The 143,741-nt window shown below is 41.9% G+C and overlaps 7 protein-coding genes and 1 long non-coding RNA gene across 31 annotated transcripts in view; 5 read left to right on the top strand and 3 right to left on the bottom strand.

Moving 5' to 3' along the window:
- Positions 1-13,173, bottom strand: part of LOC146977583 (ectonucleoside triphosphate diphosphohydrolase 2-like) — a 16,061-nt gene extending 2,888 nt beyond the window's left edge. The window contains exons 1-6 of the mRNA XM_085793917.1: positions 13,041-13,173; positions 8,558-8,675; positions 6,158-6,308; positions 2,034-2,193; positions 1,048-1,275; positions 1-132 (exon numbers count right to left, since the gene is read on the bottom strand). The exon at positions 1-132 is cut by the window's left edge and continues 138 nt beyond it. Of these exons, the coding sequence (XP_085650043.1) occupies positions 1-132; positions 1,048-1,275; positions 2,034-2,193; positions 6,158-6,308; positions 8,558-8,675; positions 13,041-13,157 (906 nt within the window). The 5' untranslated portion in view covers positions 13,158-13,173. The remainder of the gene's footprint in view (positions 133-1,047; positions 1,276-2,033; positions 2,194-6,157; positions 6,309-8,557; positions 8,676-13,040) is intronic.
- Positions 13,174-16,914: 3,741 nt separating this feature from the next.
- On the bottom strand, positions 16,915-57,137 carry grin1a (glutamate receptor, ionotropic, N-methyl D-aspartate 1a). 15 transcript variants are annotated; one of them, XM_085793918.1, is made up of 23 exons: positions 56,388-57,137; positions 53,710-53,844; positions 50,877-51,053; positions 43,547-43,609; positions 42,676-42,773; positions 41,270-41,391; positions 40,075-40,249; positions 39,381-39,525; positions 36,476-36,562; positions 35,904-36,048; positions 35,463-35,593; positions 33,794-33,958; positions 32,699-32,817; positions 32,209-32,321; positions 30,936-31,084; positions 29,823-29,980; positions 29,073-29,234; positions 28,643-28,752; positions 28,100-28,245; positions 27,746-27,796; positions 23,278-23,304; positions 22,389-22,499; positions 16,915-18,948 (listed from the first exon to the last, which is right to left on the bottom strand). In XM_085793918.1, exons 1-23 carry the CDS (start codon positions 56,634-56,636, stop codon positions 18,880-18,882), a joined length of 2,907 nt encoding a protein of 968 aa, XP_085650044.1. In that variant the 5' UTR covers positions 56,637-57,137; the 3' UTR covers positions 16,915-18,879. The 15 variants fall into 15 exon arrangements, 13 of the variants coding, with proteins under 13 accessions (XP_085650044.1, XP_085650046.1, XP_085650047.1 ...); XM_085793920.1 differs by having other exon boundaries at positions 35,463-35,590; positions 35,913-36,048; XR_015037289.1 differs by lacking the exon at positions 27,746-27,796 and having other exon boundaries at positions 22,389-22,665.
- An 11,324-nt stretch (positions 57,138-68,461) lies between these two features.
- Positions 68,462-81,307, bottom strand: LOC146977581 (cholesterol 7-desaturase nvd). Its single transcript, XM_085792441.1, has 7 exons — positions 80,914-81,307; positions 74,624-74,812; positions 74,221-74,399; positions 73,790-73,915; positions 73,532-73,651; positions 70,182-70,358; positions 68,462-68,836 (listed from the first exon to the last, which is right to left on the bottom strand). The coding sequence occupies exons 1-7, from the start codon at positions 81,305-81,307 to the stop codon at positions 68,675-68,677; spliced, it is 1,347 nt and encodes a 448-aa protein (XP_085648567.1). The 3' UTR covers positions 68,462-68,674.
- Positions 81,308-87,460: 6,153 nt separating this feature from the next.
- phpt1 (phosphohistidine phosphatase 1) lies at positions 87,461-90,760 on the top strand. The gene is made up of 3 exons (XM_085793916.1): positions 87,461-87,830; positions 90,146-90,273; positions 90,464-90,760. Exons 1-3 carry the CDS (start codon positions 87,665-87,667, stop codon positions 90,554-90,556), a joined length of 387 nt encoding a protein of 128 aa, XP_085650042.1. The 5' UTR covers positions 87,461-87,664; the 3' UTR covers positions 90,557-90,760.
- A 2,561-nt stretch (positions 90,761-93,321) lies between these two features.
- On the top strand, positions 93,322-113,551 carry mamdc4 (MAM domain containing 4). Its single transcript, XM_085793915.1, has 29 exons — positions 93,322-93,416; positions 95,700-95,783; positions 96,022-96,177; positions 98,885-99,010; positions 99,235-99,468; positions 99,636-99,758; positions 100,494-100,649; positions 100,781-100,884; positions 101,059-101,214; positions 102,121-102,211; positions 102,314-102,427; positions 103,863-103,952; positions 104,063-104,200; positions 104,316-104,455; positions 104,707-104,815; positions 104,915-105,019; positions 106,089-106,223; positions 106,390-106,517; positions 107,578-107,794; positions 107,882-108,019; positions 108,100-108,227; positions 108,420-108,510; positions 109,603-109,752; positions 109,922-110,047; positions 110,204-110,328; positions 110,483-110,585; positions 110,743-110,936; positions 112,138-112,200; positions 112,704-113,551. The coding sequence occupies exons 1-29, from the start codon at positions 93,353-93,355 to the stop codon at positions 112,740-112,742; spliced, it is 3,627 nt and encodes a 1,208-aa protein (XP_085650041.1). The 5' UTR covers positions 93,322-93,352; the 3' UTR covers positions 112,743-113,551.
- A 5,674-nt stretch (positions 113,552-119,225) lies between these two features.
- LOC146977578 (uncharacterized) lies at positions 119,226-120,635 on the top strand. The gene is made up of 2 exons (XR_015037210.1): positions 119,226-119,357; positions 120,018-120,635. It is a non-coding gene; the product is annotated as an uncharacterized LOC146977578 (long non-coding RNA).
- Positions 120,636-121,292: 657 nt separating this feature from the next.
- LOC146977577 (glutamine synthetase-like) lies at positions 121,293-127,663 on the top strand. Of its 2 annotated transcripts, none has more exons than XM_085793913.1 (7): positions 121,293-121,454; positions 122,758-122,932; positions 124,127-124,288; positions 124,370-124,516; positions 125,994-126,121; positions 126,216-126,415; positions 127,001-127,663. In XM_085793913.1, the coding sequence occupies exons 1-7, from the start codon at positions 121,437-121,439 to the stop codon at positions 127,293-127,295; spliced, it is 1,125 nt and encodes a 374-aa protein (XP_085650039.1). In that variant the 5' UTR covers positions 121,293-121,436; the 3' UTR covers positions 127,296-127,663. The 2 variants fall into 2 exon arrangements, with proteins under 2 accessions (XP_085650039.1, XP_085650040.1); XM_085793914.1 differs by lacking the exon at positions 121,293-121,454 and adding an exon at positions 121,778-121,850.
- Positions 127,664-130,139: 2,476 nt separating this feature from the next.
- Positions 130,140-140,283, top strand: LOC146977576 (bromodomain-containing protein 3-like). 9 transcript variants are annotated; one of them, XM_085793909.1, is made up of 11 exons: positions 130,140-130,316; positions 133,983-134,345; positions 136,058-136,195; positions 136,280-136,415; positions 136,986-137,032; positions 137,156-137,524; positions 138,354-138,482; positions 138,591-138,788; positions 139,367-139,491; positions 139,589-139,863; positions 140,005-140,283. In XM_085793909.1, exons 2-11 carry the CDS (start codon positions 134,151-134,153, stop codon positions 140,106-140,108), a joined length of 1,716 nt encoding a protein of 571 aa, XP_085650035.1. In that variant the 5' UTR covers positions 130,140-130,316; positions 133,983-134,150; the 3' UTR covers positions 140,109-140,283. The 9 variants fall into 9 exon arrangements, with proteins under 9 accessions (XP_085650035.1, XP_085650029.1, XP_085650038.1 ...); XM_085793912.1 differs by having other exon boundaries at positions 130,162-130,312; positions 138,591-138,773; XM_085793910.1 differs by having other exon boundaries at positions 130,162-130,312.
- Positions 140,284-143,741: the final 3,458 nt, after the last annotated feature.

The following is a 143,741-nucleotide window of genomic DNA, read 5'->3' as shown; positions in this document are numbered from 1 at the left end:
CGCCTGGGGGTCGTAGGAGCTGGGTCTGAACTTCTCTGTACATGGAGAGTTGAATATGCTGCTGAACTTTAAAGTTCGACTGTGGCCTGCAGGATAGCAGGGGTGATCCACCGACCCCGAATAACCCTGAGACTGAGACACACACAGAGAGAGTAACTGGACACATCCTACAACAAACACTAAAATACTAATAATAAATGCATTACCTTTTCTAAAATACACATTTACATTGAGGCATTTTATTGTGAGATGTCATAGATCTAGTATCTAATTGTCCACACCAGTGTGTTAAACACTTTTGTCCACCAGAGGGCACTGTCAATTTTATTTTCAGCTGTTAAATGTCCAGTTTGGTAAATAAACTACAACAACTATAACAACCAGAGTTAAGGAATCTTAATGAAACATTAATAACACCAATTAGTTTAACTTAACAGCCCCTAAAGCCAGTATTGGTCAGGTTTGATAGTTCTATGCACTTTGTACTGTGTGGTACTTTTATTACATGTCAGTAAATTTGAACATATTATCTACTTAACATATCTTTTCTACTTCACCCCAACATTCAGAATTAGTATAAGGCTTTGTTAAAAAAATAAATACATATGTATGTATTTATTTTTTTAACAAGCCTATATATATATATATATATATACATATATATATATATATATATATATATATGTGTATATATATATATATATATATATATATATATATACTAAATATATATACACACACTTATTACATGGAGGATATGTAAGTATGTGGAAAAACTAACTCTGTCCCTTAAATTAAAGTGTTTGTTTAATTATATGTTAATTGTCATTTCTAAATGTTATATTTTGCTTGTGTAATTTTGCTATATTGCTTAAAAACCTTTTCCTATATTGTTTGTAATCGCATGGGAGCTATTATGACTGGCTTTAAAAACAGTAAAGACACTTGGAATCTTGGACTCTGACAGTTAAAGTAACATCTGCTCAATAGTTTACACAACATCTGTGTCTACTGAGGTTTTCAATGAGTTTGAAGACAGTGTGTCACCTTCACTAAGTGAGCCAGTAGTCTCTTGAGGACCTGGTCCTGCCCGTAGCACAGGAAGCTGTGTGTGTATAGAGAGTACTCCTGGCCGTAAAGACGCAGCTTCATCAGATCCTGTTGGTCCTCCACGTTCTCCTGAGTGGCAAATGTTATCTGGGTGGATGCCCCGCCGAAATCCAGAGCTCCCACTGTGGCTCTGCCCGGACTGAACCAGTGACCCACGAAGCCATACTGGAAATAACGTCAAGGGAAACAAACTATTACTTATAATAGTAGTATATGTTGGGAATAGTGATACTTATACAACAGTTAGTTCCGACCGGTCCCAACCGAGCAATTTGATTGGACAAGAGACATTCCATGAGTGCTGATATACAGTATAACAGCACTGCGACTTTTTACAGACATTATCACTCCGCTGTTCAGCTGGACAGGAGCTAAGTCAGAGCCAGGCTCCCCATACAGGAGCTGCCCCATCTCTCTGCTGCTACTACAGTTAGAAACGGACCTGAACATTAAAACCTGGACCTGACCTGGTCCGTCTAATTGGCGATAAATCTCTACTAAACACGGCTGGAAAAAAAATCGCCGCGGGGGCAACTACGTTTCAACGGTGATGTGTTTTGATGTGTTTAATCACGGTGTGATTATCTGCGGCAGTACAACAGCACTCCCTCTCGTGTGATATTGCTTAAATGATCATCAGTGTTGGAGAAGGGAACAGGGATTTACAGGGATAAACATCTCAGGCCATTTAAGCTTTGCAGGGATTCACAATAAAAACAAGCACTTGTTTAAAATAAATCACACAATGAAAATTATTCTAATGTCAACGTTTTTTTTATAGCAGCAACTTAGCTCATAAAAATACACCTGCTTTCATTAACCTTCTGTTACAGTGCACTGATTTCAACTCCTGTGGTTTATTCAGATGAAACGTACCGACTGTACCAACTAATTAAAGACTCCAGTAGCAGAAGCTTTGGTACCTTTATAAAGTTTTCTAAGAGATAGTTGACAGTCACCCAGCCGTACGCCCCCTCCTCCTGCCCACTCAGTATGGCAGCTCCTCGGAAGCTGAAGGGGTACAACTTGATTTTATGTTCCACTTCCTGGAGGATCTGGTTTGACTGCTCCGTGCTCACCAAACTGTTAGAGAGAAAAAAAATAAGTTTGGTGATTGGAAATTGGTAGTCGGTGTACCCTTTACTTGCTCCTCACTGTTTGACTGCCCCCAAGCCTCCTGTTACAACTAGGCTATACAAGCTCAGGGTTTCCCGCAGCGCTTTCCTGTTAAGGCGGCCGCCTTAACAACAAAGAGCTGCCGCCTAAACTAACGTCTTAAAAAAAAAAAAATGTAGCGATATTCGCCGCCGCCCCCCCGGTCAGACGATGGCCGCATCCTCTCACACCAGTGTTGGGCAGTAGCGACGTTACTACAAGTAGCGGCGTTAGTAACTTAACTACATTTCTCAGTAGCGTGGTCGTTGCGTCGCTGTTTTCTACATCAAATAGCTTTTCAGTAGTTAAGCTATTTAATTGATCAGTAGCGCGGTAGCGTCCACAGAAGCTACATTTCCCCAGGCATTTCTAGACCTTAAACGCACCGCTTCCATGTGACGTAATGTACGTATCTGTTGATGCCCGTCTGCTGCAGCGGAGCGCAGCACACAGCAGGTGACAGAGGAGGAGGGATAGTCAAGTTCGTGAATCAGAGCCGTAGCTGGACAACTTTATCGCTGCACAGCGACCGCGCGCACCGTTGCACGTCGCTCCAAGAGCCGGTGCGTCCTGTCTGCAGCGGAGACACGGCCACTGAGAGGCTGAGTGAGGGGACCGTTCCTGTAGGAACGCGCCTTTTAATGAATCAAACCAAACACCCTGAACAGCATGCTGAGTAGAGAGGGAGAGACGGCTGCAGCAGTTAAAACGAAAGCTCCTCGTCCCAGCATGTCGCCCACTCCGTCCGTGGCCGACGTCTTTTAAAACAGTGTTTCCCAACCTTGGGGTCGGGACCCCACGTGGGGTCGCCTGAGATTCAAATGAGGTCGCTTGAAATGTCTAGTAGCCTAATTGATGAATTTAAAAAAAATCTGACCAAGAAAGGTTAGGAACCACTGTTTGAAAAGACACTTGGGTTTTTTTGGAATGTACTTGCATAGATCTTTCAGCACTCACAATGGGCCGATATAAATGAAAAACTTTATTTAACTTCTAAAAAAAATAGCTTTGATGTAGCTAAGCTACTTTTGTCATTTTATTGTAGCGTAGCTTGCTACATTTCTCTGGTGGGTAGCTTCAGTGTAGTGAAGCTTCATTTCATGTAGAGTAACTTGTAGCTTAGCTCACTACATTTTCCAAGTAGCTTGCCCAACACTGTCTCACACACATACACACCACAGAGAAGCGTGCATGCATAACAGCAGCGCGTGTTGAAAGCGAAACTTAATACGGCGCGGCGCGGCGCGTCCCCCCCCCCCCCGTCGACAGGTCAGACACCACCTTAACTAACAAATTTTCTGGGGGAAACACTGAAGCTGAACTAACTAGGATCTTCCTTTGAACATCTCATGGAGAGAGCACTATGAAAACATTGTCACACGAGGATGAGTTGCAGCAGCAGGATACTGATGTCGACCAGCTGATTACCACAGAAACCTGCACATGCAGGAACTCATCCCAGACGAATGGCTTAAGATACAATGGCTCCTTACTGTCACCAGAGCACTCCGCTCCCAGAACGCAGGTCTGTTAGTGACTCCCAGTATCTCTAAAAACAGACTGGGAGGTAGAACCTTCAGTTACCGGGCTCCTTTACTGTGGAACCAGCTCTCTCCATGGGTCAAAGAGGCAGACACTCTAACTACATTTAAGTCTAGACTTAAGACCTTCCTTTATGACAGAGCTTTTAGTTAGGGCTGGCTCAGGTAGCTCTGAACCATTTTATAGCTACGCTGCTATAGGCTTAGACTGCTGGGGACACATCTGGTTACACAGAGCCCTCTCCTCCTCTTCTCTTCTCTCCTCTCCTCTCCTCTCCTCTCCTCTCCTCTCCTCTCCTCTCCTCTTCCCTGTTAAAAGGGTTTTCTATGGAGTTTTTCCTCAGTGGATGTGAGGGTCTAAGGACAGAGGATGTTGTTATGATGCCATGTAAAGCCCTTTGAGAGAAACTGTTTGTAAAAACAGGCTATACAAATAAAATTGCCTTGCCTTGTGTAAACTGTTATCTTCAAGTCTCCATCCTCTGATGTTGAACTGAAATGCTACAGCTGATGTTTATCGTCTCTAAAAACCTGAGGACGAGCACTGAAGTAATGGAGAGTGGGTAAGTCTTTTAGCAGATGCTGTGACAGCACGGATGCTATAAAGGTACAAACAGGGTAGGACTTATGTAAGAACTTTTCTAAAAATGTCTGAGCCCATTACATGTACATTTCAATATTTCATTGGTTAAACAAAATAAAATGAGTTAATTCAAATGCATTGTGTGGAGGTTGTGTCTTGTGTCTTGTGTCTCGCTCAGACTGCAGCATTTGGACATTGTTCACAGAATCACCTTAGTGACCTGACAGCTGTTGTTGGGAGACGTTGGGTTATGTTTTGCTCCTTTGCATCTTCAACATGAGTGCTTAGTGCTTCTGTTAGTACCTGCATTTCTGAACCCACATCAACATCCCTCATCCGCGCTATCTGGGCATCATGCCTTGTCACACTGTATTAATCAGTCAGACTGTGGTTGGAGGACTTATATGTGAACAGCCATGCCAAGAAACTAAAGTTCGCCCATGAATACATAGCTCAGCTTTCTTTATATATAAGTATATATACTTCTTCTACTTCTTTATGGGTTAATTGCGACTTCTTTATATAACATTCGACCAACCACACTTGGCGTCATTCCAGTCATTGCCTCTCAAGGGAAATATACTGAACGTTTGTGTTTGAGGTGAAAGAAGGGAGTGCTTACAGAGCTCGTGTTAACTCGAAGTTAGAGCTCTGTATGCAAAATAAAGAAGATGAGATACACAAGTTCACTTCAACTAAGTCAGCACCAGATCCTTCATTTAAATCATGATGTCATGATGATGACGCTGTTCATTCAAAATAGAACCACTGATTTGATCAAGGCTTAAATACCTCATCATACTGTATGTTTGCTTATAACTTATAATCAAAGGATGTAAAAGATAATAATGTCATGCATACACACATGCACAGCCAGATGTAACCAACCATATCAATCTGCACAAATAAAGAGAAAAAAAAAGGCTAAACTTCCTCCTTCATCCGATGTCTCCCCTCCCTGGTGTGTCCTGTTCGTCCTCTGTTTGTCTCTTCTGTGGTGTGTCCATTTCAATCAGGGTGTGGCCTAGTTTCCTTCCCCTGCTTCCCAACATGCTGCCAGTCCTGAAGGCTGTAGTATATAAACCCCACTCTTCACCTCATCGCTCTGTGTGTCATGGTGCTCTGCTCTGCTGCCAGTGATTCACCATTTTTACATCAAACTTAACAGGTTTTTTTTTTTTTTTTTTGCAAAGTCATTTTCATAAATAATTCTCATTTAAAAAAAACAAAAGAAGTGTTATTTTTAGTGATATTTGTCTTTATCTTTATCTCTCTGAAAATACCAACAGGTAACATCTGTCTCCTCTGACATGGTTATAGTTCTGTCGCTTATTTATAGTCACAGCAAAAGTGCAGACTGCAGCTACTATAAACACGAAATGCACTAAATATAGATAATAAATATATAGAGCTTAATAACCATCTGAAATTAAAATTATTGAAAAAATAACAGTACAATTACATTAATTTATTGGAGGATATTACATCCTCCATGAATATATCTCACTTATGTTTAAATGTGTAAGGTAAAGTAATAATTTGAGTAGTGTATAGACTATAGAGCATATAGTTTTAGTCATATAGTTTCAAAGTGCTGGGATAAAAGAGGAATATGCACAAGAACAAAAAGTCACATACAGTTGATGCAAAACAAGACAACCACAGACAGAAACGTTCTGGTCACACACACACACACACACACACACACACACACACACACACACACACACACACACACACAGTCAGACACATTGACACATTGACTCACTCCAGAAGCCTCATGCCAGCTGTGGCTCCCAGGTACACAGGTGTGACATGATGTCTTTCTTTGGGGATGTCCTTCACTGCCTGGTCCAAACATGTCTTCAAACTCTGCCCGGCTGCTCCCTGCTGTCCTGCATAGCTGGAAATACCTCCGCCTGATAAAAAAAACAAAAACTTGTATAATCTTGTCCTCGTATTGGCACAAAAACAATGCTGCTGGGATGAACATGTTAGTTGTCACTTACTGCTACCAAACACCCTGGATTATAGATTTCATAACAAATGGTGAGGAAAACGAGTGTTTACGTAATGGTCTGATGGGAATCTAGGGATTTGTCATATCACTCTGAGACAGCCAAGGATTAAAGTTCACGTCTGACTGGGGCATTTTTTTTTTATTATTACAATTATGAAACATGACAGTACAAACACTGTGTTCATGACTAATTGAGAAAAAAAAAGGATTTGTTTATCTAAGTCAAGACACATAAAGACCCTTTAGCTGGAAAGGAGTGGCAAAGCATAGAGTTCAACTCTGACTCATTCCTGATTCATGATTTCCTGGGACAAAGTTTTGCTTTACTTGCTGTGAGTGAGATTTGATAACGAAATCTGTCCAGAGGAAACATCTGGCACACAACAAGATACAACAGGAGAAAGATGTCTTCAAGTATGTTTTAGTATTTGTCTGTTCCTACTTAACGGAAACAAGGCAAGGCAATTTTATTTGTATAGCCCGTTTTTACAAACAGTTTGTCTCAAAGGGCTTTACATGGCATCACAACAACATCCTCTGTCCTTAGACCCTCACATCCACTGAGGAAAAACTCCATGGAAAACCCTTTTAACAGGGAAAAATGCACAGGGGGTGCAGGCGGCGGTTGGTGCGGGAGAGGAGAGGTTCAAAACACTTACACTTTAAAAAGAATGAGAGGACGCCTCAAAGTATATAATTTGCATGAACGTTGTGGCTTCCAACCCAGGGCTTGGGGCCTTGCTGTGTTCTCCCATAGGTTTCCTCTTCCCACAGTCCAAAGACATAGACATTAACTTAAATGGCAACTCTGAAGTGCCCATAGGTATAAATGTGAGTATGTCAGGTTGTCTGTCTCTACATGTCAGTAGGGCTTGGTCTCCTTCACCATCCATTAGCAGTAGCCTACAGCTAAAGTCATGTGAACATGGGACGGGTCGATAGCAGTATAGCTACTGGATGGCTGGATGTGAATAATGAGGGTTTTAATTGATTTCCTTAATTTGAATTCTGTACTCTTATTTCATCACATTTGATCTTTATTTATGTTATTGTTGTTTTACATGGTCCAATCTTGTTACCTTTTTATCTCACTGTTTTAGATTATTTTAATTCCTAGTGTTTATTTAGATTATTTTAAATCCAAGTGTTTATTCATTTTCTTTTATAAGATAACTCATTTTTAGTCATTTTACTGTTTTAGTCTTTTAGTTCTCCAGCGTTTCGTCATGGGGGTCTGCCAGACTGGGAGCTGTTCCAGGTCTACCCATGGGGATGGCGGCCCTTGTGTCCCATCAGCCTGGGTGACTTGGCACGGGGTCCGCATGTCTACCTGGGCCGGGGTGGTCTTTGTGGCAGCGCCCCCTGTGGTCATGGGCTGTGACCCTTCAAAGTGTGGACGCAATAAAATTGGAGGACATTCATGGGAAAGCTGTCCTGACACATTTGAGAAATCTGTGTGTGGTTCTTTACTCTTCACCACAGATAAGAAAATGACCTCACACTATATACTGTCTGTATATAAATATACAGTATTCTTCTATGGCGATATATACATGATACTAATTATTTTAAAAAATATATAATCAGTCTTTCTGCAGTAGATTTAAATATTTCCAGGAGTGCATTTCATGAGTTTTTGGGGCATTTTGTTTTTACCTTTATTTAGTTGAGACAGCGGAAGAAGACCAGAAAGTCAGAGGGACAGAGAGGGAAGCAAAGGAATCAAACCATGGCCACTGCAATTAGGACTATGTCTATGTGTTAGTCATGCAATATATGCCTACGTACTGTATGCCTATCTCCAAACTGAAAACTTTGATCAGATATAGATACATACTGTATCATCATTTGTAAGACCCGCCTATATTTTTTAAATTATCCTGGCACATGTGAGTGATGAGTGAGTCTTACTGCTGCAATTTCATACTTTTCCTTTTCCAAGAAGTTTGTTTAGCTAAGTTGTAAAAAATATATCTAAATATGATTAAGGTTCACACTGAAATCCTACTTTAAACAGATACTTAGTGTTCTTCCAGCTTGTCAAGCTCAATAAATGAGGGGAAATATCTAAATATTTGAAATAGACAATCAGAAGAGTGTTTAATATGAAAAACATGGGTTTTAGGTTTAACAGCTGCTCAGACTTACCCTTAGCATGACATTCACTGTGCTGGGTGACCACTCCGGTGCCATTCTGCTTGTCTGCTGGCCACTTGTATATGTACAAAGCAGTGTGGGAGGATCCAGCATCCAGGACAATCCCATACTACAGAGAGTGAGGGGCAGAGAGAAAAAAGAGAGGGGGGGTTGGACTGACTGAGTTGAAAAGAAGCTTACGGCTCAGAAGAAGATGAAAGGTCAAAACCTGTTTGGCATCTGGAACGTATCTGGCAGCAGACTAAGTGAACTAACATCAGTCTTCAAAATGCATTCTGTGTGTTATCTGACACAAGTCCACATTTCTGACGAGGAGGAACCAATTGCATTACATTCTGATACACACACACACACACACACACACAGTCTTGGGTTGATCAACAACAGCTGGGCCACCTAACCCTAGCTAGGTCTGATGACCCCAAGCTAGAGGATGCATCTTAAAAAATGTCATTCAGACAGTTATCATTAAGAAAAGGTTTACAGAGTTGATAAAATATCAAATGTAATAGTCATATTAATTTTATTCATGTGGAAGCTGAAATCATAAAACGTCATGTCTTGAAAACGATGAGTCTTTGTATCATTTAATGTGTTCTCTCTGTGGCAGCTCTGAGTAAGATGATCGGAGACTTGTTAACTGTCCCGACCTCCTGACATTCAGCCGCAGACGACAGCCATGAGATCCTGGATGCTGGCTGTAATTCTCCCCTTGCTACTGATCTGTCCCAATCATCCTCTTTACTCAGCGGAGCGCACGCTGCGGATCAGACACAACTCTGAGGACAGAGTTCAGCAAATATCTGACAATTTAAGTCTCTGAGTCACAAAACACATCTGACACTTTGACTGCTGCAGTTTATATACGCAGAGTATCCTCCAGATATGGTGAAGAGCTCATCGGCGAGAGGGAGGGAGCTCGGATTTAGATGTGCTGTCCCCTTTTGATTGAAATGAGCCAGTGGATGTGGTTTGGGCATCTGGTCTGGAGGCCTCTTGGGCATCTTCTACTGACGGCCGTCCAAAACATGCTGGAGAGAGATTATATATCTCATCTGGAAATGCCTTGGGATCCGAACATTTCAAAGGAGAGGGGGGGTCTGGGCTTCTTCGCTTGACCTGCTGTGACCTGACCTCAGATAAACAGAATGAATGAATGGATGGATGGATGAATGAAGTTTGCAATACAACACATTATCCTCTAAATTCAGCAGTAAAACAGTTTTATGAGCTGCTGCCTTCTGAAGCCACCAGCTGTTCTGTTGTCTCTGTTGATGCTTCTGTTGTTCTGGCTCTGACCTCTAAGTCCACTTGTCCACGTCACAGCTCACTGGTTGAGACACCACAATGTTAAGTGTCCACTCAGTTTCTGCGCTGCTGATTGGCTCAACACTGTGGCTCAACACTATTTTAGTCTTTCTCTCTGTCTATACCCATATCTCCTTCCCACTCTCACTGTCTGCTGGTCCCTTTCTCATTTATATCTATGTGCTTACTTTGCCTAGTACTATGTCTAAAAATATTTCTTTTTACTTTTTTTTTTTTTTTTTTTACTTCTTTATGAACAAATGGGGAACTGTTGAACAAATATCAGATATTGGATATCTGATTTTCCTCTGACTCTGAACTAATCCTGTCAGAAACACTGAACTCGTCATTTTACTGATACATTTGATACTGTAACACCCTCCATGAAGTTACCTTTGATTCTAATCGCACTTTTGATTATCACACAAATAAAGCAATACAATTCTGTTTTCATCATCTTCGCACTGTTTTAAAAGGAAGGTCATTTTTATAATTCTGTGATGACTGATAGAGTCTAAGAATAGCTAAACTGACTCTGTGTTGTAGCACATTCATCCAGAAATTAAAACTCAGCATCCCATAATCCTTCAAGAGGAATCATAAATTAGAGATGCACATCTTGTATAATTATGAGATACAGGCCTCTAAATCATATCTATATGATGTGGGGGGTGAGGGGGTTTTAATGACAAGGAAATGTCTCATTGACTCCTTAGTTGGTGTGATTTGTTTCCATGTCTCCACTTTCCATCCATTCAATTACATTTGTTTTCAGGTGTGTTCACAGACTTATGTGTCTTATCATCCTGTGCACAGCTGCAGTTTCTCTCATAACAGATCATCATTGTATGAGGAACTACAGTATAAAAACAATACAAGTCAGAGTGTACTCAGAATGTTCCTTGATGATAGGCTAAGATAAACGGTCATACCTGAAAAGACAGTTTCACATCCTGTGTATGATTCACCCACCATTTACATGAAGCAACAGAGGAGGGAGGTTTTCTATGAAACATCTGTGACAGCAGTGACGATGCCAGTTCTTTAGAAGGGAATATTTCCTCTGTTGCCAAGGTCTACTCTCTGTGGTTAAACACCTGCTGTCCTGCTGCTGCTTCAACTGTCACCACAGTGTAGAATAACAAATTATTACTGCAATTTGAATCCCTGTTAAAATGAAACAACCATGGTGTCTGAATATGAAGAAATACAGACTGATGAGTCAATGGAGTGACCACGCACACACACACACACACACACACACAAGGGTACCAGGCAGAGATAGACACACACTCATGCGCATATACCTCTGACATCAGGCATTTGCAAACACACAACCTCTCAAATGTCTACAACAGCAGGGCAGTAACATCATGTGGAAGTACTCCTCATTATTTCTCATATCATAATATTTTCTCATTACTGCTGTGCAGCCAGTTGTAAGGACTCGCTCTAACACTTGGCAGAAACACAGCAGAGCTCTAATGATCTGTTTTGTCCTTTCATTTGATACACTATGGGAACTGCTGAACTCGTCTCCCTGCAAAATGTAAAAAAACGAAACCTTTTGTGACTGAAACGTGTTGTTACTGAGTGAAAGGGCAGCTACATTATGCTTTTTTTTTTAAAAAGAAGCCATGGGATATTGGGCAGGCAGCACAAAAACGAGGCAGCAACGGGAGCTGGAGCTGGAGCTGGCCTCTGTAGAAATGTGCTCTGAATACAAAAGCAGCACTGCACTACAGTCTCAAAACCAGGGCATGGACATTCAACCTCTCCTACATGAGCAGTTTTTAAATTGCATAACACAGAAAACCACCGAAACCTTAACTTTGGAGGTGTTGGATTGTATTACATGATGAATTTCATCTCGTGTTTACTGAACTCATATTCTCTGCTCACATCTGGCAAGTCTTGAATAATATTTGTCATTACAATAAGGCTACTACCTCTTATCAGCATTTCAGCCATTAGGTCACCTGTGTGTGTCCATATCTCAAATGTATACTGATGATGACTCACGGCAGGCAAAAACACACTGACCACAGTTGGTTAAGAAAGGACAGAGGGACATTCAGGGCCCAAACCAAAGATGCAGGTGATACAGAAACAAACAAGGATCAGATGACATTTTCACTTTCAAGTTTTCACAGGTGACATGTTTTGTTTAATGATGGTAAATTGAAAATGAAAATCCCATTTCGTGAATTCCATTTCATATCTCATTTGATTTCATTTTACTCAGGTTTCTTTGAAGTAGGCTACCTACTGGGTGCACTGGCAAAACAACTTGTTGCTGTAAATGTCTTGTTGTCTACTAGTTGTAACAAGACTTTACATTATACAAAGAGGTGTTTAACCCAGAGGTACCTGCAGGCGTTTGTACGAGCACTGAGGAAATTGGAGATCCTGGAGGGGATTACTAATCAGGAGGGTTCTCCAAGGACCTCCACTTCTTTTTTTTTTAGTAAGTGTTCCAAAAAAAAAATGGCAATCTGATAAATGCTGAAGCAGGAACCCTTGAGATGTTATTGGTACAGTAAAACATATAATTCCACTGTGTTCTCCATTTAATACTTTGTATAAAATATGTTTATAGTACAGTGCATAGGCTACCAAACCTGATCTATATTACATATCTCAGTATAATATTTAGACCTAAATTGTATCCCAGATATAGCCTATATTGAGAGTGTGTGAAATATACATATGAGACAAAATGTGATGAAGATTATGACTTGTGCCAAATCTAGCACAGAAATTATTTAATCTTTCCCACAAATTAGGTTTTTTTCCCCCCCCTCAGAGTTTCAAAACTCTGCACTCTGTAATTCACACCCATATTAAAGTTGAAATTTCTATGTCTCCTTGTTGTATTTAATATTGCCAGTGCTGGACTCAATTGAAAGGTCAGCAGCTGAGCTCAGTGTGGGGTAATGTAATTCATGAATTCTGGAGATGGAAGAGGTGCTTCATGGGAGTAAACGTCATCCAAGTATTAATGTCACAGAAGCCTCCACTTGCACACATTTTGTGTTATGTGTTGTACATATTTCGCTCCTTGTCTGACTGTGCCCCTGCACCCCACAGTTTACACGCCCCGACAACTGAGCATGCTGACAAACACACATCCAAAAATACCCGGCGTGGGGCCAGCAGCCCTTACCATGAACCCCGGTGTCCCCTGGACGTCTTCGGTGCGGATCGTCAGCAGCAGGATCGCAACAAGTCCAAACAGCAGCAGCGCGACGGGGACGACGTGGTGAGCGGAGCGCTGAGCCATGAAGCGAAAGTGAGAAATGTAGAAGTGCAGCCGCCACAGACACTTCTCCTCCTGCGCCTCGTGGAAATTTGAGCGTTGACTTTAATAGCGGCCAAGTGGGAGCAGAATGATCGAGGCTGATGGCTTCCCGCTGGCCGGGCGTTATCACAACCCGCCTGTGCTTCACGCTTCACCTGCTTCCTGACTCCCAGTTTTACATTTCACTTGGAGATAGCGACGTCTGACCTGAATGAACGCGGGGAGCGCAGCGCAGCCGGGCCCTGCTCAGCGCGCCTGCAGCCTGCAGTCTGCAGCCCCCAGCCCCCCCTCAATGAATGAACAGCTCCCTGGCTACTGCTGCCATGGAGGGAAAAATGTCTTCATTACTACGACCTAAGCCGGTGACACTGACAGCACAAACCTGCTGCTCATTTCACTGGAGTCAGTCTGGGGTGGAGCTGTGTTATTATTTCTGCCAAGTCATTCCCCTTGTTAACCTTTGATAGGATGAAGCTCACCTTGATTATGATTGTGTAGTTATTATTCCTGGGAAAGCAGGGGTCGCCCCCACTGGCAGGGGTCCAGGTTGTAGCTAATTTATTGAGAACCAGGGGCTGCTTGTTGTTCCCCCACCAGTATTTGCATGTGAATGGTTGCAGCTTAAAACCTGACTTGCAAATTGTGTCCTCATTTGACTGTCTGAAAAAGTATGGAAATGAACTTTTTACTAGAGGCCTATACTTTTTTTTCTTTTCTTTTTTTTTTTGAACATGTACTTTTTTAAAGTCTATTTTTGCAGAAATCCTGTTCTGACAGTGTCTAAATTTAGCAGAATATATAATGAGGTATTTTGAAGGAGCTTCTGCACTTGAGCTGTTCTTCATCTTGTCAGTCTGTGCATTAATTATGATTTTTGTGTGTGGGGTCTTCCACAATATGGCAGAGATTTCAAAATAATAATAATAATTAACAATCCAGCTGAAATATTATTTAAATGCTAATATAAATGCCATAGTGACATGGACTTTTTATTGTCAACACTTTCTCTGTAGCAGTTATGACGATGCCTCTTGTGCCGTCCGTCACTGAACCAGAGGTGATTTACCTGACCTCTGTAACAATAACACATCTACTGATGTGAAAATGTTTGATGTCTGCTCATTGTTGACTTTACTATATAAATCATAAATATACAAGCAGATGGCAAAGGATAAAACTCCAGCTGTCTACACCTGACTGCAGAGCAGAGGAAGAGGAAACAAAAAACAAATTAAATATTTAAATATAAAAAGACCTGGAAGTTGTGATGTTGAATAAAAAAATAGCAGAGAGATAAGATAAATGATATTGTCCACATGTACTAAAACATAAAACAATTTCAAGTCAAGGTCAATTTACCATCTTATTCCAGAGCTTTGAATCAACCGTCCATCAGTGTGGAGAAGTCATAGAACTGCTGGTTAAAAATAAATGTAAGTAAAATCTCAAAAGGGCTCTCTGTGGTTTAGCAGTGCACATCTGAAGAGTTTTGGGTATTAAAGTCAAGATGAAAAACACATAATCCTAAATGACCCATAATGCAATAACTCAAATGCTTTTTCAGTGACTGTGACTGTGACAGTGGCAGCAAGTTTACCAACAATTGGGAACATTCATTGACTATAATGGGAATGAACCCTGCATGTGTTGAGAATAAAAATGATTCTTTTGAGTTGTAAATTACACTGTGTGTCTTTTGGCAGATGGTTCATTGCTTGAAGTCTGGTTGTAATCAGCAGGAACAATCAGCACTGAGTCACATTAATCTCAGTGACAGAGTATGACAGAGTGTCTTCTGTGATCAGCAGCGAAGGTCAGTGGACCAGAACAAATGTCTCACCTGACAATATCCCATGACTCACCTCTGCTCCTGCAAGGTGTGTCATTAATTAAGAGTGAAAGCCATGATTAGATGAATGATGACGCTCATAATTTAATCATATATTATGTTGACCGGGGGTGGTGACTGTATTGATGCTGTGTTCCACTGACTTGACTGCATGTTCGTGTTTTTAACATTTACCTGTGAGGGCCCATGCACCAGTTTTGAATATTGTGTCCCTCCTTGATTTATCTGCAGATGCAACATGTCATTTTCTGTTAAAGAATATTTATGGAGGCGATGTGATTTATAACAGGTTACTGTATATGATTAACAGAGTCAGCCATGTTAGTGAGTGTGAGCATCGGATATGAGGCTGCTTGAAGCTAAATGCTAATGTCAGGATGCAAACTGCTCACAGTCACAGCTGTCACAGTAAAGGTTAGTAAGTGTTAGCATATGATAGGCCTGTGTGCATGTTTAACATCTTAGTTTAGCATATTAGTGGTGCAAACATTAACTGTAACACAAAAGTGGATGCATGAAATCATATAAGAAGAAAAGGTAAATTGGGTGTATCCTCAGGTAACTATGAATGTATAAGATGTCATCCCTATTTATCCGGACCTGACCATTGGTAATGCTGTTACTACAAAAGACATGATACAGTACTATCATGTAATATCATATGTAGTGGTTTTATTTTATACTGCACTGTAGCACTGTTGCACTGGTTAGGCTATATACTGTACAACAAGGTCACAAGCTCAGGAAAGCTATCTCAGAAAAATTGTTATTAGCTATCAACTAATAAATTCAAAGACCCAAGATAAATGTGGTAAATATATCTTGGTGTAAAATTGGGGCAGGGTGTGATCTCATTTTAGGTCACAACGGACGAAGGGACGTCATCGATGATAAATGTGTATATAACTCAAACTATTTTGCAAACGTAAATGGGCTCAACCAAAGACTATAAATGTTGCGAATGTAACAGGAAAGAAGAACATTCCTGTGCTCTGAGATGTTTCTATCTGGGGTGATAGGAGTTGGACTGACATGTTTATGTAGCCTTATTTTTCATAACTAGATGGGAGTATGCAGTGTGGGTGGGAGGAGGTGCTGAGTGGTTTAAGGTGGTGACAGAGACTTCTTTTGAAACTTTCTTGACACATGGAGGGTGCATCATCTTATAAGGGTTTGGTTCACTAAAGAATCAAATGAAGAAAGTTAGAGATATTAGTGAGTCTGTGAACCTAGGTGGAGCTTAATCTTAATGTGCAGTGTTCTTTAATACCTTTTTTCTTCATATTATATGTGTGATATCTATTGTTTTTCTTGAAATATTTTACTAAATAGTTTTTTGCCTTATAGTGTAGAAGTATTAACCACAGGAACTCAAAGGACAAGGGAAGTACTCCTTTACAAAATGACTGTTGGGCCTGAGCAGACAAATTGTTCTGAATCTCCACCGTGCCCTGCTGATCCACTGGACCACTGCACAGAGAAATGTCTCCCTGTGCTAATCTCAGACGTTATGCTCATGTGGTGGTCATGTGTGGGTCTCTAGTCAGAGAATGGCACTGTGGCATAGCGCTGTCACAATGCCATTTGGTTATTGCCTTTAATATATCTCATTTTGCTTTTAAATGTATTTTCTTCTTTTTTCTTTGACATACTCTTAGTGTTTGGTGCAGTATGCAGTAGTTAAAATTATTTATGTTGAAATGAGTCAGGTAATCCAGTCTACAGGAAGAAAAATAATTCTAATCATAATCATTTGCTGCTTTCATCTAATCTTGTTGTAAATTGCATACATTTTGGTTTGTGCGGCATTATGTAAACAATGTTATCAATTAATCGATAATGCAATGGGCTGTCGGTTTGAAACCTAAAACAATTCAATCACAGGATTGATTAGACTTGGCAATGTAAGTATATTTTATTTACAGTTGTATAAACAAGATGATTCAATGCAATTTCTTTACTGGAAAAGGTAAGAAAAACAGGCCATTCCTCCCTTGTGTGCAACTATAATATAACCACTGTGTGTAACTAATGTAAGACATTCTCAGCTGCAGTCGAAATACAAGGGCGGTACAATCTCCTCAACCCCATCAACACTGAACCAGGCTATTTACATGTCATTCAGCTTAGGTGCTCCACACACAGCTCAGCTAACTGTACACGGCAACGACACGCATCCAAAAACAAACTAAAGCACTGCTAAGTAACATGTACGCATGCATAGGCCAGAATGAGAAAATAATAAGAAGCAAAGTTATGAAACCAAATTGCATTGCAGCACTTTGTGTGGTTCTTTAAAAGTGTCTTTGTTTCTCTTATAAAGATTTGTACATTTTCTAATAAAGTAAAAAGTGATTTGTGGCATTGAAACATAACACAGTAGATTAAGATGTAATATGTTTGACTTGTGGATTTGGCAAATAGGTATCTTTTATATCTTCTTCTTTTCTTTACAGTTTGGGAGACCCCTCAGCATAAAGTGCTATGCGGTGCCAGACACCAGAAAAGATGTGATCGTCTTTTCAACAAACAGCAGCGGTTTCTCAACTCCAGAAATTGGGAAATGGCCTGTTTTTGCATCTAACCAAGACCTGCACACAAACTCGCAGGTCAACCAATAAAGCTCTCAATTCACTCTGGTGCCTTCATGCAAAAGCTCTCCAGCTCTGCGCATGGGAGGGGGTTTTGCATGAAAGACTCGAGTGCTGGTTGGGTGAAAAACCTGGCCCTTTGATGCAACCCCTTCCAGACTGGAAATGAGAAAGACTGCTGCGGCAGGAGAGAGAGAGGAAGAGAGCGGGCGTCCCCAAACGCAACATGGCTGGCGGCTGAGTGTGTCAAACATATTTGGACATAAAAACAGCAGTCTTACTTCACTGTTTCATCAGATTGCAAATTAGTCTGAAATCTCATATAGTCACCTGCTTAACTCTTGCTATAAACGGAAACAAAGCTCAACAGATTGAACAAGCAACTGAGTTCTTACCAGAAATAAGAACACATGCATTGTGGGAGATTAGTGCAAGATTAAAGGGGGAAACATACAATTGAAACAACTACATATTCTGGTGTATAGCCTTCAAAATAACTATGATCATCTTCATCCAGATACGTAAAGCTCTTATTCATATACAAGGACACACATGCTTCATCTTCATCATCTTCAGTGGTATAGGCAAGATAAGTCATTGTTAGTTACTGGTGCTTCCCAATTAAAGAAACATTGTCTAAAAACTTTAAATGCAGATTATAAACACAGGTAGTTCCTATTAGAAAATACTTGATATCCATTGAAGCTTACAGTACGTCTTGTATTGCTGTATATGTTGTTAAGAAATACTAACTATGGCAACTAAAGGTATCTAGGCCCTAATTGGAGTTGATATGTAGAGTAATAGTACTCGCACCAGATCCATAAACTTAACCAAAATAAAGCTGGCTTGCTAAATGCTATACAGCTAATCAGGAAAACATCAAACATTAAGTAAATCTGTGTGAGCAAAAAGGACAAAAACAAGGTTAAATAAGTTTGCTAAGAATATACAGAAGGAAAAGATTGTAGATGTAGATGAGTCAGATGGGTTCTTCTATGCATGCTCAGGAGACCCTACAAACATCTAGCGCCAGGTTAATCCTGACTTCAATAAAAAGGTGCAGGTTCAGTGTCCTCAGCCACTTCTTCAGAAAGCTGCTTCCTCCGTGGGCAGGCGGTGAACAGAAAGCTTCGGCTTCCAAAAGGCCAAAGGGATAGAGAAGGTCTCCTCTCCCCCTCCGCTTCCTCTCCTCCTCTCTCCCTCGTCTCGTTTCCTCTCTCCTCGGGGAGCGGACGTCAGCGTCTCCCTCTCCTCTCTCTCTCTACACCACAGTGCTGACAGACGGGTCAGACAAGTTGAGTTGGCCCGTGATGTCAGTGGGTGGGTACTGCTGCAGAGGTGAAGAGAAACAAGGGGGGAAAAGGAGACGCATGACAGGATGTCATTTCTACACAAAAAGCAGCATTTGGCAGCTTTTTTTTTCTTCTTCTCCTTAGTATACTTATCTAAACATTGACTTTGAACACCTGTGCTTCATTTCTGTAGCAATTAAGAAGCAGGAGGGTTCTCTAACCCCTCTCAGGCACACCATTGTTTGTCATCTGCTTTTAGGTTTGGTTTTTTTTTTCTAATGTAGGAGACTGGTTGTGCCTGAGGTGGGCTAGTCGGGAGCACACGTAAGATCCCAAGAGTCTGGACAACAGCAGATTTGAATCAGGCATAATTTATTGACTTATTTATTTATTCTCAGCCTTCCAGCATGACTGATAACGGGTGATAACTTCCTGCCACGGGCATCACGGACAGCTCATTTATCTCCCCACAGTCATTTGTACGCATGCAGACAGGCGGCTCCTCTAATTTTAGCAGCTCAGGCAGAGGAGGTGAATTTAAGGCTGATTTCAAAGTGCTGTTGTGTGGGACTCTTACGTCCTGTCCCCGCTTCACTGTGCTTGCTTTAAAGCAGAGTGTGCGGAAAACAAGATCCCGAATCCATGCAGGTGCTTAGTTTCTATGGCAACAGTGATTTTTTTTCATTGCTTCTGACTGAGTCTTTTCAGTGTGTTACTGAGGCAGCAGTAGCCTAAGCCACTTTTTTTCTTTTCTTTTTTTTTTAAACAATGCTGAGGTTGCTTTTTCTGTGAATGAGCAAAAATATAGAAACTGCATGAAGCAATCACATGATCAATAGAGTTTTTAAGACACTGTTTTCTGTGGAACAGATTCACATTTTGGGACACAGTGACATTTAGTGGAGCGCTCCACCTCCTCTATAATCCAACTGATTTCCAACATGCCAATCATTATCCTGACTCAGCACTGTGTTGGAAAAACCAGTTTCCTTGCACACAATGTGCAGGAGAACATCTTTTCTTGGTACATATGCAAATGCATTATCAGTGAAAACTGTACAGAACCAAAACAGTCTTGCCTCGGTGTACCCATCTCATAACATTGTAGTTGTTTTTAAAAAAAAAAATTTTTCAATTAGGCAAGATTTTAGGATTATAAGTGCCTCTCGTTTTAAGCTGATAGCACCAAAACATTCAAGCATATGAGCTTCAGAAGCTGTTATGATGCAACTAACATGCTGACAGATGGGGCAACATCCAGACTGAGTGGAAAAATGTCAAATTTTGGGAATAAACTGGAGTCAGAGTGGATGTCCCTCATGTCCTTGACCCACGAGTTGCATCATCATATGGCTTATACAGCCCCCTTTTGGGTCTCCTTATGTCTTGTACCTTGAGGGCCTGCTAACAGCGCACCCTACTGGGGGTCAAGTGGACCAGCAAAAGAGAGACACTTGACTGACATCACAACCACAGTTAATGCTTATAGAGCTACTTATTCAGACGGCGATTCTTCTTAACATGTGGCACTACTACATAGATTATGTCTACTTGCTCTATTGTCACTACATCTATGACAGTTAGAGTAATCGGCATGCTTGCAGAGGGAGAGAGGAGCAGTGTGGCATGTGGGTGAGGGACACTGACACTCAAGTCCATTGATATCCATTAATATAAAAAAAGAACATTTATATAAAATCAAAATAATGGTCAAAGACTGGGGATGGCAAATTGGAGCATCTTTTTGTTGATTACGCTAAATCCTGTTTTATTTTTCCACTGTGAGCAAATATTATTATTCATATTTCCACTAGGGCTCCCAAACCAGCATCGGCACCCTCATACAGACACATTAACAATGGCGGTTCCAATCTTCTTCTCTTCAAATGCGACCAAATCTATTGAGAAACCTCCAGGGGAGAGTAGAGGTGGTTTGGCTCAATGCCGAAAGATCCATTAAAAAAAAAAAAAAAAAGACAGTAAACATAAGAGAAAGAGAGAAAGACAGGAGAGCAAATAAAAACACAGACAATTTATCTTTTTAACTTTGGCTATGTCTCCCCTGAGAAACACATTCAAAACACAGTGTTAGTAGAGAAACCTTTCCATGAAGGTGTCTGTGCTATCTCCATAGATGATAGCTTTCCTTTTTAAATCATTATTATTATCATTTCAGAGGCCCATGCCAGATTTGGGCAGCGAACAGCTATGTGGGGCGAAGCAGTTGGGTACAAATGACCACGGGTCACTGGTTTGTCAAGAGCACTCCGAGCTTGTGGAGTACAACCTCCCAACCGCAACGAACAAGGGCTTTTCAACTCAACTGTGAAGGAATGGAGGAAACCTGACACTCTCATTGTGCTGCAACAAAGGAGTCAAGCGAAGACCATGTGAAACACAATTTAGAAAAAAAAAGAGAGAATTGCTTGGATTTATGCTTCCCTTGTAACACAGTGAGAGTCTAAGGCTTCACAGAGCCCATTACACATAAAAGAAGACTGTCCTCAGCACCTGGAAATACACCCTGAAAGAGGCATGCACAGGTCAGACCACAAGGACATTGAAAAATAAATAAAGAATTATGACAAAGAAAATATGACAAAAGCAAAAAAATCAATTTGATTAATAGAAATAGAGTGTAAATCCTGGAATAGACATGTTGATAAATAAGACAACACGTTAGTTTTCTTCTCAGCAGGACTTGGCCATCACGTCTACCTTGGAAATGGAGTCTTGGAAAAATGACAGAACAGGAGCGCATGCTTTTCAAACCAAAAGCAAACCAACAGCGGCTGAAACCCAAACGTAGGAAGTGCGGGCGGGATTGGTGCAAAGAAAGGTGGATATACAAAGGATCAAGCAGTTCAAAAAGACAGGACATGAACACGGATATATAGATACACACACACACACACACATACGTACACACACCGCACGCCCAGGTACAATACACACACCACCACAACGCCACTAAATAGGACACAATCGCCAGGATCTAAAACGTCCAAAACCAGACGGAGGAAGAGCAGCCCAAGACAAAACACCACTGGCAGACTGCTTGCTTTTTGTCGCCCCCCTCCTCCAGAAGCCACTAATCCCATCAAAAGTCCCAAAAGGCCCTGGACACTCGGGACGCCCCCCCTATACCAAAATCAGAGCCCAGCTCCTGGCCTGGCCTGGCCTGACCCTGAACTCCTGCCCTGATGCCCTCCGGCCTGTAGAGGAGCTACAGATGCTAAATGGTGATGGCTGATCGATGGTGAAGGGACAGACACGTGGCAGAGGCCGCGGAGTCGTGTGGAGATGGGTGAGTGGAACATGGGACTCTCTGGCGGTCGGATATGGCGATGTAGGCAGAGAGGACAGGGAAAGAGGAAAGAGAGGGGCTGGAAGTAGAGACAGAAGACGAGTAGGAGGAGGAGAAGAAAGAGAGAGGAGGGAGTAAACAAGAGAAGATGTTGCTTCTTCGTCTCCTTACCGTGTCTTTGGAGGACCTACGTCTCTTGATGCTGGAGGCCAGGGTGGTACTGATGGACCTAAAAGAGGCTTTCTTTTTGGGGTCGGGCTCTGCTCTACCACTTTTCCTATCCTAAAATAAATATATGTAGAAACATTATTCATGCTCTCTGGCTGGGGTGATAACCGTGGTTCCAGTCTCACCCGTTCTCTCTTCCCACCACCCGCCACCCCAATAAATTACCTTATTTTTAAATAGTCTAAATAGAGGGAGGGTCCTTGTGAGAAAGACTACAGCACTTGGAAATGTAAAATGCGCAAAGAGGGAGAAAGAAAGGGATAAAGCTCAGTTAGATGTGAGAGTGGAAATAGTCTGTTCAGGCTGATATGAGGGCATCTGCAACTTTATGTAACATTATCACACTGGGACTGTACAAGATGGCACAGTAGTCCGCTAGAAATGTGCTGACACATTGACTCGGTGCCTAGAAATGCATTGAAATGAGTGATGACTAGTAAAGATGTCAGTGGGTGTGATACCTACGATTCTCTACTTTAACCATCTAAAATGATCTTCCTGGTCGCTCACTATTGCATGGACACACACTTAACAGTTGCAGGTTACTTATCTCTACACACAAGAGATCATGACTTAAACATGGATTGACTACACATGCCAAATATGACTTATGATATAGATTTCTAAAAAAAAATCTACTCAGTGCTTGGTTCTGACACAGGTCAGAGGAGGAAAAAGGAAAAAAAGAAGCAGATTTAACCGTACGCTGAGAAGATGGCAAAGCCAATTTGGTGCCCTCCCTCCCTCATACCATCAGAGTGCCCCACAGCTACTCTCAGCACAATAACTGCGTGTTTTGTGTGCAAAAAAACTCATATTAAGGTATTCTTACATCCTGAGTCTCTAGAGAGGAAGAGGGCTGCATAGGGGGAGAAAAGAAAAATAAAATAAATTTCCATCCACTTGATTGTTATTACTTTAAAGATCCTTAAGCAAAAGCCAAGGGAACTAAAAAGGGTGGATATTTAAAAATAAATAAAAATACTAGCAAAGCAAACAACCACATCCAAAGCCAGGCAGGTATAAAAAGTCAAGAAGCTACATTATCAGATGCCAGTAAAATGCATATCAAAGAGGGAAAACAACAGCGACAAAAGTCAGTATTTAAAGCCCATTTAAAGTCATTATACCTGAAAGTGGTATAATGGAAATTCACCCCACACACAAGGGAATGGGATGGAGGATGTGTTGGAGTGCAGGAAAGAAAAAAAGCTTGTGAAAGGATGGTCGCCTACTGATGCTGCAAAACAATATTCTCGCTGTCAATTAAAGTGCAAAGAAAGAAAGATATGCAGTTTTTCTACAAGTGATTTCATGATCTGAGAAGATCTACCAAAATAAAGCGCTCTATGATGGATGCAGGATGAGTGAGTCGTGGGTAGTTGCTGGGGGGGGGAGGCCCTTTGGGCGGGCGGGGCAGTGTGGTGTGAATTTCAACATGCCAAAACGCTTTATGGATGGAGGGAAGGAGTAAAGGGGGAAAACATAGAAGAAGTAAACACAAAACAAATAGCATGACAAATCAATCCTGGCCAGCACTGGCCCCGCAGTACATCCTTTTTCATCAGGTCACATGACTAGGCTCTTTTAGCCTGCTCTCTCTGGTGGAGAGCAGGCATTGGCTGGTGTGGAATACAGGTGAAAGCTGGCAGAGGAGTGATCGGTGCACAGTATCACTCGGTTTTAGTGCTGGTAATAGTAAATGAAATGTGTTTTTTCCTGTTGGAAGATGACATTTCATGTTAGTAAATGGGCAAAGTCAGCCTGTGTAACAAATGCCTCTGACTGTTTATGTCTTGATTAAGGAAAAAAAAAAAAAAAATCAATGCCCAAGTGACGTCAGTTGTCTTCTCTTAATCTTGACTCTTGACATTTCTTACACATGTGAGACTGCAGGATTGGAGTCTGGCCGCTCTGAGCCCTGATGAGGTGCTGCGTGCCGTGTGCACAGTCCCGGCCATGCAGGGCATGCTGGACCATCAGATGAAGCGTGGCATGGGACTTGCACAGTGGACAGAAGCCGCCTGTTTCTCGCCAGAAACAAGCTGGCCGGCGCAGTGCATCATCATTATACATAATCATCATCATCATCATCACAGAACAGGGTCTCCGACACTTTGTTTTCAACCCCAAACTCACATCAGTTTCAATATTATTCAGACTGTGCACTTCTGAATAACATCTGCTCTGAAAGGGAAAGCCAAAAGCCGGACGTGTAGCCTTTCAGTGATGTAGTGGTCAACGAAACCCAACAGCTACAATGATCACACTAGGACGAATCAGGAATGCAGAGTTGAAGATATCCTAATATAAATCTGTATGATGTAAATTTATAAAATACATGTCAGAGGCATTAAGAGCTTATTGCACAACAAGCAGAAGCCTATACAGTTTGTATCAGAGTCCAGCTTCAATTTTTTTTAAGCATCAATGTTATAAGGTAATGTACAAAAGTCATAGTCCATTGTACACTCAAATTTTTAAATTCTATGTTCAGCGCTTCAGTTCAGACATGGTATCCATAATCCCTAATATCACTGGTTTCATCTAAACTAACAGCTGCACAGCTTAAAACCCCTTTACTTATTCAAACATGACAGGACCAGCACAGAGAAAGCGAACAGGCTCTCACAGGATCACAGAAAGTAGTTTTCTTATTTCCATATATTTTTAATAAAGAACTGTGGCTGAAGAGGTTTGCAGTGTTTTAATGTGACACCTTAAAATGATTCCTGTGATAAGCTTTGTAAAACAGTGCAACCGTGTGCGTACCTCTCTGTTAGCATGACTAGATTCACTTCAGACATTAGCCACGTTGGAACTGTTACAGAAATATTCACTCCACCCAGTCAGACAGTGTCATGACCTTTACAATGTGCTTTAGCTGATTTTCTGGAAACTTTACAAGAGCAGAAACAAACAATAAAGAACTGTGGCTGAAGATTTGTTTAGCAAACAGTTAGCTACACACACACAGCCGATAGTACAGTGCAACAACAGCACCTGTTGTGTTTCTTTAAATGTGATAAATGTAAATCCAATCGTCCAACAGGGACATCTGGTCCTCGCCGCTAAATATGACTTATTGTTCACTGGGTAGATGCCAGCTTTGTCTTTTTGCCTTCTGTGCTGGACAGCATTTTTTGCTAAACTAACTAATGCTGAGGATTACCATATCCAATAATAATAATGAATATAGATTATAAATTTAGATCATAAAGATTAAATCAGAATATAAAGCAGCTTCTATAAATACTTCCTCTACATCTCTGTGGCTACAGATCCTTAATATAAAGCTAGTCTGTCTTCGGCATGCAGTTCTGTCAGTGCATGCACCTTCATTTCCTATGGTAGTTAATAAAGTCATATTTTGAGGACTTTGGAGCATTAACAGCATGTCAAGATAAAGTCAGCCTGCAGAAGATGAGGGGTGTACCATGTGAACAGATTTTGTTTAGTCAGAAGTGCACGTTCTCTGAGATTGCATCCTTGTGTTGAAAGGCATTGTGGGTGCACGTTACTGCACGGTGCTTTGCATAATACACCAACCTGCAGTGTTAGCACATTATACATACAAACACATGTGCAAGCGGTCAGGAATGATGCCAACGATGAGACTCCAAGTCTCAGTGCTCGCTGCACTAAGGAAGGAGGAGGCCACATAAACTGTTATTTTCCATTGTGTTGACTTTGTGCGCTACCCAGCCGTGTTGTCATTTTTAATTTGTGAAAATGAGATCAAATCAGTGCACCCAAACAGTATGAATAATATCCTGAATAATATTCACGCCGAACAGAGCAGTTCATGTTAGCTCAACTACGTGGGCTCTTCTCTGTTCTGCATGCATGAGACCCCGTTACGGCAGTGAACACTGTGTGTGCGTCCGTTTTTTTTTTTTTGTAGCTCTAGGGCCCACAGTGATGGTCGATGAGCGAGATGAGCATGCATGAGCTGTCTTTGTTCAGCGGTGCAGAGAGATCAACATGATCGTTTTTGATACGGATGTGAAACGCGCTGGTCTACGGGCAGTTTAGTGTGTCCCTCTCCTTTCTCAGTGATGCCCCCCACCCCCACCCACCCATTGCCCTGCATGCATTCTCCTGCTGTATGCACCTAGAGAACGTACATCCACATGAGGACACTCACGACAGTTACATACAGTAGTCAGGTCGATGGCAGACGCTCTGAGAAGGACACTGATTTGCTGACAGGCGCTGTACCTTCCTCCAGCCCTGCTGTCTCTATTCAGCGGGGCCAGACACTGAGTTTTGATTCAAGGCTTTATTACAGAGAGGCAGCAGCAGACTGGGCTGCCACGGACTCACTGTGTGTGATTGGCCATCAGATGTTGAGCCCTGTGAGCTAGCCAATCAGGAAGTGACACCATATAAAGGGTAAAGGGGGAGGAGGGGGTCTCTCCTATGCTCCAACGCTTCACAGCCACATTTGTTTGCACTGGAGGACGGGAGGGCAAATCATGTTCTTCATCATCCAAGTGGAGGACTGTATCACTTGATTGAAGCTAAAAGGGTCAGTTCACACAAATTAAAAAAAAAAAATCTTTACTAATTGTGGAATCCTCACTGTGCAGATGGATTTGAACCATAAATAAAACTCAAATTTGTTGGTTGTGTAGCAGAAGTTAAAACCTCCCAGCACATGAATCCATCTGCGTGACTAGATACCACAAGAAATGTTATGCGCTTTTGAAATTTGGGAGAACTGACCTTTTAAACTGATGGCTGTTGAGGCGGCCACTGTGTTTGCACAACGCCTCTGGCATGCAAGTTTTACACCGTCATTTGGTGTCTGCATTATGGACACTACAGTGGATAAGGAGACTACAGTGTGCACTGTAGCATGAAGCTTTGCAGTTGACGCCGACAATACACGGAGAGTCACTGCTGTGTGATGGTGCCAGGGCATTGATTTTACTCTTCATGCTCTATTTGTACGGCTGGCCCCAGCCCCTGGCTGCCTGTTGGTGGAGTGAGGCCGATCAGCGGTGACGCAATCAAAGCGCATCAGTGATCGCTGTTTGTTATTGTTTTCATGATGCTTCTGGCGTGGATGTTTTGTTTATGTTTTTCTGTCCACATCATCTGACCTTATGAAGCGTATATATATACGAGCAGCTTAGAACTATCGGTTCATGCCATGGACATGGAAGGTGGAAGTTTTTAATTCGGTTGTCCGTGGTGTTAGAGGATTACAAGGCTAATTCTGGTATTTGTTACTCTGAGAGCGAGAGGTGGTATATGGGAGTGGAAATGGCCCTGCTAATTAATTCATTACATACTAATGAGGGGGTCCCGGCCACGGCTTGGCTTCCTGAGGCCTCCTTAGTGTCCTGCAGGCACACACACACACACACACACAAGAGACACAGCCGCCGTTGGCCTCTCGGCGACTCTTACTACCTACAGGACGGCCCCTTACAGAACATTTACACATCAGAGATCACGCTTTCTCATATGGCGATCAGGCGGTCTGATAAGTGATAACCACTGGTGAACATTACAGTAAGAACTCCCAGAGGGGCAGAGAGACAGAAATCTACCCCACATGAAGGGGTCTTTGCTGCCTCTCTTGCCCCCCCCCCCCCCATCCCTTCCACCCTGGGTGTGAGCGGCCGGAGGTGGATCGTTCCTACCTGCAGGTTCTTCCTCCAAACATTGACGGCCGCAAAGGCCAGCTGCATCTGCTTCCTGCGGGCGTCTTTATGTCGCTTATAGGCGATTTCGATGAAGATGAGGAAGATTCCTGCTGCTATGCCTCCAGCCACCAGCATGAAGACCCCTTTTGGAAAGGGACAGACGAAGACAAACAGAGCAGAGATGTGATTTGGTTCTGCGACTCCTTCCTCCATGCTCCCACTGAGCATGAATGCATGGTTTTTGCTCGTCATGCCCAGTGGTCGCCCCCCCACCCCCACTCCCTCCCTCCCTTTTCAACCCGTTCCTACTGACGACGACGGCCGCAAAATAAAACCACACAGTAGTAATAGAAGACCACAACCGCACAAAGCCACAGCACAAGATAACTGTACGGCACACTTCCACAGAGCAACCCACGCCGACACTAAATACAACGATTTTTGTAAAGGTATTGGACAAAAAAGGGCTACAGTACCTTACCACTGCAGTTTTTGTCCAATCACTTTTTTAACGCTTTCTCTACGCCATTAGGACCATACCTGCCATGTTTTCAAAGGTGAGTGTGGCTGGGGCATTGCTCCGTGAGTCACACTCCTGGTATCTCACCCAGGTTTTATCTAGGTCTTCCATGAAGCCGTTCTCATGAGAACTGCAGGGGGTTGGGGGTGGTGGGGAGAGAGGTGACAAAGTTAATACACTGCCGCAGCGACGGAGCATTCGAGCCGCTCACTCCCAGATAGCAACACAAATGAGACACACGGGACAGGTGCAGAGACAGACAGACAGACAGACATACACTTGACAGAGACAGACAGAGAGGCCAGGGGAGGGGAGATACAGAGAGAGAAGATGTGACATAAGGCAATGTGTTGGGTGGCTATAACTGGTCAAAACGTGACCGTGAAATCATATTGATAAGAAACAAAAAAAAAAAGTCATACGAGTAATGCAGCTTCGGCTGGGACAGACCTGAGAATGGCCAGGGACACATTCTGTTTCCAGGGGCTGTCCTTGCGCATGCCTATGCCAAAGCCCGAACGGAAAAACAGCTCTCCCGTGGTCACCAGGTCGCACTTCTGCGAGGCTTCAAACTCCAGCACCGCAGAGTCCCAGATGAAAGCATGCAGCTTGCTGTGGGGCAGGGGGGAGGGAGGAGGAGGAGGAGGAGGAGGAAGGAGGAAGGAGGAAGGGAGGAGGAGGAGGAGGAGGAGGAGGGGGGGAAGGAGGGGGTTACGGTGCAACAGTACAATGATTTACATACACATTTACGGCTCCCACCCTTCTCTCTCTCTCGCACACCAGATCGTTGTGTGTCATTCAGCGTTTACCAGCAATCTCTACCGTTGCTTATGGCCCAAATGAAATCCAATGCCAGATGGGTGAGGGCGCGTCCCCCCATTGGATTCCACCCCATCTCAAAGATGTTCGTCTGGGTAAAACCTGAAAAAGGGTGCTCCTCCACTCAATGTTAGCTACAACCTCACACTGGTGTCGGTAATGACACGTCCACACCTGCTCCTGTCCCTGAAACCTCTTGGGCGATGGGCCTGGATCAGACGGAGCGCCGCAGTAAGTCCCGCCGCGTCCGCCTGGTCCCGGAAGGTCCATGTCCACCTCCCCTGAAGCTGACTGGACTGGCCCTGGGTTTCTGTGTGCCTTATAGGTTTCGAGCAGCCGGCCGACATGTGCTCTGGTCGGCCCGGCCTGGCCGAGACTCACTTGTCACGCACGGCCTGGATGGCCTCGGCGGCACTCTCATAGTTGTGCTTCTCCATGTGGCGGTACATGGTGCTAAGCTCCACCTGCCGCCGGAAGTAGATGTCCACAGAGCTCTGCTTCACTGTGGCGTAGATGAACTTGTCTGATGGGTTTCTCAGCTGCACGGAGAGACATGGACAAGACAGTGTGACCACAACTGACCACCTCCATTTTTGAGATGACATGGTGGTAGGGATGTCACGATTATAGATTTTCTTGGTGCGATTATTGTCAGAGAAATAATCATGATTATTGTCAGAGAAATAATCATGATTATTATGCATTAATTCATTTCACAACACTATGAATGTGTAAAATAAAATACAGTCAAAATATAATTACATTACTAATTGTTTACACAAAATATTTCAAGTATCTATTAATATATGACCAATTCTTAATCCCCAGGGGAAATATTTGAAATATTCAGGTCATGAATTGTTATCTATACTAAATGTTTGCGTTTATTTTAATCGTTTTTTGTTTTGTTTTGCTTTTTTTTTATTTAATTTTTTTTCATTTAAAGGGACAACGCGTGCACCATAAAGTTCGAAGACAATCACATACCGTCGTAGTTCCCACCATAAACGGCAATTCAGCGGCGTTATTCTCATGACTCGCCACAAAACCGAAAGTAAGGAAACGCTGGTTGGCTCGCCCAGCATTTCCGCCACCACTAATAATAACAAAATAACGATAGAGAAAGAACGATATATTTATCTAAATGGGCCCATTAACAAGTGGTAACGTAGATTCATCCACATTAATATGAGACTTTTTTATTGTCGCAGAATTATTCATACTGCCGATGGAGAAACTCCTCGTTGTCCCTTTAAATTCCTACCAATTCAATGTTACGTTAGGAAAATGGACCAGTATCTGTGCATTTACCTTTATTTTTGTGCACATCTGCCGATATGGTTCCAACATCATCTTTTTGTGAAAGTAACGGTATTTAGGGATCTTTACAATTAATTAATTGTGGCGTTTAATACCACGATTACTTGTGAAAACAAGTAATCGTGACATCCCTACATGGTGGAGTCGCCCCCCGCTGTACTGTTCTGTACCCACCCTTGGGTCATTGATGCCGGTGATGCGCTCCTCAGGCCGGTCCAACACCAGGAAGGCAGCCAGGTTGGCAGTGTAAGAGGCCACAATGATCATGGCAAATCCAGCCCACACCATGCCCAGGATTCTCGCTGAGAAGCTGCGCGGCGCACCTGTGTGGTGAGTTCAAGTTGAAAACCTTTCAGTATTTTGCTCTGCCGGCAGGAAATACGGTCACAATCGCCGTGTCCTGAGTTACAGCTTTGGATAATGGACAAAAGCTTTTTAGAAGAACATAATGATGTCACAGTGTATTTGACCATTCACCATTTGGATATAAATTGTCTTCATTTTATCTTTATGTTGGAGTTAAACTGTGTCATAATTAGCGTATGAATTTGTGAGTTGTGGCCAAAACATAATTGTGAGGTCACAGTGACCTTAACCTTTGACCACACTTCATCCTTGCATCTAAAATGGTGTTTGAGCCAAATTAATTTAATTACCGATTAAGAATCATTGGATGTGGGGCGACATTTAGCTGACTTGGTAGAGCTGTTGAGGCTACGGTCTTCACTGCAGGCGGCCCCGGTTCAAATCCCGCATCGGGCAGCCCTTTCCTGTATGTCATTCCCCCTCTCTGCCTCCCCATTTTCTGTCTCTCTCTCCACTGTGCTATCAATTAAAGGCAATAAAAAGCCCAAAAACTATAAGATGAAAATAAAAGAATTATTGGATGTATCAGCTTTCTCCATAAAGGGTTGACAACTCTAGAGCAAATTAGCGACTGAATTTAATTACTGACATAAAATCCTTAAATGCTGGCTAAAAGCAAACCACAGCTGTAGCCATTTTTAGCAAATACTACTCTACTACTCTAAATTCCTTTTTTTTTTTTTTGGTATGTCATTGTATTTCCATACTTGTAGTGATTACGTGAGAATAAAAGCTGCAAAACTAAAGAAATGACCAAAAATATAACCCACTAAAAATATCGGAAATGAAAAGAAAACACTAGAGGACAAATGAGGCAATGACAGGCAACAGGTACGGGCTGTTTAAAGACGAGCCGCATCAAAGCCTGTCATTACAAAATGTGATTTGAAAGGAATTCATTTGTCATCCGCAAAGAATAACTCAACAATCAGACAGCACCTTGATGTTGGTCTTTTTACAACTGCAAAGCTGTGTAAAGATCAAAGTACTCGACATCATTCCAGTGTTCTGGGGAAAAGGAGCATTTACTGCTCAGTACGTGCTGATTTGCGGTGATTTTGTCTCACTGGGTGTGTCTCACCTTCTCCGATTCCAGAGTTCAGCAACACTCCCCAGGAGAACCACATAGCAGATGATAAGGTGAGGGCATCTTCTTCTTCTTCTTCGCTGTTTACTTTAAATCTTCCAAACGGGCTAGAGTGGAGAAATCGGGAGGGTTGTGGGAGATAAAATGAGAAATGGCTGAGAAAACCTTGCAGAGGGGCGGGAAAAAAAGATCCCTGGCGACCCCCGGGGCAGGGAAGGGAACTGAACGAGAGCAAAGCAAAGCAAGAGGGAGACAAAGTCCACAGTAAAGAAAGCAGACAAAAGACGGTGGCACGGGGACAGAGCGGTGGGATGGTGGGAGCCAATCTTCCCCTCTGTCTGCCTCCGTGTCCACACCCAGGGAAGATCTGCAGCGCTCGGGGGGGAGAGTTATGTACAAACACACTTCCAGTCAGTCATTAACAGACAAAAACACACACTCACACATGGGCACAAACACACACACACACAGGTCCCCCTTGTACCTGAACCGGTCTAGTAGGTAAAGCATCACCGCCACCACATGCACCGATAGACCCACCAGCAGCCACAGTGTGCTTTGGAACGGCTGCATGAACGAGTCCAGTGTACTGCGAGGAATTTCCTGAAAACACACAGCGCAGTCGGTTATTGGTTGACAACAAACAACTTCAATCACCTTATGGCTGCACATTATATACAAACACTTAAAGGGATAGTTCACCCAAAATCCAAATTTCACTCATTATCTACTCACCCTCATGTCGACTAAGAGCTGTGAGAATTTTCAGAGTCCTCCGTGGCTTCTCTGAGTTACAGGGGGGTCCACGCAGCAGTATTTGTCCATACAATGGTTGTCAATGGATACCAACTTTCTTCGTCCAAAAAGACACACCAAAAAACATCCAAATTGTTCCACCGGTCAGTGCAAATCTGCACTGACACAGCAAGAGCAGTGAACCGAGACACTGGGAGCCTCCGCTACAAACAAGCTTAAAATACAGACTTATTTAATTTTTTTCAGAACAATTTCTCATGTCGGGGCTTCAATACAAGAGGGACATTACAGACGAGCAGTATGGAGGTATTTGGATGTTTTTTGATGTGTCTTTTTGGACGAAGAAACCATATATAATGGTTGTAAAAGTCCATTCACAACCATTATATATGAACAAATACTGCTGCGCGGACCCCCCCGTAACTCAGAGAAGGAACGGAGGACAGCTCTTAGTTGACATGAGGATGAGTAGATAATGAGTGAAATTTGAATTTTGGGTGAACTACTGTATTCCTTTAAAAAAACACTAGTCTATGGTAAAAACTGTGCAAAAACAATGGAATGGTCCTTTAAAGAGGAAACAATGCAAAAGAAACACAATACAGAATTGATTCACATCCCACTCAGTGACTATTCTCAGATGATGAACCATATTGCATGCATTGTAGTGTTGCCTTGTAGCTATGACAAACTGCCATCAACATTAGGGGGGGAGAGTCTGTATTTGTGAGAACATGGTGTAAAACAGCATCTTGTCTGTGTTTTATTTGTGATGCAGCAGCAGATGTGATGAAAACTGTCCCGAGACGAAGAGGCTACTTACCTTTTTAACCAGGATGGTGAGGCCTTGATATTTAAACGGCTTGGAGAACTCGATATACTGGGCTCGCTCGTTGTTTATAGTCAGCGGGGCAACAATCATGTCAGCCAGGCCCCCCAGGAGCTCTCCCATCATGCCATTCCACTCTTTCTTGTTACTGTTGTTCACCTGGAATCCCAGAAGACAGGTGTTAACATGAGCATCAGCTATCAACCCGCTGTCTTTTAGACAACCGCTATCCTTAAAGTTTCCAGGCTTTAAGGATTTGGGTTAAGCCTAGCGGGGCTAGGTGTGCTCCACATCTTTGAAACTGTCTCCATCTTACATAAGACAGAGCTGGAGTTGATATTTGCCGTAGTTTAGAAAAATCATGCACTAAAGGAAACCAAAAAACTGCACGGTCATTCTGTTCTTTTTGTCCACCTTTCCTTGTGTTCCTAATTTCTGTGGGTGTTCATTTTATATTGAATTGTGCGAATGATGTTATCTTTGGTTAATAAGGGGCAACGTCAGCAGGTCAAACTTGACTGCGTTACAAAGACATAAAGCTAAAGGTGCCTGAGGGACAGTCTAGGCTCTATCAATTCATTAAGGTGTTCTACTGGAGCAACACAAGGTTAGGTTAAGTATAGTTGTGACATTGTCCTTTTAGATGGTGACTATATGTTCTGTTCCACCAAACCACCTAGCAACGGGTTGATAAAACTGAAGTTTGCCCTGTTAGGACAGGATATGTTCTTGGGTCAAGGGGATTTTTGGTAAGTACATGATTTGTGTGTGTTTCCTCATTTTCATAAATACCAAAAATAGATATAGAAAGTGTGGTCAGGACGGTGTGATGGAAAGATGATATTCACAAATTGGAAAAGAAATTGAAAGAAAAAGCAAAAAAAAGGCAAAGTGACACGTTGTCAAGAGCTGTGTCACTTCGTCCATAGTCCATAGTTAGAATTCATGAAAGGACAGAAAAGTGGAGTCTAAAAACCTCTGAGACTATGAATCAATTTGTTAACCAAAACAGGAAAGTGACCTTTTGTACCAATGACCACAGCAGCTGGTGGCCAATAAATTAGAGTGTGATTGTTTAGTCGTGATACACAGAGGCAGAACGTGCTGCAGGGTGTATTAAATGTCATGTTGTACATTAGTTGAAGCTTTTTAAAGGCACACATTTTATGTTATCCATCTCCCATCTTACTTAGAGCCAAGTAAGTGGTATTTTCACTTTGGACTGGTGCCTGCTTGGCAACCAGTTATCTGGGTTACATTGGTAAACAAAGCAAAACGTTTGATTTAATGTTTTTCCAGGTTCACAATCAGTAACTTGATGTATAAGTAAGTGAAGATACTGCTATATTTTTACTGTGCCAAGGGAGCACTCGCATATTTTATCTGGTAAGTTTCAACTGGGTTTTATGTGATGTTATCATCATTTCATATAGGAAAACTAATTACAATACTGAGCCATGGTGATTGCTGCTCGCCTAGACGTTCAAATACTGACACTGGATCAGTGATGAAAGGCAAATTTACCCTCTGGACGTCTGACGTCCATGTATCTCTGCTCTATGACTTTGTCAGTGAGATCAAAAGTGTTAGTGGAGTCAAATAAACTGATGACAAACATAAAAGGGTTGTGTTATATAAGTGTGACTGTTAACGTAACACTTACCCGCTCCTGAGTTCCAAATTTCCCGTCAGCCACCAGGTGCACCTCGTAGGTGAAGTTCATGGTCATAGCCAGCTTGATCAGGAGATCAATGCAGAATCCGTAACAGCACTGGGGAACGATTGGGCGACCTGTAACAAAACCAGCAAAGTTTGCAAGTTACAATCACTCCAGAGGAAACATAGCGGTGCTTGTCTTTTTAATCCAGAGGCGGCGCACGTAGACTGAACAAGGGAACGTGACACATTGCACTGCAGACGACCACACACAGTCACACGGCACACACAGCATACAAACGAAGCATGTCCCAGCAGTCACTCACTCTGAATGGCACACTCAGATACATGCATACATATATAGATACCTACTGCATATATATGTATGCATCTCCAGTGGGTGTTTGGCGAGTGCAGTAAAAGCACAGTGATAATATAAACGTCCCTGATGTGTTACCTGGGATGGTCTCATTGGGCCCAGTGCAGATAACCTTTTTAATAAAGACTCCATTTAATGTCATTTCCTCCTTGCATGTTCCATCCGGCATAGTGGGTTTCACATACACAAATGGCTCCTGGTGTATCGTCACTATCTACAACAGATGGGACAGAAAGCTGTTTATCACATAGTTAGAGCTGGACCAGATCGATCCCGGGGGACTCCAGAGTGCCCCAGCCAGAGGGACACAAATACTTGGAAAATTCCCAGCAGAATCACAAATGCCCATGTACAAACTCCCAGATGCTCATGGACAGCACGAGGACAAACAGATGGATGTAAAAATAACTGACAAGGATACAGATGAGAGGTTCTTTGCGGGCCCACAAGAAATTTTGAAGGGACACACAAGTCATAGCCAATACATCACTGCTGCCTTTATGGAGACGGATGGATCAAGTTTACTCTCTGAGAAACAAACGTTAACGCACTGTCCAACATGAGTACATCAGCTCAGGTCCCGTACTCCATCTGTGTAGACATGAATGTCACATTACAGCAGCCAAGTGAAGGCACGCTACCTTTAGTCGAGTGGACATCTGGAAGCCCTGCGGTTTCTCCGTCTCTCCTCCGGGCCAGATGATCTTCCGCTGATTGTTCATTACCACCTGCGGGGACGCCACACGCATGTAAAGCATTATAGGTGAGTGCTGGCAGAAGGCATGCTGCTGATGAGGCTCCAACACTGTGTGTGGGCAACACTAATGAGTCAGCTTTAAATAACACACAGCTCAGCGGTTCTTTCATTTATTGCACTGACCTCTGGCTTATGTATCATACCTGAGGGCTCGGGGAACTTATTATTATCACACCTATCACCACGAAAACTGAAGTGCTGGTCCTCAAGGGCCTCTCTGATGCATTTAATATCCGCCATTAGGCAGAGAGTGAACATAATTTGACAAAAAAAAATGTTAACAAAAGGTCCACTAACTAACCTCTTCCACTGCAGATGGAGGCTATTTTTAGGGCCAATAATGAACGTTATTGCTCAGATTATCTCATGCATACCGGTTTCTAATGAATGCATCATTAGTTATTGCAATCTAAGGCCATATGTAACACACTGTGTAGAGACAGGCAGCTCAAAGCTTTTATTCCTTTCTGCTTTTGCTAGATAGCCTGTGCTCTTTGTTAGTTAACAGCTGTTCTCACCAGTTTCATGAATGTTTCATGTTTTGCCTTTAAAAGATAGAGTTAAAATACCCTGTAAGCCACACATCGTCACACTGCTGCAGTGACTACATACTGGAAAGTACCATGGCTAGCTGGATAGCTATATACAGTATACATACATATACATGTGGCAAGGTGAAGAGGGCCCGGGCGGGGATTGAACCCACACCTCCGGGTAAGAGTCATGCGTGCTTGCCACTTGGCCAAAGGGACATTCCCTTGGCCAAGTAGCCAGGGCGCATCATCAATTGGAGGCATAGTGACAGGAACCTCAACTGTCACATCTCTCCCCCTCTTTTCACAAGCACATCCTCGTGCTTCCGTGCAGGCTGCCACACATTAGGAATCCATGGACCCACCACTAGTGCTACATGGATCCTGCCGACAACGTCAGATTGTGGCAAGGTGAAGAGGGCCCGGGCGGGGATTGAACCCACACCTCCCGGGTAAGAGTCATGCGCGCATGCCGCCAAGTAGCCAGGGAGCACGATCAATTGGGGGCATAGTGACAGGAACCTCAACTGTCACATACATATATATACATATGTATAGTTTTGCTACATACATACAGTATATGTATGTATGTATTGAAGCCAAACAAGAGGTAACATTGGTGTTTCTTTCCAGCACCAGAGACAGCTCATGGTGAGAAAGGTTTTATAAACATAAGCTAGGTAGCGTTAGAAAAACTAACTACTCTTTTTCGCCTGAGAAAAGTTCATTTTCACTTCCTTCCACTGATGAAGAGCTACATTCACAAGTAACTCTGTTGTTGTAGAGCCAAAACCAGAACATCGTTGATGTGTAACTCATTGCATTCGTTGTTGCTGTAATAGCAATTACAATCTTCATCGTATTGTGAAAAATGATTGTATTTTGTAAAATGATAACTGAAATAAATAGATTGTGTTAAATGTTTTGTCTTTTTTTATTTTATACTGATGTGTGTTATGTTGGTGTTATGTTGCTCTAACTCTCCACTTTCTCTCCATGTCTCAACTCTGTCCACGTTCTCTTGCCTTCTTGGAATCCATCTGTTGTAAATTTTATCTGTACTGTATGTGCCAATTCATCACAGCAATAAAACAGCTATAAATATTTGAAGTCTCCCTTGTTCACTATGATGGACTGATATTGCATGGTGGTAGCTTTGGGGGAACTGTAGTGGGTTTTTTAGTTCAGTTTTTCTCTTTCAGAGACTGAGAGGATTGAGAGTTGTCCTACATGAAGAGTATGGTTCTATAGATGGAAGACACTCATATATTTTTTTTCATTTTTAAAGAAAATGATTTCTGTCCAGGCAAGTGTTGCAGCTACATAACAGGAGTAATCTCCGTCCATACAGTCACACTTCAAAACACAGATTACATGACCATTCATGACTGGTCATGTGCATGCCAGAAGCAGATTGTCCACTCTAGCGCTGGTTTGTTGTGGAGTATATGCTAAATTTAACAGCATAACAGTTTCCATGAAAAATAACAAGGTCATGAAATGTTGTATTTTGTTAATTATGTTGCACTGATAAGAGCCATTAAAGGGATAGTAGCATTTTTTAAAGTGGGGTTGCATGATCTCCAAATAGCCCCTAAGTTCTTTAATTGCAGTAGCAGACTCTCTGCACTCCTCCCGTTAGCAACGCCAGCCCATAATAGCCCTGCCCGGAGATTTACAACATACAGTGTTGTGAACAGACCCAAAGAAACAGCCTATTTTCGCGGCCTAAAAGAGGTTTTACCTGAAAAAAAATACCCAGTTCCATTGTTCGCTATAATATAATTTTTTCCAGCCCCTCAAAGTGCAGGAAAAACACAGTTTTTATTTGGATCTAACCAACTGCTGAGCGGGCGGAGGGATACGTGAGTTATGTTTGTTACGTGTGTTTTTCCTGCACTTTGAGGGGCTGGAAAAAATTATATTATAGCAAACAATGGAACTGTGTATCTTTTTTTCAGGTAAAACCTCCTTCTTTTAGGCCATGAAAATAGGCAGTTTCTTTGGGTCTATTCACAACAATGTATGTTGTAAATCTCTGGGCAGGGCTATTATGGGCTGGTGTTGCTAACGGGAGGAGCGCAGAGAGTCTTCTACTGCAATTAAAGTACTTAGGGGCTATTTGTAGATCATACAACCCCACTATATTCAGGGTAAGTAGCCGAAAGTACAATCCGTTCAGTGGACACTGAGTATGAAATATTAAGGGAAGGTCCTATAAAACCGCCTCACAGTCGCTCGTGTCTCTCAGTTTACCTGCGTTCCGTTGTAAATCCCAACTTGAACGAGCCGAGCCTTCTGGTAGTTGAGAATACTGTAGTGAGCGTACTTCCTGTCGCCGTCGTCGTTGAACTCAACGCGTCCTGTGAGGCCCTCTGGGTACTTCGATGACATCAGCACCCTGTGGCGAGCAAATAGAGATTATTATTTGAATCAGAGCAGATGTGTTCATGCATGGATACTGTGTGTGATCTAATTAGGAATGCAACACTGCATTCAACTGTGTATCACCCAGGGTAGGGCTGTCTGTTCAGTATCAACCAAACAAAAAACACCAATTTAACCTCTAACCCAGTGTTTTTCAACCTTGGGGTCGGGACCCCATGTGGGGTCGCCCAGAAATTCAAATGGGGTCGCCTGAAATGTCTAATTGATAAAAATAAAAAAAAATACTGATAAAAATATTTTTTTAACTAATTATTATTCTTTTTAAAATTATGATTACAAACACCACACAATCTTAAACAACTGTATTCTATACTTTCAGTTTCTCAAACATAAATTGCATTCAAATAAAATGCAGCATATCAAAATATCTGAGCTGGTGCATCTTGCTTGACGGGGTCGCCAGAAATTTGTGATGTCAAAATGGGGTCAAGAGCCAAAAAAGGTTGGGAACCACTGCTCTAACATTTACAAATGTAAAAATAAAAACCGTGTTAAGGTTTACCGTTTAAAAAGGGGTCCTGTTTTCCAGATGTTGGTGTTGCCCACACATCCTCTCGGAGGTTCTGTGATATTTTCCTTCTCAAAGAGTTCCTGGATGGATTGAGCCACCACAGCCACCGCATCATTGATATGGGCCGACTCATTCTTCCCATTGATGAGCTGGAGGCTGATCACACCTGAGACCAGGCCAACAAGAAAGACAGTCACTGACCGGAGCAAGCTTCACCCTCCCTGGATCCTTTTGCAATGCACAGATGAGAAAAAAACTTATAGGGCCTCCAGTTTAGACATCCTGAATAAAGGTCAGACATCAGTTGCATGATCCATCCTCATTGCCTCTTAGACTCTTGGAGAAAAAACTCAGAAAATATCCACATTGTGTCATTTATGAGATGAAGCAGCGGAAATAAATGGATCATTTTTCTGATGTTGCCACTGATGACCTTTTTACAGCATGTTTAAAGAGTCCCTTGAAGTTGGATCTGTCTTTTTGTGGCCCTACCAGTTTCTGCACACTCACACACAACATTATGTGTTGGGGACCAAACATAAATACCATCAGACCTAACTTTAAACCAAGAAACAATCCAACTTCAGCTAAGTTTTCTGATTGCAACCAGGTCCATCAGTCTTGCAGACTCCTGGAAGAAGCTGCAGTGGAGGTGGAAGAGATGGGACAAGGACAGGACAGGACAAAACAACAGCTCTGGGGTTGGTTGTGCTATAGACAGTGCCTGTGGGGAGGACGCTCAACGTTTGTGACCAGAAAGTGATAAAAAAGTGTGAGAGACTTGTGCAAAAAAGAACCCAGACAGAACGAGGAAGAAGTCTGTTGTATCTTACCAGTCTATCAGTTACCTGTTGCAAAACTCTCCCTTTATAACTCATTAGAAACCAGGGTATTAATACGGCAAAAGAGCACAATGAGTTTTACCTTTGAATAATCCAGGACATACACATTTAAACTGAAAGCTGAGTGCGGACACATTACATTTAAACCTTTAAGCTCACAGTGCTTAAACGTTTAAATGCTCACACAACACACAACATACCATACCACCATACAGTTAATTGTGCGGCGCAGCCACCGTTTAAAACGGTTAATCTCTTTAATCCTGTATGTGTTATGATCGGCCTCAGAGTGAAGCCGGGGGTTAACTCATGTATTCCCACTGATCTCCGCTGGATGAACGTACCGTCTGGCGCCTCGCTCAGGGCTTTACCCGTCATCTCCCGCTCGCCCACCAGCCACACGTAGCCCGAGCCCGTCATGTTGAGGAATCGGGCAGCCTTGTACACGGCAGCAGCATCTTCTTCACTGGAGTTTACCACGCAGGAAACAGACAGGAGATCATTTTTCTACATCAAAGCATTTTCAGAAGCAATGTTAAGCTGTATTGTCATTGTGGGATGGAAATCTTGCGAGCTGGGTGAGCTGCAAGACACCTGATGTGTGGTAACAGGGAATTACAAATTACAGTAACACAGTAGTATATGATAATAAACTTTACTTGTCTATATCACCTTTCTTAAGAAAGTAATGTACAGATAATAACATATCATTTAAGATACATGAAACAGTGACCCATTTAATGAGAATAAAATAAAAGTAAAAGTAAAATCCTGTTGCCCACGGTATTTGAAAAACAATATCAAATGGGTGCACCACTGTTTGTCTGAGAGAGATTTTAAAAGAGATTTCAAATTTGTTAAAGAGCCAGCTAACCTGAGGTCCACAGGAAGGCTGTTCCTCAGTCTGGGGGGGGGCATTCAATTTATTTTATAAAATGTATTTGGTATAATGCCATCGCAAATCAGAAGCTGTCCCCCGGAGAGAGCATATGCAGTAAAAGCCCACACAAGCGCACACATTACTCAATGAATTAAGTTCACCTGAATGAAGTTGTGGAAGGAATCTCAAGGGAAGACAATTTGTCTCAGAGCTGAAGTGCTCATGTGTAGGATGTAGGGCGACCCCTCTTACACACTGGATTTTCACTCCATGATATCATTACAGCTTGCATTGCTATGGCAACTGTGTCGGAGGACTAGTAGAGTTTGACTTTATGGGTGTTTCTAATAAGTCTTTTAAGCTTAATACTAAAAGGAAGCTTCACTAGACAATGTCCTGTCAAAAATCAACACTTCTTATTATTACATTTAATTACTAAATATTCAATTAATTTTGTGAGTTGTTGTATTAATATTTTGTCTATTGAGGCCTGATAAATACACTTGGTTTACATGGTTGATCTTAAACCAGCTGGACCAGATTTTGTCTGTGCTTTCAAGACTAAAATTTGTCTGAAATGACATGAAGAGCTGTGGAACTATACAACATGTCCAACAATCACCTTCACAACCAAAGATATATTATTAATGTTATTTAAGAAAAACAATAACATTTTAACTTACTTGTTATTTGAATAATCCTTTTATATTTATCTATATGTCTTATAATATGTGAATAAAAGCACATTTATATTGGTGCAGCTAGAAACTGGAGGGCATAGAACTTATTAGACGATCCCGTCCTCCGTGCTTCTTCTGAAAATGTGGTAGAAACGTTAGGTTGAGTGTGCGATGGTGGTGGACATCTCACCTGGCCGACAGAATGATGACTCTGGCCTCCAGCTCTTTCGCCTCCAGCAGCAGGGCAGTTAAGTTAGTCTCCTGGCTGAACTGGAGGACTTTCTCTGCCTGTGATCGGGGCATAAGAAAGGTCAAGCCAGCTACTTTTCCCCACCTCAGACACCATGCTGCCTTTTACCTGCTTGATTTGAGCTTGGTCGATTTTGTTTGAAAACGGGAGACAGAGATAAAAAAGGAAAGCGATCCAGGGGAACCGGCTGAACTAAAAAAAAAAAAAAAAAAAAAAAAAAAAAAGCTTGAAGGGAAAAAAAAACTTTTGCATTTGTTTGCATGCAAACTGAGGGTTATCAAGGCTCCAAAGAAGGACGTGCATGTGTTAGGTAGGGGGAAGAAGAAGGTCAATGCAACCAGTAACTAAAAACGGGTGAAGGGGGGTGAGGGGGACGTTTTCCCCCAACAAAAATACTGCTGAAAACTAGGGAAGTGCTACAGAACAGGAGGAAGTAGCATCTGGGAAACGGTTTTCTCCCACACTACCGGTTCTCCACAAAGGAATGGACTTGCAAACTCTTTTGTGTGTGTGTGTGTGTGTGGTCTGAGTACATGCATTCCTTTATTGAAGGAGAAAATGAAAATGATAAAAGCGAGGCGCTGTTCATTGATCTCTTTTTTTTCTGTAATGACCGAAAATTATAGATTTTTCATAACAAAACCATTCTTCATTTAAATCATAGGGAAATGTCTCAAAGTAAAAAATTAAAGAAAACACGTGCTACCAAGAGAGGGACATTTCTGGGTCGGCTGGTGACTGGTTTGGGCTGGTTTCTAGTTGCTACGATTGGAAAGTTGGTGGGCGGCGTGCATTGACCATGCAAATATACCTTAGGTCCTCGCTTGTTGTCATAGGACAGTTGGTCGAGGTTTTCATAGTTCCTTTTTTTATTCTGATGAGTAATGTGCACAGAGAAAATATGCAGACACAGAAAAATATTATAAACAGTTGAAAATGGAGGGCAGTAAAGCATTCCAACAAATCTCCACTTTTCTGCTTCAAATTGGGATCTTTAACAGAGGGGCTTGCAAAGAACATCAGAGATGACCACAAATGCTGAAATAAGCTAAAAAAAATCTTAAAAATATAAAGTACTACTGTGAACTATTCACTATAGTTGATGCATCAACAGTCAGCAATGATTCGACGATTCACCTGCTTCAACCAGCTCTAAAACACAATTGGATTAGATGCTTTGTCACATCTGTTAATGTATCATTTCACAAACATGACGACCATCAAGAGAGATCTGATAATCAAAACTTAAACCATTAAGTCTGAAATTAAATGACATCATCTGGCCCCCCAAATATTAAGATGACAAACTCATTAAAAGTTGCAAAATGGTACAGCAAAAAAATGCCAAAGTCCTCAACCATCTGCTGAGGTGACTTCTTTTTCTTGCTTTCTTTGGCCCCAAAGTGGCAAATTCAGAAGCTGCTGCTCGTTCTTTATACTGTATGGTCTATAATTTATCTGAGCAAGACCATAAAACTGATCTACTGCCAGTGTAATCTCTATGGTTTTATTTTTAATAGTCATCATGTTGTCGTGGTCATAGAGCATCCAAAAGGAGGAATTTGAATTTGAATTTGAAAAAAAGTAAAACATAGCTAGTGAGCTTAAATTACACAAGCCAACAGTTCACATCAGTTTTTTTTATTACTCTTATGTCACAATATCCTGCAAACAGTCTAAAGCGAGTTCCAGTTCAATATTACAGACTAATTCTATACTGGTTTTGAGGACAGATAAAGTGTGTCCACAGTGGAAAAGTAAACAGTTGACTATACTTTACTATACTATGCCTGGGTTTTAATGTATTCTTTGCTCACAGCTGTTGAAAAATGTGTACTGTGGTGACACAGCTCCAGGAAGATCTCAGACTCAGACAACAAAAAAGACATATTAAATCTTACATAGTCTGCAGTAACAGCTTAAATAATATAGTACAGTAGAAAGCAGTGATTCCAAACCTGTGGGCTGTGAATGTACAGTAAGTGGTCTGACACACAATTTGAAAAGCAGAAAATATGAAAATATGTATTAATATATATATTTTTCTCCTATTTATCATTGTCGTAAACCAAGGGCAGGAACTTTAATGTTTTTGCTTTTATTATCTCAAGTCGATTGGATGCTGAAGGATTATATCCAAAAATTGGAGAAAAAAAGGAAAAAGAGTAAAGAATATCCAAATAAAAAAATCGATGATCGGTGATCTCTCCCCTGTCAAACAAAAAAAAAGGAAACTGAGCTTCCATTGCATCCAGTTCAGTTCTGAATATTCCATCAGTATCATTTAATGAAAAATAAAGTGTTCAGAAAAGCATTTATTTGGTGTCTGTATTGTTAGTCATCTACATCTTTCAGACTTTTATGTGGGCCACTGGGCTGTGATTTGGAAAAGGTTTGGAACCACTGACATGATGATTAAGTGTTAATACATCTACTATGTAATGTGTTAGAGACAGACTCTTAACTCAGACACCTGAGGTGTCACCTTGTGGATGTCAGTCCTGTTCTGTCTGTGAGAGGAGCCACTCAGGAGTCCTGCCTCAGACAGGGAGCCATTTTGCAGGGAAATACATCTTTCTGCTTCACAGAATTCCTTGCACAGCTGCTTTACTTCACAGTTCACACCTCAGTGCACTCTGGGCCTGATGCCCTCCATTCACAAGGCCCTGCATCACTTCAATATTCAGGCTGACAAGAAAATTCACAATAAATATAGTACAGAGCAGAAAGTCCACTTACATCAACTGAAAGCTTTTAAAGCCTGAAGCTACTGAGATCTTTATGTTAGGCACATACGTTTGAGTTATTGATATTAAACATGGAGACGTAATTGCCTAAGCAATGGACCTGGAGTAAATGGATTTCTATTATTCAATTAGCGGAACAAAGTTGTAGTTCTGCTACCAAACTTTTTGCCTCTAGAACAATGTAACTACTTATCATGCGGTCCAAGCAGTCAGCTGATTAGATCTGAGCAGCCATCAGTGATCTGTACCATTTACAGCATCTGATCAAGTAAGGTAAGTAAGAAAGTTCAGCTGAGCTACAAGGCTTGGACCATGTCATGTCCACATCAGCAGCTTTCAGAACCTCATCTGTTTGTGTTTCCACTCTGTGCTCACATACAGGATTTGAATACAGATGAGTTCTCCATAAAGCTGTTCTCATTTACAGCTCTTTATGTTTCTGTTGTCACAAAACAGAACAATTATGAAATAGTAACTGAAACGTGACCCAATAAAACCACACGTCAATTCCGAGCTGTTACTAAAATCCAGATTTTACAGCCGCGACATCATCTGACAAAATCACCAAATACAAAAGTTAAAGACAACGTCTGTGCTGAGATTTCAGCTACCATAAAACGATCTGTGACGTCACTCACCACATCAACGTCCGACTTCTGAGATGACTGTATTGCAGCAGCAGCACATGAACCTAAGTGAACGCTGAATTAACCTGATTCACTACATACAAGCTTTATTTCAGCTAAATGTAGCATAGCATTATACTGTTGCTGAGTTGCCAGCTCAGTTTATTTAGCCTGTCCACCTAAATTTGACCTTTTCTGGGCAATGACCCCCAAACACCACAATTACATACCTTTCCGAGTTTTTTCCACAATGTTTAAACATAACCAGGTGTCCATGACATGTGCTTCACCCTGAATCAATAACAATCTTTATCGAAGGTGGGGCTACAGTACATTTATTCAGCTAATTCCACTTCTACACTAAGATCAATGATAAAACAAACCTGCATGAAACAGATATCTACGAGATGAGAAATGGACTATGGGAAATATGACGTACAAGTACAAGAATACGGACTGATATTTATAAAGATATATTCAACCTGAAGAAAAAAAGAAAACACTTTCAGTTTCAAGAATTTCAAGCAAGTGTAACTATATATAATATACATCTCCTTGGTGTTTGTTAAATTTATGTGTGTATGTATGTATGTGTAAAAAAAAGAAAAAAAGAAACAGATATCTACACATTTTGTACACATTTCATTTTGTCACTCATAACGCTCTAATTATTTTGTAAATATCGAGTATCTTCCATTCAGATTGTCATAAACATCATAAAAAGAGAGTTTCTGTATCTTCAGCTTGTAGGAATACTCAGTGTGTATCTTCCAGCAGCATTGCAAAGAACAAAAACCCTCCCTTTGTCTTCTTCCCTTAAGAGTTTTTCTGAGCAATCTATTTTTGTATCCTGAGTTAGGCATTAATATTTCATGTTGTGTTGGCCACATTTGCACTCTGACTAAGTCCACTGTGTCCAGAGCTTCTTTGCTGCTGGTGACAGTGATCCCCCCGCGACCTCATTTGCGACTTCGCTAATGACTTGCCATGAAGCTAAAAATAATGTCAATCTACTGAGTTCATGCAGCACAACGGAGTGCTTATCAAGAATAACACCCTTCTCCTTTAATTAGAGCATAATGTGTCGAGCTGTAAACTGCCACATCCAAACTAACATCTTCCACGTCACCTGAGAGAGTTAAGGCTATTATGTATTTACAGTTTAGGTGTTTAGCCGACACTGTCATCCAAACAATACACAGTTAGAGCTGGAACAGTTTTCACTATCCTGCTCCTGGTGAGACAAACATGGGATGACAGGCAAAAAAAAAAATAATAGAGGTAACTACAACTCATAGCAACTTAACCACCAGAAAGAAATCTGACTGCAGTCTTCTTTTTCATCTAAAAAAGTGCAACTTTCATGTTTACCGTGCCAATAATCAAATCAACACCAACATCCTCACATCTCTCAAGCATTTTAGGGTTGTACACCAAATTGAGATATTTGGTGAGTTGGCAATTGATCAAAAATGCTGAAGAAATCCAACAAACAGACCAAAACCAACAATTTGTAAATTCATCTATCAATACTTTACAACTTCTCCACCCTCTCTGTGGCTCTGAGCCGCAGGCCCATTTGTCTCAACGGTGTTTGAGACATAAATCTGTAAAACTGACTCAAAAGATGTATTGTTTTGTGTTCCTGTTCCTGATGCTGTTGTTTTTTAGGAAATGATATCAAATGGCAGTAAACAGGCATTTGTTGGGTACAAATATAAACTTGTTGTTCTCCCATCATTCAATAACCAATTATGGGCATGCTTTTAGAATACTGAAACTTCAGACGTTAACAGAAGCTACTGTGGCAGCGAGTCCAGCTACATATTCTTCATGGGATATTCTCTACATGCTTCAAGCTGAATTCAGGCAGTGTGTCCCATTCCTCCTGGCGATCCTCTCCAGCTCCATCAGACTGGATGAGATGTGTCTGTGAGCTGCCATCTTCAGTCGTCTCCACAGATATTCTATGAGGTTTAAGTCTAGGCCACTCAAGGACAGCCACAGACTTGTCCTGAAGCTGTTCTGACTCTATGCTTTGTATCACTGTCGTGCTCTCACCACAGTCTCAGGTCCTGTGTACTCTGGACCAGGTTTTATTTAGGACTTCACCTTATTTAACTAAACATTCACCCTGCGTTCGTTCCTGACATGTGTCCCTGACTCTGCCACTGAAGCATGATGCAGCCACCACCATGCTACACCATGGTTGTCAAATCAACTGCCGCTATGTTGTATGTCACTGTTGTATGTCACATTAATTGTCACTATGTTTTATATGTCACTGTTGCCCATGCGTGTCTATATAGTGTTGCCCCCCTCTCCCTTTTGCCCCTTAGGAGGTCTTTCACCTCCTACCAGGCCATTGCCTATATAAGAGGGTGTTTGGAGTTCCCCCCAAAGGTTTCAATTTATGGCTCATCACGGCAGAAAAGCCTTGTCCTTGTGCTCTCACAGTCCTTTAAATGACGTTTGGCAAACTCCACCTGGCTGTCATAGCTCTTTTACTTTAAGTGTCCTCTTTCTAGCTGCTCCTGATTACTACCTGATTGAAGGAGTGCTGCTGAGATGACGATGACAGATACAAAGTAAAACTGGCCCCTGTGCTGCAGGGATCACACAAAAACAGCAGTGATTCTGTACCTTCGTCTCACTACAAAATGATATTGCAGAGATCCACAGAGAGTTCTTTGGACTAATGGTTTGGTTTTGTGTGAATTGTGGCACCTTATGTGCACAGGTTTGTGCCTCTCTGGACTATTTCTATCCAATCAATTCAGTCTGACACAGGAGGACTCCAGTCACAGCCCAAGGACAATTAAAGCAAACTGAATTTTCTTTTCTCAAAATAAAACATTTCGTTGACAGAGGAACTGCAGAGCTGCTCAGCTCCCTTTACCCTGCCAGAAAATGTTTCTCCTCTGGAAGAATTCAACCGCTACAAAGACGTTAGTGAAATAATAAAAAGTGAAATCTAATTTCGCTGTCTAAACACTCTTTCCCACTCATCACTCGCTCCAACAGCCACAAATTACAGTCCTACTAGTCAGTACAGTGTGTCCCTGATTATCATGCTACCATGGTAACCTCGGTTTTAGACTTGAGTTAGCCTTGGGGAAAAGTTTCTGATGTTACTGGTGTGAAATGAGTCTGTCTTTTATTTTCTTGCAGCATTAGACTGAAGTGAGTGAAGCTAATAATTCAGACTAGTACAGACCAGTTTGAAATATCTTTGTGTAACCACAGCAAAGAGGCTGAATACTTTCTATGTATTTTTATATATTTGAAAACATTTGAAAAACATCACTCTCAGATTGTGGGTTATTGAGCGTAGACTGATGGGCTATGTCATCCATTTAAAATCAAATCTAGGACAGAAGTATATGTGGTGGGGTCTGACTACTTCCTGAGGCCACTGGATCAGACTTTGCGTACACAGATGCTGTAGTTTTGGTCTTTTCGTGGGATGATAACCTTTTAAGGGGCTTCAGTTCAATTGTTGCAGTGCACATTTGGGGAGATTTTCAAATTAATCCTTCTCCGAATCACAAAACTGCTTGAGCTGGCCCTGCAGTCCCAACTAACTATGTAGCTACACGATTAGAGAGTTGAGGCAACTTCTCTGAGCATTATGGGATTGAATGGGCTGCACAGATGGGTTCATTCTAAGATCCAAACTCAGATTATCCAAAAACCAAAAAAAGAACTTCCCGGATTCAATTTCTCCTCTGCAGTGCGGGATGTGAGTCACCGCTGGGTGATTTGACTGTCGGAGTAATTATTTTAACTGTGTGGATGCAGATGCATGATTCAATGTGATTGATTCAAATGTTTGAAATGTTTTTCTAGCCGTGGCTTTTGATCAATACTGATCCCACTCACTTACTTTAAGCAGTTTGCGCTTTAACTGTAGCTGCCTCCTGCGAATTACCTCGGGTGTGTGTCACATTCAGCGTCTCCTCATCTTCTGATTTAATTAAATCTCTGAATCAGGACTCATTTCATCCAGGCGCACAATTACAGCAATGAGCCCCGGAGAGCGACAAGCATGACAGAGTATAAAGGAAAAGCATATCCCGAGGTAATTTCATCTTATTAAATGAATGGATGAAATGGATAGCACTTGTTTTCTCCCTCTCTGTCTCTCCCTCTCTCGGTGTTCCTAAAGGGCGCACATCATCATCGCAGTCTCAAGTCTGTTTTGGCTCAAAGAAGATCAGCATTTCACTGACCCACATACACAGCTCAGAGCTACACTTAAAATGGATGCATCAGCGCTATCTGAAAAGGCGAAAAACATCTCGAGAACATGACTGAGCGGGGTGCAATAAACACAAGCCCTCTGTGTCCAATAATGAGAGCAGAGAAACACCTGACTCCTACCACGGGCCCCGAGAAAACAGCTCAACACTTCACTCTGTGATGGTTTGCAAAGCCCCACGTTAAAGTCCACTATTTGGCTCCCACTGTGGATAGACACAGGATAATTTGGACTATGGCGAAAAGCAACGTGAAGATGAGCAAATAAACATACAAACTTTTGTCAGATTAGACCACATTAGACGCTGTTGATGTCTCTAGGCATGTTAGCCAATGTTTACACAATGGTGAGAAAGAGATGTAGCCACATAACAGAAAGGAAAACAGTTACATACATAGAAGACCTTTTGAGGTTTTAAAAAAACCTTACACACTCGCACGCTCATGCTCACACACTCTGTGGGGGGAGGGGGGAGGGTGGGAGCCCCAGGGAGCTGGAGCGTCTCACCTTTGTCTCTCTCTCCTCCAGGAGAGTCTCGAGCCTCTTCTGAGCAGCCCGGCCCTCGTGGTCGTCGCTCACTATCAGGATGATGTGGTTCCAGTTGAACTCGCGCATCAGGTCGAACCACACGTGCGCCTGGTGGGAGTAGGGAGGGACTGTCCGCAGAAAGGACAGGTGGATACTCTGAGGAGGAGGAGGCCGGAAAAGAAGGGGTTAACAGAAACGTAACTTTTAATCAATGACTCATCTCATGCAGCACAGAAATTAGGGACAAATCCTCTCATGAGGGCAGACTGTGGCCTTTTTAAAGGTTACTTAAGCCTTCGCATGCAATACTGTTGTAATGTGTTACGTAAGTTTTAGCCAGATAACATGCGGACAACACTGACTCCTGGGGCTGTTGTGATTTGAGCAAGGCTCCATTAGCTCCACTGAAGAGAAATCTTACGCATGAAGATTGTTCGTTTCAATGACGACAAAGGCCTCCTAACTTTAAAGGAGCGCTATTGCTACATAGGGGAGCGTACCTATGTTCCCCAGGTCCTATGTTCCCTGATTGGGGAATATAGGACATAGGTCCTATGTTGCTGGTCGATGGACTCTTTCTACTTATCTGGACTCTATCTATCTATCTGGCCTGTCTAGCCTCTACCTGGTCTTTTTTACTAAACTTATAACCAACTCCTTTCTTCATTGCCTAAACCCAGCCAATGGGACAATTACACTTCTCACTCAAAGTCACAACTCAACTTCTCACTCAGAAATAGGCAAAAATCTGTAAAGTCACTCATAACTCCACTTCCAGATATGGGTACAAAAATTGCATGTTCCCCGGGTCCTTTTGGGGAAAAGTGGGGAACATGTGGTTCTATGTTCCCCGTTCCCATACAAAGTGGGGAACATAGCACTCGGAGAACATAGGGATGATCCCCTACATAGCCGACATGAACATTAAAAACTGTTTATTTGAAAGTTTAGAAGACAAGTTGTTAGGTTAATCATCAAACTTCAGTCATTTACTTTCCTCATTTTTCTGTTTCTCACACCAAAGTAAGCATGCACACCAGCTGGCTGTGGTATGGCTGGTGGACTCAAGAGTAGAGCGCCACCTCTTGAGCTAATTTAGCTAACATGTGGTTCATTGTCTGCTGGTTTGGGATGATTTGGGGTGAGGGTTAATGTTAAGGCTTCTATCAGTTGATGCTATGCTATCTTTATCTTTTTCTTTGACAAGGCAGCAAAACTCATCCGACAACTGAAAAGTCACGTCAGTGTTTGATAGTGAGTCACTGCAGCATCCAGGCTGCCCTGAAGATACAGCACAGCGCTTCTCAGAGGACACATAACCTCTGGTATTGGAAACACAATGAAGCTCTTGGCAAGACTGAACAACTGTTATGCTGTGTTCGAGACGACTCCAAACTCAGGATTTTCCGGCCTCCTACTTGAAAAAGTGCATTTGAACGCCATCCTATGTCGGAGCGCCCACTCGAGAAAGTCTGAGAAAAAAACTACCCACTTATCCAAGAATCAGTTGTCTGATGTCACACAACAATCTGTGCCAGTGCAGAACCACACTGCCCATGGAAAAACATCAATTATAATGCATCTTTAATGCCAAAATACATTCAAACTTATGCTTACAGATTAGTGATGTTGTGGAAAACAATAATGTTATTGGTTACTCTGGCGTGATGCGTCTTGAACGCTTTGGAGTTTTCAACAGGGAAATTCAGAGTTCTGAGTTATCTCGAACGCACCATTAGGCTAGTGCTAATGTTAGCTATGTAGCTGAAACAAATGTTGCAAATAGCTTCTTTATAGCCATACTGTAGTAGGCTACATTTAACACAAATCCTTTCTCTACACCAGACCATGATGTTTCCCCAACCCTCACTGAGTTATTTCTGCATCTTAAATCATAGCCATAGCAACGTCACATCGTGTAACAGTGATAAAGGCTAATTGAACAGCACAGACAAATTGCTTCATTATAAGACCAGATCAGGGAAGGCTACACGAACAAAGTCTATTCTTTAATTTGAAGTTAGTTTTTTTCTGAGGGCTTGAGTGGCCTGAATTGAGCCCTGACCTTGTTTCCCTCCCACACCCTCTGGATGAACTGGAACGCCGACTGTGATCCAGGCCTTATCAGCCAACATCAGTGTTGGACCTCACTAATGCTGCCGTGGCTGAATGGGAACAAATCTCACGCAGCTCGATTCTCAAATCCCGTCTTCAGCAAAGTGTGGACGACCATGTAATGTACTTTTCTAACTATATACTGACAGCACATATACTAAAAGCTGAAATGCTTGAAGTGGAATTTCTTCTAAAAATGTGACACCATGTTAATGATAAAAAAGATTTCTTAAACAAATGTCAAATTTAATCTTTATTGGACAAACATCCTTTAAAGAAGCATTAAAATGCTTTCATCATCCTTTACTCCATGCAGAGACACGCTGATCTCTGGATTTAATGCCTCTGATGTCCTTTCATTTGTGAGATTAGCTCAGATGTCGCTTAAACAGACTTTAAATTGAGTCTTTGGCATTTTATTTATGCGATTGCTTTAAAGTTTCATTTTAGTGGTTTCACTTCATAAAAACATTACTCAGGTCAGAGGCATTATTAATGTTCTTTCAATTTTCAGCTGGAAACCCATTTAATCACAGCTCCCCTAATGGACAGTGATGGGACGTTTAATCTGAGAAGCTTTTGAAGCTGCCCCAGGGGAGCTCCTTACTCCTTACTCCACTCCCTGTTCACTCCCTTCCTGTTTTCTTCTCTCTCTTTCTCTCCGTCTCTCTTTACATCTCTCTCATCCATCACTCACCTTGTCTGAGTAGATGGACATGCGGGTGGTGAGGCCGACCACGGGGATGCGGTAGAAGCCTGCAGTGTAGGAGACAGGCGTTGGAGTGAGGTGGTCATTGGACTGGGGAGGGTGACTCACCAGGATAGCATAGACCTGCACCGAAGAAGAACACTTTGTCACTCTGGCACAGGCATTCATACAAAGTGTTAATACCAGTAATCATGGAATAAACACGTACAAGCATCCATTTTGAATACACCAGGTCTCTTTCTTCAGTTGTATTTTTTTACATTTAGTTGTGTAATTCTACAATACATCATGCCAAGGACTAAAACATACCTCGCAAAAAACATCATCATTACACAGGATATGTTTAAATAACACACAGAAGGGCTGCATATCTAAATTCTTACAATGCAAACATCATGGACCTGCAACAGAAAGACTCAATCTGTATGAAACTGTTCTGACGTGCCTGCACTTACTGCAGGAAACAATGCGTTCCACTCAGCTGTGTTAAGCCTTTGCTATCCTGGCTTATAAGAATAACAATATGATGTTTAAAGGTTTATCTAATAATGTTGTAGAAAAACATGTTTCAGCATTAAGCTTTCATCAGTTGAGTAACCTGCTTAAGTGAAAAAGTGAGCCACAGACCCTTTAGGCCTCCTGTGGTGCTCATCTTAGTTTGGTGACTGCATAAATGCAAATTAATTTACAACCTTTTATAAATGTTTTTACAATAAATAGCCTATAACATACAAATTGCCTCACTGTATCTCAGCTCTGGGGCAGTCGTCTTCCTTCAGCTTTGGCTGAAACATCTCTTTTTCTGCCTTCAGATAAATTAAACATGTGTGTAGTGTGTACTTTAAATACACTATAGGCTTTCAGCAGGTGCAGCGGTCGGTTTAAAATACTGTATAGCAGGTTAAAAATAACACTTGTGAACTGCAAACATCTTTATGAGATGAAGTCAGGGATAAACTCATACCAGAGAAACAGAGGAGCAAATAAAAATCGTTCTCTTTGTCACTGTGTGGGCAGACTGATATTAATCTGTGGCTGCTTGGTTTAGTCTTATTCCTGCATGAAACAAACCCAAAGGCGAAGTTGCGTGTGCCTCAGTCAAAGCTGGGCCGTTGGAGATGCCACAGAGATGTGAAGGAGGGGGAATGAAGTTGGCGTGGCTGTGCAGGCATGGATTATTGGATATGAGTGGTCCGTATGGTTGGGTCAAAAATGAGGTCTATTTTCCAAGGACTGCTCCCAGGCATCTACTCCTCCATCTGCCACAGACTTTCCCTCTCAGTGACTGTTCTCGCCTACAAGCCTCAGTCTCATCTGATGCAACCTACTGTACCATACACTTCCTGACCAAATTAGGTTTGATTATGTTTCATTTACAAAAAGGTGTGTGTGTGTTTGTGGTGAGATGAACCGTGGTTGGTGTAATTTGCACAGCCTGAACGGGTGGATTGCACTCTCATGCTTAGGGTGGCAGAAGACTGGATGCGACAGTATTATTCTGCAAGCCTGTATCAATTAGAGTCTTTACACTTAGCAGAGGGCCGAGGACATGAAAGCAACGCTGAAGCTGTGGGCGTGTTTTTTTTTTTTGCATGAAGTTTAATTATGTGTGTAGGAGGAACAGGAGTGAGAGCAAAGCGCCTTGACACGCTGTGACATAATGTTGGTGCTTTTTTAAAAAGGCCATGTAGATCATCACATGAGAGGACGGTCGGTGCGTTTGAGTATGCATCAGTGTTTTAACTATTCTCAAAGGGGCATACGCACCATGCATTACTTATGACATACGTTTGTTTTTCAGATCTGCAGCACATATGGTTGAAATGTTTACGCCTGTGTGGTTGACAGGAAACTCTTCCCCTGGAAAATCTGCATTCAGGCTCTGTTTTTATCTCACTGCAGCAAAACAGTTCCCCCCCCATGTTAACACTGACTGGATCATATCATACAAACTGCAGTTGACTGAGTGATCCACGCCTAAAGGCCGGCGTGCGGAAAACCGCTTGCTCAATCCATCCTCAGCCTCCTCCTCATGCCAAAACGCTGTCACGCATCACACGCACATTGGACCCCAAGTTGTTAATTGTAAATGACGTATTTTAGCATTTTCACCCCTCACTGGCTCCTTTTGCAGTTCACTGGTCTGCAGATGTGTGTCCTGAAATGCACAGTTGCCCTCTCATCTGAAACAATGCCCCAAACCAAAGCCTATTTTTGGCTGTCTGTAAAGCAGAAGGGTCCGTGGGGAGTTGACAGGATTTCAGCTGCACTCAGTGGATTAATTTGGGGGGTTTAAGTGTAGCATTAGATGCCAAATTGGACAAATGGCAGGTCTGTAATAATAGATTGGCTGCTCTCTGTGTGTGTTTTCATACATGTGATTAAATGGTCATGCTGAGTGGACAAACAAACAACCGTTTTGTCTGGATACAAGATTGATGACGGTCTAGTCATGGCAATCTGCTCTTATGCATACTTGACAACTGAGAAACACATCTGATTCATGTACAGCATCTACAGCACCAACTTTCTATGGCAAAGCACAGGGATTGTTCAAAGTGTAGGCTACAGCAGCAGGCAACACACACAGAGGCAGAAGAGTACGGATCATCTTGGAGCTGTGATTCATAGTAAGTAGAGTGGAAGCAGGTGTTTGATGCTCCTACCTGACTGGAGATCAGGTCCTCGCAGACGGACAGAGCCATCTGGATCGCGTTGGGCTTGTGCGTGACGGAGATGGCGGTCAGCTTGAATTTGTCCCTGCCGTAGACCTGGTTGGCCTGGGCCACGGCATCTTTGAAGACCTGCTCGAATTTCTTCTGGCTCAGGACGGCCCCGATGTTCACGATCTTCGGCTCGCAGCCGGCCCGCGCGCAGGAGCACGAGAAGAGCACCGCCAGCAGAAACAGACGCATCGTGTGGACCAACAAACAGCACAGCGCAGCCCGGTAGCTTTTCTCCCCGGTGGCGGGTCGGCTCGACCAGCTTCTGGACGGCAGCACGGCTCAAGCCCAGCTGAAAGCACGGACTGCGGAGACCAGATCCAGATCCAGGTGGGCGTTGTGAGCAAAGGAAGGGCGGCCAGAAGAGGGAAGGAGAAGACTATAGGAAAAAAATAGGTTGCTTTATGTGCAATGCGGAGGAATGTGCATAATCACATTAGGGGGACCGGGAATGTTCAAACCGCATTGTCCACATTTTTTTTTTTTTTGTATCTTCTTCTCCTTGCTCTCCTCTGCAGAACTGCTCACACCTCACTGTGTTGTTAGAAGAGGAAGAGTTGGAGCATCCTCCTCCTCTCCGGGGCGTGGATCGCTTCTCCTCGCCGCTGCTCGCTGCGCTCTGTGCGGACTGATCGCTGCTCGCTCCGGGCTGAGCGGCTGCTGCTGCTGTCCTTGGTGCTGACAGCTGTGCATGCGCGCCGTGCTGGTAGCGCGCGCGCTCCCGTCGTATCGCTTCTCCAGCTCACTCTGGGTTTTTTTTTTTTTGCGCGTTGGCGTGATGCTGCTGCTGCTGCTGCTGCTGCTGCTGCTGACGATGCTGGAGGTGAAGCTGCTTGTATGAAAAATAAATGCACTCACTTGTTCCAAATAGGATTCAATCACCTTGTTATTCCTGATAGGACATGAGAGGTTGGGTCGCTGATGGAGCAGCATGTAGTGAGGCTGCACCGCTGCAGGGCACAGGGCAGCAGCATTCAGATGGACGGGCTTTGTTAATGGGGGTGGTGACATGAGAACCAGATGATTGTGACTGTTTTCCTCCTTCTGGGTCAAATTGACCTTATCTGTTCTCTTCCTCCATCCTTCCTTCTTTCCTTCCCTTTCCCTTCCTTCTTTCCACAATCCTTCTTTCCCTTCGTCCTTCCTTCTTCCTTCTTTTTTGACCCAATCTGTTCCCTCCCTCCATCTATTTTCCCTTCCTTCTTTCCTCACATTGTCCACTTTGTCCTTCCTTCCTTCTTTCCCTTCGTACCTCCTGCCTTCCTTCTTTTTCCCCCCTTTTTTCCTTCCTTCCTTCTTTCCTTTCATCTATCCCTTCATCCTTCCCTTTCTGCCTCCCTTCCATCCCTTTATCCTCCCTTCTTTCCTCTTGTCCTTCCTTCCTTCCTTTCATCTATCCTTCGTCTCTCCTAACTTCCTTCTTTCTATCCCTTCATCCTTCCTAACTCCCTTCCTTCCTTCCTTCTATCCCTTTATCCTCCCTTCTTTCCTCTTGTCCTTCCTTCCTTTCATCTATCCCTTCGTCCTTCCTAACTTCCTTTCTTCCTTCCTTCCTTGACCCAGGAGGACAACAGGAGGATCGCCTGTTAGAGCAGATGGGGGGGTGAAGAAGGGGTGTTTACTCCAGCCTGGGGGGCTTCAGGTCAGAGTTGATCCATGGACACTAGGCTTCGATGTGACTTATTTTTCCTCCAAACTGGAGAGAGAGAGAGAGCCTGCTTCGTCTTGCAGCTGACAGGGTAAAGTGGACCGGGCCGTTAATCAGGCAGGAGTCATCCTCTCATCGTCATCCTCTCACCGTCATCCTCTCATCGCCATCCTCTCATCGTCATCCTGTCATCCTCTCATCCTCTCATCGTCATCCTCTCACCGTCATCCTCTCATCGTCATCCTCTCATCGTCATCCTCTCATCCTCTCACCGTCATCCTCTCATCCTCTCATCGTCATCCTCTCACCGTCATCCTCTCATCGTCATCCTCTCACCGTCATCCTCTCACCTCACCACGGAGCAGAGCCGCGCGTCTTTAAACATGCGAGCTGTGACCCCGCGTTCAAGTAAGTGTTGTGAGCATCCCTGCAGCGAGATACATGAGCTGAATCAACCTCGTGGTTACCTAGGAAACAAGATTTTTTTTTCTTCTTCCCTACAATACACACGCGCACACACGCGCGCGCACACAAAGGGGATCTTCACAGGGAGGAAATATTTTGTGGTGAGCCGACAGCCAGTTTGTTCGCCACAGCAGGAAACGTCCAAATGCATCAGTCTGTAACCAAACAGGCATTCACATAGAAAGATGACGACTGTGCAGTCAAATCAAAACAGCCACATATCATTTCACTTTAATCAATAATGGTCAAACACCAACATCTCTCCCTGGGGAGCCCGGTGTTCCAAGTATTGTAATATAAAGTATAATTGTAATTGATAAAAAGGTGATTTAAAAATGAGGCCAGGATAAAAAATCATTGAACAGTGTTGTGAATAATAAATCACATAACACTGTGGTGTCTGTGTGTGTGTGTTGCAGTGAGCTGATAAATTAATCACAAGGCTGAAGAAATCAACATTCATCAGCTGCCGGCTGTGAGCCTGCACAATGAGCTGCTCTCAGAATAAGACTGATTTTTGTTTTGTTTTTTTCCATAACTTAAAATAAGGAAAGGTATATTATGTGCAATATTAAAGGGGGGCATTGAAAATGCTTAACAATTCCTTAAACCCACTCAACATAGACGTTCTATTTCAATTCTCACTTTCAATTCAACTCAGTTCACACAACTCTATTTCCAAATGTGTAGAAAAAGATTTGAGAAAAGATCCACCACCTGCATGTTCCAGAGCTTTCAACCACTTAGTCTTCATAAGCAGTAGCTAAGTTTGTTGAAACAGATTGTGAAAATCCTTTAAAATACAGGTTTTCAGAGTACTAAAGGGGAATTGCCGTTTTTTTTTTACAACCTGAACTTATTTCTAGCATAAAATACGATCATTTACTCACCCAGATAACTTTGGTGTCATTACGAGTCCTTAGACTCCGAAATTAGATCCAGCCGAGAGCCGCGTATCCATATACTGAATGCAGAATGCAGCCTCTAAATAACACATTATCTGCCACGAAACTTGTTCATTTCACCAATATTTTGTTGTGATATTCTAGTGCTATTCCCCTCTGAGTCCGGGGTGTTATCAACATCCGGGGTCTGTAGGTTGACCTACTGACCTCTGACCTGGATGATGTCATCTCTGAGCACCGTGCCGCGCGGCTTGTTTACCTGAAAGTTGCTACCACTAATGCTACGGTTCGTTTCTGCGTGTTTCCGACTCGTCAGAACAAAATGAGCAGCTGGATGAAGTTCAGCTTCCAGGCTTCCTCTCCTCAACCTGGACTTAAAGCAGAAGTAAGCGATCCGGTCGTTCTGGCTTTCTTCTTGTCAGCCGATGGAGTTAGAGGTCCCCGCCCTCGTCATGGATCTATTGGTCCACACAGCCCTTTATGCCGTTCTCTCTCCTCATTGGATAAAGGTTGTAGGATACAAGGAAAGTTTTCTCCTGGGCTCAGAGCAGAGCAGAGTGACTGACAGACCCGTGTTTCAGACCAAACACTCTATAGAAGTGATTGCTGTCGGAAGATACAACTATTTAAGACTTAGATTAACACAAATGTTCTGCTTACTTCTGCTTTAAGCTCTGGATAGTTGCACTAAAAATTGACACGAATGCCGAAGCGTAATGATTATTATCAGAATGAGCGGCAGCGCTCAGAGATGACATCATCCAAAGTTATCTGGGTGAGTAGGCCTAAATGATAATATTTTATAGAAATAAGGTCCAGATTGTAAAAAAAACGGCAATTCCCCTTTAAAGCCAAGGATATCAGAAATATTTTTCAAATCATTTGGTTTAGCTACCCTATATATCCCATGTTTTTTATTTTTTATTTTTTTTTATAATATAGCATTAATAATAATATAAAATTACAAGGAATAAAGCATTCCTAAGTACAATGTTTAGAGGTGTATGAGGCCTAAACCTGCCAAGAACAGAACATAATGATTTGCAGCGCGGTGTTTGGTCTGATTGAGTTCCAGGATCTGGGAACATGGTGTCTCTGTGCTGCTGCTGCTGCTGCTGCTGCTCTGCCACTTTCAAAGGCTTCTCTCCTCATTGGGCTCAATGAGCTAAAGTGAACCATCACGAATACTCGGCCTTCAAAATGCCGGCCACTGGAGGCGGGAGGAGACGGGTCCCCGCCGCCATCACACCGCTGAGAATAACAGCAAAAATAAAAAAGCTAATGATGACCCTCTCAGTGACGACCGCAGCCCGTTTGTATGATGAGACTCACCACTTAGTGCACTGCCCTGACGGCGTGAAGGCCTCCTCCTCCTCTTCCTCCTCCTCCTCCTCCTCCTCCTCCTCCTCCTCCTCCTCCTCCTCCTCCTCCTCCTCCTCCACCTCTCCTGCAGCCCACTCAGCCACCACTCACACATCAATACAGCCGGGCCAATCTGCTGCAGTCATTATATAAGAAGTTTTACTTGTTTACCGCTGGAGCAACACAACACAGAGTCCTATAAAGACTCCCTCCGCTCAGTGAGACTGATGCACAAAAATAATCACAGGCAGCCGAGCACACAGATCATTGTAGGCTTTTAAAACCCAAGTATACACACAAACACACTAATCCACACAGGGACACACACACACACTGACACACTCTTGAGTTCACACTTTGAGCCGTCCACCCACACAGGAGGAATACAGAGTCATACACCGCCCACACACACAGTCCTCTGAGAGCCCAGGAGAGGGACGTGTGTGTGTGTGTGTGTGTGTGTGTGTGTGTTTTAAAGCCAGTGTTGTTTAGGTTAATAACAAGAAAATTTCTCATTAGCTTGAAACAGTCATTATCATCAGGCTGCACATGTGGTTGGATTAGAAACAAACAAAAAAAAAAAATAGAGACAGAATGAAATACAAATATAAACTCAGCTTGTTGACTTGCAAAATGTTGCTACAGTTTTTTGTGTTCAATATCTTTATGGAACAAAAAAGAAAAAAATATTGGCTGGAAAACATATAAAGGGAAGTTTATACCATGTGCCACAAAGATAGAGTACATTTCATCCACATCACATGACTTAATAACAGTCATTCAGTTCCCTCCCATATAGCACGACATTACGAATGGCCCAGCACACAGATAAACAAACACAGACACGCACAAAAAAACATGTCAATAATATCAGTCATATCTTCCTTCAACATCCAATCAGCTGGTTAGAAATTCTTAAGGCTAATAATAAAACAGTATTTGACTCAGTTTGCACTCTACCAGTTGATTTTTATTACTTAATATATTATGTATATATTTCACCATATCACATTTTGCTCCAGTGTTTTCATTTGACCACCAGCTGATACTGACCGTTACTGAGGGACGACTGTCCATATTGAACACATCTCTTTGCTGCAGGATGGAGAGATATAGAGGATCCTTTGTACCTTCAGCCATCAGGCTTTTTAATTATTCTGCAAATGGTATGAGCTGCCAGACAAATGAATTTCCCCTTTGGGAATCAATAAAATAGCTAATTTGTATTGAATCATATAATAACATACATAGCAAGCTCCTCTGCTGATCATCTGTGGTGCACTCTGATGTAGCATCACTGTATGAACTGTTATAATAGCAGCTTTAACACTTTGGCCTTGAAATGAACTTTAACTGATGACATTTAGCTCTGTCAAGTGAATTATTTTCAACATCTAAATGTTCTTTTCAATGATGTTGCAATAGCGATGAAACTTTGCTTTAGCAGCTTGAAAGGCTCTTGAAGGTGATAATATGTGTTGTCGTAGTAACCATGACTTGAAAGAACATTTCTTTGCCAAAGATAAAACAGGATGATGAGTTCATTTGATTTCTTTTTTGTTTTGTTTTTTATTGTTTTGAATAGCAAGTGGCTTTGATTGAAGAATTACCAACTAAACACACAGTGGGAGTGGAGAGAACAGAGCCTGTCATACATGGCCTGCAACACGCTTTAGCGCTTAGCGTGACAGCAATACATTTGTTGGCAAACTGCGTGTCTTCAGCTTATTGTGTCATACAAGACTGTTTTTCAGAATGCATTTGCGCCGGCTTGCAGGATGTGGAACGGTGTGAAGGCATGGAACATGAAGGATGTGTGAGGGTCAGCGATGGAGCAGCAGTTTAGTATCGAGCTCTTCTCTACGGTGGTTGGACGTCTGTGACACGAGGCCGAGCTCGGCCAGTGCTCTGACATGAACGGAACTGATTAGGTCTTGGAAATGGATTGCGTCAATGAGTCATTTGCAGATGGATGGCTGCCTATCTGATGTGTTTCTCATGTAGTGTGAAGTCCTTGCATGAATTATAGATGTGCGAGCAGTGCACCCCCCCTGTGCCCACTTGCTTGGCTTGGCTGTCCCGGTGCCTAACTGAAGTATTCATGCTGCGAGAACACAAAGACTCTTCCGGATTTTTACTCCCAACATCCTGCAAAGCCTTGTGGGGGGGCTGCAGGCTCAATCAATATGGATCAATTTTTCATTTGACACTAGAGAGGCTTGATTCAAATTCCAAATGCATGCCTCAGTAACTGACGGGGCCACCGAGTCAGAAGAGAATTAGGATTTAATCTCAGGAAAATGATTAGAAATGATTTAAAGACCCACCATCCTGTTCTTCCTTAAAATTGCACCGAACTCGATGTAGATCTAAAGAGTTGAATGAGAACAGAGCGTCTCACTACGTGCACAGAAATCTGATACATGTAGTGTAGGGATGTCACGATTATAGATTATTGTCAGAGAAATGATCAGGGTATTACGATTATCACGGTCATTATGCATTAATTAATTTCACAACACTATGAATATTTAAAATCAAAATATTTAAAGTATCTATGAATGTAGGACCAATTAATCATCGCCAAGGGGAAGTGTTAGAAATATTCAAGTCATTAATTGTCATCTACTGTATACCAAATGTTTTACTTTATATTTATCGTTTTTTTTTTATTACAAATGACACGCTAACATTTAAATTCCTACCAATTCAATGTTACGTTGTAAATGGAAATGGTACCGGTATCTGTGCATTTACCTTTACTTTGGTGCTGATCTGCTGATAATCTTTTTTAGAAAGTGACGGTATTGAGGAATCTTTACAAGTTTAATACCACGATTAATTGTGAAAACAAGTAATCGTGACATCCCTAATGTAGTGTATTTTTGTGTCATTATTGACATTTGAGTTAAAGCCAGTCAAATCAGTAATACTGGGAATATAATGCTTGTCAAAAATCCTGTCTTTATTTTCACCTTTATCATCATTATTATTATTGGCTGAAATGAGCTAAAAACAACACTGATATTTTGTGACCAATGATTGAAAACGTCATTAATCATTTGGAGTTGTGTTCCTATGCACCTTGTTAATGCAGCAAAAACAAACATCTGGAGGCTAAAGACCCATAAATGTTTGGTTCCTCTGTGCCAGATGTTTTGCTTTCTCTCTCTTGGCGCGTCATCATCGTTGTTGATCTGTTGCTAATGAGGAGAGACACTTTAAAGATAAATCTAAATATTTCTCTGCCTTAGCATCTTATATCCCATTATATGTGACAGAGAAGCAGAAAATGTTTGAACAAGTTCCTGGCTGATTTACACAGGGAATTGTGTCATTGTGTGGTATGTGTCTTGGGTGCTGGATGTCCTCATGCTGAACCTGAATTAATTTTATAAAAAGGCTGACATATTCAAACATGGATGAACAGAAATATTTGATAGGACATTCACTTATATGCAAATAATGATCCAGGTGCATAGGATCAATCCCAGAGGGTGCAAGTACATGATTAAGAAACAGAAAAAGACAGAGATGAGGGAAGAAGATCCCCGTTTTCAACTTTCATCACTGCTTCCTGTCTCCCTTTCAGTCTTTCAGTGACTAACAAGGATGTAGAGGATTAAATTGTAGGGCCAAGTCTCCTTCATGTGCAGTATGAAAGCAGATCAAGCTGGGGTTTTTGTTGCTAAGAATATGCAGCAGTAACAGCAGAGAGCATCCAAGCTGTTCTGATGAGAAGTAGGTCAACACAAGACCCAGAAAGATAAGAGGAGTTTTCATCCAAAGTCAACCCCCCCCCCCCCCCATTATCTGTAGCACCAAATCCTACAAAGTTGTTACGAGCTTCAAAGAAGACAAAAGTCAGTGGTTGACAAACTGATGAGAGATTGGATCCTTTCAGTTTCAGAGACGTGTTAGACATGTTGTGCCGTGAACTTGGCTCTGAATGACTTTTTTCAAGAGAGTTACAAGATTGAAAACCAAAGATTCATGTGCACCTGCAAATCACATTGTTTATGAGTCAGTTTAGCTTTCACAATCTCAACTGGAATCGATCCCACTCATAATATAAACAATAAAAGACTCATATAAAGCCCTGTAGTTAGAAAATACTCCCAAACTGTGCCAGCTTATAAAGAAAGATAATAAAGTGGGTTAATAAAACCAAAGAACAAGCAACATTTGAAATGTGACATTTCCCAAAATGTCACATGCTGACTGTATCCGCAGCGCTATTGAAACAGCAGGCGCCTCATTCACAGCTACAAGTCAGACAACCAGGGTTCCTACACATTTGAAATTTCAAAATCCCATACTTTTTCCAGACTTATTGGTAGAAAAATTCAAATACATTTTAATACTACTAAATAGATGTGTATCATGTAGATAAATTATGAAATGTATTTTATTTAAATTTTTTTGTATGCCATTATGCCAGGAAATAATTTCCAGGAGATTGTAGCTATAGGTACAATAGTGCATACAAAATAATTAACCCAAATAACTTCAGATAAAACTAAAACCCAGATAAGAATTAAAGGGATAGTTCACCCAAAATTCAAATTTCACTCATTATCTACTCACCCTCATGTCGACTAAGAGCTGTGAGAATTTTCAGAGTCCTCCGTGTCTTCTCTGAGTTACGGGGGGGTCCGCACATCATATAATGGTTGTCATTGGATACCAACTTTCTTCGTCCAAAAAGACACAACAAAAAACATCCGAATACCTCCATACTGCTCGTCTGTAACGTCCCTCTTGTATTGAAGCCCCGACATGAGAAATTGTTCCGAAAAAAATTAAATAAGTCTATATTTTAAACTTGTTTGTAGCGGAAGCTCCCAGTGTCTCGGCGGAACAATTTCTCACGTCAGGGCTTCAATACAAGAGGGACATTACAGGCGAGCAGTATGGAGGTATTTGGATGTTTTTTGGTGTGTCTTTTTGGACGAAGAAAGTTGGTATCCATTGAAAACCATTATATGGACAAATACTGCTGCGACCCCCCCCCCCTGTAACTCAGAGAAGGAACGGAGGACTCTGAAAATTCTCACAGCTCTTAATCGACATGAGGGTGAGTAGATAATGAGTGAAATTTGAATTTTGGGTGAACTATCCCTTTAAGATGAATATATTTCCATACTTTTCCATTCTTGCGTAGGAACCCTGGACAACTGAAATCGCTCCAGTGATAGGTTTAGCCGTTTCCAAACAGTATGGAGTGCATTAAGCCAGGCAGAACCACGTGCAGGAAACATCCCAGCAGCAGGAAGAGCAGCAGTGAGGGCAAAGCAGAGGCAGTGTAGTCGCATCAGTCCCAGTCCTCTGAGGAGGCAGGAGGGGTAAACACAACATCCACATACGTCTCTGTGTGTGTTTGCCTCCAGCTGCCTCTCCACAGCCCTGCAGCACCACGGCGACGCAGGGACGGCCTGAAGGTCAGGGAGGACGAGGGCCGGACCCACAGCCGGCTGCGAGGGGCCCGGCTCATGATGCCGGCCGTGCAGCCGTGGCACAGCGCGTGGTTGCAGTGCAGCGAGGTGACGCGGCCGTCCTGGTGCCAGTCCAACGGCTCGCTGCAGACGGGACACTCGTGGCGACCGCCGCCGTCGCTCCTCCTGACACGTCCATCCCTGATCCCTCACAGCCGACTCCAGCTCTCGTGGAACAGATGTCTTTCGGTCAGCATCACCGTCTGCTGTTGTTTGCGTGTCTGCTTTGTGATTCTCATCGCGGTGCTGCTGATGTTTGTGCTGCTGAAGCAGAGGCTGCGTGACAGGGTCGCTCTCGTCTCCTTGCTTTTCCGCCCCTCTGGTTGTGTCTCCTCTCTGGTTGACAGGCAGTTTTCTTCCATGGCAACAACTCCATCCTCCTCTGTTTCAAGGCCTCCTGCTTCAGCCATCCTTCATAAGAAAAATATTTTTTTTTTCTGTCTGTTTGAGGCATTTAATGCTGCACTAACACAAGCTCAGTGCGTTTCCTCATGACAACAGGTCTGCTTTCTGAGTTGTTATGGAGGAAATGCTTCAGTATAACAAAGGCGACTCAGATCTCTCCCAACACAAACCCAGATAAGGTTTTAGCACATTCACAGATAAGGAGTGCTGAGCAATAATATGAACCTCAGAGAAATGCCACAGGCCAAGTAGAGGAGTGAACATTTAACTATTACGCTCAATTTAACACACTCACATATTCAGTGCAATAGAAAGCTTTTGCCAGTTCAGAAGCGCATGAGCAAACACGTTAGAGGCGAGCAGATTTATTCTGCATATTTCAATAAACATTACATGTGTAGATTAGCCAGTTATGGAAATGCATTTTAATATTGAGAGGAGCTCATCTGCTATTCATAGGAAGTGCGGAGCTTTCTAACATTCCTGGTAATTTGCTTTGAAACGCGTCCTCTCTCCTCTACGACCGCCGAACAGAAATTAAAATGTAATGTAGTCCCACACTAAATGAGCACTCATTATTGCTTTTGTACTACCGTCACATCTCCAAGAAGACAAGGTAGCATTTAATGAAGCCTCGCAGCCATGAGTTCATCAGTGATTGAATCAGCAACCGCTCCATAACATGCGCAGGGAAGAAATAAACAAAACTAAATTAAAGTTTAAACTGCGCGTGGCCTTCCGCAGATCAGTTAGAGCGGTAGAGGGAACACAGAGTTGTGACAAAATATTAGGAGTAACTGAACATAAATTATGAGGCACAATTGATGAAAGAGAAATTATTTAAATAAATGTTGTTTTTTTAAATAGAAAATGACATGCAAAATCGAATAACCCTTAATAAGAAATCTGGGCCAGACAAGAAAGCAAACTGTTCAATTAAATATAACTGTTAAAAATAAACTCTTTGCATAATGACATGAATCCTCCTGATGATTTAAAAACTAGCCTTTTTCACATAACAATCATCATCTGTCAACATTAAAGGACTGCTTTATAAATTGTGACATTTTCATGAACACAGTTTCACGGAACAGTTCTATGTATCTCTACAGCAAGACAGGGCACAGATATTAAACAAAATCTGAAATTGAAAGTTCATACATTTAGGTTTGTGTATATAGACAGATGAGATTTTTAAAACAGTGTTACTAAGAGGGCTTTTTTATAATTTATTTCATATTTGCTGTAATTCGTAGGAGGCATATTGTTACTTCCCCAATACTCCATCTGAGACTGGAGCTACTGAACCTCAGTACCACTAAAGAGACCACTGATGGATTTTTCCTCATTTTTTTTCAAATTAAAACTAGTCAAACTCTCCAGAGAGAAAAAGGTAAGTTGTCATCCCTCACTGCTCTCTATCAGCCTGGCTGTTGAGTAACGTGAGATATGAGAAACTAAACAAACCTGCCATTATATCTGTGGCTGAGGGAGAGCTTGGTGTGATTACACATTAAAGATTTAATCTTACACTTTGGAAGAATAAACATTTCTAATGCAGATTAAACCAAAGTGAAAAAGACTCATACCAACAGGCACATGGTTCATAGTAACTCACCTATCAGCTGGAACAGTCACTACAGCACAGGTGTAACTGCCACTGTTTTTAGAGTAAAATGTTTTTACAAACTTCTTGTCAGCATCACCTAAAGGCATTTCTGGTGTAGACCTGTTCAAGAAAAGGTTGTTTTCAGGTGAATAGGCCTTTGAATTTAAGACCAACATCATCCTACAAACCAGCCAGGCCTCTTTTCCTCCTCTCATTTATTATATGTGACGGATAAGAAAAATCAATCCTGGACTCCCACCTCTGAGACGTCTGATTAATGTCAGACCTGGCCTTGACCTCTGCTCCGCTCATCGCTGCTCCTGTGGTCCGGACCGGACGGGTCAAAAGTCTAAAGTGTTGCGCTGGTATTGCAGGCGTGGGCTGTTGTCGCTGTAGAACTGACTGTACCACCTCCTGTGCTTCTGAATGGCTGAGTCCTCCTTGACAAGAAGAGGCTTGGAGATGTACTTCTTATTGTTCCAGATCATCACATCCCGCTCAAACTGTAGACGTAAAATACAAAACAGGACGTCAGAGGGCAAGACTTGTAAGTTCAGAAAGGACAAGGATAAAGTATATTCTATATAGGGAGGCACCGATCTGATATTAAGAGCAGATATCGGTCCAGATATTGATGTTTGTGATGTGTGCTACATCACATGTAAGCAGCAACAACATTTTACAAAGTTAATAAAGTAATGTTAAAGTCGAGCCTCACTCTCTCCAACATGGCATACTGTACGGTTTATTAATTCCACAGTGGTATCAGATTGGTATTAGCCCAGGTATCGGCATTGGGAATAAACAAGTCAGATCGGTGCATCCCTAATTATCTATGTTTTTTATACTAACAATCGTGACATACGTAATCATTCTAGGTTTGTTTTTATGCTCACCACTTCCTCGACCCTCCTTCACCCTCACTGTCCACATGGTGAGCCAGCAGATGATGTGGCTGGAGAGGACTTGTTATAATTTTACAGCAGGGGTTTCAGTGTGAAGTGTTGCTGATTAAATGTCACTCCACAGTTTCCACATCAGCTGCTGAGATTTGCCTTTTCAGTCCACACTAACCTCCACCTCCAACTACCTAGAAAAATGACCTTTCCCTGTGGGCTCTCTGTTACTGTAAGAACAAAATGCTAATACTTTACTTTAAACAGGAAACAGTCTTGATCTAATATGTTGGTTTTCTGTTTAGCTTCTTCAGACCCACTCCAGACACACACCTTATGTTATATCTAGTCTAATACTCAGAAAAATAATTTACCTTTTTCTTGTCTGCCACCTTCTTAGTTTACATTTTTTCACACATAATTATCAAGTTTAATGAGGATTATTTACACCTTTTCTGTGACTGTGTGGTGTAACTGCTGCTGGAAACATGTAGGCAAAATTAAATCAATTGCAGAGTGGGAGGCAAATGATTTCTCTTCACATAAGAGAAAACTCTGGCCATATATACAACAAAGATGTGAAGGTAGCATATTCATGCTGCTTTGTAAGTGTTGATGTTTATTCCCAGAACAGCTTAATAGCAGCCTGTTGCCGCTGGAAACCAGGAAACCATATAGGAAGTGTGCAGCAGCATTAAAACTATGAGCTAAAAGAAGCTGAAAAGTCCCACAAAGCTGCAGAATCTAGAAACTCTGTGAGTTTATCTCTGTGATGAAAATCCTTTCATAGTACATGAAGTCGTTTCATCCATTTTTAAAATAAGAAAAGGAAAAGTGGAGCTTTTTTTCTCCTGCTATAACAGAATGAGTGCATTCAGACTTTTGTCCTGTGTTGCAGCTGCTCAGATTTGACAAGATGTTACAGTGACAGGAAGGAGAGCTTGTACTGCACCTGAATGCACTCTGCTTTGAGGATGAATTTGGGCACCAGCGGTGGGATGGTAGACTGATAGAAGATGGTGTGGGAGACACACTGCAGCAGAGGCTCCACTGGAGTCACACACTGAATGATCACACCCCGGCCCAGGAAACTGTGCTGAAAGAGCAGAAACACCACTCCTGGTCCCACCTGAAACACACACACACACACACACACACACACACACACACACACACACACACACACACACACACACACACACACACACACACACACACACACACACACACACACACACACACACACACACACACACACACACACACACGGTATGATCATCAACATCAGCCTGGACATATACGCAGTAATGTGCATAATCCAAAGCTACTGATGTTCTCAAGCCATACTCATTTAGATTAGTTCACTACTTGCTGACCGATGACGACAAATGGCCGACGTTATTCTTCAAAAAAAAAAAAAAAAAAAAAAAAATCCTGCCTCTCATATCTTAGTCATCAGACAGTTCAGTACATGAGTAGAAAACGCTGTTACAGTTTTTCTCGATTGTTTACACACAATTTCTGGTTCTTGAGGCACAACGGCCTCAACATGTAACTCATGCACCGACCCCCTGAACCAAGTCTGCTAAACTACAAGCACAATTCCTGCTTTACACTCAATTTGCAGTTCTATAACACACTTTTTTCAAAACACTACACACAATTCTCTGCATTTGGCACAATTTTCATGAAGAAAATCTCTTGTTTTCACGAGTAACACTGTTATTCAAAATTCTAAAGTTAGTTTCCCTGCTATTCACACTGACTCATCACATGGGTGAACACCTGTCACACAGTTTTACAATCAGCAATCAGAGCTTTAGCAGAAAAGGGAAACATAACAGGCAGTGATGGACTGACACCAAACAGAGAGAAACCAAACAGAGAGGCCACACACACACACACACACACACACACACACACACACACACACACACACACACACACACACACACACACACACACACACACACACACACACACACACACACACACACACACACACACACACACACACACACACACACACACACACACACACACACACACACACATATATAGCAGTGATCATAATGATGATGAGAAAAGAAAATGCATTGATCACCAAAATTGCATGTTGATGGAAGGATTTGAACCCAGACTACTGTAGAACAAAGTCTTTGACTACAAAGAGCTGCTCTACTAGGTGAGCCACATGTTCCAGTCTCATCCCATCAACATTATATGTTCAGTCTTTCAAAATTGTCCAACCGTAAACCAGCTGACCCCGACCGACTCTTTTTTTTTTTTTTCTTTTGTGGTCAGATCAGCATGGCTGCATCGTCACACGACCACCTCGGTCGCGTCTTCACGCATTTCATTTGTTAAGGTGTATTTGAGTGTTCTGACTATCAAAACAATATTCTAAAATGTTACGACACATTTACACTGTATATATGTAGCTACTGTCTGTAGTTGCAGTAAAAAAAAAGCCTAAGTCATTATGATGAATGGAGTAGAAGTGTTTTCCATTCATCCTAGTGTTTTACACTGAGCACATCAGTGTTCAACTGGTTCTCATATGATGGTTTGTGTGTGTCATTTGAGACAGTAACATTGTTTTGAATGTAAAGTTTCATTTTGCAGGAGAAGTTAGGGGTTTTGCCCATTGTGTGTGTGTTTTTGGATTTGTGTGTAGAGTTCTGAGAGTATGAGGCATGCTTTCAGAAAATGTGTGTAAACAATCGAGAAAAACTGTAAAACTAGGACATGTCCTCTCTTGGCCTCTATAGGTCTGTTCTCTCTGCTGCCAGTGTCATAAATTATACTGAGAGAGTTTTATGACTTGGTGGTAAAAAAAGAAAAGAAAGAACACAAAATAAAGGGGAAAAAAGGGAAGGAGAAGAATTAGAAAATAATAAACAAAAAATAGAAAAAAGATTGTAAATGTAAAACTGAATTTAAAAAATAAAGATTGATAAAATTATCAAATGAACTGAGTGAAAAATCCTTCAAGCGCAAACCTTTCCATTAATCTGCTTGTGTAGAACAGGTCTACTGTGTGTATGTATTTGCTCATTAAGCAGGATATTTTTACATGGATTGACTTGATAAAAAAAAATAGTTTAATAAGTGAGCTTAGCAACTTTTTTAACTACAGCAGACTTTCAGATTCTTAGAAGAATAGGTGTGTGTGCTGTGATCACATCTCCAGGGCCAAGACCACTGTTTGAATGCACAGTTTCATGTTGATGGACATAAATTGTGGTCATGTTCTATGAAGGAAGTTATCTTGAATTATTAACCACATATGAATCATTCGAATTTATGCATGCAGACAAATTAAAGACAAAAACTGATTAAAAAGTAATGTACTGTAATGAATGGGGAGGGCTGTGTGCAGGACACAGGGACTTACTGGATGGTCTGATGAGTTTAAAAACTGTGTGAATATTACTGAGTTTCCAGAGTCACCAGAGCTACTATGTGTCTTTAAGCTTCTATTTCTACTACTATTAGAGAAAAACTATACATTTTACCCTCTAACATTCATCCAAAGGCTCCTGTTGTCTGCTACTTTACACATTTAAATGTATATGTTAACATAAAAGCAACCGTTTTCAGCCTTTTTGACTTGCAACCCTGAATAAAAACAAATTGTCTAGTCTCTTGGCATGTAATATAAAGCATGCACATCAATTGATATGAAACTGATTTGAATTTTACCACACCGAGCAGGATGCACTTGGATTAGTTCATGTCCCATTTAGAATGGTACAAGATGTTTTGCAGTTTTACTTCATTAATATTAAAATGTATGCAGAGAGGTGCAGCAAAATCTAATCAGATCATCTACTCTACATGAAGTCCCTGTGCTGTAAGAGTGGATGGATTCCTAACTAGGCCTCTTTTAACACAGGCTCATCGTCACATTCTGTTATAAGACAAACAATTACCATGAAAAATGATCCTAAAAAGAGACACACAACAACCACACAGAGACAGAATGACCACATAGTGACATAAAATAACAAAGAGACACAAAATAAATACAATTTTGTCTTGCTGGTTAATAGCCAATTTTGTTATGTATATATAATTTTTATCATGTTAATCTTAACTTTTCTTTTCTTTCTAATATCCACAGTTTGTGAAAGACTTTCAGTTCTGTGTTCTGGAGTTGAGATGTTTTTTGAACGGAAATCTTATGAATGTAGGTGAACTATTTGAGAAAATTTGTGAAATTATTGAGATAATTGATTGTTCTATCAGTCGCAGGATGATGATGTATGACTGCATGTTCTACTGTGAACTTTACTTCACCTGTCGGGCGACAACGTGAACATCCAGCAGAGGGAAGTGGTGTCCAAACACGGTCAGAGTGTGGTTCACCAGCATCTGGGAGCAGTGCTTGTTGGGTTCAGACTCTGGTTCCCATTGAGCCTTGAAAGGACACATACAGAAAGAGTTTAGCGGCTTTCACACGATGTTCAATAACACCATAAAAAGACACATTCTGTACCTAACTAAGATCAAAATACTTTTAACTGTACAGTCATTTCTTATCTGTGAGTGTCATACCTTCCAGTCGTGACGCACAAAGTCCCAGATTTTGCTGTTGGTGTAGCGCAGATCTACACCGCTGAGGATGCCTGGGGTGTGCAGGTGAGCCAGGTGAGCAGTGTCTGCTGCATTTTCAGGAATCTCCTGTAGAGAGGAGAGGTCACCGCCAAACATTCTCATTGTGTTCAAAACATTTGTATTAAACTCATCTACGCTGCCTGAGGCTGTTCAATACTAAATGCAGGTGCAGTTACAGTACATTGACTTTATAAATACTATAGATATTTGGATTTGATGGTCATTTCATTCTGACCAAATCCACATCTAAAAAATAGCTGTAGGGGCTAGTGCCTCGGTGCGATTGCCCCGTGGCCCTAATTAGCTTTCACTCACAAAAAAAACAAAACCCTGCTCATGCTATACACAAACAAACACACATATGCCCCCACCTGTATGTGAGCGTTGATAAAATGCTCAGTTCTGCCCCGATAGACCCACTCTCCCTTTGTGATCTCCTGCTGCTCTGGCACGGCCCACTGGGGGTCTTCCCCGTCACAGTGAAACCAAACCAGGATCTGGCCGTTCACCTCGCAGGTGGGCCAGGAGCGCACGCTGGCAAACTCTGGTACTGAGGGACAAGAAAAACCTGGATCTGTATCAGAGTCTCTTTAGTCTGCATATTCAGAGAAATGTCACATTTCATTTGGAATACTTGCTTCACAAATGGCATCAATCAAAATACTGAACCGACTGAACTTTTTCTTTTCTTTCACTTTACATTTATTATATGTGATGAATGTGTAAGAGCATTTCCCAGGTGTAAGATGACAAACACATTTCATCGGTTCATACCTTTTTCCGTATAGGGGATCCTCGCACACTTGCCGTCATCCCCACGAAACTGCCATCCATGAAATGGGCACTCGATGCAGCTTCCCACCACCCGTCCTCCCACGGCCAGGTTGGCACCCAGGTGAGGGCAGTAGGCATCCAGCACATAGGCCATCCCATCCTGGCCTCGAAACACTGCCACCTGCTCACCTAGGAGTTTAATAATTACAGCATAAGCAGGATTTTATTACAACTCAAAGACCAAAAACTGACACTCTGTAGAGCGCACAAAAGAGAAAGACAATAAGCAAATGAAGAAGCAGCTGCTAATGGAACTTATTTACATGTTTGTTAAAGCATCACATCAATCAAGTGAGACTCTGACAAGCGAATTTTAGTGTAATTGCTGATCATAGACAAACCAGATTTTACTAGCAGATATGTGATTTTCACATCTGTGAAATTATACTGCAAGTGTAGACTGCAAAATACCACAGTGAAAACAGGTGCAGTCAGTATGTGTGGTATGATTGCAGTGTACCACAGCAACGACCAGCGAGGGCATCAACATCTGAAATTTATAGAATTCACACATAATGGCTTTAAATGGATGTCATCCATTTTAAATGCTTATTTTGGTGAAAAATGATCCCATTGTCTACTGTAACTGTTTCAAATGAGATATGCAGAAAGTCCCTGCTTTAGATGGCTACACTAGGCCTAGGGCTAGGAAACCTCGAAACCTAGATAAGGGATTAAGCCGGGATATGTTGGTTATCCTGGCTGAATTTAGCCTCAAATCGGTTGTTCGAAAGCTGGATACCTTTATCCTGGTCAAGTTACTATGGTGATTTATTCTCTGCAGCTAGCCTGCTCCAGACCATAATAACAGCCAGGCTTAGTTGATTCTGTTGTCTTTATCTGTGAAGTCAGCAGTCACTCTGATCAGAAATCAACGTGTTTCATATAGTTACTTCATGTTCTTATGTACATATTGGCCTGATTTATAAACAAACAAAATACATTTACAATAATCAAAAAACACGAAACATTTACAATATTTATTAGGTTGTTTTTATTTTCTTTTTTTCATAATTAGGTCTATTCATGTGCTTCTCACACTGAATCTTTGCATCTGCCAGCGCTGCCTGCTTCTTCAGATGCAGGGCTACAGATGTCTGACGGTTTGTGAAATCTGTAAAACACAGAATTGTGCACACTGTTCTTCAGTCAATACTCACTATTTTAGATATCTGTGACCATCTATGATATTTTCTATGACCACTAGTACTACATGGCTTCTCATAAAAAGCAATGGCGCAAAAATAGCAATAGATTTATTTTTATTTTTATAAAATATGTTACAAAATACAGTATATTAGCCTAAATATTGGTTGAGGGAAGAAAACAAGAATACAATTATTTGAGCAGGCACCTTCCAAGCCAAAGCCAAATTTCTGCCTTTGCATGCAAAAGTAGACAAAGTATTTCTATTCTAAACCCCAGACTCAACCAATGTCAAGTTTGATTGGCTCGACCCTACTATGAACCAGAAAAGGATCATTACTATGACTAATAAATTGCTGAATGAATGAGATCAGATTGTTGCATGGTGAGTGTGCAAACTGAATGTATGCCCAGTCAGACCACCACATCTGTAGATCTCTGCCTATACTGATCTAGTGGCTGACCTACACTGCTCAGATTGCTCCCAGATTAGCGCAGGCTGGATGACAGTAGTAAAGAGTGATCACTGAGCCAGCTCCTGCGCTGCTTAGTCAGGGTGTTCCTCTATGAAATTCAGAGAAATCCAAAATGAGGCTCATCCAAATGAGGTGTGACACAGCAGTACGCTGCTGTCCACAGACATTTGAGGTGCAGAGCTGAACCACGGGGCTATGTGTGCGAACAGCACAGGGGAAAAGACACACTTGGCAGAATTTAATATATGATGTAAAAGTAGGACCACAGAGAAACATTAGGAGCGACACGCTGCAGTCTGTCACAGCGGGATGCAGATCCTGGAGGAGGCCAAGTCTTGATCTGGGCCAAGGTAATTTAGGACAGAAAGATGGAGCTGGAGGGAGAACGTGTGCTGACCAGAGAGGCCTATATAAAAAATGACTTCTATACATGTAGCCTATATCTAGCATTATGGACTTAATCTAATGTTTCTAAACATGCCAACACCCCCTGGTGGTTTTCTGGCAGTCCTTCACCCCCACTTTGGCAACCAGGGATCTGCTTCACACCTTCAGTCTGTGGGAGTTTTAATAACCTGCTACACTGGTGCAGGCTGTCAAAAATCCAAAATACTGAGCCCGTCCTTCAGCATGTGGTCAGCAGCCTCAGTTCACTACATACAACCACTTCAAATCTTTGATCACAGAAATACTAGTTCGTCAGAAATAAATACATACCAACCCAAGGAAAAATTTTGCCAGTTTTCCTGGGGCTTTCAACCACATCACATGATCTTCCTCAGTGGATTGATTTTGTACAGTTGCCATGGAGACAGTTCTGTAGGCATGCATTATGATTTTATCTCTCCCTGACAGTGGTACTAAGTAACTTCATTTATACTATTGAAATCTCTGCCTTGATAAAAGCAGCAACAGAATTATTATTTAATTTGATACATTAATCAATATGTATTGATAATATAGGATTTTTTTCATTCTTCATCACCAGTGTCACGGAAAAACACAAAATAATTCTTGGTTTCAGCCTCTCAAGTGTGAAAACGTCACTTGTAATGGGACTTTTCACATATGTAACAATATTTATAGATGATTGGAACAATAATTGATGAATTACAGACAGACATGATCACTGGTTACAGTGAAACAGTCTGCAGGAGCAGGTGACTCTTTTTACCGGTGGGTGTTTTTTCATGTGTGAAAGCTTTCATAGACTGTTTATTTGTGACGGCCGGGTAATATGACAGGAACATGAAAGCGCTGCACACTCTTTGAAATCTTTTTGAACTCAAACTCAAAGAAACTGGGTGAGGACATCAAACGGTCCCGGCGCATATCAACACCGCAGGATAACAAATTTAAAAATGTGAAACCTGTATCTGTTTTACAGCATGTGTTGCAATGTAAATGTGCTTTAAATAAAACCACACGTCGGCATGAAAGAAGTCTGAACTTTGTCTGAGAGCGGCTACGTATCAAGCAGCACAGAGACACACGGACATGACACATCAAGAGTGAGTGATGAGGCTGTTATTATTGATCACAGAGAGACGTGCTGCACAGATAGATTGGCTGTCAGATCTCCATAAACACTACATCAAAGAGGTCAACTAGTGCTCTGAGACAAAAATAACCCTGAAGGAAGTTATTGCAAGTTGAGGGGATTTTATTGACGGGAAGGGAAAGATATCAATCACTGACAAGATCAATCAGGAGGCAACAGATTAAGTCAGTGGTTGGAGAAATGAAGGCTAATTATTTCACTCAGATTAGACGTTAGATTAGTGGTTCCCAACCTTTTTTGGCTCATGACCCCATTTTGACATCACAAATTTCTGGCGACCCCGTCAAGCAAGATGCGCCAGCTCAGATATTTTTATATGCTGCATTTTATTTGAACGCGATTTATATTCGAGAAAGTGAAAGTATAGAATACAGTTGTTTAAGATTGTGTGGTGTTTGTAATCATAATTTTAAAAAGAATAATTATCAGTATTTATTTTTTTTTTATCAATTACTAGACATTTCAGGCGACCCCATTTGAATTTCCGGGCGACCCCACATGGGGTCCCGACCCCAAGGTTGAAAAACACTGGGTTAAAGCAGATAACAGCGGCACGGCCGTTTCGGCTAATGCTGTGTTCAAGGCAGGCTTTTGAAACCGTAAGTTACAGCTTCAAGTCACAACTACGACTTGGTAGCGTTCCAGGTAACCCGTAGCTCGTGTTTTTACCGTCCTGTTGTCTGTGAAAGTTCCCTATAACGGCCACTCGTAACTTCCGACCCGTGAACTCGTACCAGATCGAACTGGTATGACTTCACAGGAAGGAAAAACACAAAGTACGAGTTTCCTTGAACGCACCATGAGTTAGCAGCCCCCGCCCAGAGCGATAGATTAGATCTATCGCTCTGCCCCCGCCCTTGTCAGGCATCAATTGGTCCTCGTGCTACGTCACCACATTCACGCGCATCCCTTGGCTGCACACACAGCCCTTCATGCCGTTCTCTCCCCTCATTGGATAACACTTGTATCCCACAAGGAAAATTTTCTCCTCGGGTTACAGCAGAGCAGAGTGACGGAGAGACTCGTGTTTAGGCTGAAATACTTCATGTAAGTGATTGCTGACGGAAAATAGGACTATTTAGGACTTATATTAACAAAAACATTCCACTGATATCTGCTTTAAGTGATAGTAAAATAATTGCAGCTTTCCCACTGACCATCCATCCATTAGCTCCACAGCCCAGCTGACACTGAACAGGAGAAGGGGGGCACCCAGCAAAGGTCACCAGTCTATCAAAAGGCTGACATGTACAGATCATACTACACTGATAGAGACACACAACCACTCACACACACATTCAACCACACAACCATTACCCTGCACCGTAATGTGATAATTTAATTAATATCAGTAACCACAGCGTCCACCTCCATGTCACCTTTAACTCCAACTTTCAGTTACAATCATGTTTGACCTGAAACAATGAGGCTTTGTTCACACAGAAAGCATTACTAAGCACCCAACTGTGTAAGCTGCTCTGACAAAGGCAGGAGGCGTTTTGTGTTTGAAATGCAAACCAAAAAAAGAAAAACTTTGTAAAATGAGCTCATATCTCCCGGCAACTCCTGGCCTCACTGCCACAACAGAGAGCAGGTGCACTGACAACCAGCAGGGTCACTGACAGAGCAGCAGCACTGAAGAGTCAGTGGTGAATCATCTGGAACTTATCATCATTTAGCTGCTGCTGGGTTTTTTCTCTTTTTGGTTGATTGAATAATCCTTTCATCTACAAATATACTGTATATAAAAAATATATATCTCATGGTGACCTCTTCAAAGTTGCTGTGATGAAATAACACAATTCAGTTTGCAAAGACCGAAAAATAAAAAAGCAAGAAATCCTCCCAGATAAGAGGTTGACCAGCAACAAATGTTTGCCAGGAAAAAGTATACTTACTGCCAATCAAGTGATAGTTTCCCTTCCATTGTAGGAGGTGTGATTGTTACTATAGTAGCACTGTTACAGCACCTTTTAGAGCACACACTAATCCACGCTTAATATCATTAAAAATAATGTGTTACCTGATTTAGATTTGTATATAAAGGAAATACTGAAACTAATTTGGAGTGATTGATTGAATAAGCACCTGAGAATTACACAAAGCTTTTTGTGTTGAAAGCTGTTCAGCCTGTAATCATTCAGGTCATCACACTTACTGACTGTCCCCTAATTCACTTTCTATTGACATTGCCTGCAGTGACTTCTGTGCATATCTTTGATGCAATCACGAATCAGTTAACCTTTGACCGTGGATTAACAGTGAATAACAACATCCTTCTTATAACATTAAAAAAAAAACAGTAACATTCTGACCATTCGCATGCAGACATTTCCAGACAGAATCATTTCTCCTATGAGCCTCTCAGGCCATCTGGTGGCAGACTGCTGGAGAAGCAGCATTGAGTTAACACTACACAAGCTGTGGGTGAGTTTAACCTCCCATGGTCAGGGTCAATTTAACACAATAATGTGAGGTACTGTATTACCTCCATCTGCTGCATGGTGACAGCACCTTCACCTCCTGTCACTCTGCTTAGCTCAGACATTAGTCCAGTGGTTCCCAACATTTTTTCCTCGTGACCTCATTTTGACATCACAAATTTCTGGTGATCACAGCTGTCATTCAAGATGTGGCAGCTCAGATATTTTTACGCTACAATTTATTTGAACTCGATATATTCAAGAAGTGAAAGTATAGAATACAGTTGTTTAAAATTGTGTGTCATGTTTTTAATCATTATTTTAAAAAGAATAATAATTAGTTTTTTGTTTTGTTTTGTTTTTTCAAATAGACATTTCAGGCGACCCCATTTGAATTCCAGGCGACCCCACATGGGGTCCCGACACCAAGGTTGAAAAACACTGCATTAGTCTGAATAACAGTAGCCTATCTCCTGATGTAACTTTGCCCCTACAGAGTGTCACACATTATGATTAAGTTACAGTTTCATAAAACTACAAAAAAAATGTTTGTGTGGTGACCCAGTGTTTGTCTAGATGCACAACAGCCTATAATAACAGTAGTGGTAGCACCACTTCTCATACCTAGGACCGTGACGTTTTGGACCTGGCCCCTCTCCAGCAGGTGGGAGCTCTGCACCCGGTACCAGCCGTTCGGATAAACCGGAGGCAGCTCCCCGGTCTTCCTCCTGCGGCGGACTTCATTCGCTGCCCGGGCTCTGGAGCGACCGTCCTCGGCGATGTAGCCCACGTCTTGGAGCGCCCTGAGGAGCTCCAGGGGGCCAAAGAGCAGCCTGTAGAGCCAAACCACGGCCACCATGCAGACTACAGCCCGCGTTGGAGCACCGAGCAGACCGCTCTCTGTCCAGGACGAGGACCCGCTCCTCCCCGGGTCCAGTGGGTCTTGTCCACCTTGCATCATGATAAGCACCGCGCCTACACCCAGCCCAACACAGGCGGCGACCTTCCCGGTGGACATGGCCGTGGTGTCACTGCAGCCTGCTGTGCCTCTGCCTCTCTGGCATCGTGTGGACGGGTTAGTTTACCACCACGCAGTTCTGTCACGCTGTGTCGCCCAGGAGGGACTCTCTTGACACGCGCACCTTGGAGACCAGATAGATCCACCAGTTGGAGGCCACGGCCACAGCAGGAGACAGGGCGGGACTAGTGGGCGTGCCGTGACAGGGCCTACAAGAGGTACACTACCCTACTACCCTCACAGTGATGTGCGACTGAGACACTTTTCATTCAAGTAAATGTCGATACCGATACATTTTACTAAAGTTTCATGTATGAAGAGGGGGAAACAAATAGTTTCAAACTTTACGCAGTGATAATAAAACACATTCTTTGGTTTAATTTGAATTGTTATTTAATTATTTGTTATTTAAAATAGCATTTACCACAATTTTATGATGATAGAAAAAAGTGAACATTTGCTAATTTTTAATGTAGCCTAGTTTTGAGGAATTTGTTAGTCCATTACCACTAGGAACCACCATCACATCCAATAGCAGAGTGTGGTCTCTCTGATAATGACCCGATGTGCTGCATCCACTGCTGACGCTTCTAAATATAATTAAATATATATATAAAAAAACTAAACATGAGCTTTTGTTTTGTTGTTGTTTGTTTCACTTCCTGCCACATGCTACATACAGCTCTTTTTACGTTTGGACCGAGAGGTTTGGTTACTTCAAGAAAGGAGGTGGAGACGGCAGCATCTAGACGTCACCACAGCAGACAGTGCAGTCAGAGAAAAGTAGCAGAGTTATGCCTTTTAGTTTGTCTTGGCTCTGAACTCCAACACACTGCTCTGAAATGAAACCGTGAGAGCTGAGTTTGTGCATTAATTTAATGGTGCTTACATTAAAACCTCATTAAGACCTGTTGCTCTTGATGCACAATCCCCCAATTTCAGGTTAAAGGTTGAATATGGAGAATGAGCAGAATTGATCAAGACAGGACTTGCAACAACAGAAAAATAATTCCAGCAGTTCGTTGCTAACCCCCCTAAACAGGTAAGATTACACAAATAGCCTACACACATCATAACATGTGATAATTCATTGATCCACCGTTTGATTATAAAAGGCTTCATTGAAAACAGATACACACGACCAGGAGGAGGGTGAGCAAAACAGAGAAGTGACAGCTACTGGCTGGTACGATGTAAACAGGAAGTCATTGTCGAACCTGTCAGAATTTCTTAAATTAACGAATTCAGACTAGATATCATTTTTTATGGAAAAGCAATAGGCCTACTTGTATTCTGCACCCCTCTAAACGCCCCGTGTATGTATTATTTTTTGAGCATTCTCCATATTCAACCTTTTGGCTACAGCAGAACAAGTGACTGCACAGTACAGGACACTGTCTGCATGAATATGACTTCCACTGTTGATCTCATGGTACGCATCGTTAACATTGTTAAATTAAAGCTGAAGGTCAGCACTGTACTTTTACTCTCAAATGGTTTTATTATTTTCAAATCCAAAGTGATGGAGTAGCCTACTGAACTACTGAACCAAAACAATTGAAAGCGTGACCAAATATTGTCTGACTGCCCTTTAGATTCTGCAGGGGGAGGTCTTCATGTTTATTTTATTCTTCAGAAGTGAAACCAATGTTTGGTTGTATGGAATGTAAAAAAAACTGTAAACTGATTGCCAGTTTAATGGGAGGAATAACTATTTCTAAAAAGGTTTTGTATTCAAAGATGTTTTTCAAGTTCCGCTTTTTATTCACAGCTTAATGTGCCGAGCTTTGTTTGCAGAGTGCAGATTGCAGGTAGGATAATGTTAGATAATAAGAGGCTAATAATAAATAACCCACCAATGTTTAATATACAAACAGCAGATGATTGCCTATCATAAACATTTGTTGACGGAAATGAATAAACTCCTGTCTTGTTTTTCTTATTGTGTGAAGTCCATCTTGAGGGTCATTTTTTGGTTGTAGAACTAGATGAAACAAGGCCTCAGTGATTTGCCAGGTAATCGTCTTGCACTCAGTGACCAAGAAAGAGGTGAAAACTTTCCATACTCCCCCCATTATATATTATTAGGGGAATAAGGTGTCCTCCTTGTGAGAGAGTAGCCTACCTAAGTGTTGAAAGTTCAGAGCCACCTTTTTGATTTATGTTAGCTTATTATTCTGTTTGCTTCATGAACAGTCTGCACAGTCGGCCTGATGCCAGGGTGCTGGCATCAAACATTATATCTGGCCTACTATGTCTTACCACCCATAGAATTTGGCCTATTTTAGACCTGGGTTAAGCTTTTCCCTTCTCTCTGAGCTTGTGAGGGATCCATGTGTATGGGCTGCATGCTTGTAGTTCTATTGGTGTATTTATTCCCACATAACAAAATGTTTCATGTTCCTCACGTCCAATAAGGAATGCAGATCTGTGCTGAGGTATCACGGTTGTGGAAAATCTTTGTGTGCCCCCCATATGAAGTCATCTACGTGACAAGCAAGAACAGCAGTCCGATCTAGCCAGTAGAAAAAAGCTAGCCCATGTTGTTGTTGCAGGTGGCTGCTTCTGACCAATAGAAACCACACTGCACTGCAGGGACATTTGAGCATGTGTGTGTGGTAGGCTACTGCAACTGACGAAGGAGTTTATGGGGAATCTGTTACCAGTCCGGGGATGACAGAAGTGTTTAGTGTCAGAAGTTAGAGCAGTGAAGGCAATGACCACATCTTTACAAAAAAAAACCTTTAAAAAAAATTGGGTGGGGGTTTTCACAGCGGCTCATGCACCTTGCTCATCTGCTGCAGCGCGGAGCGGGCGGGGCTGTTTTTGTATGTATTGACCATCTACGGTGAGATGGTCCTAAGTGAGGTGGTGTCTCTGGGTGTGGTCAGTGGGGAATCGGGGGGAGTCTACATGGACATCGGTTCCCAAGGTCCTGGCAGCAGGCCAGGATTCTAGTTGGGCCCTTGGGGGACATCGTCAGCCCCGGGTTTCCCGCTTGATCATCTGACCAGATGACCTGAGATGACGGCGTGATGAGCACGATGCAGGCGACCTGTGTAAAAACCTTCCAACCAACGAGGTTGAACATTCGACGAGCGGTATTTGTGTAGCTCCAGTGCACTAGTCTTTTCTGTAGTGGTGCGGTCTGTGTGCTACACTTCATATGGTGTCAGTGAGATAGAGGACACAAAATACAACAGTGTAGGCGTAGTAACATCTCTCACTTTTCAATCTGTACATTTTAAATGTCTTTTAACTGGACCGCAACACGGACGTCCGTGGCATGCTGGGAGATGGAACGGTGTGTCTGGAATGTTTTGTGAAACGGCTAACGTTAGCCGCGCTAGCTATCAGCTAGCGTAGCTTAGCTCCTAGCACAAGAAATATGGAGTTTTTGGCATCGACTTTAAAGGAAATATCAACAGATTTCTGGATAAACTGTTAGGAGATATCAGAGAGAAGCAGTCAGAGAGATTGTTCATAGTTTTCAGTTACGTGACCCACGCAGCTGGAGGGTAAACAAAGACACGACCGGACTTTTATGTCAGCTCAGGTAAAAGCCAAAGTGGAACACTTTGCTTTGTTATTAATAATTACAGATTTTCATGGTTTTTGTTTTTCCTTTTTAAATCAAAGGGTGTGAAATCCCCACTGTGGCATAACAGGTGTTGACCACTGGCCTGCTTTTTTTTTTTTTTTTTTTTTTACATCCCACATCCATGATAAAGGCTCTGTCTTTTTCATTAGGCCTGTGTTAATCTGAAAACAGTAATATTTAATAAAATGATCCTGTTTTTTAGAAATCTTGTAAGACATTGTTTTACTGTTTAATTTTCATTGAATATAAGAAAGTAGGGATAAGCAGTCAACTACAGTAGTATGAAATAACATGACGCCGTGGACTGGTGTTCCTCCTGTCCTGTCCTCCCCTATTTTTTCAGTCACCAGCCGCCACTGGCTTGTACTGAAATTGTGGACCCCATAGCAAATGAAAGGAAGAAAAAGGTGGTGTCAAATATTGATCATATGATATTCATGCGATGTAACTGAGATGGTGATGTCGATAACATCTTTCTAGAGCTGGTGGAACTGGGGATGGCGTTGATGCAGATTCCATATGCACTGAGAAAACGTTCACAAGATGGCTTTGATGATGATTTTTTGCAAAGAAATTTCACTAGCATTGTAGCTGATGGATCTTTGGTTTTAACAGGCTACAAAAATTGAGTCATTGCTAAACTAAAATGTGACTTTGCTGACCTGAAATACATTCAGTGCTTAGCTCAGAGTTTGGAGCTGTATGACTCATTAAAATCTGTGCCTGGCAATCATCAGCCCCCTATGAAGATTGGTCAGGTCTTCACAAGATGTGTTGCCACTAGTTTAAACAGCAGTGTGGAAGACTTTCCCTGCTCTGGCAAAACATTTTTAAAAAGAAAGTGAGGACAGGCTGTTGAAGTATCAGGACCAGAACCAGTGCAAGTTTTGTGTGCGATTGCATGAAAGATATTCTAAGAGAACTGCAGAGCCTCTCTCTGAAGCTGCAGCGAAACATACAACACTTGTTGACAGTCACTGCTACATCCAACAGACACTTGGCATTCTAACTGTAGTGAAAAGGCAGGGTGGAAAGTTAAAAGCCCCACAGAGCCTCTGGGCTGGACTGTTTAGGTTATTGGTGAAAGAGCAGGGAAAATAAACAGCCCTCAATTCTACCAAGCTGCTGCTGATAACTTGACTAACCCTAACGGACAGGTAGAGTGGTTTAATCGGACATTACTTCAGATGTTAAAGGCTAAAAAGACTAATGGGAAAGACCCACTAAAATCTGATCTATGCGTAGCCTAACTGCACTTGTAGTGAGGTGGTAGGCCTCTCTTCACACTGTATGGTCACTCCACAGTTGCCAGGGGACATGTTTAACCTAGCCTTAGAACAGGGAGATCACTTTCCTACATGGAGAAGTGGAAACGATCTGAAAGAGGCATACTGCATCACAAGATAGAATGCTCTCAAAGCGGCCATAAGGAGCAAAAGGCATTATGACAGTAGGTAAAAGCTCTGTGTTAGAGCCAGGTTTAACCAGGCAAACTGAGAAACTACTGTGATGATGGAGTCCACACAGTTGCCAGGTCAGTAAAGACATCCCTGTTTATGAACTCATGCCTGAGAAGGAAAAAAGGAGATCAAGGATTTTACATCGCTATCTTCTTCTGCAATGTGACCATCTCCCACCTGAGAAGCAGGATACAAGCAAAGAAAAGAACTGTCGGGCCAACTGAGGAAGTGGAGGAGTCAGGGGAAGAGGAGGAGGAAATATTATCCAGTGCTTCCACAGCAGCCACTTCATCTATGTCCACCTCAAGAATTGAGTCCTGTGAGAACTAATGAACCTACTCAACAGGTAGGCTACAGTTGGAGGAAAATTTGTTAGATGAGTCAGAGAGAGAGAGAGAGAGAGAGAGAGAGAGAGAGAGAGAGAGAGAGAGAGAGAGAGAGAGAGAACACGAAGTGATAAACCAACCTGAGCACTTTGATGTCAGTGATGACCGTATGTGAAACCAATGTTTGGTTGTAAGGAATGTAAAAGACAGAAAAAAGTGGAACATGTGACTGGACTCTGAGCACTACTGTAAACTGATCTGCTTTTTATTCACAGTTTAATGTGTCAAGCATAAATATGAAACAGGCTAATAATAGCCTAAATAGTAATGTAACAACAATGTAGCCTATAGGCTAATGCTAAAAGCAGGTGTTCGCATTTAATAAACATTTGTTGACAGAAATAATTAAACTGCTGTATTGTTTTTCTTATTGTATTAAGTCCATCGTTCCCCTCATTCATTCTTTCTTTCTTTCATGAATCTGCTCTGGACTACAACTGCTAGGATGCTTTGCTTCAAGGACGTACGGAAAGCGTGAGAGTGATTTCCGGTCAAACTTCACTACCTTCAGAATAAAAGTGGGACTCATCTTTTTTTCGGTTTTAAATTAAGCAGCAAGGCCTCGCTCAGTGGTTTGCCAGGTAATCGTCCTGCATTCAGTGAAATAATCAAAATATTATTGTGCCAGAGACATATTGATGATGACAAATTAAATAAGTACAAGACCAATGTTATCGTCGCTTTTATTTTGAAGGTGTGGCCCGGAAGTAGTTGTGTGATTGCTGCATGGCGGAACAGACGTGAGAGTCGAGGAACCGCTTTCTGCTTCGCTGTTGTTTCTACGTGTAGATGAGGTTTTAGCTGTAAACACACACTGAAGTGTTGTTGCTGCAGGAACGGCCTTTGTTGACAAGTTGCGGGTGTTTAGTTAGTTTCCGGTTGGCTCGTGAGGCTGCTGGGACGTGTGGAGATGTGCACGCAGACCAAGGCTGCGGCTCTGATGGCCCACATCCCGCAGGCAGACATCGACCCGTCCGGCGTGTTCAAGTACGTCCTGATCCGGGTCCACAGCCGGGAGGAGGGGGACGACTCCGAGGTGGACATAGTCCGAGGATACGGCTGGGCCGAGTACCACGGTGAGTCCGGAGACCCGGTCCCCTGAGTACCACGGTGAGTCCAGAGACCCGGTCCACAGAGTACCACGGTGAGTCCAGAGACCCGGTCCACCGAGGACCACGGTGAGTCCAGAGACCCGACCACCGAGGACCAGCAGGTGTCTCTGTCTGCCACTAAACCGAGACCCTCATTCAGCAGGTCCCCCCCCCCCCCATAGACTTGGTTCACCCCCATAACGTGACTGCTGCAGTCCACATACTGCCACAGACTGGTCCACAGTTCAGTTTTTACTGAGGCACGGGACTCGGGAGTATGCGAGTTTTTATATTCATCACACTGATGACTTTGTAGTACTTTAACCCGTATAGTACTAGTGTATGTTAACTTTTTATTAGTATGAACGCCTGATTTTCTTCTATCTGAAGAGTGTCTGTTTTAAATGTTCTGGGCCAGGCTGAAGATGATTTTCTGTGACAGACAATTACGTTTTTCCAAATGAATCTAATGCAGGCAGTCTTCCTCCATGTGGACAATGTCAGTTTACTAACAACATCCCTCAAACAGCATATTGGTTAGTTGTAACCATAGGTTGTAACTGGTTGATTTGGGTTCAATGGGTTGCCGTCCTTTGTCATGTCTTCAAGGACAGTGTTATGGTGTCTAATACCATACCTCCTATGAGAAATGAGCTTAACTGTGTAAACGTGTGAACTTCTGAAGGTGGGGGTTTGTAGAGAATCAGTGGCCGCGGGACACGGGTCAGCTCCGCCCTCTCGTCCCAGTGGTTTCTTCTCCAAAGACGGTTTAGTCACAGTCCTGGTTTAGTTTATTAGTCTTCACCTGGTTCCAAAAACTCAAGAAGCCACGTCGCGTAGCTTACTCACGTGAGGCTAGGCATAGCTCCAACATCACTCTAATCACGTGTGACAGGAGGAGGCCCGCTCGTATGCTCGCGCTACAAAGAAATAAGCCTCATCATGACTTTCACTATATTCACTTTAAAAAATTGGGTGGGGGTTTTCACAGCGGCTCATGCACCTTGCTCATCTGCTGCAGCGCGGAGCGGGCGGGGCTGTTTTTGTATGTATTGACCATCTAGGTGAGATGGTCCTAAGTGAGGTGGTGTCTCTGGGTGTGGTCAGTGGGGAATCGGGGGGAGTCTACATGGACATCGGTTCCCAAGGTCCTGGCAGCAGGCCAGGATTCTAGTTGGGCCCTTGGGGGACGTCGTCAGCCCCGGGTTTCCCGCTTGATCATCTGACCAGATGACCTGAGATGACGGCGTGATGAGCACGATGCAGGCGACCTGTGTAAAAACCTTCCAACCAACGAGTATGAATATTCGCCGAGCGGTATTTGTGTAGCTCCAGTGCACTAGTCTTTTCTGTAGTGGTGCGGTCTGTGTGCTACACTTCATATGGTGACAGTGAGATAGAGGACACAAAATACAACAGTGTAGGCGTAGTAACATCTCTCACTTTTCAATCTGTACATTTTAAATGTCTTTTAACTGGACCGCAACACGGACGTCCGTGGCATGCTGGGAGATGGAACGGTGTGTCTGGAATGTTTTGTGAAACGGCTAACGTTAGCCGCGCTAGCTATCAGCTAGCGTAGCTTAGCTCCTAGCACACACAGTGAGTCGGCTAGTCATTACCAACCCCGTTATTTTGTTTTGTTTGTTTCAAATGAGTTTAGAAACCGTGTTTCGCTCGGAAAGCTACAGAAAACATCACAAGAGGGGAAGAAAAGTCGTCTTCAATACACACACAGGTGGCGTCCAAATGAAAGGAGCTCAAACGTCTCATCTCGAGTAAAAAAAAAAAAAAAAGTCAGGTAGCTCATCAACACATTTCAGTTAGGTAAGTTTATTTTTAATTAGACAGAAAAGTATTTCCAGTGCCAAATCTTGAAATGGTCATGACGCAATGACAGCAATTTAGTTTCTGTCAGGCAGTCAGCAGAGAACATCACAGTATTGTCCATAAAGTCATCGTCTTCATCATGAACAACAGATGGAGGCAGCGCATCTACACAACAAGAAGCCATTTGTGATTATTAATAAACATATTAAATAGACAGTTGGTAGCTCCAACACTGGTGGCTTCACTCACAAGTTTAAAACAAACAAATGCTGCGTTTAAGCCAAAGTCCACCTCACAGTTGGTGTTTATGAAAATATGAAATTGATGCCAAAATTGAATTCAGTAAGTCTTCTATGATAGCCTTCATTATAAGTATACTGTATTTAAGGATGTTATAAATGAAATTTTGAGTTAAAACACACAGGAAAATGCAGCAGCATCACTCACCTGTCTTGTGCTTTTTCTTGTAGCTGATATCTATGAGAAAGTTGCAGAGGAGTTGGAGGAGGACGGTCACCTGGACTGTGAGTGTATCGGAGGAGGGAGGATCAAACATGATTCCCAGGCCAAGAAGATCCACGTCTACGGATACTCCATGGTGAGGAGGAACACACTGAGAGTAGTCAGTCCCCAAAAAACACAACTGTGAACTGTGAACTACAAGAGACTAAATTACCTTTGATATTATCATTTATTTACAATGTCAGTACTAAAATACTGATTGTTTTAACTGACATTAAACATATTTTTTGTAGCAGATCATTGATTTGGTATACTTTTCATTCCAGGGATTTGGAAGAGCGAACCATTCAGTAACTACTGAGAAACTAAAGGCTCGGTATCCAGACTACGATGTGACCTGGGATAATGAAGGGTACTGAACTGAGACCAGCTTCTGGTGGACCCTGTTTCTCCTGGACTGACATAGAACTTATCTGTAGTCCCTCATGAGAAGGTAGAACATATTCAGAACGATGCAGAATTAGTTATCTTGAACTAAGACTGACACACGACACAAACAGGATCAGAATTTTCTGGGATTATTTTTGTGTTGATTTTTTGAGGAAATAAATGGTAAAGAAAGATTTTCTTTTTTACATTTTTACTCTTTGTGTGTTTTAAACAACAATAGCAAAGTTATGCATTTCAATAGTTTGAAGTCTCCTAAGTAAATAGGCCTAATTATAAAGTAAATAACTGCTGACATACATGACAGACTGACTTGTTTTAGAGTCGCACATCTCAGAGTTGAACTAATCACCACAACATATTGAAAGTGAACCTTTGTTGCTTTGTGTGATATAAATATTTCCTAAGATCTGCCTATAAGTTATGTGTACACTGTGTTCTTTCTGTTGCATAGCAGCAAAATGAAAACACGCCCACTGTTTATTATTGTACCTGTGGCCAACGGCCGACCATAGGTGAGATAAGGTAAGCAGCTATTGAGCTGTAAAATGTTGATTTATATTGTGGCCTGAAATTTAATGATTAAAGCAAATGAACTGGATGATCCTACTGGTAAGTTGTGTACTTAAGTACTTTGAAATTACACAGTGCAGACGTACACAAAACAATTACTGGCATCTAGATATGCTGCATATCTCAATAATGTTTCTGAACACTTGGGGGCGACATAACAATTTGTAAAAACAAGAGTGACATTGGTTCCACCTTTTATATACAGTCCATGTTTTCACCTTACAAAGTTGATGTAGAGCTGTCAGCAAACCACTGCCACCAGCACGTACAAAGTAGCATTAGCGTTCATTTTAATTTAATTTAATTTATTGGTTGGTTTATTTGACAGGGACAGTGCAACACTGATCAACAGAATTTAAAAGAAACTGCAAGTGAGCCAGAGTTAGCCAGTAAGGCTAATTTTCATCCGTTACAGGCAACTTAAGAACCAAAAAAGGGAAACAATTACGCAATGCATTAAAATACAACTGAACTTACATATCAATTTGCCTAATAAAATGTCATAATAACAAATAAGACATCTCATAAAAAGTTCATGCTACACTGATATTCTATCATGAAAGCAATGGTAATTTCTTTATTTCAAACAAAAGCTAACAACAGTGGTGGCTATAGCACAACAAAAATCTCAATGTCTCAATAACGTGATAAATTTGATCAAAGTGTTGTCTTGGTCTCATGATGTCAACATTTGAACATGGAGAGGAGAGGGAGAGAGAAGAGGGTATACAAATTGTCAATGACATTTAGTGTTTCATGACAATTGAACCACTAAATCAGACGGTGCTTGTGATTTTGTGGTTAATCACCTTGTTAGAGAACAGCATGTTATTCAGTAAGTACTGAAACATTGAACAATTGGACATGTGCATTCAAAAGTTTAGAGAAGGTAAATTGAGTTCACCTGTGAAGGTTATAGTGCATTTTAGATGCATTATGAAATTGAATCCAAAAGCCAAATATCCCTAACTTTTTGTGAGTAGTGTATATTAATTGACATAAAGCATAACAACAGCTCATGATCACAGGTGACACATAGCAACACTGGCATACAGACACAATATGCAGACAAGGGAAAAAAAAAGGTACAGCTAAAAACACATGTAGATAGCACATAGAGCTATGACATTAGCACAAACAGTAACAGACATTAAAAAGCAGGACATGCAATGGCAAACATTGGGAAACAGCACGAACAATAACAAGCATTGGAAAACAGGACATGGACATGTACTTAAGACAGTAACATTTGGAGTCACATCTCTGGCATCTTGATAAATGAAGGGGCCAATAATAATTTCTTGTAGGTTCTTAAGCTTCTCTCTGCTCACCACTTCCTCTCTTCCTGTTGTCTGCCTGTACCAGGCAGGTGATGACACTGCTATAAAGAGATATCAAGCTTTATGAAAGCAGCTAAATGTTCAGGGATAAACTGCCTTGGTCCATCAAAAGTGAAAAATGTCTTGAGAAAAGAATCACCCAAATATCAGCTGCAATGTGAATTTACAGAGCTGAAGTCTTCATCCCCAGTATGTCCCAGAACGGTTGAGATCCTCTGCACTGTCAGGTTTATGTCGAGATCTTTCCATGATAGATACAGAAGATAAGACAGCTAGGATCTCTGAACTTTAGAGCTAGGCTACCAGTTTCTCCCTGGATCCAGTTTTGATGCTAAACTAGGTTAAACATATTACCTCTTGACTGATCCTACAGATTATTTTGATCACACTGAGCTTGTCCCCTCAATGAGACTTTAAATGTAGCTGTTCTGCGTATAGCAACAGGTGTGATAGGTGAAAAATGTCCTAACCAAAATAACAATTTCCCATTGAATGCAGCATGAGCCATCTAAAACACACACCTGCCACTGCTCCTGTGAAGCTACCAGTGTGTGATGCCACTGAACGAGAATGGAACCAGTGTGATTTTTGTGAAGAGACGCCACATTTCACACCCGAATTGTTTCAGCGCGGCCGTCGCCAACTGTGTCCACTTCAGGCGTTGTGCAATCTACGGGATGTGAACTCATGGAGAGGAAATAGTTTTATGGTGGTTTTGTTGCAGTTGCACACGGAGTGAATTTAAAGTTCAGCTGTTATCTCTCGCTGAGGGAGAGGAGGTCAGAGTCGACCAGTAAAGAATCCAGGCTGCGCTGAGCTCCTTCAGACTGAGCTGGTGGAAGAGGAGGAATAAAGATGTTCCACTGGAGGAGCTCAGGCCTCCTGCTGCTGCTGCTGCTGCTGCTGAGTCTGCACTGGGGTAAGAGCACATTCACTCCAGCCTCCATCTCTCTGTGGGTACTAAAGAAAACCTTCATGTGGAAATACTCTAACTGCTGGCAGGGCTACCGGTAACTTTGAAAAATGAACTTACACAACTGCTTGAAAAGATATGCCAGGCTTCAGATTTGCGTTCCCAAAACTGAGACAAAAAAAAAATTCTAATGTCCTGTAAGTTTTACAGTTATTTTTCCTATTCGAGACCATAGTTCTTCTTTTGACACATAATAATCTACTTTAACATTCAAGAGAGAGAATATTTTCACTGTTGCTTGTTGGGCTAATCACTGTCACCCACTGTATCTGAGATCACTGAGGTCACATCTCTCTACCCGCCACGTATCATGAGCTGATGTAATATATGTGATGTTAGTTTATATGGTCTGAATATATATGTAAATTTAACTGCAAGTCAATCAATGGTAGATTTCTATATGAACAAGTGTTTCATTCTACTTTTATAAATTTACGCAAAACTGGGACACCAAAAAAACCCAAATATTTGTAAATGCAAGAAAATAATTTGTTGAAAGAGTACACAAAATGATATATTGCTTACATTACAGTGGTTTTTAAAAGCTCATGCAGTTGCTACATGTGTAAAAAGATGCAAAACTCTGATTATATACTCATTGGCCATGAGACTGGATTTATTTCTGTGGCTGATTAGTTTGATTTCACCTGTCTAAATCTGATGGAGGAACAGTTTAAATTCCCATAACAAATTAGTGTTTGTCTTGTTTGGCTCCTCCCTAAAATCACTGTCACAACAAATTAAGTTTTGCAAAGTTTTCTAAGTTATTTCACTCATAAATAAATGATGCCTAAATTGTCAGGGATGTTATTCCATGGCATGCTGTGATATACTCACATTCTTGTAAAATAAATGCTCCAAAAAATAAAAATAGCACTACTGTACATGCACAGCACAAAAAACAATGTCAGACATATGTTGTTTGTACTGTGCATGTAGGCTACAGTAGTGCTATTTTTATTATATATAATATATTTATGGTTCCTTGACAATGATGAGTTTTTTTTTACAGCACACTGTATCTGGCAAAGACTGAATATTTTCCAGTGTGAATTAGTGTCAGGTCAGGAATGTTAATCAGAGACCTTTGGATGGAAAAAGATACTGCTGGCATTACCCGATCCCTTCCCTCTGGCCTTTGAGCCTGTTGGCATTAGTCGGCCTTGTAAATCCTTGCCGGTAATGAGTCCTGATAAGAGAGTTTGGGGCGAGTCATCTAAGATTTAACACAGCTTCAAACAGAAGCAGGTGGGAAACACTGACGGGAGTTCACTCTCACTGTTCTGATAGACCTACTCAAGGGTTTTCTGTTTTGGTTGACTGTACTCGATGCTTTACCTCCACTTTTTTATTTACAGCGATCTGATTGCTGAAGTTACTTATTACTTTTAACAAGTCTGACACCAAAGAGTCAACTTACTTGCTGTTTCTGGAGCTTTTGACAGTATCACAGGGTCTTCCTCAGGTAGAGTAGAGTGTTCACTGATCATGGTGAAGATGTTCAGACCTTTTACAACAACTCCCTCATGTTGGCTTTAACTTACAGTTTGATGGTTCATTTGTAAAACAGCTGTTATCATAGAAATCTCTATTCAAGGCCTCCTCCTCAATTATTCAGGTTTTGATTGGTTAATTTTTTTTGTGTGTGTTTTTGATATGTGTCATTCAGTAACTCTGAAAAGTGATCCCAATAAAAGAAAAACATGGATGAAAGTGTCCATTTCCATAAGCAAATGTTGAGAAAGACTGTGCGTTACCTTCAGAAAGTGTTAGATAGGTGACCTTAAGTAAAGATTAATTAGCAAACTGTAATAATTTTCACTTTTATTAAACAAAAAGCAAACAAAATACAGAAAGACTTAATTAAAGGACAAGGAAAGTTAAGCCTTGTGGTTTATTGGAAGCTGACAGTCTAGCTTTGCACAAGTGTAGGCACTGCGAGGGCAGTACAGTGTCTATCCAAAAGGTTTCTTTGATTTTATTTTTCAGGCTTATTCTATAAATATACATTTATTGAAATACTCACTTACTTTATTCTAGCTCTTTCTTAACTAAAGGCTTTGGATTATTAACTAAAGGACTTTATATTGTAGCCAGAAAACTGCCAGTAACTGACATTAACTTTAGAAATCATGAATGAGAGTTGGAGGTGTCAGTAATATTCTGCATTTAATTTGAATGAACCTGAAGTGGCAACACTTCCTCTGATGTTTGGTCTCCCCTCCACAGCTGCTCAGTGTCAAGCTCACACATGTGAGGCTCCTGACAAGAAGTGTGACTTTGTGTGTGACTGCAGCGATGAGGAAAACTGCGGTAAGTTAAAAGATTTTTTCTTTTCCTCCAAACTGAATCCTTATTTACATGATTTACATCTGATTATTTACATCTATAAAAAATTGGGCTCTCATGCGTCATGTGAATGTATTGCGAAAAATAGTTTTGTTTGTATTATTAACAGAAAACGTGGAAGTTCACAAAATATTGTTGGTTATTGGCTTGTGTAAATCTCAGATTTGCAGCCGTTGACTGTTTTCTCATCTGGCCTCTCAAGGCTACAGGGGAAAAGGCTTTGAGTGTGACTTTGAGGATGGAGGACTGTGTGGATGGACGGACCAGTCCTTCAGCCCAGGCTACAGATGGGAGAGACAGCAGGGAGGAGAGTCCAACAGTGGGCCGTCCTCTGACTACACCACCGGCACAGCTACAGGTATACAGAGTTTAACACTTACACTGTAGGCCTAAGCCATTTTCTGTTAACCCTTTGTGCTCATATAAAAGTATGGAGAACTTTTGTTCCATGTTACATGTTGTAGGCTACAGTTTCCTCTTTTCTTCTACCAGTAGAGTGCAGTAGCATAAGGTCTCAGCAGTGAGTAGCAAATAGGACGACTGCAGCTGAGAGCCCCTGTCATTGTGATTGATGTGTTTTAATGTTCTCTATTGATGTAAACAGAAGACATGGACATTTTTTAAGTCAAGATTATTTCACTCTATTATTATCTTATATAATGGTCATCAACCTCGGGGGTAATAAAAGTCACAGAATGGGATTAATGCATGTAATAACATTGAATTATAAGTCAAAGCAAACATGCAAACAATATTTGCAGTTACATTTTTCCATTAGGTGTTTTTTTTTATTCTGATAGTATATGCAGCAGCGTGCTTTTGAAGGGGCTCCTTATGAAATCACCATGTAAACATGAATTGCACTGACGAAGTGTGTAATTAACACGTCTCGGGCTGATTTTCACAGCCAGCCTTAACAGCCACTTATTTCTCTGCAGCTGTGAGTTCAGCTGAAACCACAGCGATCTCTCCCCAGCAGTTACACTCACAGCAGAGAAATCATTTAACAGGAGAAAGAGTGTTGAACACAGTGTCAGCTCTTCCTCCCATGGTGTTGGATTATAGTAGCAACATGTAGGTATTAATAAATGTAGCTACCATTAGAAAAACATCTGCTCTCTCTTGATTTCTTTGAATCCAATGATGGATTATGTTACATCTCCCTCTCTAGTTTTGAACATATAGTACTTAGATATTGTAAATAGAATAGTTATAATAGAATTATGTTGTATCTGGGCTTTGTTTTCTTTGGAAATGGAGTATTATATTATACTATATTTGGAGTATTAATTTTGTTTTATGTGCATCTTCTCAATATGCCTAATTTTTTATAGGCAAGGCAATTTTATTTGTATAGCCTGTTTTTACAAACAGTTTGTCTCAAAGGGCTTTACATGGCATCGTAACAACATCCTCTGTCCTTAGACCCTCACATCGACTGAGGAAAAACTCCATGGAAACCCTTTTAACAGGGAAAAATCAGAGAAAGCTCAGGGTGAGCAACAGAGGAGGGATCCCTCACCCAGGACGGACAGACGTGCAATAGATGTTGTTACAGACAAGAAAACAGTTTACAGTTTGTCACAGAATGTGCGAAATATGGAAATGTTAGCAGGAGTTGATGAAGGCAGTCTCTGCTGAGGGGGGGGGGGGCAGGGAGAGCTGGTCAGCTCGATGGGAGGACTGGGTGGCAGACTGGTCCATGGGAAGGAAGGGGAGGCCGGTCTAACAGCAGGGGAAGGGGTGGGAGGGGGCGATGCAGGCGGCGGCTGGTGCAGAGAGATGGAGCTCCGGTGGATCTGTGGAAACACAGAGAGAGTGCGAGACACCAAGGCCAAACTATAATCCTCTGATTGGTGCTTTTATGTTAGCAGTCGATCAATTGTCAACATGTAGGCTAGTGTTTGTGAAAGGGGTTGCCATAGTGACAAGCCCTCGTATCAGCCGACCCTGCAGTTCCCCACATCTCTATGTAGCTTTATGTTTTATTTTAACTCAGATTCAGATTCAGTCCAGCAGCAGTTGGCTGTTTGTTTTTTTATTAAAATCCCACTGCACACTACACCCCCCACAGACACAGTCAGAGAGCAGCAGTGAACATAGTGGACATAGTGGAGCATTCAGCAGCTGAATGGTCACATAGCTCCCTCAGGAGTTGAGCTAAAACAGAGCGAACACTGGACTTTCTGTCCAACAGGTGAGTGTCAGTGTGTTGCTCCATGTGTGCAGACTGTGCAAATAAGCAATTGCTTTAATTTGGCTGTATCAACAACTCAGTGCTGAGTTTAAATGTTGTTTAAGCTCAACACATTTGACCCAGCGCAGCGAGGCAGTGGAGGTGGTGATAGATGACAACAACCTCTGCTGCAGCCCCGTTCACACTGGAGCAGGTGGTTTGATCTTTTGTTAAAGGTAGAGTCTGGAGTTTTGCTCGTTGCAGTTTGTAAACAAAACATTGAAACTGGGCCCCTCCTCCTCTCAGGCCCGTGTAGCCTCCTGCCCCAGACAGCAACATGTCAGGACCACAAAGGAAAGGAAATCCAGTCCAAGTGAAGCGCTAGAGCCGTGGGCCGAAACCCGGCCGTCACCAACAACGGGAGCCTCCAGTGTTACCGCTAGCCGAAGTTAGCATCGAGCTAGCTCACCACAACGGCCCTCGGTCACGCGAGGCTTTAGTTGTCGGTGACGTCCGGGTATCTGCCCGCGGCTCCAGCACTTCACTCAGACTGTTTATTTATTCCTTTGTGGTCCTGACTGCGGCTGAGAGAGAGAGACATGCTAGCACTCGCTAACATCTGGGACAGCTAGTGCAGCTAGCAGCCCTGAGCCCTGAGCCCTGAGCTACTACTCTGCTACGTAGCTTCACCTGAGCTCTGTCATTGGCTGGAGAGAAAACACAGACTCTCTCTCCATTCATTAGAACAGGTTTAAAGTGTCAATACCAGGAGACCTGCAAATGACCAGGTTCAGTGTTTGAATTTAGATTGAATCAAACATGACTGTGCACTCAACTGTGATGTGAATAATAACACAATATATCACAATGAATGTTTCCTATCACACAGGTTGGTTTATGGGAGTGACTGCAGCGAAGTCAGAGTATGTGAGCACTGCAGTTTTAATCTCTCCAGAGATGAGACAGTCCTCACCAACCTGTCGTCTGCGTCTCAGATACTTCCTGTGGGACTCAGGTAACAACAAATGAATGACAGGTCCTTTAAATTACTTTCAAATGACTTTAATGGGAGTATTTTCATGTATTTTATTTTTATTCAATTCAGTTTTCGTTTACTTACATTATTTAAGGCACTTTTCTTTGCTGTAATTGTTTCTCATAGCTGATTATTGCTTCACTGTAACTTCTAACCTTCTAACCTTTTGTTTTGTGTGTGTTTGTTGTGGTTATTGCCTGTAGGTCACACCGGTCTGGACAACCCCCCCCTGTGGGCGTCTGTCCTACACAAGGATTCTCAAGAGGCCATAGTGTGGCGTCCTGAAGCCACCAATGTGCGGGGCTGGAGGGAGGCCACCATCTTTCTGGGCCGTATTGCCACAGGCTTCCAAATCCGTCTCCACTCGCAGCGCATGACTGGGCAAAAAGGAGATATGGCCGTAGACCAGCTGGAGTTTTTAAACTGTGCCCTCCCTCGTGAGTCCCCACAGTATTCAAAATATCTCTTCCACGTGCCGTCCCTGAGTCCTGAGAGTCCTATTAACAATTAACATGTGATATTTACAGAAATTTCAAAGTTACGTCCAGTATAATCATAATGATTATTTTTGATTTTGTTGTGTTTGACCTCTTTTTGTCATCAGAGCCACCCCCTGGTGAGTGCCCAGTAGGGTGGCTGGAGTGTAACAATGAGGCCTGTGTCGAGCAGCGGCAGGTCTGTGACGGCACCGACGACTGTGGTGACGGGACAGACGAGGAGGACTGTGGTGAGGACATTTTCTGGCAAAAGTTTCTGACAGTACAGAAAAATAGGTTCAACCAAATCAGAGTGTTGGGCACTCTGTGGAAGGCCGGGCTCTGTGGAAGGCCGGGCTCTGTGGAAGGCCGGGCTCTGTGGAAGGCCGGGCTCTGTGGAAGAAGACCTGCTCCCTATGTCAATATGAGAGGAGCATTCTAGGCTAATTCAAACACATTATATCGCTACACACTAATGAAAACATCTTTATCTGGTGGGGACAATTCCAAAAATCCACCTCTGTTCCCACAACAATGAATCCTGGTGTTTAAAGGGATAGTGCAACATTTGGCAAATTCACCATTGCCATAATCATTACCTTTAATTATCAGTGCATGTTGTTTTGAGATCGATGTCACGAAACCACAGGAGGATTTTGGAGGTGTCGGATTGTGTATTTGATGAGTTTGATGAGGGACGGGAAACCAGTACCATTCACCTCCACTGTGTTCACTGAGCAGCTCGCGTCTCTGCCCCGCCAATCTCAAAACAACATGCACCGATAATTAAAGGTAATGAACCTACTTCTATGACTATAGGGATTATGGCAGAAGGCGAATTTGCCAAAATGTTAAACTATCCCTTTAATATAAATTCTTTTAGATTTAGAGTGATTTTTATTCTTATAAAAATATCCCTGAAATGTTTGTTTGTAAAATTCGATTTCCAGCAATCACTAGTGTGTGTGTGACTGTTTTGTCTCCAGGCGAGTATAGACTCTGTGACTTTGAGAGTGACGTGTGTGACTGGGACCTGAGGTCACTCTCCCCACTGAAGTGGGTGAGGACATATCAGTGGAATATCTCCAAGTCAGATCATCTGAAAGGACCAGGCAGGGATCACTCCAACAACACTGTATCAGGTATTAATATGTAATATATCATCAGTACGTTTCGTCAGTGTCGAAACTGAGCTGTTGTTGTTTCAGTCTCAGTGTCGTCAGCTTTACAGTAAAATATCTTCACTATTTCTGTATCGTTATTATTAATGCAGGTGGTTTCCTGTATGTGACTGCTCCTGATAGTGGACTCAAAGCAGACTGGGCCGCTTTCCAAAGTCCTCTGCTTGAACCCACCAATAGTTCACATCCTTGCAAGGTGAGGCCAAAGCTGAATCTTCCTCCAGTCACAGAGTTTCACAGTCATTTATTTACAGTCTGACAACGAATTCGATAAAAGTACAAAAACATCTTCTATACAGAGGAGAAAAGTGACTGAGCAAGGTTTACAATGAATGTTGTTTGACTCATTAGTGTTTTGTCTGGTCTGTAGATGGTGATGTACACTCACCAGTTTGGGCCCAGGTCCGGTGGTCTGACGGTGCTGGTTGCTGATCGTAACATCTACCCAGTGTGGGAGAGGGGCGGTGCCCTGGGTGATGTTTGGGTGAAGGCTGAGGTGGAGATTGTCACTGAGCACCCGTTCCAGGTGAGCACTTCTTATGCTGCAGTGATGATAAAGATTCTGATTCAACCCAACAGTAAAATATCTTTAATACAAAGAGACTCATGTTAAAATTCATAAACTAATGAGGAAAATGATTAGACATGGTCACAAGTGGTAGCCTATTTTATTTAGGATTTATGCCATAAATAAAAATGTGAGTAGATGTAAACAGACCACAGATGTAAATTCTAACCAGTCTCATTAGTAATACAGAACCCATACAATATAAGATACATATACATGCATATACACACATATCCCTACATACACATCAATATTGCCATGTATGTTAATTTTAAAGGGAAATATTAGACACAGAATAACATATATACATATATATAGCTTGCATAAATTAGATACATATCTGTCAATATATAATATATATTGACAGATATGTATCTAATTTATATATGCAAGCTTATGTCTCATTAATTTCTTATTTCTTTTAAACATGTCTATCTTCATGCTCTGTGAAAATGGTGTGGATGTCTATATAATGTCTACACTGTGAGCATATACACATAAACATAACTATTTGTACACTTATATGTAGACAAATGACACAGTAGATATTGATATAAGCTAAATGAACACACTGTCATCACTTGTACATAGTGAATTGACTGCATGGCCACATCTGACACATTTGAGCTTTAATTAAGACAGATCAATTAAATAAGCAAAATATCAAAATTAGTGGGCGATGCCAATAAAGATTAAGAAGAACACAAGAGAGTCAACAATTCTAATGTGGTTTGTGAAGTGATGTACAGCACTTTGGAAATGAATGATTCTCTTTTGTGTTCAAATGAAATTGTAAACACTTTATATATTCAACTCTTTGTCATTCATCTAATTTTTCATCTGAATTTCTTTATGTCTTTATAGATTTTAATGATGGCAGCAATCAGAGACTTTTCATATGGAGGCATCGCGATCGACAGCATCATGTTATCTCCTGAGTGCCGCCTATCAACTGGTAAACGCTTTAACTATCTTAACTTAACTTAGAAATAAGGTTATTCCATGTCTGCAAAGAAATAATCTTAAATCTGTTGTCTCACACTGTCTACTTGAACAGCAAATGTATCCATGGCAAATTTCCCTAAACCTCCTAAACACCCGTGCACCGAGCCGGACAAGTTGTGCAACTTCCACCCCGACTGTCCGGGAGCAGAGGACGAAGACAAATGTGGTGAGTTCATTTAGCTCTGTTTGACTTTGTTTTTGTTTCAACTGCTCTGTTCAAAGGTTGAGTATTTAAAGTATTTAGGACTTCATCAGGCACGCCTGAAGATCAGGTCATCAGCCTAAGGCCTCAGCTGCCACCAGTGACCCAAAAAAACAGTTTTCAGATGAAAGCTACATATTTTAAACAGTATTTGAGACCTAAGAAAAGCTGACTGACTTGTTTTAGAAGGATGACAGGAAGAAAAACAGACAGGCAGGCAGCAAAAACTGTTGTTTAAAAATGAATGTCCCCTGCAGAAATAAACAGTGGTGGCTTGGTGAATCTAAAACTGACTGATATTTTTCTTAACTGCATCTTGACTGTTGTTCCGTCACGTCTTTTTTGATTATAAAGCAGGTCTAGAGTCTATATTAGTTTATCAAGTATTAAAGGGATAGTTCAACATTTTGGCAAACTGGCCCATTGCGATAATCCCTAGAGTTTTAGGAGTAGGTTGTCGGTGCAAGCTACTTTTAGAACGGCGGAGCAGAGCCGTGAGTTGCTCAGAGCTACGCTACGGAGGCTAATGGGATTTCTTGGTTTCCCTCATCAAATATACAATCCAACAACTCCAAAACACTCTTGTGAACAAGTTGTGACCTGCACATTCACCACGTTATGAGACAGAGTTGTTTTCGATGTAAATTCATGCAAAACTGCTGATGCGCGTTCCCGTCGAGTGCAGTTTTTTGGTAAACAGTCTCTGCATTTGCCTCGAAAACAACTCCATCGTAACGCTCCATTATTTTCTCACAGCGTGGTGAATATGCAGGTCACAACTTGACCACCAGAGTGTTGTGGAGTTGTCGGATTGTGTATTTGATGAGTTTGATGAGGGAAACCAAAAAATCCCATGAGCCTCCGTAGCGTAGCTCTGAGCAACTCACGGCTCTGCTCCGCCGTTCTAAAAACAGCTTGCACCGACAATTAAAGGTAAGGAACTGAGTCCTAAGACTATAGGGATTATGGCAATGGGCCATTTGCCAAAATGTTGAACTATCCCTTTAAAGCTTCAGTCCACAAAGAAACACACGCAGCTTGTATTCAGTCCTTAAATGAGTAATCAGGACTTCTGTAACTTTGTCATGTCAGAAGAGGGACTGAGCCTCTCGTCCTATTGGCTGTTTTCACGTTCAGTTTTCACAACTGATCGCCCTGTTGTTACTAGAGATCCAGAGAGAGGCCTGAGAAAGGAAATGTAACTCCACTTAGATGGCCTGTGGTACTTTAACCCATGTATGTTCTTAAACATTAACGCCAGAGATAACAATAATATAACTGTCATATTTTAGTTTTCTTAGGATCCAAAGTATGCTCATCCTGTGTCCCTTCTTGGTTTTCTGGTTTGTGAGGGATTTCTTTTTTTTTTTTTTGAGCTCTCTCTGACTTCCATCTGCAGGGGATTTCTCCTACCCAGAGGGCAGCAGAGGATGGACTGATACCAGCATTGGAAATCAAGCCTGGACGTCCGTAAATCTCACATCCAAAGGTACAGCTACTTTATCACCACATCACTCTCCTTGATTACTCATTTGCCGGTATTTATTAATTTAAGAAACAACAAAATATTTTGATACGTGTTCCCTTCACATTTCTTAGATGGATACCTGGTCGTGGCCAAGGCTCCGGGCCAACAGCTGACTGAAGCCCAGACACGGACCCCCCTCCTGGGCCCCTCTGGCCCCGCCTGCACCGTCAGCTTTGATTTTGCACTCAATGGGAAACCAGTTCACATTGGTATCACTATTATCTTTATCCTATCTAGTTTATCTTGCCCTCTCGTTACATCTTACATTTCTCCCTTTATGCAAAACTGGGGTCTGTTGATGATGGAAGTGTTTCTCTGCTGCAGGTGAGCTGTCCGTCAGAGTGATTGACGGCTTGCTGGGCGCGCAGCCTAAACTGTGGGAGTTCAGTGGGAAGACGGGAACAAATGAGACGGAGTGGAGAAGTGCCAAAGTAACTATTGGAGCCAGGAAACATCGTTTCCAGGTCAGTTGTTTGTCAGGGCGTTACTGACGTTTATAAATCAACTTTTCTACACCTAACATATTTGGTAATATAAAAATTCAGTCATAATGAAAATGGGAAATGAGAGGTTTAACCTATTTAGTGCAGGACAGCAGCTACAGAAGAAGCAAAGGTCATTGTCTTTTAGCTTTTGCCAAAACAAAACTGTTGCATCTTGTGTAAATATCTAAATCTTGTCACTCATTATATCTCTTCTGTCTTATCTGGTCCAGCTGGTGTTTGAGGCTCGTGCTGCCAGACTTTGTCCATGTGCCAAGATTAAAGTGAAAAACGTTCGCTTTCACAGCTGCTACCGTGATTATTTCCCAGCCTCTCCAACAGGTAATACTAATGACTCACACAGTCCATACATTTATGGTTTTCCCATAGATATGTCAGTGTATTTATTGTAAAAAAAAAAAAAATGTTTTTCTTGTCCAGGTCTGTCATGTAACTTTGAAAATGACATGTGTGGATGGTATCAGGACAACAGTGACAACTATGACTGGACGATGCGCAGCGGGATGGATCACACCATCGGCTTTGGTGAGCTGAATTAAACAAAAAGAAACAAAAGGGAGTGTAATATATGTAAAAGTGCATGGTTGTATTTCTCATAATAGTAGAAAACCATTTCAATTTATTGAGCACTGGTGAAAGGAGCGAGGCCACACAGATTTAACTAAATTGACACAATAAGTTTGGATCCCATTGGATTTTGTCAGGTCAAAGATTCTGAGTCAGTGTGTGGGTGATTTCTTCTCATGGGTCTGACATTTGGGATGTTATTCTCGTCCCAACAAGCCTCAGGCCTGTGAGTTATTATTATACTCAGAAAGCATTAGTGAAGATGGAATGGAAACACAGTGACAGACAGTGCTGCATTAATGAAACCCCCTTTTTATTTTCTATGTATAAATAATTTGAAGATTTAGTCTTATTATTATTCTGACTTACTTCTGGTAGGAGTTGAGCTGTTAAAATGTGTGAAGGGTGTGAAGAGGTTTTGTGAGCAAAATCTACTAAAAGTGAAGGAAGGAGGGTGTTGTTAGTGTAATAGTTCCCAGTTAAAGGTTCTGTGGGTCATAAGATGATTTATGGAGGCCTCAAACAGTAGTTTAAATTGACCCAGGCCATTCATGAAATTCATAGTAAAATTCTTCACCTGGTGGTAGGCCTACTGCTGATGGTGTGAAACAAGGAGCCCTGAACAATCTCTGCTGTTTTGTAAAGAATCATAAGCCATAAAGACCTGGAACCACTGGTTAAATCTTTAACAGTGTATTGTTTTTTCTAGATATTTTTATGTAGAGCTTTAATTTTAATAGGATTTGGGCCATATACTAGTAATTATAGCTCTCAAATAAATGCAGTGAGGTGGAAAACACAATGTAGTCAGGTAAAGTGTGGTACCTTTAAAGCACAGATTGGGTTATTTTTGACAAAATGTTAAACTTTTCACGCAGATCATAAATTCACTAGAAATCATTACTTTCACTGACTTTACAAAAGAGAAGTCAGATTTTATAGTACTGTACACAAAGAGTCAGTTCTGTTCTTGTGATGCATTAGAAACCAACTAAACCTCAACTCCTTTCTCTCTGTTGCTGTCCAGGTAAAAGCCTGGTCGTGGACATGTGGAGTCCTTCCCTGCGCGGTTTGTTCGGACGCTTAGTTTCATTCCCACAGTTACCAACTGCTGCAGATCACTGCCTGTCCTTCTTCTACAAACTCTACGGGCCGAACACAGGTGAGGATGTGACTGAACAGACCTGTGAATGTGTTAATGACTGAATACAACACACAGTGGCAGATTCTGTATGTTAGCTGAGGTCAATTATCATCTGGTTATTTTGATTAAAAATGTCATTTATAAACATAGTGTATACCTGCATCCTGTCCCACTCACTGTCCAGGTTCCCTCAACGTAAAGCTGTCAGATAAAAATGGTTACGAGACCCTCCTCTGGACCCGCGGTGGAGCTCATGGAAACCTGTGGCATGAAGCCCACTGTCCAGTCCCACAGCAGCTCACAGGCTTCTGGGTACGAATGGGATCAGTCAGTCTGGAGTTATCTGTGTCTCAAAATTCACCTCACGTCAACAGATCTCACAGTTTGTACTGTTTGTAACATCAGTGAGAAGGTGGGCGGGTGAAAGAATCAGGAGGTCTGGGGTGAACAGTGTTGAGCACATTACTTTTAATTGGTTATAATTTAGTTACAAGTTATATTTACAGTAAGTATTTATTATGTATATGTTATAAGTTATTGTTATAGCTATAATTATGAGTAATTAGTTATAGTTACAAGTTACTTTCCCCAAACAGTAACTGAGTTAGTAACTGAATTACTACATTACGAAAGTAACTAATTACCAGGAAAACTAACTATTACGTTACTTTTTTATAAAATGCTCAAACATAACCTCTACTGAGTGAGTTGGTTAGTTCCAGATAAGCAGCTTTCAGTTGATGGATTGAAAAAAAAGTGTATATAACATACTCTTTAAATGGATAGTTCAATATTTTGGCAAATTGGCCCATTGCCATAATCCCTATAGTTTTAGGAGTAGGTCTGTTACCTTTAATTGTCAGTGCAAGCTATTTTTAGAACGGCGGAGCAGAGCCGTGAGCTGCTCAGAGCTACGCTACGGAGGCTAATGGGATTTCTTGGTTTCCCTCATCAAACTCATCAAATACACAATCCAACAACTCCAAAACGCTCTCGCGGACCTACTCCGCCATTCTAAAAAAAGCTTGCAGCGACAATTAAAGGTAATGAACCTACTGCTATGATGGGATTATGGCAATGGGCCAATTTGCCAAAATGTTGAACTATCCCTTTAACAGATGTATTACGTATTTTGTGAAGGGACCTCTTGAGTCAAGTAACGGCAAGTAACAGCACATATTATTGTCAGTAACGGGAACGGCGTCATAACGGGACAACAGTAACTTTTTGTGATTACACGTTAGTGAAAAAAGTATCAGTGTCATTAGTAACACCATTGTTCCCCCTGGGTGTGAACTCCCTCGTATAAACGTATAGATACTGTTTTGCATGTTCCTTGCTCATCTGTCTACAACCTCTCATTTACCAACAGCTCATGTTCGAAGCGGTCCGTTCCGGTTTTGACGGACAGGTGGCCATCGATGACGTGACCTTTGTGGAGCGCCCGTGCACCGTGCCGAGGGCGTGTTCCTTCGAAGGCCAGCGGTGTGGGTACAGCAGCTCCGGTCAGGTTCACTGGCTCCACCGCAACGGACACGGCACCACCATAACCGGACCGAAGACCGACCACACTCTGGAGACACAACTCGGTGAGTTTGGTTAGATGTTTCAACGTGTCAGCAGAAGTCTGAGCGACGGTGAGTTGTTGACCGTCGCTGTGCCCGGTTGGTGCTCAGGTTTCTACATGATGGTCAACACCGGGGCCGGCATCCTTCCATCTGGCGGCACCGCAGTCCTCTCCTCCCCTGTCCGCCAAGGAACCGCCAAGACTGAGTGTGTGCATTTCTGGTATCACATGGGAGGAGTGAAGCCTGGTGAGACACGATCACACACACACACACACACAAAACATCTTCACACAAAAAAACACATTTTAACTGTGTGTACCCTGCAGGTTCTCTCACAGTGTACATGAAGCCAGTGAAGGGAGAGAGGGTGAAGATCTTCTCTGACAGTCTGAATCAAAGAGATGTCTGGCGCCATGGCAACGGCAACATCTCGAGTGCCCTTGTAGACTGGCAGGTACGGTGTGGAGGCAGGAGGGGGCTGTTGGAATAATCGTAGTCCTCTCAAGTGGTCCGTAATGATGTGATTAATTATTTTATACAATCAAAGTTAATAAACTATAACCAACAAAGTCTCACAGTGAATTCGCCCTCTGTACAATGTACATTAGAATCAGCATCTGGTAACTGTGTTGATGTTGTCCTGCAGTTGGAGTTTGAGGTGGTTGGAGATGGAGGCAAGGACAGTCACATCGCCGTTGACGACATCTTTGTTTCAGCTCATCCGTGTCAAAATCAAGGTTTGTTTCAATCTGCCTCATCAGAGCTAAGGAGGAACCAAACAGTAATAAAGATTTCTATTGTGCACTAACCATGCTGGTTCGACCAGACAATGTGGTGCAATTAGCTTTTATTAATTTTTGGCAACACATGTTAAGGTTTGGTTGTTCCTGATGCCTCTGCACTTCGCAGCTCTTTAAACTGAACCAGTTATTCACATTACTTGGAAAGCCTGTTAGTCTGTGCTGTGTTTCATCAAGGATTTCTCAGTTTGGGTGTGGAAACCACAAAATTGGACAGAAAGCCTGTGGTGTAAACCAGACAGTGTCTAATCAAAGGCTTTCACAAGCTGCACTATGGGTTATGTATTATAATATATGCCCAAATGGTTTTTTATCTTTACTTTAAAGAAATAACAACATATTTCTCGTACAATAGCTCTTACACGTCCAGTTGATGTATTACCTATTTAATTATAGCCAATACATTTAATCATTCTTAATATAATTGTGATATGATAGTCTGCACAATCAAATATTGTACTTATTAATATAATAATGTATATAGTTACAAAGTCACAAAGCGAGGTGTGGAACATTCAGTTCAGTTCAGTTCAGTTCAGAAAACTTTATTATCCCCCGAGGGGGCAATTTGTTGTGCGACAGGCAGAGCAACACCAAAACACAAACAAGTCAAATACAAAACAAAACAAGTGCATTTCAATCACAAACATTAAGACTCCGGGCACCAGTGCCTCGGGGGGGAAGGGGGGCAGGCTCACAGTGGCTGATTTATAAAACCAATAGTAATTGGCACAAAAGTATTCCTAAATCTGTTTGTTCTTAGCCTGGGTACCATGTACCGGCGGCCAGACGGCAGGAGCCTATAATGGGAGGCCAGCGGGTGAACAGGGTCGGACAGGATCATCTTAGCCTTCCTAGTCGCCCTGGCTCTGTACAAAACAGAGAGCTCCTCCAAGCTTGTCCCTGCAATCCTGCCATTAGATACAAAAGCTGATACAATTGGGAGTAGTAAAGCTTTTAATCTATAGAACAGCAGACATTTGTATCTTTTTTTGACACTGTCCATTTGTGTTGTGTGAAATATCTCAGGTTCTAAGTGTAACCTGGAGACAGGGATGTGCAGCTGGAGCAACACTCAGAACATTAAAGTGGACAAACTGGACTGGGAGCTGACGAGCCAGGAGGCAGAGAAGCACTACCCCACCCCACCTGCAGACCACACTCTGGGCACAGAGCGAGGTAAGCCAGAGAGACAACACAGTGCTTGTGTACTGTGGCATTGTGCTACAAAAAGTAGACAGTGACACCTCATGTGCACTTTCCTGTGTTGGTTCATCCACAACATGTAGCAAAAATGTAATGAAGTGTAAAATAAACTATGGTCCTTTTTACATCTTCTTTCTGCCAGGTCACTTCCTGTTCTTTCCAAGCAGTAACCGGACAGCGGCCAATCAAAACGCTCACCTGCTAAGTCCTCACCTGCCACCGACAGAGGGCACCTGCCTGAGGTTCTGGGCCAATAAACCCTCCTCATGTAAGGATCAATGCTCTACATCAACTCTTGTTCCTGGCTCATCTCTGATTGGACAAGTTATCAGTTAAACCTTTTAGTCGTTGTCTGGACGTGTGTGTTGCATTTCCAAATTCTTGTTTTTTCCACCATCCATGTCAACTGACTGTTCTTGTGTAGCCGACAGCCGGCTGCTGGTGTGGAGGCTGTCTGCCGGTCTTCACCATGAGCTGCTTGAGGTGAAAGAAGTGGGTGGACCGTGGAGACGCTTCGACATTAACATCAAGTCTACTGAGGAATACCAGGTCAGACTCTCACCTGGATAAAACTCTGTCTGCTCTGTACTAATATGAATCCAGTGTACTCTGCTTGTCCAATACTCAGGAAATGGTTCATTCAGGTTTCTTTAACAAGGCCGCTGTCTCTGCTGCAGTCATCATGTCTCTTTGTCCTTAACAGATTGTGTTTGAAGGGATCAAAGGTGTATCAGGTTTTGTAGCTCTGGACGACATCGAGTACACCGTTGGGATCGACTGCACAAACCAAGTCACGGATAAAACAAGTAAGTAACGTGACAAGTAATGCAGGAATGAGCATGTGTGGTATGCTTTGAAGGAAGTCGATCAGGGAAGTTTGAATATGCAAAACCAGCATTCCAGCCCATTGACTAAATTTATAGCACTCCTTCTCATTGATCTGTTTCACTTCCTCCTCCGTAGCTGAACCACAACATGACGACAAAGGAGGGCTGGCAGCGTCCATCATTGTTGTCCTGCTGCTGATCGGCACTTTGACCGCCCTGTTGTATTACTACCTGCGAAAGCGCACACCATCCTCGTCACCACCACCATCATCATCATCATCTGCCCGAGCTCCTGGTTTCATTAATGAATCATATGACCCAGAGCTCACTGTGAGTCTATACAACAGTGATCCATATTAAACCAGAATTCTGGTTTATTACTTTACATTATTTAACTGGTCTTTGTGGTGGCAGTGTTGTCACCTTCTTAGACCTTTGCAACTGTTTCGGTGTTTTACTTTATATAACCAGTAAGGTTTTTTTTGTTTTTTGTTTTTTTTTACATCTGGCCAGGGACAGCTCTTGTATATTAGCCTTATTGGCTAACTCACTTAAATTTTGTTTTTCTATACTGTTGATTAGTGTTGCATTGACCTTGTTGAATAAATCAACCATCCAACCAGTAAATAAATAAATCATTTTAGTGGCCAAAGTCACAAATTAGGCATTTTCCCAGAAGAGAATCTGTGCATCATCAGATCACAGACAGTCTCTATTAGGGACTAGTAAGCCTATGCTAGGTAAGGTTAGTAACAAGCACGGTTCCCTCTAAGTCTAAGGTGTTGTACTGTGCAATTGCACACTGCTCCACCTCTTTGCCCAGAAGACAAAAAAAGTTGCACACTCAAATATCCCCGACTAGTTCACTGTTTATTTCTCCCTAATGTGGCTTCGAATTGTGAAATGTCTGACCTTAACCGTGGTCTGTAGTGCAACTACTATACGATTTAAGTTTTTGCTTGAGAATTATTGTTACTGTTCATATCAAGATGCTTCTGTGCCAAGAGTTGATGACACCAACTTGATGTTAGTTATTTTTTTCATATTGTTCATATGGCAATAAATGCAAAATCTATTTTGCCAAAACAATATTGTATTTTGTTATCATTAACTGTAACTGGAGCAGCCTAGGTAATGTTGTCAAAATAATCTGTTATTAATCATAATAGTAATAGCCAATAGTATTGATATTTGGAGTTGGAGAGGTGAGGCCAGAGCACCAGCATGTGGACGTACTGTGTACGCTTGAGCTTTCACTCACAGTCGCTCAAGCAGCTCATCAGGAGAGTTGAATTTCTGCTCAGGAGTTTTGAAAATTAGAGGGAACATTGGTAACAAGGATTGTCAAAAAGTGTTCCCGACATGTAAGGTAGCAAATGTAGCATCAGTCAGTCAAAGAACAGAGAAGGAATAACACAGTGAATAAGAAAGTAAATCTATATGATACTGATAGTAAATGTAGCTTTTATGTAACCGGCAACACTTTTGTCTTTATTGTGTCTGATTATGTGATAATGTCTGTTCATTTTAGCGAGACCATGTGGCTGTTCCACCGGCACAAAACCATCCAATGGCAGCTGGCTTCAATGTCCCTGTGAGTCAACTAGCTATTCATGAGTAACTTTTTCTTTCATTTGGTTGGGAGACAGTGACAGTGAACTCATCTTTGTTCATGTGCTCTCAAGTGTGATTCATCTGTAAACACAGCTGAACAGATAATCACAGAGGCTGTACAATATATCTTTGACCAGGGAGGAAAGAATAGCCTCTAAAATGCACAATATTGCCTTAATATCAAAGATGAATCACAGTGGTGTCCACTGATCCTTCTGTCTCCACTTGTTGAATGTAAATGATTACTAATAACTATACTTGACCATGAGCTAAAACCCACTGGAGCTTCAGTGTGTTGATTCTCAGTGGGATCAGCGTTTGACTTAGAGAGGGGATTAGTTTTCCAAAAGGTTTTAGGTTTTATAGATCAATTCAGGTTGTGTATTATCTGTTTTAATCCATCCTATAATAATTTATGGCTATATTAATGTTGTGCTCACAGACTGATGGACTCTTCCTCTTGTGTTTCTCCAATGTCTGCAGGTCTATGAAGATGTCAAGAAGGAGAGGGAGGAGGCGTAGAGCAGGGGGAGCGGTGGTCCTGCCACCTAAAGGTGGCTTTGTGAAACTAAGGTGATATCACAGCAGGAGAACTGCTTGTGTCACCCTTACATGACACACACACACACACACACACACACACACACACATTCGCAGACACACACACAAGCACAGCCCTCATAATCAGTGCTGCTGCCTGCCTGAGATCTGGAGCCCTGGAGGATCACAGCTCTTCTCTTGTGGACGGAGCGATGGAAGTCAGACAGAGCGTCAAGGAAGTCATGGGTGGAACTATGTTTCAACTTTGCTAAAAAATGGAGTGCAACCTGACTGCAACCCATGAATGTTTGCATGTAAATTTAGGATCCGTTTTAGATGTGTAAGGGTGTTCCAGCAGTATAAGACCGAGTGCAACACGACAGAATCACATTTGTCTGTTTTAAGAGGAACCCAGCTTTGGGCTACTGTTGGTCACTAATTATACAGGAAGTCACCACCCATGTATTCTAGCTTTACAGCAGGAAGCATGAACTGGAGACATGGAGGTTGAAACATGTGTACGTCTACCAGGCAAGGAGAATATGAGTAGGATCATGGGAGTAGAGGATGTCCTTCAACTTCATAGAAGTGCAAAACTCAGTCTCTGGCTGTGTCAGTCATGGTTAAACCTCATGGAAAGTATGAGAAAGATTAAAGAGGAAGGTGACAACATGTAATGCTGCTGTTTGGACAAAGACTGTAGGACAGCTGTATTCTTATGCATGTGTCATTGAATGTGTTAGAGAGTTAAATGAGTGCTAATGATAAAGGAATTAAAGTTGAGCACTGAAACACTGGTGTCAGTATGGTTTCTGGTTTACTAGTGGAATGAAATAATGCATCGTGAAAAAAAGGGAACCATAAAAGATAATCTTTTAGGAAAAAAAAGCTATTAAAGTCACAATGTAAAAAAATGACAGTGTGTCACTTGAGTGATTTTTCTAATGTTCTCAAATTAAGAGTAGAAATTAGACTCCTCTCTTCACTGCAAGATGGAGAGATAGAGAAGATCCTTCATACCTACTAACAGGCATCAGGCTTTTTAATTCTACAAATGGTAGATGAGCTGACAGGCAAATGAATTTCCCTTAGGGAAAAGTCATTAGGGCCACGGGCCATCGCACTGGGCACTGGTCCCAACAGCTATGAAAAAGCTGCAGGGACCAGTGCCCGGGCACATTGTTCTTCTGTTCGGCCATTTTCTTCCGCCTTTTTACGGTCTTTTTCTAGTCCTTCATGCTTTGTGCTATTTCAACAATTCATATATCAAAACGTGCAGCTTTTTCTGGACTTTATCGTATGTAATCAAATTTTTCATACTTTTTATACTTTTTCAAATATTTAACTTTTTCTGATTTTTTTTCCCCCCATAGAGAATGCATTGGAACAGTCTTCAAACTCTTCAAATCTTCTTACTTCTTTCAGCCACTAAAGCTTCACCATACTTTCTGCTAGAGACTTCATTCAAATTCTAAGCTGTAGACAAACTTTTTAAGTGTTCCTCTATGACTCAGCTTATTGATATCTTCAACAGTTTCTGATATTTGGCAGTTTTAAAATCATTAAGTTTTTTGACAAAATCCAGCTTTATAATGGGTGTGTGTTGCGTCTAACGAGCAGAGCTAGAGTGGTGACATTGTCAGCCAGAGTGGAGAGAGGCAAAAAAAACATTCTCAAATTTTTCTGGCTAAACTGTCAGCACGGCCACAAATTAAACTCTAGACACATGATTTTCTCCAGTTTTGTAGCCACACTTGTCTTCTGGCTAAAATTCTGGTCAAAAATGCAAAGAGACTTAGATAACAATTTAAAATATTTTCTAAATGCAGCCAGGGAGCTCTCTGCTCTCATTCAGCCCAATGCATTTTTTTCACAGCAGCAGGAGAATGAGCTCAACTTTGTAACTTGCTGTTAAGTGCTTTTTAATTTGTTTTAATTCACCAAAAAATAGTCACAGCTCACAAAAAAGTCCTCTTCTTACTTGGTGTGGCTAATTTCTGCACTTTCCTTACTCTTTTTTTAAAGCAGAAGCCAGTGATCCTCTTATTAAAGGTTTTCTTTGCCCCTCACATAATGTCTTTGTCTGTAGCCTAGTGGTTAGTTTGCTTGGCTGAAGACCTGAAGGTTGCTGGTTCAAATCTTGCCTCAACAACAATTATTGTGAATTATTTTCCCAGTCGTCCTCTGTTGACTTCTGATAACTTGCTTCATGTTGAAACTGCTGCTCTCAGCCTGAAATTCACAGAAATTTTCATTGTAAGTCATTCAAGCTTGACTCTCAAGCTTTCTTGGTGTTGACACAGTGTGTTTCCAACAGGTGCAGCTTTGGGCTTGTTAACTTCAGAGTGAGACAGAGTGCAGCTCATCAACAGACAACAGTCTTTGCAGCAGTGTGTACACTGTGGCCTAGAGGCAAAGTCAAAGTCTTCTGACCATGAGATTGTGGGTTCGATTCCTACCTTGGTCAACCATTTGTATGGTGATCACTGCTTGCACTATTTTCACAAAAAAGTCCTCTACTTACTTGTTGTGGCTCATTTCTACTCTTTTTTTTTTTTTTTTTAAAGTATATTTTTTGGCTTTTCATGCCTTTATTTGATAGAACAGTTGAGAGTGTGACAGGAAATGGGAGGCAGAGATGGGGGGAATGACATGCAGGATAGGGCCGTCCGACGCGGGACTCGAACCGGGGCCGCCTGCAGCGAGGACTATAGCCTCAACACATGGGGCGGGTGCTCTACCAACTGAGCTAAACTCCGCCCCTCTTTTTTTTTTTTAAAGGGATAGTTCACCCTAGAATGATATTTCGCTCATTATCTACTCACCCTCATGTTGACTAAGGGCTGGAAGAATTCTCAGAGTCCACCGTCCCTTCTCTGAGTTACAGGGGGTCTCGGCATAGCAGTGCATGTCCATATAACGGTTGCAAAGGGACACCAGAGCTCTTCGTAAAAAAACACACACAAAAAAACATCCAAATACCTCCATGATGCTCGTATGTAATGTCCGTCTTGTGCTGAAGCCCCAAATTGCGTAATTGTCCCGAAAAAAATTAAATAAGTCCACATTCCAAGCTTGTTTGTAGCATTAGCTCCTATTGTTGTTGTCCGGTCTTCCGCTGCCAGCGCGCATGCGCAAGGTTCGCGCTGATACTGAGACCGACTGAGACTCGAGTCGGTCTCAGTGCGAACCTTGCGCATGCGCGCTGGCAGTGTGTTTTTTTACGAAGAGCTCTGGTGTCCCTTTGCAACCGTTGCATTGAAATGCACTGCTACGCCAAGACCCCCTGTAACTCAGAGAAGGGACGGTGGACTCTGAAAATTCTTCCAGCCCTTAGTCAACATGAGGGTGAGTAGATAATGAGCGAAATATCATTCTAGGGTGAACTATCCCTTTAAGCATCATTGAAAAATCTCACATTCATCAAAGTCTCAACCTCTCTTCTTCACGACTCCACTGTAGTGTAGTTGGTAAGGTGGCTGCTTGCCAACTTCAAGGTCACTAGTTCGAATCCAAGGGGAGCACTCTTGTTATGTTATATTGAATTCTGCTCCCCTCCCCCACCCTCAATTGGTTACAGGTGTTCGTTAAGAGACTCATTCATTCCTAGTGCCACAGTTTGCAGCACATCATCACATTACAATCAATGACAACATGCTTATGTGTGTGCTCTCTGTGGCGAAGTGGCAGAGTAAAGGTTTATTGATCATGAGGTCATGGGTTCGAATCCTGCCTCATTCATGTTGTACTTTCTGCTAGAGACTTCATTCAAATTCTTATCTGTAGACAAACTTCTAATGGCTCATTTATACTCTTTTCTTTCTTTTTTTAAGCATCATTGAAAAATCTCACATTCATCAAAGTCTCAGCCTCTCTTCAGAAGTCAGTGAGCCTCTAATACAGGGATTTCTTTTACTCTTCTCTCATTGAATGTAACTATGGTGAAGTGGTTAGATAAGTGGGCTGATGTACTGAAGGTTGTGGGTTCAATTCCTTCCTTGGACATGTTTCTTGTATGCCATTCCGCATGTCTTTGTCAATTTTTTCTGCTAATTCAGCCTGGTTCAGCAATGGCTTTCAGCATTCACACCATTTCCATTTTTGGAAATGCTTTTTCTAGTATTATTTTTCATCTTCCGGACAATTTTCGGTTCGCTACTAGTTTATATATAAAAACGTGCGGTTCGATCGGGATCGGTGTGCTATTACTTTTCTCAACAGTTTACAAATTTTTCGCGACGTAAGTCGCGAAAAACTGCACAAAATTTTTGCATTGAAATCAATGGGACGGGCGAAAAAGACCAGTCATTGGAGTTTAACAAACGTCTACTGCTCAGGCATACTTTCACCTAGAGACTTCATTTAAACTTTAAACAGTAGACACAAGTCTTGTGTATTGTCTTATTACTCCACGTTTTGATAGGTCATATAGTTTTTGATCAATCCCTGATCAATGGCCATGATCAATTTTGGAGAAATTATGAGATTATAATGGGTGTGTATTGCACGGAATGTTCGTGTCAGAGTGCGTGACATCATCGGTTAGAGTGGGAGAGAAGCCAGAAAAACTCCAGATTTTTTCTCTTTCCACACTCGGCCTGGCCACAATTTACACTCTACACACATAATTTTTTCAGAATTTGTAAGACAAACTTGTTATCTCTCATATCATGAGCTCAAAATATCAGAGAGACTTACAGAATTTACAGAATCAGCCTCTGAGTGCGGCCACGTCTGTCTCTGCTCCTCATTGACTCCAATACAAATATTTTCTGAGAGAAACAGAACGGATTGATGTTTTAAAACTGCCAGCGTCTCCAAAATATTTACTGCAGAAACACCAAATCGTACCAAATTTTTCAGGAAGTCCTTAGAGCAACGTTGATCTGTGTTTTGTTCTGATAGGAGTTACCGTTTTGTCACAGTAAGCCTAAATGTGAGACCGGTGCAGAGGCAGAAAATGGCTCTTTTTCTCCACGTTTCTGTCTGTCTCAGCCTGCGGGGGCCCCTATCGCCGTGGTAACCTCTTTGATCCTCAGGCCAGAGCTCGTTAACTTCATAAACAATCCACCTGGCGCTCGTTTAAATGTTTATAAACACAGACACAGCTAAATCAGACTGACACAGGATGCAGCTACTAACTAACTATGTGTCAAGTCAGTCACACACACACACACAGACTCTAGAGCCAGCTTCATGTGATTACAGTCACACACACACACACACACACACACACACACACAGACTCTAGAGCCAGCTTCATGTGATTACAGTCACACACACACACATCAAAACACACAGGTAACATACAAATGCGCGCGGAAACGCGCACTCCTCTCCCACACTCTAACACACACAGGTAACTTCATGTGATTATACACACACACACACACACACACACACACACACACACACACACACACACACACACAGGTAACCTAATGTGGTTACAGCTCCTCCATATCAGTGCTTATAGAAAGATGATCATGTGTCTGTCTGATCAGCTCTGTCTTGACCTTAAGATCGTGGGTTTGATTCCCATGTTGACAGAGATGGCAAAACCGGCAGTAGCCCCGTGGCCCATTCATTTTCCCCAGAGGAAGTTTTCTAGTTATTCTTATTCTTGATGAATTTCTGCAACATACAAGGTAATTAACAAGCACAAAACTAATTGTAACTGTTAAAACTATTTAATTTTAAATAAATGTTTTCTGGGTACCATACCCAGAAAACTTATGTTGTTCTGTCATTATCCTCTTTGACTGATGAGGAGTCAGGCTGGACAGCGGTTATAGGCTACATCATATCCACTATGCACATTTTCGGGATTAATAAGTATGAATTAGGAGCCCACGCAGATGGGAGCTGCCTGATCAGGCAGAGAATGAGTAGTCACATCCTTGTTGGGAGGATGAGTGGTGGACTAATGAAGCGGTCACGCCTCAGGACACAGTGCGCGCTCTCGCTTGGTGGCTCCCTGCGCGGCTCCGCTTTGGTCAAATGCCTCGTTCGTTCATCATTTCGGGAAAAAGGTGATGACGACACCCTGCCCCTAGCAACCGCTGCGTGCGTCTCTACGGCAACATCATCTGATGTCCCCCCCTCTCCGCCGTTGTCACTGTGAGTCTCATCTGTTGTCAGTGAGACAGAGGAGGAAAACAACCAGCGCTTCACTCGGCTGGACTGAAGTGATGAAGCTGGAGGAGGATGCTGATGCTGTGTTGCCATGGGTGGAGTGCGGGTGAACACCGCAGCAGCAGCAGCAGCAGCAGCAGCAGCAGCAGCAGCGGCTCGTGTCTTGAGACTTGAGAACCTAAAGTTGGAGTGGACAACTTGGGCACGAGGGCGCTATCTATCTTCCTCCTCGTCATCATCATCATCATCAACAAGTAGCTTTCTCTCGAGCTGCAGAGCGCTGTGGTGCTGCCCCCTCTCATCTGGACCGGTAGTAGCCCCCTCCTCATGAATGGATCCCGCCGTGCTCATCTTCCTGCTCTACATGATGATCGCGCACGAGCTGGTCTGCGGCTGGATGCAGTACCGGAGACAGAGCGCCAAGCCACGCAAACTGGCTGCTGGTCCTCTGCTGCGCTCAAGGTGTGTGTGTCTGCGTGCGTGCGCATGAATGCATGTGTGTCCGTTTTTGGCTGTGATTCAGATGTGGTTTTAATCAGGGTTAGAGCATCTGCATCATGTTTCCTTTACGGAGGCTCTAATATGCTGTAGCCTACCATGTCACTGAAAGGATGATCTAATCAGAGAAATTGATATTGATCAATAAACTGATTAGGTTCAGTTCAGAGCTTTATCTCCTTGGAGGGGAAATTTAATTTGCAGTGACACAACTACAACAATACATAAATAAATAATGACATAGAACAACGTCTTAGTGTACAGCACAACCAAATAAGAACAATCCTAAATCCTAAACGGAGTAAAAATAGAAGTATCAGAAGTGAAACCTGTCGTCAATTTAAAAGGCCAACATTTGAACGTTTGAGGTTGGTGTCACTACTTTGTTCATAAAGCAAAGCAAATACTAACAAAGAAATGAGTCTCAACATTAAAAAAGCAAACAATAATAACCCCTATTATAATTAAAAACGTAATGTCAAAATAGCCTGAACCTAATTTATCTAATAGTACCGCAACATTGTATAACTATTATATTTCTAATGAACTTGAAGTCATGTGATGTGTGGTAGAATACCCACAGGTCTCAGTGTCTTTTCTAAATCACCAATGCTTCCCCCTCAGCTCGCGGGTGTGCCAGGGAGCCTGGAGGACCAGCAGCAGGTCGCTCAGAAGCGACAGAGGAGGGAGGGACCTGAGGAAGAGCGGACGCATCGTGAGGAAAGCCTAACGAAGAGTGGAGATGGACACATGATGTGGACACTTGTTGACTAACTTCTGAGTGCAAACTCTGATCCAGTTCACCTCACTGTTCATTTCTATTGCAAATTTGGGCATTTGAACCACTTAATACTGTGTGATATGATGAACCGTTTTACGTTTGATGGCCCAACACCAAAAATGCAGCATTTTTACCCCAAAATATGAAGCCTAATCAGTGTCAGAGCCTCTTCTCATCTGTTTACTTTTGAGCTGAACCTCTATGACGTGTTATTTCAAGTACTGTATTTTGTTTTCTTTTTTTGTAGCTATCTATACAGCTTAAAACCAGCAGCATCAACAGTTCCCTTGACCTGTGTTTGAAGTGACTGATGGGTAAATGTGAACTATCCGTAGCATCTCGGGTGTTTTTCTTGGTCTAAGGTGCACCATGTTTCCCTGCTCGCAGTCCAACAGTTTCTCCTGCTGTGTCCTCTATGTGCAATAGTCTGTTTGTTCTGGTCATTTGTCTTTGGAATGTTGATCAGGAAGAAACACGAAAGAAAAGAATGTCGCACAACATGTTTGCGGCCTCCCGTAAAACACTTTACGGGAAGATACGCATGATATCATTGGTAAGAATGTGAGTGAACTGAGTGTTTTGACGACATCACATGCGTCTCATCTTTTCACTTGAACATGATTGTGTGTGATGCTATGTAGTACCTCCTGTTTGATGTCCAGCTGGGTGTACCCATCTTCTTTTTCTTCACTTGTACAACACATACTTGCTGAACAAACAGAATAAAAAACAATAAATTCACTAGAAAATTAAAACTATGACCCCCCTGTGGAGATGTAGAGGGAAGGCCATGGTCGCCAAAGTGAGTGGAGTTCATTGTTTGGACGACCTGTGTCAGTCTCTCCAGTGATTTTTGTAAAATTTCAGCCTGGTTGAAGGTGGAGGACCGGTTGGCCTTACCATATCTACAGAGCTACAGTGTTTTAGCACTGTTGTCTGATTAAAACAAACATTTGTATTATTCCTCCCAAAGCTGTCATCCTTTTACACCAGCACTTTGTTGTTGTTGGGGGCCTCGGTGTCTCCTTTAAGCAGCTAATCTGGCTTTGTGCACACACACACACTGTCCCTTGTGACCGGTTCTGTGTCTGTATTAGGCTAGTTTTCAATCATCAATTTTTTTTGCCCTCCTGGCTGTTCTCAGGACAGCTAGCTTACCTGATGGAAACTGAGCACCTGAGCAGCAGCTTCTCATCTCTAATTGTGTTCACTGAACTGCAAGACTCTCCGCTCAGCAAACAGCAGTCTGTCACTATCAGCAGATGTCCTCTCTGGTACAGGTGGCTCTAGTCTTCATTACTGTTTCTCATGGGAGTTTCTGTTCACCTCAGCTGTATTTGTGCAGTAGTTTGTCTGACTTTAGATAGAAATTAATTTAGACCAAGTAGAAAGGTGGAAAGGTTTCCAACACTGTCACCGAGTTGTTTTGATATTGGGTCAGAGGTGTGGAGGATTGAATTTAGTTTCCTGAAAACATTTTGTTGCATGCAACAGAAACAAGTCAAGCGAAGATAAACACACCTACTTCCCTGAATGTCAAAACATGAAAAGGACACGTGGGACCGTGTCATCAGCTTGGTAATGTACAGACGACTTAAATACCACAAACAGGTTTTGACGCGTCACACACAGAGTCTTGTTGATCCTCAGCTGCGACTGAAGTCACCAGCAACACAGTAAGTCCACATGTTTGTGTTTTTCACTTTGGTTACTGTTGAAATATTTATTCTAATTGGAGTTTGTAAAAAAAAAAAATCAACTTTATTTGGGGTTTTGTTTTGAAAAGTTCAGTTTTTGTACGTTTTTAAGATGTGTGTCAGTGGACTTTGATTTGACAGTTTCAAGTGTCGCTCAGACTAGTTCCTCAGTTAAATTTAAGGGAAGGAGGACGAAAACAAAAATGTATTTTTCGTATACATTGTGACTAACCCTTCCTTTTTTTGTATAATATGGTGAATAAAATATGGGTCAATTGGAATAATATCGACAGATTTTTAATTAAATTATAATGTAAATAAAGTAGGCTAATGTGTAATTTATGAGAGGATGGAAAAGTTCAAGACTTATAAATTCAACATCAAAAAGCATTTGGTCACGTCAGAAGCAAAAGCAAAATATTCGGCACACTGAAGATACAATCTTATTTCAATATACACTATGCTTTCAAATGAAAACTCTCACTCAGGTGTTGTTTTGTTTTGTCTTTCTCAGAGTTTGCTTGTGTCACTGAAAACTTCCAGCTACGCAAACAATTTTCATTTTCAGCCCTCCAGGTGTCTGACCTGACCAAACACAGAGTCAGCTGAGGTGCTCCACAGACAAGCAAAGTAAGTGAATCACTAAAGCTAAAGCAGCTTTGAAGAAGAGTTGGATTTATTGTCACCAATATTTCACCTCCAGGTTCAGTATTTTCATGCAGGATGAGGTTCAACAAGGAGGAAAAGAAGGAAAGAATGCCTGATGAACATTCTGTATTTGTGTAATGAAACCAGTGTTGAATACAGATGAATGCACTGTAAAACTTAAGACACTAGAGGTGAAACCTTAATGTAATGAAAACATGGCCTCTCCATCTGTTTGAAGGCGAACATGGCATCAGTGTCTGTCAGCTCTCAGCTCAACAAGGCCGTGCGGCAGCAGTACATGAGCCTGCCGCAGGGGGACAAGTGCCAGGTCACCTACATCTGGATCGACGGAACAGGAGAGGGGCTTCGCAACAAGACCCGAACCCTGGACAAAGAACCTGAAAGCATAGAAGGTAAATGCCCTCTTTTTAACTATGTGTCTATTTCTATTCATTCTGATGATGATATGATATTATCCTGATGCACACGAGTAACATATGAACTGAAACTAAACCTGAAACGTTATGATTTATGAATGTCTGGGCGGGGAACATTTGAAGACAAGTCAGTGGGTATTACTTTTCCCTGAAAGATACTGTATAGTTTTAATGTGGAGTAGTTTAAAAAACACTGATTTATATTCAAGAGATGCAAATTAAAGAAAAGCTGTGAAGTAGTGTTGGTTTACTACTATCTGCTGTCAGGGGGAAACACACCTTCATTGTACACAACATGTGTGTGAGAGTATCCTGTTGCAACCTGAAGCTAGAGAACAAATATTTATGACTGCTCAGTACATCAACCCAGCTTAGAAACAGTTAACAACTGAACATGACTGAGCTGTAAAATTGTCCATACGGACTGTATTGGACCTTTTGTTCTCCATGATAGTTGTACTTTGATTCTCTTCTCAGTATTTTGAACTGAGGAGATTGATATTTTGATAAAACAGAACAGATTTTGAGTTATCTTGGCGTGTCAAGACGACCTAAAACTCATACTCCTGCCTGGTTTTGCTCTCTTTGTTAAACCTTGGAAGTAAAAACGTTTCTAACCGAAACTGAAACCGAAACTGTATGTATGAAAATAAGAGAATGTAGCCTAATTATATTTAATAATGATAATTAGTTATTATCGTCACTTGGGGCAGGACCCTGCTGGAAAAGATTGTCAGGGTCATCTCAATGGGGTTCTCAGGTATCAGGTTAAATAAAGGTTAAGTAAAAATGAATTGATTTTAAAAAACAATGTATGTATTCAAATAACAAATATCATAGCTGTTTCATTGTAAGACTGAAGTCAGAGCAGTCCTATACATTTAGCAGAACATCATTTTAATGTGTGTGAGTTTGAAACATTGGAAAATATCTGATAATTATTAATTTAAACATTTTTTCTTTAATTTCTTTCATATCACAAAGTGATAATGGTAAATCAAAGTAAATCAATACGGGAGCAAATATTTACACATTTACTATTTATGGTGGATGGTAGCTGTATAAAACACCATCAGAACAAACAGGTTACTCCCGGTCATGAAGCCTTATACTGCTATACGCCGGTGGCCATTTGATAATAATAATGTTTATCATTCCTGATCTTGTCAGATATTCCCGAGTGGAACTTCGATGGCTCCAGCACGTACCAAGCCGAGGGCTCCAACAGTGACATGTACCTCATCCCGGTCTGCATGTTCAGAGATCCATTCACCCTCGACCCCAACAAACTGGTCCTCTGTGAAGTCCTCAAATACAACCGCTTACCTGCAGGTATACTTTCCAGCTTCTTTTGATCATGTTTAACTGGTCCTCTCCATAAGCCCAGGATGAACACTTGTCTTTGCTGTGTAGAGAGTAACCATCGAGCTAGCTGCAACCAGGTGATGGAGGAGATCAAGGAGCACTGCATGTGGTTTGGTATGGAGCAGGAGTACACGCTCCTCGCAACAGATGGACATCCCTTTAGTTGGCCTAAACATGGATACCCAGGACCCCAGGGTGAGTGAACTGCCCATCTTTTTTTATTTTATTTCATTTCATATTTCATTTAATTTGTTCATTCCAATCCTGGGTCAAGTGAGTCAAAGTTACAGGGGGAAACAAATAATTACAGACTGTCTTTTCCGCCTGCCATGAAACATATCCCCCCCCTGTGGTGGACTGGTGAAGTCTGACCACCAGTCATTTATTCTGTGTATTACTCAGACCATTTTAAGTAAATCTGTACGTGTTATTCAACGCATTAGGCCTATTTACTACACTGGATTGAGGAAACTTGCTCATATTCACCAAGGTTACTTAAAATGGTCTGAGTAATACACAGAATAAATGACTGGTGGTCAGACTTCACCAGTCCACCACAGGGGGGGGACACGTTTCATGACAGGCAGAAAAGACAGTCTGAAATTATTTGTTTCCCCCTGTAACTTTGGCTGTGGAAGAGGAAACTTGCTCATATTAAGGTTACTTATTATGGTCTGAGTTATACACTGAATAAATGATTTGATGGTCAGAACCCTGTATCTTTGAATGGAAAAGAGGAAACAAATCAGGTTGATCCAATTGAGGCCAGCAAATAATTACAGCGATCTTGATTTTGAAAAGGAGAGTTTATTTTATTCAACAAATAGTGCATCATAGCGCATTATATGTCAAGTTATAGTAACACAAATATGTGCTTGCCTCGGTTTTTCAGTACATTCTCATTTCAGTGTAGTGCGTTAAATAACACGTACAGATTAAAGCAGAAGTAAGTGATATATTTGTGTTAATATAAGTCTTAAATAGTTGTATCTTCCGACAGCAATCACTTCTATAGAGTGTTTGGTCTGAAACACGGGTCTGTCAGTCCCTCTGCTCTGCTCTGAGCCCAGGAGAAAACATTTATCGTATCCTACAGTTTTTATCCAATGAGGAGAGAGAACGGCATGCAGGGCTGTGTGTGCAGCCAAGGGACGCCGTGAATGTGGTGACGTAGCGACGAGGACTGTTATGGTGCGTTCAAGGAAACTCGTATTTTTCTGACCGTGAAGTGGTACCAGTTCGATCTGGTACGAGTTCACCGGTCAGAAGTTACGAGTGGCCGTTATAGTGACTTTCACCGGTAAAACAGGTCGGAAAAACACGAGTGGGTTGCCTGAAACGCTACAAAGTCGTAAGTTGTGACTTGAAACTGTAATTTACGATTTCAAAAGCCTGCATGGAACGCAGCATTAGCGAAAACGACCGGACCACTTACTTCTGCTTTAAATCAAACCACTTTACAAAACCTCGTTGATAAAACTAGAACACTAAGACGATGAATCAAACTGCAAATGTGCGTAGTTTCCTTTATTTAGATGAAATATTTTTGTACAGATAGTTATGGCTCCCCTGGACCTATTTATTACATATTTCAGTTTTTTTTATTGCTATTACTGCTGTATTTGCGATAGTGCTACTTTAACACGTGTCCCATCTTGTCCCCCACTTTAAGGCCCTTACTACTGTGGTGTGGGGGCAAACAATGCTTATGGACGGGACATTGTGGAGTGTCACTACAAGGCCTGCCTCTATGCTGGGGTCAAAATCTGTGGCACCAATGCTGAAGTTATGCCATCTCAGGTAAGTGCACTTATAATAGCATGTTGATTGATTGATTGATTGATTGTCCATCTTTGTCTGACACTGTTTCCCCCTCTTGTTTCCCTGACATCAGTGGGAGTTCCAGGTGGGGCCCTGTGAGGGTATTAAGATGGGCGACCACCTGTGGGTCGCACGCTTTCTGCTGCACCGTGTGTGTGAAGATTATGGGGTTGTTGCGACGCTGGACCCCAAACCAATGATGGGCAACTGGAACGGTGCTGGCTGCCACACAAACGTCAGCACCAAGGAGATGAGGGAAGAGGGCGGCCTGCAGTGAGTTCACACTCCCTGTTTAACTTTGTTCAGACAGTAACTTTCCAAGTCGTTTATCCTCCAAAAAATATTTCTATCTTCATCTTTAGCTATTTGAGTTTTCCATAAGACCAAGAAAGTCTAATGCACTGGTATAAAGTGTCTTGTGGTTGCTAAAAGATTCACTATAATTCACTGCTGGTTGAAATGTTTCAAAAACATTTTGATTTAGTCCAAATTCTATTTGTTCACACTATCTGTATTTGCAATAACAAAAATAACATGGCATGCACCAGGATAAAACATTTATACACTGGCAAACAGGAATTACTGCATTTTAAGCAGACAGATTTACTCACAAGAGAAATGTGTGGCAGCACAGAGCAACCACTTGTTGTTTTTGGTTAGTTTACATACTAAATTATGCAAACACACATTAGGTTTGTCATATCATTCTAATTTATTTTCCCACACTAGGAGACGAATAGCTCTATTAAACTTGTAGCCTACCCTATAAAGTTGTAAACTTGAATGATTTTAGTTTTTACAGAAGGTGACAGCAGCAGCTCTGTGACTCAACAGTCTGTCTTTCATCTTCTCTGACAGATACATCGAGCAGGCCATCGAGAAACTGAGCAAAAAGCACAAGGAGCACATCCGTATGTACGACCCTCATGAAGGCAAGGACAACACCAGACGTCTCACGGGTCACCATGAGACCTCCAACATCGACGACTTCTCTGCTGGAGTGGCTAACCGAGGCGCCAGCATCCGTATCCCCCGCCAGGTGGGTCAGGAGAAGAGAGGCTACTTCGAGGACCGGCGCCCTGCAGCAAACTGTGACCCCTACCTCGTGACAAAAGCTATTGCACGCACCTGCCTGCTGGATTCAGATGAGTAGGAGGAAGATGCAGGATGCAGTTCTGCCATTAGAGCAATATTTAATAATATAGCTACATATGTGAGTTCACCTCAGATGGACACCTGCAAAACAAGAGATTAAGACGTGAAGACATAGCTGTTGTGGTAGTCTAAGTTCATGTTGTTTAGAGCTCCATGTGCAGACAGCTAGTTTTCCAGCACTGTAACTGTCGTTAGAAAAGTGGCATTGAATGTTTTGCACCGCAGCTTGGTCAGAAGTGGCAATATCTATATATCATGTCTAGCCTATATAACCTACATCCTACTCAAGTTGCACTAAAGTATGAATGGCTGTTTCCACAAAATATGTGTTACAGGTGTGAGCTTAAAATAAAGACAATGGTGCTACTAATGTCTCTTTTCTGTTTTTCCCCCTCCACAACATCAGGGCATAGGTGTAGTCAGGGGTGGAAAGAGTACCAAAAAAATCTACTCAAGTAAAAGTACAGTTACCTTGATGAAATTTTACTCAAGTAAAAGTAAAAGTACTGGTGTAAAAATCTACTCAAGTAAAAGTAAAAAGTAGTTCATTTAAAATTTACTCAGAGTAAAAGTTACTTAGTTACTTTTTTTTTTTTTTTTTGGGGGGGGGGGGGGCTATAATGGCCAGAGATTGGCCTCACATTCTCCGTGCATGTCTCTGTGTTTCAAATTTGTCCCTTCTCCATCGATACACTGGTCTCCATCATCTTTTAGCTCCTGTGGCACCAACTTGATTCTGACCTTCTGACACTGCAGTTGTCCAGAGCCAATCAGATGGACAGTTACAGTTACTGGCACTAAGGTTGTCACCATCATGATCATGATACTAACATTTTCAACTCAATATCGATATTAAGGAAAATATTCGATACTCAATACCATTTTCAATACGGATAAAAAAAGAAAAGAAAAATCTCTCTCTCCCTCTTTCACTCACACACACCTGTTTTTTTACTGTCTTTCCTGTCTGCTCTCAAGGAGGAGGAGGAGGAGGGGGGGGGGTTACTGTAGGTTCTCTCTCTCTTGCCTCTTTACTGTAACTGCTCTGAAGCAGTGGGCTGCTTGTCTGTTCCTCTGAGCATGGCCATGGATCTGACTGGGCTCCTACATTTAACTCAACGGACCGCCGGTCCGGCCTTCAGCCCCGGTGTGTCTGGCACGGTCACCATAAACGTAGCCGAATAGATGGACATGCCTGTTAATCATTAACGTCAGCTTTTAACCGCTAGCTGTGGCTAATGGCTAATATAAGACGACAACATAGCGACGAGCCCTGTTATGCACTAACTCACGTAGCGGTGAGGGGGAAAGAGGTGTGTACCTGCCTGCATAGATGACCTGCCTGCTGCTGTGTGCCTCTGTGAAGGGGGAGAAATCGAGGCGGCAGCGGCGTAGCTACTTTTGACAACCCACACAGAGTTATATATTTTTTACTTTGTAACTTAAGCTATTTAAAATGTAACTAAGTACATTTCTTCCAACAATATGTACTCAAGTAAAAGTAAAAGTACTGATTTTAAAAATTACTCAAAAAAGTACAAGTAGCCTACACAAAAAAGCTACTTAATTACAGTAACTTGAGTAAATGTAACTAGTTACTTTCCACCCCTGGGTGTAGTCATCAGCATTAATTGTGATTATATGTTGTAAATGTTCAAGTGTTTAAAAGTTGTGTTGGAGACCCACAAATAGTGATACTACTTGATATTGAGGAATTTGTTCTGAGATATCACAGTATTTTTCGGTTTGTCACTGTTGTAGCCTATTATTTCATTTTTTAAAATAGGCCTACTTTATTTACAGTTTTTAACTTTACAAAAACATGTGGACAACGTCAACTGGAAAACAGTCTAGAATAAAATTAAGTAAAGAAGAGGAAAGATAGAGAGGGCTGCCAGACAGTTATAAATAGACCTATAGAAAAAAAGTTGCAATAGTGAAAGTAAAGTATGTGAAAAGTCAAGACAAGCACCACACCTGCTCCGAAGGCCTTACAGGTTAAAGCAGAAGTAAGTGGTCCGGTCGTTTTCGCTAATGCTGCGTTCCAGGCCGGCTTTTGAAATCGTAAATTACAGCTTCAAGTCACAACTTACGACTTTGTAGCGTTCCAGGCAACCCACTCGTGTTTTTCCGACCTGTTTTACCGGTGAAAGTCACTATAACGGCCACTCGTAACTTCTGACCGGTGAACTCGTACCAGATCGAACTGGTACCACTTCTCGGTCGGAAAAATACGAGTTGCCTTGAACGCACCATAACAGTCCTCGTCCCTACGTCGCCACATTCACGGCGTTCCTTGGCTGCACACACAGCCCTGCATGCCGTTCTCTCTCCTCATTGGATAAAAACTGTAGGATACGATAAAAGTTTTCTCCTGGGCTCAGAGCAGAGCAGAGTGACTGACAGACCCGTGTTTCAGTCCAAACACTCTATGTAAGTGATTGCTGTCGGAAGATATAACTATTTAAGACTTATATTAACACAAATATATCACTTACTTCTGCTTTAAAGATACAATATAATTGTTGTATTATTTCTATCTTGTTATATCATCTATAATATGACTTCCAACAAAATAGCTTCATATACAAATCATAAAGCCAAAACCACTGCAGCACTGTCAGGGCTGGGCACTGGGCAGTAGGCATACAGTAGCAGTAGGTAACTCCAGCCTGTCTGTTATAGATCCTGTTTGATAGAGTCCAGGTGGGGGCAGCATTGCGCCTGCCCCTCCAGTCCAGGTGGGGGCAGCATTGCGCCTGCCCCTCCAGTCCAGGTGGGGGCAGCATTGCGCCTCCAAGCCGGTGTGGTGCAGCAACACCAGAAGCAGCAGCAGCGTAGCGGAGGAGGAGAAACCTCAGCTCGTGGTTCAGCGGTGGTCCAACGGTACGAAGTCGAAGTGGAGCTAAACTGGGCTTTTAATCAGGCCTCTGCGCGGGAATTAGCCTCCTGTGAAGTACAGCAGCTCCTCAACTGTCGCTCCAACGTGTCTTCATAAGAGATTAAGTTGGACAAGTTGGTAAAAACCTAAGTAACGTTAGCTTGACTCTCATGTTTTTACCCCCACGTCTGCCTGCGCGTGCTACCGTTATCATCCTCAGATGAGCGCGAGGTTAATTGAACTGTTAACTTTACACCAAACAGGACACTCAGACTTTATTTGACTCAAAGTGACAACATGACACCCGGAGATACGTGTAATACCGTCTGTTTCCATCGAGTAATGTAGCGTGAACGTTAATTACAGCCGCCTCACCGAGTAGGTTGAGCTAATATCAACGCCCAGTCGTTAGCTCGTTAGCTTTACCTGTTGCTGCATGATGTCATATTTAGTTTTTATCTTTAAAGACTAACTTATGCTTGCAATGTCTTTGCTTTCTGTCCAACATTGGGTCAGGTGAAATGGTTAAATATCAGCAGTTAAGTTGCAGTGCCAAAAGGTGAAAGCAAGTTTGTGTAGTTTCTTTGTTTTTTTTTTATTTTTCTAAAATGTATCTGTCTACATCTCCCACCGCAATGCAAGACGTGTTAGTTTATTTTAATACAATGCGACGATGAAAACATCCTGAGAATTAGGCTATACATTGCCTGTCTAAAAAAAAAGTCACACTAATATTTCGTTGGACTGCCTTTAGCTTTGATTACGACACATTCACTGTGGCATCGTTTCAATAAGCTTCTGCAGTGTCAACATTTATTTCCGTTCAAAGATTCTCAATGTGGTCATGCACTGTGCAACATGTAGGCCTACATGCAATGTGTGGTCACATTGGACCACATTTCCTCCTTGAAGATGATGTTTCTCCACTCACCTTCCTGTTTTTAATAATGTGTTGGACAGTTCTTCAGTCTTAGCAATCTCATTGGATGTTTATTTGCTTGATGCATGTCAGTAATTTGACCTCTGTCAAACAGATGAACATCTTCTCCACGACCACAGTAGGCCATATGTGTCTTCTGACGTGGTTGTTGAAGAAATGAGAAGCTACTGGCTGCATCAGTTAGGGCTAAATAAGTTGTTGCCAGCTGAAACATCATCCAAGCAGTAATTATCCAATGGGAGGCTTTTACCTATTAGTTCAGTTAAATCCAAGTGGTGACTTTTTTTTTTTAGATGGGCAATGTATTTGTATTGAGTGACTGTACTATTGTCCGTGATTATTGAAGTATTACACTACAGTTTCCCCCCAGCTAGAAAGCCACAACTATATAAATACATACATGTATAATAAAGCATTTTGTCATGTTAAAATCACAATAAACAGGTGGAGAAAATTCACAACTAACAGCACAGGCACCTCCAAAAAGTTAACAAAAACACATATCAACCACAATAGCTGTGAAATATAAAGGTACATAGCTCAGAGTCATGAATATATGTATGTACTTGACCTCATACACAGGAGACATGCCCCCTGAGCTTTTTTCCTTGGTGACCAAATTGGACCAAAAACATGAACCTTTCCCAATTTACATACTTCCATGTGGGCTGGATATTATTGCTGTATGAGTTGAGTTTGAGAAATGGTGACATCTGCTGGTTAAATACCTGGCAATGCCACTTCATGGAAATGTGAGATTATGACAAATCTGTTCAGTGGTGGAGGTTTTTATGTTTTCTGCACCTGTTTCTTTAATTAACAGGATTTTACACAAAGCAATGAACTGAGAACTAAAAATAGGGTGGGGCATGAGCCACAGGGAAGAGGTATACAAGATACAAGTTTATCACTTTACTTAACATTGTGGGATAGGAAATAGCCTAATATTTCGATCCTATGACTTCCTACATTTTATGAAAAACAGGCCATATGTGTCCTCTAATTTTTATTTTTCTATTGTAAGAGCTGCACTGTGTAACTATTACTATGGACTATGTGTAACTATTTGACCTTGGTGGAGGGATGAGTGCCATTCTAGTTACTAATAAATATTTTTTTTGTTCAGTAAAACATGCCATGAAAAGGCATCACTTTCAAACAGACTTTGTTTTGGCAGAATGAGACGAAGCTTACATCTAGGCTGTGATTGAAAAGTCTTTCTCACAGAGGAAGCTTCTTAACCGAGTGAAATTTGAGCAACAGTTGTCGAGGACTTGGTTGAATTTTCTGATAAGGAAAGAAAGTTAAATCCTATATGTTAGCAGAGGAAATGAAAGGCAGAGAGGCTTAGACAAATAGTGACCCACAATTCCTTGCCACAGAAACATATAAAGTGATGTGACATTGTAGTTTCACCTTGGCAGACCCTTATAAATGTAGAAATGAAAGAACCCATTTTATGTTTGTGAGACAGTCCAGAATTTATGAAAGTCCTCACCTGATCAACTGAAGCCCAAATATATATAAAATATATTTATTCTCAGCCCTTTAAGTCAGATAGGAGTCATGATCATGAGAATGATCTTATAACTTTAAAGGGATAGTTCAACATTTTGGCAAATTGGTCCATTGCCCAATCCCTATAGTTTTAGGAGTAGGTTTGTTACCTGTTGGTGCAAGCTATTTTTAGAACGGCGGAGCAGAGCTGCGAGCTGCTCAGAGCTGCGCTACGGAGGCTCATGGGATTTCTTGGTTTCCCTCATCAAACTCATCAAATACACAATCCAACAACTCCAAAACACTCTGGTGGACAAGTTGTGAGCTGCACATTCACCACGCTATGAGATAATAACACAACGTTGTTTTTGAGGCAAATACAGAGACTGCTTCCCAAAAAACTGCCCTCGACGGGAACACGCATCAGTGGTTTTGGCTGAATTTCCCTCTAAAACAACTCTGTGTGGTAACGTTGTGTTATTATCTCGTAGCGTGGTGAATGTGCAGCTCACAACTTGTCCACCAGAGCGTTTTGGAGTTGTTGGATTGTGTATTTGATGAGTTTGATGAGGGAAACCAAGAAATCCCATAATGAGCCTCCGTAGCGTAGCTCTGAGCAGCTCGCGGCTCTGCTCCACCGTTCTAAAAAAAAGCTTGCACCGACAATTAAAGGTAACAAACCTACTCCTAAAACTATAGCGATTATGGCAATGGGCCATTTTGCTAAAATGTTGAACTATCCATTTAACAAAATAGGCTTGTACAGCCTATATATAAGTTATGTATATTTAACAATTGTAAAGCACCTATACTAGAAGGCTATATACTTAAGTTTAAACATAATCTATTCCAATCCCTAGCTTAGTTTGTTATTTCTGATTTCTGCTTTTCTCCTGCTTTTGTAAAGGAAATTTATCATCCAAATTTTATGACTAAAGTAAGTTAAAAAACAAAAAAAAAACAAATGTAAGTGCAGTGCGGTTCTACTCATCGTTCTTGTCTTTTCCTAAATCTTTATGAGTTCTCTTTCACATCCATCATTTCCTGTGATCTCAGTTTCCATCCACGTCAACACAAAGTGGTTAGAAAAGGAGATTATTTAGACTTTTCAGCCACAGCGCAAGTGTTTCAAACCAGACCCATGTGCTGTTATTGAAAGTAGCAAAAAACATACATTTTTCAACATATGTTTTTATTGATCTTCTACAGGGTAACTGAAAAATGATTTGATATAAAAACAAATGATGAAAAACAAATGATACACATCTGAAAGTGAATCAGCATTAACAACGGCAGTAGTTGTATTTGAAATTGATCTCTTATTGAGTGCTTTATCCCAACCTTTTTTTCTTTATATACATCCACAGGTCACCTTGTGTGGTATTAATACTATGTATGAAGCTGGCCGGTGTTCCCTCAGACCTTCTGATGATCTGATGGACGAAAGCTCCAGAGCTCGAGGAAGATAACGGGAATCAGCAGAGCTTGTGTGTCCATTTGTTGACGGATCGGGTATTTTGGTTGCCGCCACCATCATGTCAGTGAAGCCAGACCCAGACGCTCCACCGGTCGTGAACCCGCCGCCTCCTGAGGTGACCAACCCTGACAAAGCGGGCCGAAGGACCAACCAGCTGCAGTACATGCAGAACGTGGTGGTCAGATCCCTGTGGCGCCACCAGTTCGCCTGGCCTTTTTACCATCCTGTCGATGCAGTTGTCCTTGGATTACCTGTGAGTTTTTTTTTTTTTATGTGTCATGTAATGTCCTTCATACTTAGAGCTACTGTACTTCAACTGTCTAATGATTCTTTATTTGTTTATTTATGAACACAAACGCAATTAAGGTGATTTTCTTTAGCTCCTATTACGCCAAGTTTGTGAACAGAAAACAAACCCTGATAGAAAACTTATCACTGCATCTATTATGTAGTGGCCAATTCCGGGCAAATTCAACTCGGGGCTGTATGTTCCTAACATTTTAGGTCTAAAAGAAGGAATCTGAAGATTTTTAATGTCTCCTGTTTTGCGGTAGTTGTGTCTGTCCCCGCATCGCCACAGCAGCAATGAATGGGAGTGGATGGAAGTTCCGCAGCTTAGGCTGTTTACATCCCTCAAAGCCGCAATTTTCTTTTCCTAAAATGTTAGGAAAATACAGCCCCGAGTTGAATTTGCCCGGAATTGTCCTTTAAATCTGCCCTCTGAGATATGGTCATTTCCCCACTGTAGCTGTGATACATGTCCCTAATAAAGGTAAGTGTGTATGTGCTACCAGGCAGGCACACACAGAAATATTATTCACAAACAAAATAAAGGTGTACACAGGCTTTTGGTTCCTTTTGTTTTCCACACCCCAATCCCCATGATGACAGTGTGATGAGTCTAAATTGTCAAATGTACGTTTTTTTTTTGGTTTTGGGGGGAAAAAAACTCTCCTCTTTTCTTTCACTGGTGTAAAATCCTTTTATTTCCTTGGTTTTCATCATTCTTTCATTGCATCGTTGATGTTTTTACTTCTCCCTGAGCTGTTTTTGTTTCTCCCTTGGTTTTTGGTTGCCTCCTAATGCACACCCCACTTAAACAACACAACACAGTGAGTATGGAGACACTGGAATGTGTCACATTTAGTCTCAATCTTATTCAGTATTACAGCTTTAAACCAGACATTACAAATAACCCCCAAATTTGCTAATGTAATATCTACTGGTTTGAACTGGTTAGTGTAGGCACAGATTTCAACTTCTTTTTTTAACAGATTATTTCTTGAGTGAACCCTGCTGTATATTATAATCAGTCCTCAAACTGGGGATGGTCCCAGCTGGGGCATTGTTTTTGTGATGTTAGTGTTGAATAAGGAAAAACAACATTCAAGTCAACTCTATTGAATTAATATGGAGGCAGAAATCTCAAGAGCGATCTGCATGGCTAGATGGTTTATTCCAGTTTATTACAATGTTGCATTGACATACTTTAGCAGCTCATTTGAATTTGTAAATGGACTGTGCCAGAAACATTATTGTTCAGTTTATCTATAAGGTCAGACGGTTGAGTAACAGTTTAATCATTCGCCTTCACTTTCATGTCCAAAGTCTGGCTAATTTAGGCCTTTATTATCTGAAACAAGGTCAGACAGGTGAAGAAACTCTTCTAGAGTTTTCTCTGCTGTGATGTTTTCAAGGAAATTAATTTCAGTATCTTAATCTTTTAATGACTGGTAGGAATAAAGGCCAAAACTATGACAGTTAAACCCAAATTGTAGTGAAATCAAGTGATTTCAAAGTAAGACAGTTTGCATGGGACAACCCATTACATATGTTGAGTGCAGGAAATGTGCACTAACAAACTTCTTTATGGTCACACTCTGGCTGATCCTTTAGAGGTCATGGGACACAGGGGAAAAGATAAGATTACATTCATCTGACACAAACATGCTTTTTCTTCAACAGGATTATCACACAATCATAACATCCCCCATGGACATGGGAACCATCAAGCAACGGCTGGAGAACAACTACTACTGGTGCGCCAGTGAATGTATGCAGGATTTCAATACTATGTTCACCAACTGCTACATATATAACAAGGTGAGGGACTCTCTGACTGTCATCCATCACACTGGTCAGCCTTCAAGAAAGTCAGTCCTCAAAGACTCTTCACCTGTCCTCTAGCCCACAGATGACATAGTGCTGATGGCCCTCGCCCTGGAAAAGATCTTCCTGCAAAAAGTTTCCCAGATGCCTCAGGGGGAAGTGGAGGTTTCACCTCATGCAGCTAAAGTAAAGGGCAGAAAAAGTAGCACGACAGGTAATGAACTATAACTGTGCATGAAAGCTGTGCGAGGCTACTTTTCTCCAATTAATCACGTTATAGCTGTTGAAAACTTTGGAGTTGTTTCGGAGACTCTGTGCCAATCTTTTATTTCTGTCTGTCAGACATTCTGCTGCTCAGGCCTCCAAACTGTTTTCACATCCCTCTAAATCTCCTAAGGTTTAATTTTAACATCATAGAAATGTATTTTTTTCCTTCCACACTGAATTATAAAGCACTTGTATAATGTATAGGACAATTAACATGGTAATTGTGTCACTCTAAATGTAGAGGTTTGTGTGGCTGCCTCACAAATTCTTTGCCCCTGAGAAAAAAACTTTCTCCCGCTCATAAATTAGAGAGAAAAAATAAGCACAGTGCAAAGCAGAGACCCGTGTTAGTGTCTGCTTTTTGACATACAATACCAAATCCAGGTGGTACTCAAATTAGTCTTTGGCAGTGCTTTTTGCCAAGAAGAAAAAACAGAAAAAGTCTAAAGTCAGCTTGACCTCTTTGATCTATTTCTTGTTTTCCTGTTTTTTTTCTCCTTCTAATGCGAGAATACAGGTGGACAGGATGGAGCTGGGACTTGTCCTTCAGCTACAACAGCAAAAGTGAGTCTCCATTTTTGTCTTTATCCCTTAATCATATTAATATGTAATGTAAAACCTGAGAGCATGAGAAGGTCTTTTTTTCTGGGAACCTTATTGTAGTGTTTTCTTTTCACGCCAATGAAGAAGAAAGTGTTGAAAAGGAAGGAGGAGGTCGTCGGTGATGTGTCCCCAGCCGGACTCATAACCAGTCTGAGTGATTTATCAGAAAGCAAGAGGAGACGTGAAAGTGCAGGCCGAGCCGTCAACCTGTCAAAGAGTGGCTTTGAAGGAAAGGAGGTGCCACAGCACGGCGCTGCACAGAGCAGCTGCAGCAAGCAGCTCCGCTACTGCAGCAGGCAGCTCCGCTACTGCAGCGACATCCTGAAGGAAATGTTCAGCAAGAAGCACGCAGCCTACGCCTGGCCCTTCTACAAGCCCGTCGACGCCGAGGCTCTGCAGCTTCACGATTACCACCACATCATCAAGTACCCCATGGACCTCAGCACTGTTAGAGTACGTATACATGCACATCTGATAAATTCAGATTGTTGTTTATTTAAAGCTGAAGTAAGTGATCTGGTGGTTTTGGCTAACTTCTTGTCAGCCGATGGAGTTAGCAGTCCCCGCCCTCGTCATGGATCTATTGGTCCTCGTCCCTACGTCACCACATGTACGCGCATCCCTTGGCTGCACACACAGAGAGGACTGCCCCTTTATGCCGTTCTCTCTTGTAGGATACAAGGAAAGTTTTCTCCTGGGCTCAGAGCAGAGCAGAGTGACTGACAGACCCGTGTTTCAGACCAAACACTCTATAGAAGTGATTGCTGTCGGAAGATACAACTATTTAAAGGTGTACAGAAAAGAAAATTGAACTTAAGCCCACTCTGGGTCATAAAATTAGTGTAATAACTCATCTATCAGACGATGTAGGCCAAACTTTGTGCAAAATTCTATTTTTGAGTAAATCCGGGATGAAAGTGTGTATTTTAGTGTAGTTTTTTTTTTCGCATTGGATAATGCAGGCGCACGGATTATACGTCAGCCTGCACACGATTCACCAGCCACTGATATTGGATCCGTAATCCGTCATTCAAACGTCTGACACACACACACGGAGCTCAGTCTCGCCCCAAGCTTTGAATATCCCGCCTGCTCGATAACGACCAATCAAATTCGTTTTCCTTACTCGGGTAAACTCGTGTTGCAGCTCGTGACAACTCGGCGCGACAAACAGGACAAACGGCCATTTCTGTAGAGCTTTAAGACTTATATTAACACAAACATTCTGCTTACTTCTGCTTTAATTGTAATGTTTTCACTAAACTTGAGTTGTATTGAACAGAAAAAGATGGATGGAGGAGAGTACAGGGATGCAGACAGTTTTGCAGCAGATGTGAGGCTCATCTTCTCCAACTGCTACAAATACAACCCTCTGCATCACGACGTCGTCACGAAGGCCAGAAAACTTCAGGTGTGCCATGGATAAAAAAACCAAAACAAACAAAAAAACCCAAGTCTTTTCATTGCACATCTTTCTCCTTTGGTCAATCCTCCCTCCTTGTTCTTGTGTTTGCTTCAGGGCGTGTTCGAGAAGAGGTTCGCAAAGATGCCAGACGAGCCGGTGGAGTCGATCACTCCGGTGAGCGCCTCATCGGCCAAGGCTGCCGGTTTCAGTGGGATGGGTGACAACAGTTCACCCGGTGTGGACAGACCCGACTCGGCAGAGGAGCGCGCCACCCGCCTTGCTGAGTTGCAAGAACAGGTGGGTGCAGAACAGGTGGGTTCCTGCACACATCTCTCTATGAAAATATATACGGTATGTTATGTACCCTGACCTGCCATCGCTTACATGCACTTAAATACAATGCAAACATAGGTTTTGGAGCTTAATATTTTTGCTTGAATTCCACATTAGATGATTTTTCTCTGGAGGCAACATGTTTTATTGTAACTGTCATCATTCTTTATCTCTATATATTTATATGTGAACATGGGATCTCATTCCAATAAACTGCAATACACTGAAAAAGAGATATGATGTGTGATGCTCCCACAGCAATGATTGGCCCTGCATTCTGCCAAGACGTTATGACAACATTTACAAAACTATTTCTGCCACCCGACTGGCTGGCTCAGGGAGAAAGGGATGCAAGAGGACCATCATCTTGGAGATGATGATGTTGATTGATAAAATAATATGCTGAGCTGCATCTACTGTAGCACGACAGTAAAAAGCTCAACAGTTTTTGTGTGCAGTTTGATTTGTCGGTGCTACTATTTTCTCCTCTTCAGCTTTTTATTTTGATAATATTATGCAGCCCCAGTGTGACCCATTTCTGTTGCCTGTATGTGTAGCTTAAAGCTGTTCATGAACAGCTCACTGCGCTCACTGAACCCCCCCTGATCAAAACAAAGAAAAAAGAAAAGGACAGCAGACAAAGTAAAGGCAGTACAAACTCCAGAAGTGATTCACATTCCAGGTATGACCTTTTTACGCAATTTGACAGCTTTTTTTTTTAACATCGTACATTCTGCACTGTACGTTAAGACCCTTGACAGCTTTGACTTGAATTTCAGGCCTTCGTGGAAAGAGAGCAAAGATTGGGATTCGGACGAAGAATCTCTGCCGATGTCGTACGACGAGAAGCAGCAGCTCAGCCTGGACATCAATCGCCTGCCTGGCACCAAGCTGGGCCACGTGGTGCAAATCATTCAGACACGAGAGCCCTCAATGTGCAACACCAACCCGGACGAGATAGAGATCGACTTCGAGGTTCTGAAGCCGTCGACTCTGCGCGCGCTGCAGCGATACGTCAGGTCTTGTCTGTATCAGAGGTTCAAGAAATTTCAAAGTAAGTGCAAGAGCCGTTCCACCATTTTCCTCCCTTCCATTTGTTATGCCGCTAATAATCCAAAGAGTTCAAATGCTGGGATCCATCAGCATCTGCAGCATTTAATAGCTGACGGTCCTGTCTTTACTTCTCTTCATCCAGAGAAAAGCAGTCAGGCTGCGTCTCACAACGTGGGCAGCAGCAGCTCTTCGGACTCTGCCACCTGCAGCTCAGACGACTCCAGCTCAGACAACAGCGACTCCTGATGACTGTGTTGTTTTTATTTATTTCTTTTTGACCAAAAGAGAGTTCTAAACAAAAATGTTACACATGTATTTTTGTAATTGTTTAAACGTTCACTGTGTTGAACATCAAGCTCCCCACTCAAGGTTTTTGTATTCAGTGTGGTTGCTCTCACTTTGTTCTTTACAAATCTCCGTATCCGTTGGTGGTGTTTCCTATCAGACGCTAAAGAGCCACAACACAGCCGGTTTACACGCTGTTGGACTGGGGTATATTTCACGAGATATGAGTTTCAACCAGTATTCTCTTTCTATTGTCCACATTCTCCAGATTGTTTAATTAAAGGCCTTTTTTCAAATGTGACTGAGTCATGCATATTTATAGTATTTTTATTTTTTAAAATAGGGAGTAGGTAGAGGGAGGCATTGTTGCATTTAAGTAGAGGTGCACACACAGCACCACTCAGACCATACCTAAGTGTGGTGTGTTTTCTATTTGGCTGGGGATATATACATATGAATCTTACCGAAGAGCCTCAGTTGTGCACAAACAAAAAAGGATATATTTGATGCCAACCTTCCTGTAGAAATCCAGGAGCAACTTGAACAAATGTAAAGGAAAAGAGCATTATAATCTACATAAAAAAACCAAGTGCACTGTTTTCTGATATTTTTATAGTGTTCTTATGCTAAGTACCTGTGAGGACTGGTCAGATGGAAAAATCTGCCTGTGTTTACCTATGTGTCTCCAGAGCAGAGTCTGGAGCAAACCTCCTTCTGTGATTATTGTTCCATGATCCATGATAATTGTTCCAAGCAGAACAATTTAACATCTGCTCAACAATAACTTCTGCTAAGGGCTTACACCAGTGTTTTGCAAAGTGAAGTCAATTTTTTTTTTTTTTACTTGAATCACTTCTAATGAATACTTCAGTCATGATGTAGTGTTTTAATTGTATTTTCTTTTCATCCAGGCTTCATAAGACGGGGTATGAAAGTCAGCTTACACATGCTTGAAACTTGAGTTGAGTCATCCGTCAAAGTGAACATCATGTCTGCTGTTATTTCTGTGTCCTACATTTTTGTTGGAAGGTAATGTAGTGAAGACCTTTCAAATCCCCCTGCTCTAATGGCTGTAACCGTGCAACAACAGTGCAACGCCAAGATCCAAAGTGATGCAGATTACCTCACTCACTGCCATTTGGAGTATTTCTTAATTCTGTATCAATGTGACAACAATCACCCAGGGCCAGGAATATTATTTGTGGAGAATTAGCCACAGTATAAAAAGAAATTGCTTGGTACTTTCAGTTATTATACACTTTTTTCCTGGTATTTTGAATTATTTGGTTGCTGTTAATAGAAAGTGAATTGGTTCTGATTCTGAAAGTTGCTCCAGCATAGAGTGTTTTGTATTTATTTTCCTTACCTGCCTCCCACACAAGACCTTGTTTTTCTAATGTAATGTAATGCACTGCTTTTGTGTACTGCATAAAAATCTACCCTCTGTGCTCAGGCAGCGTTATTGTGCCTTCTCTTCACATTAAAAAGTGGTCTTATCTAGCACTGGCATTTGAGATAAGAAACTAATACTAAATCTGTTTGCTATCTGGAGAGAGGCTGTTTTTGTCACATCGATTTTTCTTAATAAAAAGAAAAGCAGAAGGTCGCCTGGTGTTTATTCAGAGTGATAGGTGTGAAATAGCTTTAATATTGTGGTCTTTAGTAAACAGCACCATTGTGAAAGAAAAGGCCTTTTGCCTGAAAACATGAACTCAACTTTCAGCTGGTCTGCCAACTGCTCTGCAGAAACTGGCATGGTCCCAAAGCTGCCCAGTTCAAACAGCTGGTGGCTGGGCCGGCTTACGCTCTGCTGGATCTCACTGATTAGCTTCTTTCAACACGGACTAGGAACAGTAGAGCTGTGAAGTCGGAGAGGTTTACATGAGGAGCCTGTGATGGTAAAGCACTGACTCACACCAGCAGAGAGATGATAATTAAATAAACTAAGGGGACATGCTGGATGTTTGTGAGTTCATATAGCTTGCAGTTTTGTGATCAACCAGAAGATGGCCATCATGCACCACTCCAAAAGAGATTACCTTCCACAGTTTCACTTCAGTGTTGGTAGAAAATACTGCAGTTGGAATATGTTTATGACCAATGGATGTTCACCTTATCAGTTATTTTTATGGACCTGTACAACTTGTGGCTTTTCTTGAGACAAATGCAGATTTCTGGACTTTTCATTGACAAAAAGCAGCAGAAAACGACTCCTGTTGTCCTTCTGGGTCAAATTGACCCAATCTGTTTCCTTCCTTCCTTCCTTCCTTCCTTCCTTCCTTCCTTCCTTCCTTCCTTTCTCCCTTCCTTCTTTCCACAATCCTTTTTTCCCCCTCTCCCGTCATCCTTACTTCCTCATCCTCTTTTGATCCAATTGACCTGATCTGTTCCCTATATACAGTACCTCCATCTTTCTTTCCTTCCCTTTTCCCTTCCTTCTTCTTCCTTCCTTGAACAAATTTGTTCCCTCCCTCCAACTTTCTTTCCTTCCCTTTTCTCTTCCTTCTTTCCACAATCCTTTTTCCCTCCCTTCGATCCCTTTGTCCTTACTTCTTCCTTACCTTTTGACTCAATTGACCCAATCTGTTCCATCCCTCCTTCTATCTTTCCTCCCATCTTTCCCTTTGTCCTTCCTTCCTTCTTTCCCTTCATCCTACCTTCCTTCCTTTCTTCCTTGACCCAGGAGGACAACAGGAGGGTTAAAGGATGAACAAACAAGATTTTCCCATTCCTACTAACAACCACCAAAGTTAAGGACAGTTACAACATGGATCAGTTGTGAAAAATGAAACTAAAGACCCTCCTACAGACTCGCAGCTTGCTGTCCCTGCAGAACTGGTGTTGCAGTGAGTGGGACATACATGTACATGTGCACTTTGTGACCTGCATTCCCCATCATGCTGTATGGATCATGCCACCCGGCGGCCCACAACAACCTTGGGGCTTGATTGATCAATGACGCAATTTCGATGACAACCAGTCATTTCTGCCACTTCTAGCCATCACTCACGTGCGCAGGAATCCAATGTCAAAAAGACCACACGCATGCAACTCTCCAGACACACAGCACGTTAAGAGACGGGGTTTGCTTTGATTAATGGATCCCCGCTTTTCATTTTATTTTCATCACCTAGTGGACCAATTGAGGGAGAAAAATAGAAACTCAATGAATGTGGCTTCTCAATGTCAATTTGAATCAACGTATGTACAATGAACTGCACTGCATGCACTTCTGCTCAGCAAACGATTTATGCTAATGTGACATATAAAGAATTTTAATTGCAAATTAGCTGATAATACAACTCTTCTCAATGAAGTAGAAACATCCTTTTTAATATGTTCAATTTGTAATCGCGTGTATGGTGATTTTTAATCTATTTAAATAATGATAGGCCTACATAGAAGAGAAAAAAAAGAATTTGCTGAGGATATTATTTTATAGCCCTGCACTGACTGTAGGCCTACATATATTAACTTGTGGGAGTTGCCCAGGATGGTATATGCTGAGCTGTTTCCTTGGATCAACTGGGATTACATGCCTTGCACCGAGGCTCTCAAACTGTAGCTTTTCAGTGACAGGACAGCATTATTTAC

The sequence above is a fragment of the Trachurus japonicus genome, chromosome 12 (genome assembly GCF_045865225.1).
Source record: "Trachurus japonicus isolate A0001 chromosome 12, Traja_1.0".
In the NCBI taxonomy this organism is placed as follows: domain Eukaryota; kingdom Metazoa; phylum Chordata; class Actinopteri; order Carangiformes; family Carangidae; genus Trachurus; species Trachurus japonicus.
The sequence above is the reverse complement of the archived record's forward strand: the minus strand, read 5'-3'. Positions and strand labels throughout refer to the sequence as shown.

Bases quoted from the DNA above. Each gene is read 5' to 3' on its own strand.
- LOC146977576 (XM_085793903.1), top strand. From the start codon at position 134,151: ATGTCAGTGAAGCCAGACCCAGACGCTCCACCGGTCGTGAACCCGCCG. The intron at 137,525-138,353 runs GTACGTATACAT...TGTATTGAACAG, and splicing joins TGGACCTCAGCACTGTTAGA to AAAAAGATGGATGGAGGAGA. The intron at 139,492-139,588 runs GTATGACCTTTT...CTTGAATTTCAG, and splicing joins AGAAGTGATTCACATTCCAG to GCCTTCGTGGAAAGAGAGCA.
- grin1a (XM_085793918.1), bottom strand. From the start codon at position 56,636: ATGCGTCTGTTTCTGCTGGCGGTGCTCTTCTCGTGCTCCTGCGCGCGG. The intron at 53,845-56,387 runs GTAGGAGCATCA...TCTTCGGTGCAG, and splicing joins AGGACCTGATCTCCAGTCAG to GTCTATGCTATCCTGGTGAG. The intron at 28,753-29,072 runs GTCTGTCCCAGC...AACCCCCTGCAG, and splicing joins GTGTCCCTGGCCATTCTCAG to TTCTCATGAGAACGGCTTCA.
- LOC146977577 (XM_085793913.1), top strand. The intron at 124,289-124,369 runs GTATACTTTCCA...TTTGCTGTGTAG, and splicing joins ATACAACCGCTTACCTGCAG to AGAGTAACCATCGAGCTAGC. The intron at 126,122-126,215 runs GTAAGTGCACTT...CCCTGACATCAG, and splicing joins CTGAAGTTATGCCATCTCAG to TGGGAGTTCCAGGTGGGGCC.
- LOC146977581 (XM_085792441.1), bottom strand. From the start codon at position 81,307: ATGTCCACCGGGAAGGTCGCCGCCTGTGTTGGGCTGGGTGTAGGCGCG. The intron at 74,400-74,623 runs GTATGAACCGAT...CTTGTCCCTCAG, and splicing joins GATCCCCTATACGGAAAAAG to TACCAGAGTTTGCCAGCGTG. The intron at 68,837-70,181 runs GTGCAGTACAAG...TTACGTCTACAG, and splicing joins TCAAAGCAGAGTGCATTCAG to TTTGAGCGGGATGTGATGAT.
- mamdc4 (XM_085793915.1), top strand. From the start codon at position 93,353: ATGTTCCACTGGAGGAGCTCAGGCCTCCTGCTGCTGCTGCTGCTGCTG. The intron at 101,215-102,120 runs GTGAGCACTTCT...ATGTCTTTATAG, and splicing joins TCACTGAGCACCCGTTCCAG to ATTTTAATGATGGCAGCAAT. The intron at 106,224-106,389 runs GTGAGGATGTGA...CTCACTGTCCAG, and splicing joins ACTCTACGGGCCGAACACAG to GTTCCCTCAACGTAAAGCTG.
- phpt1 (XM_085793916.1), top strand. From the start codon at position 87,665: ATGTGCACGCAGACCAAGGCTGCGGCTCTGATGGCCCACATCCCGCAG. The intron at 87,831-90,145 runs GTGAGTCCGGAG...TTTTTCTTGTAG, and splicing joins CGGCTGGGCCGAGTACCACG to CTGATATCTATGAGAAAGTT. The intron at 90,274-90,463 runs GTGAGGAGGAAC...TTTTCATTCCAG, and splicing joins ACGTCTACGGATACTCCATG to GGATTTGGAAGAGCGAACCA.